Source organism: Nymphaea colorata, chromosome 2 (assembly GCF_008831285.2).
Source record: "Nymphaea colorata isolate Beijing-Zhang1983 chromosome 2, ASM883128v2, whole genome shotgun sequence".
NCBI classification, from domain to species: domain Eukaryota; kingdom Viridiplantae; phylum Streptophyta; class Magnoliopsida; order Nymphaeales; family Nymphaeaceae; genus Nymphaea; species Nymphaea colorata.
In genome coordinates this window covers 5,418,876-5,563,054 of record NC_045139.1, presented here as the reverse complement: position 1 = coordinate 5,563,054, position 144,179 = coordinate 5,418,876, and the positions used below count along the sequence as shown (strand labels likewise).

At 37.2% G+C, this 144,179-nt stretch overlaps 6 protein-coding genes and 1 long non-coding RNA gene across 7 annotated transcripts; 3 read left to right on the top strand and 4 right to left on the bottom strand.

Moving 5' to 3' along the window:
• The first annotated feature begins 10,923 nt into the window (after positions 1-10,923).
• On the top strand, positions 10,924-12,638 carry LOC116249322 (probable galacturonosyltransferase-like 3). The gene has a single exon (XM_031622570.2). The coding sequence runs from the start codon at positions 11,021-11,023 to the stop codon at positions 12,062-12,064; it is 1,044 nt and encodes a 347-aa protein (XP_031478430.1). The 5' UTR covers positions 10,924-11,020; the 3' UTR covers positions 12,065-12,638.
• An 8,980-nt stretch (positions 12,639-21,618) lies between these two features.
• Positions 21,619-26,332, bottom strand: LOC116248976 (serine/threonine-protein kinase STN7, chloroplastic). Its single transcript, XM_031622048.2, has 10 exons — positions 25,736-26,332; positions 25,557-25,643; positions 24,727-24,846; positions 24,524-24,625; positions 24,257-24,425; positions 24,080-24,173; positions 23,351-23,444; positions 23,184-23,240; positions 22,271-22,684; positions 21,619-22,057 (listed from the first exon to the last, which is right to left on the bottom strand). Exons 1-10 carry the CDS (start codon positions 26,117-26,119, stop codon positions 21,896-21,898), a joined length of 1,683 nt encoding a protein of 560 aa, XP_031477908.1. The 5' UTR covers positions 26,120-26,332; the 3' UTR covers positions 21,619-21,895.
• Positions 26,333-33,420: 7,088 nt separating this feature from the next.
• LOC116246896 (receptor like protein 29-like) lies at positions 33,421-34,773 on the top strand. Its single transcript, XM_031618800.1, has one exon. It carries the CDS (start codon positions 33,421-33,423, stop codon positions 34,771-34,773), a length of 1,353 nt encoding a protein of 450 aa, XP_031474660.1.
• A 4,285-nt stretch (positions 34,774-39,058) lies between these two features.
• LOC116248754 (uncharacterized) lies at positions 39,059-39,932 on the bottom strand. The gene has a single exon (XM_031621717.2). It carries the CDS (start codon positions 39,897-39,899, stop codon positions 39,531-39,533), a length of 369 nt encoding a protein of 122 aa, XP_031477577.1. The 5' UTR covers positions 39,900-39,932; the 3' UTR covers positions 39,059-39,530.
• A 7,614-nt stretch (positions 39,933-47,546) lies between these two features.
• Positions 47,547-123,655, bottom strand: LOC116246882 (probable LRR receptor-like serine/threonine-protein kinase At3g47570). The gene is made up of 2 exons (XM_050076044.1): positions 123,242-123,655; positions 47,547-47,978 (listed from the first exon to the last, which is right to left on the bottom strand). The coding sequence occupies exons 1-2, from the start codon at positions 123,603-123,605 to the stop codon at positions 47,617-47,619; spliced, it is 726 nt and encodes a 241-aa protein (XP_049932001.1). The 5' UTR covers positions 123,606-123,655; the 3' UTR covers positions 47,547-47,616.
• On the top strand, positions 116,901-117,961 carry LOC116248896 (uncharacterized). The gene is made up of 3 exons (XR_004171075.2): positions 116,901-117,225; positions 117,319-117,491; positions 117,594-117,961. It is a non-coding gene; the product is annotated as an uncharacterized LOC116248896 (long non-coding RNA).
• Positions 123,656-130,080: 6,425 nt separating the features above from the next.
• Positions 130,081-135,005, bottom strand: LOC116246878 (LRR receptor-like serine/threonine-protein kinase EFR). The gene is made up of 2 exons (XM_050075761.1): positions 132,347-135,005; positions 130,081-130,656 (listed from the first exon to the last, which is right to left on the bottom strand). The coding sequence occupies exons 1-2, from the start codon at positions 135,003-135,005 to the stop codon at positions 130,295-130,297; spliced, it is 3,021 nt and encodes a 1,006-aa protein (XP_049931718.1). The 3' UTR covers positions 130,081-130,294.
• Positions 135,006-144,179: the final 9,174 nt, after the last annotated feature.

Genomic DNA, 144,179 nt, shown 5'->3' with positions numbered 1-144,179 from the left:
AACCATGCCCCTTCCCTTTCTCCGATACAGTGAGTTAAGGAAATTTAGGTTGAGGCAATGACAGATCATTGAAAGCTTAATTTAGTGTTGAAGCTTGAATGAACTTGGGTTTAGTTATATGAAGTAGCTCCACGAGATCGGGTCACTGTCCCATGCTCAATTAAACTTTCGTTAACCATATATTTATAGGGTATATCTTTGAAAGCTTAATTTAGTGTTGAAACTTGAATAAACTTGGGTTTAGTTATATGAAGTAGCTCCACTAGATCCGGGTCACTGTCCCATGCTCAATTAAAATGTGGTTAACCATATATTTAGTGTCTCACAAAAAAAAGAAAAAAAAAAAAAAGAAACTGACTTCACCCCTAGGTTTACGGATACTAATTCAACCTAGCCCGATGCCCGAAACTCCAGCCTGGCCCAATGCCCAAAACCCAAGCCTAGGTAACCCAAACCGATTATAAAAAAGAATATTTTTTAAATATAAAATATATTTTAATAATAAAATATATATATTGTTAATAAAATAAAAATAATATTTAAAATTTATCGGGCCAAATTGAACCTCTGTCGGGCTGACCCGAGCCAGTTTTTGGAGCTTGGTTCGGATAAGACAGAGTACGGGATACCTGTTGGGTACTCGGCTCGATGTCCATCTCTAATTAATCGGCCACAAAATATTTGGAAGTTATTTATGAAAATCAATAGGTAAATTTCAAATAAAAGATAAATATAAAATTTCTTAAAACGTTTTTAAAAATGGCTAAGCTGAGATGTGGGGCCTTTGAATTGGACGAATCAAATCGGTTACAACCGACTCGAATCAAATTAATAGGCAGATTTGTGACAATAATCCTGAAGAGAGATCCTAGGCAAAAGTGACGGCTTTACGTGGAGATGCGATGGGTGGAATGGCGGTGGTTATGTATATGATAAGTGGACGGATGGTCCCAAAGGAATATTTATGTGACAAACATTAATAAACCAACAATCCTTCACCTTCGTAATTGTACATGAGCGGCGGCAGGTCCCATCAGGTGGTGCCGCCACCCATGGTCTAACCACCGCCCCCATGGCCCATGCCCATCTCTCTCTCTCTCTCATATTTATTTATATACATACTTTCATTACTGTTATATATATATATATATATATATATATATATATATATATATATATATATATATATATATATATATATATATATATATATATATATATATATATATATATATATATTCTCTTTATATATATACATATGTATATATATTCTCTTAGATCTGAAAATTGTTCTTTATCTATTCAAGTGTCTGACATTTATATACTTGTTTTCTCACGTCTGACATGTACCAATGTAATATATTACATTGGTAAAGAATTTCCAGTCAGCAGTTGATAAAAAAAAAACAAGTATATAGTTATAAAAAAGTTGGTAAAAACCATACATGTGAGTAAGGGACAAAAATCAGGCCTATTAAAATTAATTAGTAAAATATATTTTTTTACAATCGAACCCTATAGTCTAGGGATAATTAGTAAAATTAATCAGTAATAAATTTGATGAGAAGCACATATTGAATTAATCATTTTTCTAACTAAATAATATTTTTAATAGTAAAAAAAATGAACGGCTCTTATAACCTCCAAATTTTGATAATGTAAAGATCAATTACTTTTACAAAATCACTTGAACTAAAGCAAGATTTTTATTAAAGTAGTATATGTAAACACATTAAAAGGTTTATATTTTGCTTAAGTTTATATATATATATATATATATATATATATATATATATATATATATATATATATATATATATATATATATATATATATATCATGTTAATGACTGATTGAAAAGGTAACCCAGACTTTTTCTTTAGGTGGTGCATGATTTTTTGAAAGTTTGTATATTGGAAGGACTTAAATGACTAAAAAATTACATAAGATGTGCACACCAGACGCGAGCTTGTAACTCAAGTGCTCTTCAAGCAAAAAAATCTGGCTCCACCACTACTGCTTATGGCCACAAAAAGAATGGATGAAAGTCATGAACCATTCTTAACAAAGTATTCAAGGATGAGCGCCATGAACCATTCTGAAAAAGTATATAGTAAGTATTGATTGATTGCCTTTACTTATACGCAGTGTAGCTGTTGGATAGTGGCCATAAGCTAGATCTCTAAAACTCGTAACTGCACAGCAATTACGAGTTTTAGGGATTTTTCCGCTGGGCAACGGAAAATCTATGAGGCTGGCTTATAAATGCCCAGCAATACCCTCATTTAGTGTTGTTGTTTTTCTCTCAAGTCGGCGCCTCATAGAAGCAAACCCGTGAAGGATAACACATTTGCTTCTGATTTTCTTTCTTTCTCTTCTTCTCCATCTGTTACAGTCATGTTGCTGCTGCATATTGGAGTCGCCGCTGGTTTACTTGCTGCGTAGACTCAGAACCGATCACAGACACCATTCCGCTGCTTCAACTCCATCAGTAGCAAAGCTACTTGTAGGCTGATATGGGACACTGCCTACACCAATCCTTCAAAAATTTTGTTGGGAATGAAGCTGGACCTAGCGCCAGCCACATGCAATGCCCATACGGACCATACCAGACCCAAGTTGGTGACTCGAGTGTCCCTCAGCGAAAAAATCGTGATAATGCCACTGCTTACTTTTGGAAACGATTTTTGTCTTGTTTATAAAAGTTGAGAGGGTTGGCGCAACAGACGGGGCTCAGGCTTCGGCCTTCACTTGGTCTGTGGGATGAGGTTACTGCTCACTTGGTCTGGGCCCGAGTTTTTTGTCAGGTCCGAGCGAGCCAAAGACAAAAGAATAAGTCACTGAACTGCAGTTGTCATGGATTTTTATCAATGGTTTATGATGTTAACAACAATTTATGATGCTTTTAGCAATGCTTTATGATGCATTGATCAATGGGTGCCTAACTTCTAGTCATCCAACAACATCTGTCATCTACCATATTTGAATCCTTATGCATATGTATACGCATGTTAAAAAATATTTTAAACAAATTGTGAGCATCTTAATGTATTCATAAACACCAATTTTATATATCGTGTTTTAGTTCAAATTCTTTTTCATATCAGACTTTGATGCTATAAGAGCCTTTCATTTTTCAATTATTAAAAAGATATTATTAAAGTAAAAAAATGACTAGCTTAATATACATCAGCTAATCACTCTGAAGATTATATACATAAGATTATCTTGCAAAAAAAATTTATGTATATATGTGTGTGTGTGTAAATTAGTAGAAAAAAGAACTGTTTAGTGGCTGTCTGGTTAACCCCCAAAACCGTGCTTATAAATTTAAATATAAATACCCTAATATATCTGTAAAAACTATTTTTGATATAAAACGTACTTTAATTCAAGTTATTTTTATGGAAAACGTTGATTTTTTATATTATCAAAATGTTGAGGCTGTGGGAGATATTCATTTTTGCTCATTACAAAAACACAATCAAAGTCCAAAAGATGATAAACTTGATGTATGTTTTGTCTCCAACCTAATGGTCTGATTTTTACGAACTTCTTTATATAAAAGCATTGAATTGGACACACGCACAAGTTGCGTTCGACATTAGCAGCTTTTGAATCTGACCAAGTTGGAAGGATGCTATAAAAGGGGCATTGATGGCTGTGACAAAGACAGATTTCAACTGTACTCATTCTGTTTTTCTTTCAGAAAAAAGAAGTCTGACCGAAAATTCCAGTCAAAAATCTTATACGAACCAGACAATTTGCACAGTAAAATGGTAAACCATTTCATAAACGTTTTACGTCATTTGATTAGTAAGAACTTCTTTCAAGTACATTCCACTATTCATCAAGTGGGTTGCGCAATGGTCGGAAAATGAGTTAATAGGCGACCAGTTCTTATTTCAAATCCGTATTGTATGGTGCCCCGAAAAGGGTTATTATTATTATTATATATTATATTACATATATATATATATATAACAAAAAAATTTAAAATGAAATCAACATTTAATGAGCAAGTAATATTATGTATTTTCTAAAAGTTATTGTATATGCACCCATATCTTATCCAAATAATATCAGTACCCATGTGACTCAGGCTTCAAGTTTGGATGGGAGAACAATGTTTTCTTGGTCCTATGCCCAGTCTTAATACGCGCACAATTTGCATATGATATGAGGGACATTTGAATTTGACCCAGCTATATGGGTCATTTATGGTCTTTTAAGAATAAAAAATGTGTAGCTTTTGTAATTTTTGGAAAAAAAAATATGTTAGAGCCAAAATTTGGACACTAAAATTTTGAAAAATGCAGGCAATTTGCATCTTGAATTGATAAACTATTTCAGAAATATTTTACCATTGTTTCGCTAGAAAACATTTCAAGTTCATTTCTTTTAGCTACGGCAGAACCAGAAATTTTTTGGGTGAAGGGCACTCAAGTCGCCAACCCGGAGTTTTTTTAAGTCAATCAACTAGGGCACTCTTTGGAAGTGACGAAAATTCCAAGGACCACTCCAGTTTGTGCAAATCCAACGAGTAAGTCGTGGAGTGCAACCAGGAAAACAACACCATGGGGAAAAAGACGGCCAATACATCTCACAAAAACTTTGACATGAGAAAGCTCAGTCTACAGAATGACAAGATTCAAACGCGATTCTTACATGAACTAAATCATGAGAAGGAGACCTAAGGGGTGTTTGTTTAGTGGGAAGAACTTGTTTGAGAAGGGAATAAGTTTCCCACATACAATGGAGCATAAGCTGGTTATATGCACCACCCACGTGTTACTTTTTCAGCATGCAAAAAGTAAGAAAGAACATATTTTTTTGGAGAAGTTCTATTAAAAGGACAAAAATAAATGTGAAAAAGTTAACATCTCGAAAATATCAATTTTCTCTAAAATGGCTAAAACGTTTACATGGGTGTGGACAGTTGCTCTCTCAAAAGTTTTTTATTTTTAAATGAGAATCTTAAATATTTATTTATATATATATATATTACTATTAAAATAAAAATAATATCTAAAATTTATCTAGCTAAATCGAGCCCGATAAACAAAATTTATCAGACCAGCTCACGCCGCCTCCATACGTTATCGGGCTGACTAGGGCCACGCTTAGGCCCGATCGGGCCACAAAATATTTGGAAGTTATTTTTGAAAATCAATAAGTATAAATATAAAATTTCTTAAGAGGGATCCTAGGCAAAAGTGACGGATGGTCCCAAAGGAATTTTTATGTGACAAACATTATTAAACCAACATTAATGGTAAATTGGCGTCGGCAGGTCCCATCAGGTGGTGCCACCACCCATCGTCTAAAATTTTAGCAAAGGGTATTAAAATTTCATTTTTCCTTTCAAAAATAAAATAAAATCATGATCATCTCTGTGATCGGAAAAGACCCATTACACTATCCTGTTTTTCTTGAATCTAGCATGTTATCAAGCTTAAATATTTTATGCTAGCATTTGGTAACGGAAGCACAACATTAATGTTCTATAACTTTATATGAAAGGTTGAGGTAGGTTAATGAGACGCTGTAAATTTTGAAACAGATTCCAGAATATTAACACAATATTCAAGTGCAAACACGAATGTAAAACTAACAAATTGTTTTGGCGAACAAAGACCAGCTCTTGAAGAAACAACAAAATAATATTTTACATTAACCAGCCTGTCTCAACTTGTATTGAAATTAGAGATGTCAACCATGTCATCGTAGTGGGGGGTGCGGGAACTGCACATCGTGACGGTATTTTATTATTATTATTATTTTTGATTTATTATATATATAACAGAATAAACATATTATTACAAGTTAGTTATTAATGTATATAACATACTTGAATAATTATATTGCATAAGAAAATATCAAAACAACATATATTATATAAGTAATTTAGTAATATGAAATTTCAATTGGGCTCGGGTGTGAGTCGAAGCGGCACCTATATCTGGTGCGCACCCGATTCGATGTGGACTCCCGTGCGGTAGTAAAATAAAAGAGTTCGGTGACTTAGGATATCAATATCTGTGATTTGGACTCGATATCCGACCGAACTGTTCCAAAAATTTAGATATGAGAAAAAAAACTAATATTCGATTAGGAATTCTGATTTTAGAAATGACATTTGATTAGATTTAGATACAAATTTATTTTAAAACAAATTTTTATATCTAATGCTCTTATATTTTGAAAATAAGCTAAATTAGGTTCAAAATTTGGATATAAATATAAAAATCAGATTCAAATTATGAAATAGAATTTCAAATTTGGATACGACTTTTCATTGTTTGAATTCGAATCTAAATAAGTAAATATCCAAAAAAGCCAATAAGATTAAGAATATATCTAATTCCAATCCGATCCGTTAACATCCTAATTAAAGCACACATTAAGTGGTTAAATGAAAAAACTTAAACACTAGTCGGTTTTTCTCTATTTTACTATAATTCAGGTTCCCACAGAAAGTTTCAGAAAAAAAAAAAAAAAAAAAAAAAACTCCACCAGCTCCCATAATGGACGCACGTTTTAATTTGGACTGGATATGGATTGATTGTTTCGAAAATTTGGATATGAAATATATATATATATATATATATATATATATATATATATATATATATATATTCGATTAAAAAATCAGATCGGATTTAAAAACAAATTTGTATATCTAAATGCTCTATCTAAATGCTCTTATATTTTGAAAATCAACCAAATTTAGTTCAAAATTTTTATTTGGATATAAATATAAAAATCAGATTCAGATTGATTGTGAAATAGAATTTTGAATTGAGATATTACTTTTCGTTGTTTGTAGTCGACTAAAAAAGCGAATATGATTAATAATATATCTAATTCAAATCTGATCCTTAACATTCTTAATTAATTAAAAAGCACACATTAAGTGGTTAAATGAAAAAACTTAAACGCGAGTCGTTTTCTCGCTATTTTGGTAAACTTGAGGTTTCTATAAGAACTTTCAGACAAAAAATCCCCACCTAATCATGTTGCTGCACATTGAAGCCGAAACATGCGCCCACTAATTGTTCTTTCCCTTTAATTGGTCCGCCCCATTTCAAAAAGCCATGATTCTTGTCACCATTTCTTTATTGAAATTCTTTCTCATTTGATAATCAGATAAATGTTTAAAAAATATATTTCAATTTAAAAATAATAAAAATTTGAAAATTAAAAAAATTAGAAATACAAAACCCATTTAGTTAGATTAGGGCAGATTTATGATTCGCTAAAATTGGTATATTTTCATTTAAATCATATCTGCAAACTATTTTAATTTGATTCAATTTAGTAATCTTTTTTGGCAACCTAATTTGATAAAAAAAAACCCAACCCAATTTGATAACATAACTTTTAAATGAAAATGGATTTCTCCAGCTTGGTTATGTACTTAAAAGTTGGATTTAGATTCAAATTTAGATGTAAAAAAAAAAGCTGGATTCAGATACAATATAAGTTTCCTTCATTCATATATTCATTTTTCAATTTGCTTTTGAAAACAGAATCCAAATTTGATTAACGTTTTGAATCTGATTATATAGAAAGCAATTATATGGAAATCTCAGTCCAAACCATTTACATAATTTCAGTCTTTTAAAAACTTCATTTCTCAAAAAAAAAACTGCACTTGCGTTGGGAGACTTGTAGTTATTAATGGAAAAATGAGATGCAGTTTGAAGCAAGAGAATATATTTGGAGCGCGTGAAAAAGGAATAAAAATAAAAATAATAAAAGCGAGTAAAAACAAAAACAAATATGCAGTAACCTGACACAAAAGAAGCAATTTGACACTTATTGCAACAAAACAAAATATTTATTGATAGGAAAAAGTTCAAAAAAATGCTGCAGTTAAAAAGACAAAAAGAGTAAAACAGTCAACAGAGAAAGCGAAACAACTTGTTGGAAAACTTACTTTACCATTGAATTAAAAAAAAAAACTTATTTTTATTTTATTCTTACATATATTTTCCATTTATAAATTTTAATAAAAAAACATATTTTTATCATATTTTAAAAATAGATCGAAGCAGTCTCAAATATATTAAAAATCTAGTAATATAAAAATCAGATAATAGAAGATGACGAAACCTTTAGAGCTAGATCTGACCCATTGGCAACAACCGGAGTTCTGTCCTGCCTCAGACCAGGTGGGTCCGCGAGCATGTATGGGACTGACGTTTTCCTGAAAACGATATATTCAACTTATTAATTAATTACTTTCTTTTTTATGGGCCCCATATCTTTTTAGCAGTTCAAATCTAGATGTTCATTCTTTCGTGTGGGTCACGGGACATCAACCACATACCACCACCGACACTCCATTATTGAAGCCCCTCTTAATGCACCTTTCATATATATATATATATATATATATATATATATATATATATATATAACCGCTATATGCAGGGGCGGAGGGAGGGAGCTGCCTGGGCCATCGTTGGGGGTGAGTGTAGGGAAATTTTTTTTTATATTAAAAAGTTTAGTTTTTTTTAGTTTGACCCGGCCCGTCACTCCTCGTGGCTCTACCCGTCGCTCTTCTTGACCGACATGCGGATCGTTTGGCCTACCCCTGAAAAAAATCCTGGTTCCAACCAGAATTTTTTTCAGGGCGGACCAAACAGTCCATCAAACTTATTCGAGTACAACCAAACTAAATAAGAATCTAAAAAATACATTACCCAACAAAATTTTTTTTTTCAATTAGTTGGAATGAAGCCATGGTCTAGGTAGGCCCCTCTCTCCACATATATATATATATATATATATATATATATATATATATATATATATATATATATATATATATATATATATATATATATATATATATATATATAATAGGGGCGAAGGGAGGGGATGGCTTGTTTAGTTTGTGGCGCCACCCTAACTAACTAAAAAAAAATCATATTAAAAAATTTGAAAATTTTTAGTTGTCTAATGCATTTTTTTTTTATTCTGATAAAGTTTAATCTTATTCGGATATAAGTTAGTTGGACCGTTTGGTTTGTCCCTAATAAAAATCTTGACTCCACCCCGATCTATAATATCTTCCGATCTCTTATCTCAAACCAACGTGTCTATCAGATCTCTTATCTCAAACCAACGCTGCATTGACACCCGAAGTCTATAAATCTAAGATATCTTAAATCATGCGAGATTTTGAATCCGTGGTAAACAAACATGGGCTTAGGGTGTTTGGTAGCGTGGAATTTTAAATCTAAGGATGATTCAAATTCCACGATTTGTTGGGACCTACGATTTAAAGAAAGAGTAGATTTGGAATTCCTTTTAAGTAGCAAAAGCCTCTGATCTGAAGTCTGATTGGAGGAGAAGTGGCATTCAATTTCAAAGTTTCTGATTTAAGACCCAAAACTGTTTTATATAATTTCAAATAAAATAAAAAAAATTTACATTAAAAAAAATCAAATGCCTTTGACACCTTCCGTCATATAAAATATGGTCCTTATTTAAAAAGTTAAATAAAAAAGTTCAGTTTTTTTTTTTATGATTTTTTAAAAGAGAAAACGGCGATGCACGTTATCGGATCTGAAGCATAAGTTTAGATTTTGGATTTAAAATGGCCACACCACGTGCTTGATCTTGCCACGATGCCCGACGCAGAATGCTGGATTCGGATTCTGTTCGTTGAAAGCGAATCCGAACCGCTTTCGTCCCGAACACGTTAGAGAGTAAAGCGGAGACCGCGTGTATGGGTGACCGTGCGCGTGACTGAGCCCTTCGTACGCACTCCCCACTTAACTGCAGCAACTAAAACCCTAGAGAGAGAAAGAGTAAGAGAGAGATTTTTTTTTTAGCAAATTTCGAAAATGTTTAATTTTCGACTGCCCAAAAAACTCATTTCTTTTTTAAAATCCAACCTGTTTGTAATTTTATTTACCAATAATAATGTTCAATTTTATTTAATTTTATAAGCCTATTTTAAATACAAAATATTTAGAAACAAGTTGAGGACCCATTAATGAAAGCTCTTTGTAATTTACTGAAAATTGTCTTATTGAACCAACTTCTTAGCGATAAGCTCCAAACGACCCTGTATTTTTGAATTTATCAATTTAGTGATTTTAATTTAGAAATGAATTCTAACTTTTACAAAAAAAATGTCACTATTTAATTTTATTAATTGAAATATAAAATACAATAAAGATGCACAAAAAAATTTCAACAATATTCTTTGACAGCTAGATAATTCTTAATAAGGTAATATATAATTCCACTTTTAAAATTAAATTGTTTTAACCAGCAGTTAATCGCAATCCAACGGAGAGGATGCCCTAAATAAGGCATTTGACTTTAGTTCTTTTCTTTTTTGGTTGTTCGTTTAGATAATACTATAAAAAACTGCTTACTGTTTGCCAAATTTTCAAAGCTAACAAACAGGGGCTCAAATTGTTTATTTAATTAAAATCACCACCTTGCAATTTTAAAAAAAAGTGAAAATAGAAAAATTGTTTACGAAACTGCCCTCCAAAAAGCAGGATAGCTAAAAAATAGAAAAACAAATAAAAGAGACTATCAAAGTTTGGCGAGGGTTTTTTAGATATTTTCTTTAATGGGGTACTTTTGTAAGTCACATCTTTAATATAAGGTTTTCCACAGAAAAATTAGTGATTTGGGAAGAATCTAAAAAAGTTTGAGCGCCTATTTGTTAGACTTGAAAAGTTGATGCGGTCATCTGTTAATCGTCTAAAAGTTAGGGGTTTCTTGTAAATTTTTTAGTTTTTTTATTTAATTATTTATTTAATTAGTTTTTTATTTACTGTCTCGCAGTATCTATTAAGAGAGAGAGTGAGTGCAAGAAACCGCGTTTTTCCAGCCTGGCTCTCCCCCTCTTAACCTCTTGGGTCCCACCCCTCCACCTTTTCCCCTCCATTCTCTCTCTCTCCTCCCGACAACATCACCCCTCTCTCTCTCTCTGAGCTCTGCCGAGCTGTCCTCCAGAGCGCCACCACCGGCGGCGCCACCACCAATGGCAAGGGCTCACCACCACCGCCACCGCCACCTTCTCGTGGCCGTCTTCCTCCTACTGCATTTCTCGTCTCTGGCGTCCGCCAAGCCTCCGCAGCAGGAAAAGCAGCGTCCTCTGCCGGCATTCCACGAGGCCCCCGAGTTCAGAAACGGGGAAGGCTGCGACCGCAATGATACCATTCACGTCGCCATGACTCTCGACGCCGCCTACCTCCGCGGTTCGGTGGCGGGCATTCTCTCCGTCCTCCGCCACGCGGCCTGCCCAGAGAACGTCGTCTTCCACCTCTTGGCGGGGCCGAGTCGCCGGGCCGACCTCCACCGCGCCGTGCTCTCCACATTCCCTTACCTCAGCCTTCACCTCCACACCTTTGATCCCGACCTCGTCCGGCCCATGATCTCCTTCTCTGTCCGGCGTGCCTTGGACCAGCCCCTCAACTATGCCCGCATCTACCTCGCCGACCTCCTCCCTCGCTCTGTCACTCGCGTCATTTACCTGGACTCTGATCTCATTCTAGTTGACGACATAGCCAAACTGTGGTCGATTCCCCTCTCCCCGTTCATCCTTGGGGCCCCAGAATATTGTCATGCCAATTTTACCAAGTATTTCACCCCTCGCTTCTGGTCCAATCCTGCTTTCCGGCGAACTTTCGCCGGTCGCAGGACGCCCTGCTACTTCAATACCGGCGTCATGGTCATCGACGTGGAAGGGTGGCGTTCGCAGGGCATCACCCACCAGCTCGAGGCCTGGATGCGAGTCCAGAAGCGCACGCGGATCTACGAGCTCGGCTCTCTCCCGCCCTTTCTCCTCGTCTTCGCCGGAAATGTCAAGGCCGTCGAGCACAAGTGGAACCAGCACGGCCTCGGCGGAGATAACCAGGAGGGGCGGTGCCGGGATCTCCATCCGGGAGCTGTAAGCTTGCTTCATTGGAGTGGGAAGGGCAAGCCGTGGCTCCGGCTTGATTCCGGCCGGCCGTGCCCCCTGGATAGTCTCTGGGCACCTTACGACCTGTTCCGCTCGCCCCTCTTCCTCGACGACTTCAATTAATCCGCGAGCCCCTGAGTGTACATACGCATCAATTCTTCGCTTGCAGATGTCCCCTTTTTCTTCCTCTTCTTCTATTTTCGGGTCCGGCAAGCGGGATTAATCTGGTTGGTGCTTGTTGGTCGTGACCATGGGAGCAAGATCGGAGATTGCCAAGATGGTAAAATTGCAATCCTTCGAATTTGATCAAATCTCGAATTGTGCCATACCATTGATTTCTTTCTCTTGGTAAGTTCACCAGTAGTGTGCACAGGGAGCTCTGCAACTGCAATTTTTCTTGTAAAAAAATGGTGGCTGCAATGTTGATTATCGTAGGGGATAGAAGATGAAGATGAAAGTTAAAATTTGTGAATACTCTCAAGGGGAATGGAGCCATGGTGGTGAAGGGAGGCATTGGGAGTTGAATTTTTTCATTTCTTTTTTGCGGTGATCACTTCGGGAAAGTTGCTTGATGAGGAATCTTGATTCTGATTGCCTCATTCATCTTCTTTACCTTGTTTTGCGTTCCCCATGTTGTTACAATCTTGTATTGTATTCAATTTCATATTCAATAACTAAAAAACCAAGAAATTGTTCAGATTTCCTTTGCATTCTTTCCTTCTTTTCTTTGATTTCTTAAATTTGGGGAGAGTGCAGGAAAAATAAAACTCGGAGAAACTTTAATGGCTCCACCAATTCAGCTCTAAAAGTTGAAGCGGATGCGAGTCCAACCGTGACTGCTCATATGGGAGCCATGGCTCGGTCACCATGGCAGCTTCTTTCTGAATCCAAGTTGGAGAGTTACTATTGGGCATCAAGTAGCAACTCTATCAAGAACAGAACTTTTTCTTGCTTTTGCAGATGAGAAGAATCATGTGATGGGCTGTGTGGTTGGTTGAGTGTGCATTTTGATGTGTTCTGTATGTGTTTCTGTGATTCTCCATTTGGGGAGTGAGGAAAAAAGATAAAGAGAAAGAGGAGGCATGCAGAAACATGGAGATCTCTAACTTTTTTCTCCCTCATCCTGCTAGCTTTCGCTTTAATGGGTCCCTTTTTTAGCATTACACTTCCTTGTTTTCTGTTAGAGTTCTTTCTTATGGTAAAGCTTTTGCCATAATCTTTAAAAGAGGCTATTTTGACATTGGCTTCAGTTATGTTCTTGCCTTTTAAAATATTTTTTTTATTTTAAATAGAAAATATAAAATAAGCCCCAAAGATCTCATGAATATGGTCCAAATTAGTTTCAAAAGCCGTCATCGGCCGTATAATTCCTTTTTTTTGGTGAAATCTTGACCCCATATATATATATATATATATATATATATATATATATATATATATACACTTATTTGGCAAACACTCTTCTATAAACTACCACAAGTTTCCTTTACTAATTTGATACGTTGTTTATCACAAGTCCTGAAGAACAAGAAAAAAAAAAGGGAGGAGCTTCAGCTTCTTTGGAAAACCTGAAGTGGACTAAATTCTGCTTACTAAGCCTGGCCATGTTCGTATCGCCCCATTCTAAACTTGTAATACGAAAGCACTCATCTTTTAGAAACAAGGTCATGTTTGGATTTCTTATTTATGGTTCTGTGAGTTATGAAATAATTTGGATACAAGGCATGTTATATATATATATATATATATATATATATATGACCCAAATTGTAGCGGCCTTTTGTAAAATTGTCGATTAAAAAGAAAAATATGCGTATACGTGAACATAATATCGGTTACAAAAGTTAGAGACATGTTTATTTTGCAAGGTGAGGTTAGGTGGACTCCTATTCATATTATGTCAAGGGATGAACTTTTGGCATCATTCTCATGCAGGATGATGTAAGGATCTGGTTTCTGAACTTTTGGCTTTTTTTCTTTTTAGCTGCATCAAGTGAATGCCGTTCTCTAAGTTTTGTTACTTTTCTTTTTTCTTTACTTCGAATTCGAACTACTTACAACCATTTACTATGTCCAATTTATCGGTGTGTTGGCATATTCCGGTTCAAATTCGGACTCAAATACCAATAAGGAAAATCTTATAGCATACTTTACTTTGATTTTTAAATTCACAATTCAAATGTTTTTTTTTTTTGCATCCAAATTTGAATCCAAACCACATTATAATATGTTGAGAACTGAGACATTTATTTGAAACTGAATCTGAATTTAAATCCCGCTTGGAAATTTATTTAAAACTAAATCCCGATCCAAATCCAATCATGTATACTTTCTTAAATTTAAATTCAAACTGATTTCTTAATTGAATATTAATTTTTTTTTATATTCAACTTTTTTCAAAGCAATTTGATCAAATATATGATTCAAATCTGATCTGTTGACATCCTGGATGAAAATCAACCAATCCAAATTGTGTTTGTTTATGTGTATACGTGTGCATAAACACCCAATTCGGCCGCATAATTAAATTACTGATCAAGCATAACCACATCCCAAGAGATTCCATCAATCTCTCTCTAAAAAACTAGAACGTCTCTGAGTGCTCTTCCGGGATTGTCTCCCGTTTTTCTCAATTTTGGCTTCATTTTGTGGATGCAAACATCAGTCCTTTCCATCACCGATCTTCATCTTTTGTTGCACTTCTTGTTGTATTCTTTGGCACTCTGGTTCTATACGGACAAGAACTGAACAAATCAGTATCGTCCATTTTTTGCCTTTTTCTTTGTTCCGAAAGAAAAATCATTTTTAGTTCTTTTATTTTTATTGAGTAGTTAGATTCTTCAGTATAATGTGATGGAGATATATTCACTAAACTGATTGGGACTAAATTGAATTCAGTCATGTGGCTTTGCCTTGTTGCCTTCCTCTCTCTTTTTGGTTGCCTGGTGTAATAAAGTGAAGTCTTTGTCGATCACAATAAAGAAAAGAGTAGTTGCTTGAAGATCAATTTTAATGTAGATGGAACATTTTTCTCCAAGAATTGTTGTAATGAAGATTAGGTGGCTCTCGAAAAGGCAAAACTTTTTTCTAGTAAAGTTTGACACTCAAATGGCAATACTCCTTTGGAGGAGAGTTCTACGCTTTTGATGTTGCCATATAGTTAAAAATTTCATATCTATCATTAAAAAACATTGTATTAGCGAGACAATTTAGGATGCAGTAACGTTGGGTGAGTAGGAAGAGTATTCCATTTTACTGCTTAATAATACTGGTTTCTTCCATCTGTATAGGGTAGAGGTGAATAATGAGTCGAGCTACTCAAACCCAATTCGTTAGAGCTCGGTTCGTGAACGAGTTCGAACCGAGTCATTTGCGTAATGAGTCGAGCTCGAGCTCAACACATGACTGTAAGATTTGATTTGATTAATATGAGACTTGAAAAATAAGTTTTTTTTAATGAAATATGTTCACTAATTCATTTTAAATAAAAAACCAAAAATAACCTGATATGGTCCAACACTGGCAGATGCGTAGCAGTAATACACATCTTTGTCCGTATGATTCAAATTTTGATATATACAACATTTAAGGCTATATTTGTTTAGGTCGTATTTAAAAGGAGAAGGGATTTGGAAAACATTATGGATCTTAGATCTGAGATCTAAGATCTGTTGGACCTCAAATTCAAGGTTTTTGCTAATTAATGGATCCAAAATCCATGGTGCTAGAGTCCATAATTTTGGATTGCATACCAGGGTGGCCGGACGCCTAAGCTAGGCTCAAGTAATAATAGGCTTGGCTAGAGCATAACCCAATTGAGATAAGAACGCCAATAGAACTTGACAACATCATATATACACATGATTAAGGCTGGGCACTGGGTCGAACCACCGGCGGGTACTCGGTACTCGACCAAACTCGGGCCTGGGCCTAGAAAAAGGGAACGGGGCCGGCCTGATAATTTATCAGGCCAGCCCAGGTGGACCCTAGAAGCTCGGGTGGGCCCGATAATTTATTTTCAATATTTATTTTATTAATTTATATATATAACTATAATATTTTATTATGATTAATTACATTTATATATTATTTTTTACTAAAAATATTTTTAATTTAAGCGTGCCGGGCTCGGGTTTTAAAGGTTGGGCTAGGCTTGAGCCTAAATTTCAGGTATCAAGCCAGCTCGAGCTTGACTCTTTATGGGGCGGGGTCAAATGCCCAGATTTAGATACGATCTTAAGAATATTATCATGAGAAACATATACTAACTTAATCATCTTTGAGTATAGTAATGTTTTTATGATAATAGAAAAATGAACGGCTCCAGTACCCATATGAAACATAGGCTAGATATGTCTACAATGTTCATATTTTGTTTAAAACACATTTTAACAATAATTTAAAAGGCTTGGCTTTTATCCCAGGCCCAAGTGGCCCGTAATATACCAATTTCATTAGGAGTTCAGAACTTCTTTAGGACCTACGTGGGGAGCGGGACACACGTCAATTAGAGTGTCGCACATCTATTGTTCACAGGGATCTAACTGTCGATTGGACTTCCACTAACTGTCAATCCGACTAGCTACACTGCACCCCTACGGACCACTAATGACATAAGGACTTATTTTCATTCTAAAAGGTTTGTTATCTCAACAAAATTGGGATAAATGATTACGGAGTTTACCTATGTGAAAGAATTTGCTTCATTGGCTATCTTCAGCATTGAAAAGCCTCAAGGTTATCCCTAAGGAGATTGTTATAGTAGGATCGAGTAGGGGCTCGCAGGCGTCTGGTCTGCATTTCAAATTCTCGAGAGCCAACTCCTTGTGCTGCAAACATTGAGTCACTGATGTGCAAGTTGAAGCATAGCGGGAGTGGCATTTCGAGGCACTAAAACATGTTCTGTACCTTAGGAGATGAGAAGTTGGGTGGCGAACTTCGGCCTTTTTCTGGATGGTAGGTGAAACCCCTCTCATCCAAATGCCTCTAGGTTGAAAGACATCGAAGCCCCATTTGTTTTGCCCAAAAACCTTTGGGTTATAGGTTGAGACCATGTATTAAAAATGACTATCATACCCCTACTGCTGCTGGTTAAATGGAAGACTCCTTAAGGGCAAAAGTGAAACCCCAAACAAATTTCTCATGTAAACTTATGGAAGTGCCCTTCTAATAAAACATAGGAACATGTCTTCTCATATGAACGACATAACATGAAAAGCAGTCTATAAGACAAGCAGGGCCATAAAATTTGATTCAAGAAAGCGTTTCCCTTTGGTCTTTACATGGCACCATGACTATGATGGGTTTTTTTTTCTCCATATTAAATGTCAAAATTACAAAAGAATTTAATATAAAGGAAAAAAAAACAAGAGAAAAAATCTAGTTATTCATCTGTCTCTAATTATTTATTCATCTTTTCCCATCAGGATCGCATAGATCCAGGTACCATGGTCTGGATTTGTGATTAAAAAAATGCATTTTATCAATGTCTTTATGGGTGTGTTTGATTGATCTCAAATCTGTGATAGCTGATCAAACTGTGGATTTCAGCTTCTACTCCCAAGGTGGATTTCAAATCCACACTTTAATGTAAAAAGTGTAGATTTGAAATCAGTTTTTTTTTTTTTTTTTGGGTGGGGGGATGAGATTTGAAAACTGCTGATCTCAAATCTGCAGTGATCTGAGATGACCACTGGTCTGAGGTCTATGGTAATCAAATACAACTTAAGGTTGACACGATTATTTCCAGTTTCATTAATTTGACGTTTTTGGAGGTATGAACTCTTATTATGCCATGTTGCAAAAAAAAATGAAATTGGAATTGACCTAAATAATTCTATTCCAGTTGAATGGATGACAACCAATTTGTCTATAGCCTATTGAAGAGCCATAGATGTCAACTTTTATTTATTTTTAATATATTTTGTTCATCTAGACTGCATATATTGGTAATATGATATTCTATTCGGCGAGTTTACCATGGGTCCACCCAGGTCCTGAAGTAACCCTACACTCTGAATCTATCGATGAATTATTAGTGATTCGATTCACAAGCCGATTTTCATAGTATTAATACAAAATTAACAAAATTTAAAAACGTTGGTGGCGACCCAACGAGCCGACTTATGCCCACTTGTTACTTGCATGCAAATCTTGCATCATTAACCAAAGGTGTTCATTGGAAATGTTAAAAAAATTGAAATATTCGGTAAATGTAAATATAATTAATGTCTTTGTGTAAGATAAAATTATCATCTGGTACAAGATTGGGATCTATTTTAACCAACCCAATGAGAGCACCATCTTCTAGCAGTAAAGAAATCATTGGGAAGGACGGGCCTCTATACTGGAACCCCTTTAAATGGAGGACTCGTTATGTCTTTATGAAAATCATTTGCGTTTTAAGCTCGGGCTTGTCTGAAGACAATTAGAACGTGTTTGATTGCACGAGATTGTTTTTCATTGGGAAGATATGTCGGTGTCCTATACAATTTATCTTTGTAATCAAACAAACCCTCAAGTCATGTTCGATGGCTTTGGATCTGAGTTTAGATCCACGGCAGATTAAATCCACAAGTTAAACAAATAGTAGATTTCTCAACTGCCGATCACAAATCTGTGTTACCTTTTAAAACCTGTGGTAGCCTCGGATATGAAATCCGAAGCGATCAAACCTCGCTTGGAAGTGAAGAGTTCAATAGTAAAATACTGCTTAGTCGACAAAAACTTTTATCATGCAATCTTTTAGGTGAAAATATGGAGTTAGAAAGAAGTTTTCAAAACATATTTCAGGAATTCAAGAAATGGAAACAAAATCCAGATTTTCAAAACCCCTTTGTGTTTGTTGGACTTGAGTTTATGTTGCAGGAAATAAATTTCTCAGTTTGAGAAGAATGAAACATGAAAAAAGATCATTGTTGGATTAAGGAATGTTTTGAGAGCTCAACAAATACTTTTTTCATTTTGAAATTTTTTTTCCAAACTATGGGGCAGAAAAAAATTTCTGGAAAGAAATTTATGAAAGCCAAGCCAACGATTACTTTTCTCATCCTAAGTTTGATGGGCAAGAAAAATTTTAAAAATTTGAATTTTATTTTCAGTGGTGCAGGAAATATCTGGCCGATTAAACGGGCCCTTGGAGGGACAAGGGCTTCCTAGATTTTTGTTTCCGTGAAAAACAGAAACTTTCCATTTCAAACAGCTTCTTAAATAAGGTTCATATCCTCAGCCGTTTTATGTCCCGACACGCCGGTGTCTTGCTCCCCACCCAGGTCTTGAGGAAACCTCTGCACCTATGAGAGAGGGGTTGGAGAGAGGGTTCAGCCTCTTCTCTATGTCATTGAGACTGTCTTCCAAATTGAATAGTGTTTGATGGGACGTTGTCCTCCAAGGATAATTTTTGCTAAAATAAACTTAGAGAAATTCACAAATAATTTGTTCTATGTTTTAATAAAGAATATATTCTTTAAAAATATATCTCCAAACCACATTTTTTTAAGTAAATTTCCCTAAAATTTGACATCTCTCTCTCCCACTCTCTCTATCATTTGTCTTCAAGTGCTGTGAATTGTTTTACTAGCTTGACGATTACTGATAAATTTTTAACATTAAATAGTTCTCTATATAAATACATAAAAGTTGAGCTTTTTTTGTTTGTAATTTCTCCAAAATTTATTCTTCCCATTAAAGAGTGCCCATTGGCAATCTTGAGTTGATACAACCTTTCAGAGCCTACCCACTAAAAAACACATCCAGCTATGACAAGCGACTAATTATGTCCACCAAGTATATTGACTTATTTTAGAAAATGACATTCATAACTTTAGCTTTAAAAGGCCAGCGGCGGAACCAGCAACTTTTGGCTGAGTGGCAATAATAATAATACATAGTAACTTAATTTTAAACATTTTAAAAACATAGTAAATGTAACGCCTCTTTTGAAAAGTTTAATTATGTATTGAACAGATCTTCAAAGGCTTATAAAAGAGGCTGTTAAGTAGTTAGTTATCCTGATCCTTTTGAAACTGAAGTTATTGGGAGCATGTTGCGATTCATCCAACTAAAGACCTAAGCCTGATGGGGGGTTGGAGGTGGGTTGAGTCGTTACACTTGTAGCAAATCATGGTTTAACAATTAGACCTGGGGTCCCTTCATGCATGGACGAGTGTGCCATAAAAGGGGTGGATTGTAACACCGCATTTGAGAAGTTTAGTTTCATATTGAATATTATAAGGGATCTTCAAAATCTTATAAGGAAGCTTGTTAGTGTTTTGTTGTCTTGGTTCTTAGTTTTTTAGTTTGGAACCACAGCTGTTAGGGGTCAAATTGAAATCCATCAAACCAAGCACCTAAGCCTATTGTGGGAGTGGTTCGGTTCGTTTCTGTAAAATAGTTGAGGAATTCTAAAATTAGATAAATAAATGGTATGGGTCTAGGGCTGCACATGAGCGGAGTAGAGTCTGAGCTCGTCCAGCTCGACTCGGCTTAAAAAACTCAAGCTCGAACTTGAGTTGAACTCCTTATACCAAGATCGAGCTTAAACTCGACTACACAAAATAAAGCTCAAACTCAACTTGTTTAACCCATTTAACTCATTTAGGTGTTGACTCATTAACTTGTTTAACTCGCGTAAGCGTTAACTCGTTTACCTCGTGTAAGCATTCAACTCATGTAACTTGTGAAACTGGCTTTAGCAACATTATATAGAATACCGGTTTGTGAGTCGGGTCGAGTTCCTGAAACTCGAACTCGACTCATTTATCGTTTTGAGTATCTTTGTAAGCTCAAACTCATCTCATTTATAAACGAGTCGAGCACGAGCCGAGTTTTTTCAAGTGAATTCGAGTCGAACCCAAGTTGACTCGGCTAGTTGTGCAACCCTATGTGGGTCCATCTGGCCAACTGCCCATACAAGCCCACACACCAGCTAGTGCAAGGGTCTTTGGTCAATGCAAGCAACCATGAGATCAGTAACAGTTCAAAACCCATGGAAGCCGCTTAGTTGAGGCAAAAGCACTAGAAGTTCAAAACTTAGGAGAGCCGCTTCATCTGTCATGCATGGTAGACACTGACTCTACAAGCCAAAGCATATATAATAAATAAAGGGGATTTGGTAACAGGAATGGTTCTTTAAAACGCAAAGTTCCACAAATGTGTTTTAGAGAACCCAGTATTCCTATTACCAAACACCCTCTTAAGGACAAAGGTGTGACCTATAGACAATTGACAAATTTATTCTTGTGTTTTACTCAAGTGTTCAGAGTTTGCATTTGATAAGTAACAAAATTATCCTTAGAAAAAAACTGAGTTAATAGAACGCATACCAGTACTTTTAATATGTCATAAGCTGATTTGGTGAAATATCAAGACTATGGTAAGTTAATAACCATGGTTAAAGTAAGGGTGGTTTATCTTAAAAGAGTAGCACTTGACTCATCAATTGAGTAGACTTCCACCCATCAATAGATGGATTCAACCAATTGCGTACAAGACAAAGATGGGTTTGGAAAAGCTCAACAAGAAAAAATAGAACCCCTAAATCCAAAGTCCATTTACAAACAGGTTATCCATTTAGATAAGCCAAAACTCGTAGTTAAAAGCAAATTGTGCTCGTTCTGTGCAGCTCAACATCCATAAATGACCATCTCTCTCTCTCTCTCTCTCACACACACACACTCTGCTATCAACTGATTAGCCACTAAATCAAGGATAGAATGTACAGCTGAAGGTGCAGATATAGAGCCTTCAACAAAAAAAGGACAAGCAACCTCTACAAACAGCCGTACCAACAAAAGACTGTTCAAATAACCTCTCTAGATTCGGATATATGTATACATACTCAATAAAGGTTTTCATTTTATGAACTCATATGTACATGCATTCCAATTGCTTATGCTGAACCTTCAGATGACCACACAAAGCAGATCGTAAGGCCTATGTACAAATTGTCTACATCTATTCCTCCCTTGGAATCCATCTGCTCCACCATAAGCTCTTTCTCCTCCTATTCAACTCGTCCATGCTCTCGTTCAGGGTCTTAATAATCTTTCTCTGAACACGCAATACAGAAGCGAGAGCATTGCGCTGAGCACTAGATTTCTTTCTTGGTTGTATTTCCTGGGATCAAACAACATTACAAAGTTTTCAAGAATTGAACATCAATATATAGCATTGTAACCATAAACTATATCTCCATGTCTACAGACTCTACACAAGACACACACACACAGAGAGAGAGAGAGAGAGAGAGAGAGAGAGAAAGAGAGAGCAATATATGTGGAACCAGGTTCAAAGGTGATGGTGATCAAGCAGAATGCTGAGATGACATACCCTGATCTCCTGCAGCTGGGCTTCAGTGAAGCCACCTTCTTTTTCTGTGCCAGATTTTGCCATGAGATTGATTATCCATTTGGCAGCTTCACTGTAATCTTGTTGTGTAGCGCGAAGTAGCTGTAACCTGAAGTTCTGCATGAAAGAGAGGCCCAATAGGCCTTCCCTGTTGAAGTATGGATGAGCAAGGGCACCCTTTGCACTGATTCTTTGCCGAGCTTTGTATCGCACCATAGATGTGAGAAGCTCCCAACCCATTTCTTCATCTAGATCCAACAGTTGAAAACCTCTGCGAAGATCTGGGCTTGCACGAGGTTCAACACTCTTCCTCCATGCAGCCAAGTCAAAGTCACATCGCTTAAGTTGACGATTGAATTGTATGAGACTGCTATCAGTGCGCAATGATGGGAAAGCCTGGAACATGGACATAATAAATATGCATAATTTCGCTGGGCACAATAAAACTTTATCATATTAGAACAATATGGTCAAACAACAAAAAACCAATAAGCTTTTGAGATTGCCAAAATGTGTCTGTATCATATTTTAATAAAATAATATCTATCTCAGATATTTCTCAACTATGGTTGACATTTCTTAAAGATCTTAGACATGGAGAATGTAAAACATAATAAACAAGATGAGAACAAAAGTGTTGGTAGGACATTTTCCACCAAAAATATAAAGTTACAAAGAAAAGATAGTTAATATACTAAACAAGGATTAGAAACATTACATATTCAAATTTCAAATTAGGAACTCTCAAAAGCACTTCAATATCAACAGGGTGACATTTTCACAGTATCATGGTAGCAGTGGAAAAGAAAAGTTGCTATCACAGTATTTTCATGATATGGGCAGTGGGTGACTAAAAATGTAAAAAAAGAAAGAGAATTCTATGAAGTATTAATACCATTTGCAAGAATATGAGGCCTGCACTGTAAATGTCAAACCTGTCTGGCAAGTTCATCTGTTAAGGCATCAAAACAAATTGGAGAGACAAAGGACTAATGAGTTAGTACAATTAGTAGAGTGAAGAAAACCTACAAAATCATAACACTGGTGCCTAATTAATTTTACCCGCCATAGGACCGGAGAAAGTGCAGTTGCTACAGGAGCAGAGGGTGCAGAAGGAGTCTGTGTGCTCATTATGTATTGCTCAGGTGCAGCATACCTTAAAAAAGGTTAATTTAGACGTACAGAACTTCCATATAATAGAAAAATCACTGCCAGCAAAATGATAATATGTTTCTTACATATGCACACAATTTAAGCAAAAAAACCAAGTTAAGTACAATTCCCCACTAGCCACTTTGCTATTCATTTAGCACCATTTACGAAGCATTTTGTGTACAAATGCTGAATGAGGAGTACTGAACAAATTGATGCAGTGGGAAAGATCTTCCAAAAACTCTTTCAAAAAATTCTTGGCCTGGAGCTCCAATTGCTGAACAAAGAAACGAAGCTACAATACAATATAGACCAATCAACCCAGATAAAGGTTTAGAACCTAACTTCAAATCCAATTTATTTAAAGTGTAAGCTACTAAGCTTCTAGCTGAATATGTGTGTGTGTGTGTGAAAGATATTGGATAATGTCAATCTACTTATTGTCTGAACAGGAATATGTGGCCATGGATATCTTGCAAGCCAAAAGAGAACACCAGTTACCATCAAAAGTAAATCTTATGAACAGTCACATGTAGCAATCTCAATGAAAAAATTATTCCACATATTAGCACCAAGAATTGTGAAGAAGACACGTATGGTATACATTCTTCAGATCAAGCTCTTGAAGTTTGTCGTCACCTGGGATCCAAGAGAAATTCCTTGGGAACATAATTGATGCCAACTCTTAGATCAGCTGCTGCCCCAAGGTCAATTATTTTAAATGCACGAGCCTCTGAGAATTTGTCATAAGCTCAGACTCCAAGTAGTATTACTAAAGAATACCTGTAAATGAAATTTTTGCGGAAAGACTAGCACCTTCAGAGAAGATAATGTTTTGGGGCTTGATATCCCTATGAACAATGCCGGTTGAATGCAGCCCATCAAGTGCAAACAGTAGCTGTCTCATTATTGTTTGTATAATTTTGTTCTCTCTTTCTAAACTTTTTGGCAGATCTTGTGGTTCTCCAAGAATCAGAGTTTCAACCTAATATTCCATCAGTGAGATTAAAGGAATTTCTAAGAAACAATAATGGAAGTACATATCAAATGTCAAAAGTCAGAGATGATAAATAAAATACCAACATTGTAAGGGAAATCTTTACTGAGCATTAGGTCTGAAAGAGTGGATTCCCCTTCATAACGCCATATAAGCCAATATTCCTGACCTTTTCCTTTTGCAGAACTCTGCATAAGGTTTACAAAATGACATAAAGAAAGGACATCAAAAGAAATAGTTTCTCGTGAGAGCTGGAGTTACATGTTTGTACTTAAGAACTATTTCATACCTCAAGAAATCCATATACAAAATCAGCACAACTGCTTGCACAGGCTCTACGCACACGTTCATTCATCCAAATCTCAACTGCACCATACTCAGTGGCCTTCTTTAAGACCAATTCACTTTCCTTCAACATTTAAAATTTAAACTATTCTCAAGTGAGTTTCCCATAAATTTATTGTCAAGTGTTCCAAAGACCAAAATGACTAGTGTAGTATATGAACTATGAAGATAGAAGGAAGCAAACTGAAAAATCAAATGGGTGAGATTAAGATCTCCAATAAACCTTTGTTTTACAGGACAAAGAAGGAAACATCAGTACGCAACAGAACTTCCCACAGCAGTTATTTAAGTGTAATGATGACTAAACCTCCCAAATTCTGAATTTATATAGCTCAGTTAAACTGCACAAGCCAAATTATATTTTTGGTTCTGCATTCACAACCCAAGAGGAAGGAAACATTTTGAAGCCTCCAAGAAAACAACTGAACAATAAATGAAAGCATATCAGAAGTATATGAAATTAGTAAGCACCAAAATTTCATGATAATACAAACGTTTAACTAGCTGGCAGCAGAACATTTGTGGTCGGTTGCAGTTTATAAACAAATTTATGACATATTGGGGAGAAGTCCACAAAGCGAGAGTTTGAACATTTGGTTTCCAAAAGTAAGCAAAATAACAAGTCGGGAACGGCAGAACAGGATTACTATAAATTACTCGTCTAAATAAGCAAACAATGACAAAAAGATCACTGATCCTAAGCTACGCATATAGCTAAAGGCGACCATTCAATCACAGATAAGCAAAATTTGATACCATAAACACTTACTATACCTTTCCTAAAGCTTTCTTTGACGAGGAAACTTTATAGACCACTCCAAATGCCCCCTCCCCGATTTTCTTCCCCAATGCGAAATCATCCTTATCCAACAGAAGAGCCAACACTACACAATTAACCACGATTGCAGAAATCACCCACAAACCAGAAAAACTAAGCTTCTAATTCAAGAAACCTTTCGATAGGTTGGACGGAAGAGGCGTTCAACGAAGGCGAGGACGAACATATCAAAGAAGCCCGGCGCCACTCCAGGCGTTGCCCATAGATATGAAATTGCAGTCATGCCTAGAAGAACACCAGGGGCAGTGATGGTGAGGCCATTGGAACGGGGCAGAGTGCTTCTGTAGATGATGTCCCCACACTCCATGACCGTGCACGGCAGCCCAACACCAACACCAACGAATAAGCCGTGCACCAATTCCCCCAATCCCGCCCGCACCACGCCCGGTTTCTGGCGACTTCCGACCAACTTCTTGCTCGGAAAACGTTGAGTCTTCTCAATGCTCCTCCTCCTCAAACCAACCCCTCCAACCCCATTAGGCAGCAAACAAGTAGCCATTCTGAACCCAACTTCTTAGCACTCTCACTACTCAAACTCCAATAGATTTTTCATGGGCGTGCTATAGGAAAATAAGCTTCTCTCTCTATCCTCCTCTTTCTCTCCCTCTAATTTTGGTGGGGAGGGAGAAATGAGCCAATTTGTGTGGTGGTGGTTCAAATTGTAACGTCTTCGGACTTCACAAGAGAATTGGTGGCCAGTAGGAAAGGATGGACACAGAGATTTTCTTGGTCTCAATCCATGGCAATCATGTCCTTTTGTGTGGCAGCAAAAACTGTGGATAATTTACAGAAGCACATAAAACAAAGTCTCCACATAATCGGATATGCCTGTTGACAGATCTGCCGGGGTTTGGGATCTGGGCATCCAACGCCACAGTTGAAGCCCACACGACTTGGTTCAGATTTTTCTTTCCAGGTTTTGATTGACATTACAGATTATTTTAAGAGCATATTATTTCAGACACTAAGTTCTAGAAATTTTCAACTTGAAAGTCTTCTATCAACTCCTGCCGAGGTGGTGTGGCTTTAGTTGGAGATTTTTTGACATGCTAATTTGTAAAAATCAGTTGGTTAAAGCCCATTGTGGAAGTATGTGCAAACATAGAAAATTGAAGCTGATTCCTTTCAATATTAATGACACACTATGTTTCTTTTAACATACAATAGGTGGTAGAAGTATCCCAATTCACTTTTCTTTTATCCTATTGTTCATATAAAATTTATATGTAACAACTAAAAGAATATATAGTTTCCTGGGCTCACCACATATAAATGGGCGCATAAAAATTTTCCATTAACTTCTTTAATCTAAACTTGAATGTTGGAAGGTTAGTTGGGTATGAGAACAAAAACTCCTTTCCCTTCCCTAACCTTTGGAGTTTGGGTGTTTCAAGATCTGACATCCGCCATTTGTAATATAGAAGAGTAGCGTTAACAAATAGGCTTAGGCATCGGGCCGGCCTTGACAGTCAAAATCCAAGCTCGAGCCCGACCCGGTTAAAATTTAAAAAATATTTTTATCCTACAATAATATATAAATACAATTAGTCATAATAAAATATTATAATTATAGATAAAAATCAATAAAAAAATAGTATCAAAAAATCCTATCGAGTCGAATCTGGCTTAGTCATGCCCACTTGGGTCAGCTCGTTAACTTATTGGGCTGGCCCAGTGCCTCTTTTTTTAGTCTGAGCATAGGTATGAGTTGTGTCGGGTATAGGGCACCGGTCGGGTACCCGTTACGACGCTCAAGCTTATTGACAAAAATCAAACTAATGGTTGTACTTTCACTAACTCTTCAACTTGCGAACTATGTTACATCCTTTGACGCATTTTATTAGGGTACTTAGCGGGGTTTTCTCATAAGAAGGGTTGAATTATAGTTTTGAAATCTAAACAAGGTCTAAAATATAATTTTTTAATATTTTATATGAGATATATATATTTGTTTAATTTCATATCTAACCTCCATTCCTGCTTAACCTCTAAAGAGGTAAAAAATTAAATAGTTTGGACCCCATTTTTCCAAACTTGAGTTCCCTCCTAGCCCCAGTGGAATACGCCTTGCTTTTGACCCTTTAGCCGGAGATAAACTCCGTAAGGTTCGAACTCACGTCCCCATATCCACTCCGCGATCTTTGCTGCTGGTTCATACCAGGAGTCCAGACAACAAACAAGCATTAAAGGCTGGACGAGTCTCGCACGGTTCAACTAGTGAAGAAGTAAGTAAAATGGATAGTTTCAAAACAGATTTCAATTTGGATCTAATACATGTGCACTAGTGAATGAATCTAGATTTTCGTAGTTCTAGAGAACTCTTGAACTCAGATGCATCCTGGCTCTTATTTTTGGTGCTTGAAATTGTATAGAATATCAAAATGAGTATTTGTTTTAAACTAATTATATAAGATTCCCCACTTTTTATAGCCAATTTTATTTGTTGGGTAGTCATCTCTTGGATCCATGGATCAATAATTGAACATAATTTTCAGTTTGCTCAACTGGCAGGACTTCTTCTTACTAGTTGGAAACATTGGCTAGGTTTTTTTTTCCTGGGCTCCCCTTTGGGTATTCTACAAACTCCGGTTGAAACCACTGCCATTTCTTGGATTTTCATACGTATTTTGTAATTATGATGGCTAAAATTCTATCACTATACTACTAATAATATATGTTTTAAACTTGAGGAGGCACTCATATGTAAATAAATAAAATTGACTAAGGTCCTAATGTGTATATATGTTGCCTTTTGGTATTGAAAAAAAATATTGGATTTAACATCGTATAGAGAATAGCATGATCTTAAATGCAGAATTCTCAAGACCTAAGGATTTTAGGTCTGGGGCAATCAAACGGCCCCTAATATCCTTAGGGGAATTTTCTTTAGAATTTTTTGTTGGCAAAATTTTTCTTTCATGTTGAATCAAATTACTTTGGGCCTTTGGAGATCACAGATTTCAAACATTACAAAATTTTAAAAAAGAAAAGAAAAAGGCAATGAAAAATTGCTCAAAACGATTTCTTTGTTTCTGAAATTAACAAGAATTGAAATACCATTCAAAAAGAAAAGGGAAGAGAGAGAGAGAAAAAAAGTTGCCAGATAATTTGAGGCATCCAAACGACGCCGGTTGGTCTGGTTGTCTCAATGTCGCCAACATCCGGCGACCCACTCTCTCTCTCTTCCGCATCGGGATTTGGTGAGGGAGAGGCGCAGCGCACGAGAACTGTCTTGGCAATTTGTACTGCAGCCTTTGTCGGTTACTTGTTTGGGCAAAAGGTTAAAAAGCGAAGGAGATTCTCAATCATTTTTATTCTCCACAGCACAGTCGAAGCGCAAAACGGATCGGAAAACAGAAGAATTGACACGGCTCCGTATCGAATCGGTCAGCCGCATGTATCGTCCGCTTGACTCGGTCCAAGTGTTGGATTTTCTGAATATAAGAATCTTAAATTTAACTAGCATTAGGATTTAACAAAATAAATTATATGTAAACATTAATCTATAAATAAAATAAATTTTGTACATTGTTGCTATTGCTGATGCCCACGCAGCTTCGAATACTAAGGCAAGCAGAATGGAATGGCCTTTTTTCAAGCAATGGGTTATTAACCTCTTATGTACGACAACTGCCTTCACAAGCATACACCTCGCTCCGCCAATGCACATATACATAAACAGACGACTCACATTCAAACCAGACAAGTTCATAAACATAAACAATCCCACGATCAACTCGTTTATCTCGAGCTCTAATTTCTCGAGTATAATACAACGAACTTGAAAAAAAAGAAAAATATGAGAAAAACATAGTAAATTTTGAAAATTTTAAAAACTAAAAATATGAAAAAATTAAAATAAGTGAGAAACTTATAACACAAACATTAAGTAGGTTTGCAACAAATAACAAATAGAAAATAAAAAAAAAAAACTGTTTGGCATTAAAAAAACTAAAAAAAAGAAAAATGTGAAAAAAAACGCGTTAAAAACGTGTTTTATTTGTTTTTAACGTTTTTTTAAGTTTTAAGCAGTCATTTAATTTATCGTTTTCAAAACAAAAAAAAACCGTGTTTTCTGTGACTACGCATTAGACCAAGGTAGACAACTCAAGCGCACCCTCAACCAAAAAATCCTGGCTTCACCACTGTTGAACCAGGCAGCTGTTTAGTCAAATTACCAGCTCCCCACACCAAGCAGGTTTGGGCATGGCCTTGGGGTGATGGTGAGAGAGTTGCAGGAGATGTGGGTGCAGTGGGGGGGGGGGGGCAAGGAAGGGGACAAGAGAAAGAGAAGGTCTGAGAATGGAGAATGGGTCTGCACCAACCACTCCTGCCATGCCTGGAAAACACCAAATTAAGGTGGAGAAAAGGAAGAAGCTGAGCTAAGACTCTGTCCCTTTTCTCTGTGCTGTGACCCTTTTACTGGTCCTCTCTCTTTTTTCACCTTCACTGTAAAACTTTTTGATTTGTTTTACTGCCCCTCTTGGTACCAATTGCCACATTGCACCAACCATTTTCTTTTAACCATGGTAAATACTTTTTTCCTGTCTTGGTAAAAGCCTCTAAGGTTCACAACTTCATAAGCTTTCTTTATATTTTATTAATCATTTGTGTGTCATGTGGCATAAAAGAAGCACAGGGGCAGGAAGTAAAGCTGCTGTGTTGTGTGTATGACAAGCACTATTGACAAGCAAAGCAGACAATGTGGACATGCTCTACCTTAATGGCAGTCAGCTTTATGAGAAATATTTTATCTATTCATGTTTGTGGGTAGGGTGGCAAAAAGCTAATATCGGGATCTTGCAGGATCCTGATATTAGCTTCTTTACTATAGAAGAATTTGGACTTACAATTTCAAAATTTTGTGTGTTCTAAAGTTTTTGAGTGTGTTTGATTGGAGGTGGAAATCTTTGATTGCAACTTTATGAAAAAATACAACAAGCTGAATTGAAATAAAAGGTTCATGAGATCCGGAGCTTACATAAGGTCGGATCTTATCAACATGCATAAATGAAAAATTATAGACCAAACTAGCAATAATATGTATATATATATATATATATATATATATATATGTATAAGATGATTGGTAAATACTAAACTACTACTTGAGTAAGGACAAAAACCCGACCTCTTAAATTTATGTGAAAATGTATTTTAAACAACATAGGAACCTCTTAATGTGGTTATAAATACTAATTTTATATAAATCATGTTTCAGTTCAAATTATTTTTGTAAAAGTTTTGACCTTTTCTATTATCAAAATTTTGATGTTATGAAGAACAATCCACTTTCTTGATTATTAAAAACATTATTTAAGTAAAAAACAATTAATTTAATATATGTTATCACCAAATCATTCTTAAAAGATCATTTGTAGAAAAACTACTTTATACATAATTTTAATGAGTCTAGTTTTTATCTAAAACGTTTGTTTTTGCCTAACTTTTTCTTCTCTCTCTCTCTCTCTCTCTCTCTCTCTCTCTCTCTCTCTATATATATATATATATATATATATATATATTATTATGCATTTTTGTAAATTAGCTTTTAAATAATCTATTCTTTAATTAAAAGCTAATTTAAAAAAGTGCATACTCATAATGAACCTCATGCGCGCCAAGAATCGGGCTAGGGGTCTAATCGAGCGCAGTCCAATCAAGGTCTCAAGTTTTTCATTTAATATGCTCATAATGAAGCTCCCCCCATCCCGAGTCCATTTTGTAACTAGGAAGGGTCAATCGGACTAGTCTCTCCAGTCTTTATTGATGTTACCGAATGAAGCTGCCGAATCTGATGAATAAGGTCTCGTTCGAAACCCATAGATTTGCTCAATCAAGTCTTTCCTTTTCCACTCTTTCTTGGCTAGCTAGGTAGGAAGGAAGGAAGATGGTGCACCTAGGGCTAGGTTTCGAGGGTTCAGGGGCGCCTAGTAGGTCTGGGCTCGGTGGGTCCACCGAGCCAGGGGCCCAGGGCTGTGCTTCTGTGAAACAGCGAGCTAGTGACACGAAACTTCCTTAACCCTACTCCTTCGTTATAACGCAAAAATATCAAAGAAGAGTGGAGAGGGAGAGAGGGTGGAGCCTGTCAGTCAGGTCTCAATCAACAGCAAGCCAAATCATGATCATGCATCAGGCTCGAGATTCTTTGTCTGCAGAGAGAAGGAAAATCACGTTAGTATATATATATATATATATATATAATATATTAAGAGAGAGTATATATATATATATATATACATAAAATATATATTAAGAGAGAGAGGAAGAGAGAAAAAGAGAACGTTAAAAAGCAAGTATCTAGAAAGAGAAAAGTTAGAAGCACGTGACAAGAGGTTTATATAATGTTAAACAAGCATCCCGGGAACTTTTAACATTTCAATATATATATATATATACGTGAAAAGCAGTGTCTAAAGAGAGAAAAATTAGAAACAGGTGACAACAGGTTTATATAACGTTAAATAAGTATCCCGTGAATGTGGTTTTTAGCTTTTAACATTTGAAAAGTTTTGAATATATATATATATATAAAACACTTTAAACACCAAGTGTCTAGAGAGAGAAAAATTAGACGCACGTGACAAGAGGTTTATATAACGTTAAATAAGTATCCCGAGAATGTGGCTTTAAGCTTTTGCCATTTGAAAACTTTTTGAGTCCAATTTTCAGGAATAGACAAGATCTTATACATAAAAGAAATTAATCAGATATAAAATAGATTTGAAGTTTTTTATGAAGTATGGTTTGCACGGTGTGAAAACGACGATTAGTTTCTCGTTTCGGTCTTCTCAACATAAAACTCATATTTCTGCCCTTTGTTTTCTCTTTAACGTTGAAAATACAGATGGATCGGGTTTTGATTGAGTCCAGTCCCAAGTTAAACTCAATCAGAGGTTACATAATCGGGCTCCAATGTAAACTCTACCCTTTAAATTTCATTCTTGAAATAAAACCCGAAATTTTTACTAGATTCAACTAAACAAATTAAGAAATGACATTTATAATTGGATATGTTTACTCTATGACGACCTCTTGTTCTTCTTTAGTTTAAGTTGTGTTTGTTGATTTAAAATCCATGGTTATCTGAGATATTTAAGATCTTAAATTTATGGATTTAAGGTCGAACCTTCATCTGATCTTAAATTCATGATTTTTAACATCTCTTAAACGCAACCTTAACCGTTAATAATAATAATAATAATATGCATTTGCAACAATAAAAATCTATAAGTCAGATGCACGTCGGCGCAGTATCAGTTTGAACTAAGACTACGCCGATACGAGAAAAGACGTATCGGTACCTTCACAAATAATCAAATTAAGCAAACAAAACTCATCTAAATATAGTGCTGAAAACAAGATCAAACGTACATCACATTTGGTTTCTCTCTCTTCCCTTCTTTAGAGAGAGAGTGAGTTTCTCTCTCTAGAGGGAGGGAGAGAGAGAGAGGGCGAGTCTCCGCTCGACCCACCTGACTCAGAGCCGTCTGATGCCGCCCCGCGCATGCTGTCTGCGCCGTCTTGACAGTTATCCCTTAACGGTTTGCCTCCTCCTCTCCCCTCTGCCATCGAAAAGCATCCTGTTCCCTCTCCGACACCACCGTACTCCGCCAACCTGCCACCGCCTTCTGCCCCTCCTCCGCCTCCTACTGCCGCTTCTTCCCCTCCTTTAAATCCACCACCTCTCCGCTCTCTTCTGCCCACCACCTCTCCGCTCTCTTCTGCCCACCACCATTTTCCAGGAAACGGACATCTCGAAGAGGAAGAAGTACCGGTTAGAGACAACGGGCAGAAACAATGCCTTCTCCTTGTACACTCCTCTTTCTCTTCTTCTTCTTTTCCCTCTGCGTTTCTTCTCCTGACCTCCTCCTGGACCAGCAAGAGAGCGACCACCTTTACGCCGTTCTCTCCTCTCTCAACCCCTCCGTCGACTGGCGCTCCGACTACCCCGACGACCTCTGCACCTCCGGCCCCCACGGCGTCGTCTGCGAGCCCCTCGGCGACTCCCTCCGCGTCGTCGAGCTCAGCTTCGGCTACGTCTCCGACTACTCCAACAACCCTCCCTGCCACCCTTCCAACGCCTCCTTCTCCCCTTCCCTCTCCCGCTTTCCCTTCCTCTCCAAGCTCTTCTTCTACCGCTGCTTCACCAACTCCTCCCTCGTTTCTCTTCCGTCCTTCCTCTGGTCCCTCGGGCCCCAACTCCAGGAGCTCGTCTTCGAAGACAACCCTGCCATCGCCGGACCACTCTCCGCGGACATCGCCAACCTTACCGGACTCCGCCGGCTGATCATCTCCGGCTCCAACCTCTCGGGGCTCATTCCCCAAACCATCGCCGCCCTGTCCCAGGTTCAGCAGATTGACCTCAGCGGCAACCGCCTCACGGGGCCGATCCCTCCTGCCGTCGGCAACCTCACCGAGCTCATCGTCCTCGACCTCAGCCGGAACCAGCTCACCGGGCCGCTGCCGCCGGAGCTCGGCCAACTTTCGAAGGCGACTAAGCTGGATTTGAGCTTCAACAACATATCCGGCGAGATTCCCGCGTCACTGGGGGAGCTAAGGGGCTTGGAAATGTTTGTCCTCAGCAACAACAGCATCAATGGCGGACTTCCCCTGTTCCTGGGACGAATGCAGGGACTGCGGGACCTTCATTTGGGAGGGAACCCCCTGGGAGGGACCCTGCCGGACGTCTGGACCCAGTTGGCGGGGTTGGTCAGCCTCGACTTGGCTTACACTGGGCTGGTCGGCATCATCCCGGCTTCCATGGCTCGCCTGCGCAACCTGACCTACCTATCCCTAGACCACAACGGGCTCACCGGAGCCATACCATCTGGGCTCGGTGGGCTCCCCTTGATTCACGACCTCGACCTCAGCTACAACCGGCTCAGCGGGCAGGTGCCGTTCAGGGAGGAGGTGGTGGAGCGGTTGGGCCCCAAGCTCAAGCTCGCCGGAAACGACGGCCTGTGTCTCGGCTCGAAGATGGTCGGCGCCGGCTTGGTCAGGGTGGACGTCAATGGGTGCATCTCCTCTAACCTCGCAGAGTCGTTGGCTCGTGATAGCTCGGCGGTGAGCTCGAGAGGGTCGCGTCTCGGATCCGATTCTTGGTACGGCGTGGCTCTGGCCCTGCTGCCTGCTTACCTCCTCACGTTATGACACTAGCGTCCTTTTCCACTGTTTTTTCTTCTTTTTTTTTCTGCTTTTGTCTTGCGTAAAGAACAAACAAAGTGTACATTTTTCTCGTTTTGAGTATACGAGATGAGTCTGTTTTCATCTTCAGTTGAGTAATTAGACACAATTTGAGATTAGCTGTTCGCTTCTTTTGAGTATATGTTTTGAGCAAATCTAAAGAGATAGAGTATATATAGATATAAAGGGAGAAATTATATATATATATATAATATATATATATATATATATATATATAGAGAGAGAGAGAGAGAGAGAGAAAGAGAGAGAGAAAGAGATTGCATTTTATGAAGGCAAACCATAGATCTACCTAATTTAATGGGTCTGTTAAATTTAGAACAGGAAATGGTTTCCTGGACTTGTCTAGATAATAAAAGGAAGTGCTGAGCTAGTGGAATCAGTACCATTCCGACCAAGGAGGTCTCTACTTGATGGATTCCGTTTTATACTGTTTGTGACCGGGACACCGATCCGGACAACTCTCTCGATGAAAGGTTTTTGTCGGTACAAACACAGAAAAAGGGAATGTAGTCAAACACGGCACCTTTGGTCCCGTGGAACCACGTGGAGTTGGAACACGCTCTATGCGGAAGAGTGGGTACACAGGGACCACCGATGATCCCCTTTGTTTTGTTTATTGTGGATCTTGGATCTCGGACTCTTTTACTTGATATGTTTATTGTTGATCAAAATACTCTCTATTATGTGTTCTTGTTCGGAAACCATAAAAATAATCAAAATTTTATATGTAAATTTTAAAAATTTTGAATTCACCAATATATAAAAATATGAAAAATTGAACCACAGTTCCACACTTGCAATGAAAAGCAAGCAAGATTAATCTTGGCACTTCCTCTTTATAATCGCAGCAAAGAGGATTTTTGTATGTCCAGCGGTCTCAGATCTCAATTCGATAAGCAAGTCAAGATGAAACTTGGGGAGAAGATAGACACAGCCATTGATCTCTTGTCTTGGTGCTAAGTATATTCTTAAACCTCTTGGCTCTTGGCCAAGGAGGAAGCTTCGGTTTAATCAGGGGAGGAGCGAAAGATTTTTGTGAAGGGAGATGAATTAAAGTTCCTAAATTTTGACACAAGCCAAAATATCATTTTTCAAAATTTTTATATAGAACAAGTGAAATTTTCCAAAATTTATGTCATTTTTTTTATAAAAAAATTAGGGTGGTGCCAAGGCTCATGCGCCCCCACCCTTGGTTCCGCCCCTGGGTTTAATTGAAACATAAGGTTGTCTCAAGTGTTAGACATTTATCATTTGTGGTGTATCTAATTTTTTCCAGTGTATGCATCACTTTATTTTGTATTAGTTTGACATATTCTTAAAAGTGACATAAAGGAAGCTATAATTTCGCAAAAAATAATTAAATGGGAAATTAAGCTGGGATTTAAGCCTGGTAGAATTTTGTAGTTGCGTTTTCTTTATGAACCACATTTCTTGGAATGATTTTGATTCATGATGAGTTGCTTCTAGAAAGGGGGAAGTATCAACATGCATATGTTGATCAAAGATCAAACTAAGTCATGCCTCTAAACTACCAAAAAAAAAAAGAAAATAAGGAAAATATGAAGTCATAGAGAAATTAATCATTTACATGATTGAGTTAAAAGTTGAGATACTTGAATTAAAGGAACTTTTAGGGGTCATTTAGCAGTAGGAACACTTTACCCCAAATATTGGGGCATGCCCATGTACCAATAGTTCTAGTGTTTTATGAACCTGCCTTAATCTTTGGGGCATATGAATGAGCTAGTCATATGGATGAAATAGAAAAGGTTATTAAAGGAAAGCTTCAGAGTTGAAAGACATGAAGTCAAATGCAAATAACTCTATAACTATATATAAAACCAATGTAAGGACCTAAGTTTCAAACCTAGAGGTTAGCAATATATTCACCTCAATCTTCCCAGATTGAATGCAGTTTTCCGAAGGTATGATGGCATATTAATGGGCTGGTCAGATGGATAAAGTCAAGAAGGCTAAGCTGCAAAGTTTTAAATATTCTTCAAGTGCGAAGAGATTGATGAAGAGCAATTCATTCCATCTGCTATCCTCACCTTGGGAAAAAAGAAGCCATGAAGTTAAACTATTGCTATGAGAGAAAGCATGACAAACTCTATTGGGGTTTGGGTAGAGAAGCCACCAATAGAGGACTGGGAAAAAGAGAATTGTCTCAAACACAACATAAATTGCTTTGAAATTTATGGTCATTCTTTCCGCATCCAATGGATCCCAACCCGTTTTTGAGGGGGTTGGTGCAATTGGCTTGGTCAGGTGAGGTAGCAAGAACACCGACGTGTAAGTTGAAGTGCAATTGGGGGCGCACCCGAAAACACAAAAAACGGACCCTGTATCCTAGAGGGACAAAGGGTTGGGTGAGATAGTTGGTTGTTTGTGAGGCGGTGGGTCTCCTATGCTCACATAGATGGTCAACTAACTTTTTATGAGTTTTCTAAATTGTTAGTTGTGAGAACCAAGCCAAGTTCTTGGTAGAACCAGGTCAAATTCAAGGTTCCATAAGCCAAGTAACTTACAAGCCTTGTTCAAGATCCTCAGTGGTTCAAAGTTTCCAAGTCGTTAGTGCAAGTTCTAGGTTGGAAGCCAACCTGTCCAACTTCAACCACTAAAAGCCCTTGACATGTTTTGGATTATTTTCTTAGTACTCATTTGACAGCAATAACACATTGTTATTATCTCATGAATTTGCCCTAAAAAAATGAAGTAGATTCATGCAACACTTGTTTACAGTGTTCTATGAATTTGCACCATTTTTTGGGAAAAGTTCGTGAAACAACAACATGAAGTTACTCTTACCAAACAGCCCCTTAAGCACACCCTTCTCCTAGTCTAAATTTAATCGTCCATACCCACAATTGGCACATACAAGAATACTAATTGCATTTTTGAACTAGAAAAAGAGGTGCTATATTAAATTTTGTAGTAAATTTTGAAATCACGAGTCCTATTTGTAAGCTTAATAATCGAAATTAAGTATGAAAGTAATTACTATAATGCGACCAGAAAATAAGTCACTACCAAAATAAAGTTTTTGAATGTAGAAACACTGACTCTAAGGCTAAGTACTTAATTGTATATTGTAAATGATGCTGTACAGTTAAATTTTGCATGCAAATGTAAACAGGAGACAAACACATTACAAGCACATAAATACACTTCATAAAAGTTAAAACATTGATATCCAACTACACTTTCTTGCATATAAGTACACCTCGTTTAAAAATGAGAATCATAATTTTTTAAATTGTAAAGCTCCGACGAACCCTCAGAACCAAGCAATTTCCACTCTTCACCCTGTTTGTTAATGCTCTTTAAACATTAATTAGACTCGAGCTTGAAGATGCTTTAAACAAGTCGCTTTTAACAACTTTTTTCCATTCAAAACAAGGGTACTGGCAAGACCACTTAAGTAAACCAGAAACGGAGCCACATTGTGGCTAGGAATGATGATATTGCTAGCAAGGGGGGAATCCCATGTAGCTGTTTATTGTCGCGATGAAAATAATCTTTTACATGTGATCTTATTGATCTTACTCAAGTGATCTTACTTAAGTTTACGTAAGTTGATCCTTGGTATAAGCTACTTGAGCCCTCCAACTAAGAGCTTGGAAGTACTTTTCATCTCTCTTCCTTCATCTATTCTTCTCTCGATCTTTCAACACTTCTTTATCTTCAACCTTGGGATTCTTATTCTTTTCCAACCTTCATCTTCAACCAGTGGAAAGGAGAGCACCTAGGTGACCCTTGGAAAGCTTCTTCAACAAGTCAGAAGCACCTTGTTGCAGAAGCAGAGGGCGCGATGGGCTCGTGCTGGACTCTGCCTCTTTTCATCTTCCTCTCCCTCACTCTCTCTCTCTCAATTGCTAAGTGCTCTTAATTGGACTTTTGACAATGCAGATTTGACCTATCTTTTTTTAGATCTTTCTGTTTTAGTTTTTATGAAGTTGGAGGGCAAAATGTCAGCGCTGCTGCACCTTGTTTTGTTTGGTTCGAAAATTAACAGAGGGTGGCAGAGCACCCAATTGTTAAATTAAATGATTGTATTCAAACTATTTGATAGTTGATGGAAATCTATATGATTTTCTAACAAGCCTGTCAAGAAGAAAGGATCAGAGCCCTTACCAAGAGCTGTTACGCATCATTCTCGGTGGATTAAGATGCACATGATCACCTTGAAAGAATAGAGATACACATGGAAAGATATGGATGAACATGATCTTTTGTTCCTAAAATCGTGTGTTGATAACTTAGCAAAGATGTTGTAACGATGCCTTTCTTGTACTATATACATGTTCAAAGGGATCAATAGTCCTCTCCAACCCTCTCTGTTATTCTCTAGTTTTCTCATGGTATCAGAGAGAAGGAAAGACAGTAAAGTCGAAGGAATTACTTCAGCGTCTAGAAGGCTGGCCTGCTGCAACTGGAGCCCCTTCATCTGCTATGCTCCCGATTTATCTCAACAATGAACGGAATGATGACCAAGAGGAAAGAAGGGCCGGCGAACCAAGCAGCTTTGCCAGTACTGCACAGGAGTTTTAGACCGCAGATGGCCGTCGCCAACGGCGCTTCCTTCCTCTTCTGAAAACCGGCGTCTGATCGAGCCGTTTGGGTCGGCTTTCCTTATCCACCGCCTCAATTGCAATATTCTTCTCGTCGATCTTCTTCAGCACCTGTTTTTTTCGTATTCAGTTTCATCTCAACGGGATCCCTCTCTGCAACGCCGGCAGCCACTGACTCTGCCTCCCCACGAATCGGCCTCTCCTTGCCCGGACGTCGTCAGTCTCTACCTGATTAACCGGTTTTTCAGCGGTCAATTGTCTCCGAGATAGCACCGATTGCCTCGATTCCAGCCATTCCCTCTGTTTTCGCAGAGGCATCATCCGGTTCAACTTGGCGTATTTCCTCCCCAAGAATTTCTTCAGAACCTCTTCGAAGCTACCCATACGGTAGAGGTGACCGATGCGGAGGAGCTTCAACTGTTTGATGGAGGGGCATCCATTCTTGTTCGACGGGATGCAGACTATTATACGAGCGACGTAGTGGCCAGGATTCGCCTTCATCGACGCTCTCGAAAATCGTCGACCGCATACCACTTCTTTGTTTGGGTGCTGTACAGGACCCCTCGTTAAGCTAGAAGGAACTATATATTGGCGACATCAACAATTCAGAAAATTTTCACGTGATGAGAGATTCTATCTTTCTTTTTACATCATTCTGATAATCCCGGACGTGTGTTGGTATCTGAACCACTTAACGATGACAATTATGTCATTTGGAGTAGAGACATGATAATGGATTCGTCTACCAAAAATAAATTAGGCTTTATAGATGAATCCATCAAAGAGACAAATGAAAGAGATAAGAATCGTGCCTTATGGGTTAGATGCAATAATACGATTCTTTCATAGATTTTAAATTCTATTAGCAAAGAATTGCTGTTAGTATTACTTATGCTACTTCTGCTCAAGATGTGTGGGAAGATTGAAAAATAGGTTTACTCAGACTTTAGCACCAAGAATATATCAACTGTAGAGTTTTATATGTCGACTTCAACAAAAGACTATCAGTTACCATGTACTACACAAAAAATAAGGCGCTATGGGATGAACTTAATTCTTATTCTCTCGTACCGCTTTGTTCGTGTGGTGCTATGAGAATTTACTCAGACCATATTCAAAGAGAAAGAGTAATCCAATTCTTGATGGGGCTAAATGACTCGTATGGAGCAATTCGTGGTTAGATCTTACTCCTTGATCCATTGCCTTAACTTTAACAAAGTTTATGTTTTAGTTCTACAAGAGGGAAAACAACGTGAAGCAAGATTCACGTTGTCATATTCTGAGGCTGCTCTAGCCATCACTTGCAATTATAATAGGAAGACGGAACTTTCAATTTAAACAAAATAATGGAAGACGTTAGAGAAAGCCTATGTGCAGCTATTGTCATGGTACAAGATATATAAAGGAAAAGTGTTATAAGCTAATCGGCTATCCTGCTGGGCATCGGCTTTATGACCCAAATTTCAAGTCTTCCATGGTTGCAACTATAACACAAAACCAGAAAGTAACAGACCTCCATACTGTCGATGGTGTTGGTAGTGGTAGTCAAGGTAACATGGGAGTTGTGCCTTCTTTCACTACAGACAAGTACCAGAAACTCTCGTCACTCGTTAAAGATCAAACTGCCTCAATCAACTTCGTAGGTAATATCTCTTCATGTAATCTCAATTGTAAACCTTCGATTATAGATTTCGAAGCAAGTCAACATATTTGTGCCAACAACTCCTTCCTCCAAAATCTGAAAACTTGTCAGACACCCATAAACCTTCCAAATGGCAATGTAATCCCTGCTCATCAAACCGGTGACATTCACTTTTCTTCTTTTACTCTTGACAAACTTTGTGCGTTCCTTCTTTCAAAGTAAATTTGTTATCAGTTAGTCAACTAACCAAGACACTAAACTGCTCGGTAACCTTTTTTCCCACACATTGTGTCTTGCAAGACTGGCATCGAGGACGACGATTGGTCAGGGTGAAGAAAGAGAAGGACCATATGAATTTAAATCATTGGCTTCACCTACAAAATGCTTTGACATAACCTCGTCTCAAGACCTATGGCATAGGCGGTTTGGTCATCTTTCAACTTCTCGACTTAGGTTAGTTCATTCTTATTTAGGGTTGAATTGCTACTTGAATAAAGATATTTGTTGTGATGCTTGTCATCGAGCAAAATAAACACATTTGAAATTTGATTTAAGTGATATTTCTACTAAGAAGCCTTTGAATTAATTCATTGTGACATTTGAGGTCCATATTCACGGTCAACACTTACCGGAGCACATTATTTTCTGAGTATTGTGGATGATTATACTCGCATCACATGGACTTTTTTAATGAGACAAAAACATGAAACATTATATCTTATGAATTTTTTTTTGCCTTAATAAAAAATCAATTTAGTGTCACCATTAAAAATGTGAGATCTGATAATGGTACCAAGCTTTCTGATAATGGTACCAAGCTTTTTTCTCATGAAATGCAATTTTTTCTCAATCAACAAAGTACCATTCACCAACATGGTTGTGTCGCCACACCATAACAAATCAGAGTGGTAGAGCGCAAACATCGTCATCTCCTTGAAGTAGCGAGGACCCTTCGTTTTGAAACAAATTTACCAAATCAATTTTGGGGTGAATGTGTTTTAACCACCACTTATCTTATTAATCGTACTCCTACACCTACCTTGGGAGGCATAGCTCCATTTGAAAATTTATTTTCATTTGAAAAATTATTTAAAAAAAACCATCATTTGAACATCTACGTGTCTTTGGCTCCCTTTGCTATGCTACCAACAACAACTACAAAGGGAAATTCGACACTAGAGTGCATAAATGCATCTTCATTGGTTACCCTGAAAGACAAAAAACATACAAGGTCTATGATTTAGAAAACAAGAGACTTTTTACTAATTGGGATGTTGTTTTATATGAAAATATTTTTCCATTCCAACAAGTCAAGGAGGAAGAAAGATCGATTGTTTTGCCTATGCCAATAACCCAAGACAGTATGATTGGCCCATTCAAAGAAGTGTCGTTTGACAATGAAGCATCACCTACGGCTGAACTTAGTGAAGACCCAAACATGTCTGAAGGTAGTGAGACACTTGTTCCAACTCATGATATATTTTGTCTGAAATCCAAAACATCAATAGAGAAACCATGCAATCAAGCCATGCCTTGGAATTTGAGCCAACTAAACACCTTAGAAGATCCTCTTATCGAAACAGACCAGCCACTTGGATGAAAGATTTTTATTGTTCTCTAATTTCGACACCTTTGATCAACGACGACTCGATTGCAAATCCTGTAATAGGTACGAAGTATCATCTTTCCAAGTTTACTTCTTTACATCATTTCTCTTCTAATCATTCCATTTTTTTAGCCTCTATAGCATCAATTTTTGAACCAGAATCCTACGAAGAGGCCAGTAAACTTAAAGATTGGCGAGATGCCATGTTCTTAGAATAAGTGCATTACGGGACAATAAAACATGGACTTTGACTACTCTACCAACAGACATCCAACCCATCACTTGTAAATGGGTATACAAAGTAAAATTTCAGCCAGAAGGACCCATCGAACGATACAAGGCTCATCTAGTAGCAAAAGGATTTTCACAGAAAGTGGGATTAGATTACAATGAAACATTTGTTCTAGTTGCCAAAATGGTAACAGTTCAAACCCTTCTTTCAGTCGCTGCTGCAAAAGGTTGGTTACTATATCAAATGAATGTAAATAATGTCTTCCTACATGGCAATTTGCTTGAGGAAGTGTATATGCAAATACCACAAGGATATAGCCGTAAAGGGGAGAACTTAGTGTGTAAGCTTCATAAATCTCTCTATGGCCTTAAGCAGTCTCCAAGAAATTGGTTTCACAAATTATGTATGACACTTAAAGAATTTGGATTTATACAATCCAAAGCAGATAAATCACTATTTACTCTTAAACAAGAAGATGTGTTTTTGGGCTGTTTTAGTATATGTGGATGACTTGATCATTGCCAGTAATATGGAGGATTTGTGAAAAAATTTAAGTCTTTCTTGTGCCAAAAGTTATGCATGAAAGATCTTGGCAATCTTAAATATTTTTTGGGCCTAGAAATTGCCTGGTCAACTGAATGAATATATTTTTCACAACAAAATTATGCACTCAACACTATAATGAGGTCAGATTGTTAGGCGCAAAGCCAGCAAGAATTCCCGTGGAGCAGAAACATGATCTAGATACTACTTAAAGTGAAGAAATGAAGGATCTGATAAAACATAGAAGACTGGTTGGGCGCCTAATTTATTTGAGTATCACAAGACCAGATATTCAGTTTGCCATTCATGTACTAAGTCGCTTCATGCATACATCAAAGTAATCACATTTTTAAGCTGCCCTGAGACTTGTTAGATTTATTAAAATGAATCCAGAACAAGGCATTTTATTGGACAAAGAAAATAATTTTCAAGTAAGTGTATTTTGTGACTCAGATTGGGCTACCTGTCTTGAAACACGAAGATCCATCATTGGCTATTGTGTTCTCCTTGGAGCATCTCTAATATCATGGAAAACTGAGCTATGGCAAATGCTGTTTGTGAGATAACATGGTTAAGATATTTATTATATGACTTAGGTGTTCAACACTCACTACCAGTAAATTTGTATTGCGGCAATCAGGCTGCAATACATATTGCAGCCAATCCAGTATTTCACGAGCGCACCAAATATATTGATTGATTGTTATGTAGTACGAGAAAAAATCAGTCAAGGTGAAACCAGAACATGCTATGTCAGAAGCAAAGAGCAGCTGGCCGATCTCTTTACCAAGGCGTTAGGCAAAGAGACATTCAAACATTTGTTATCCAAACTGGGCATAAAAAATCTTTATGCCTTAGTTTGAGGGGGAGTGTCAAGAATAAAGGATCAGAGCCTTATCAAGAGCTGTTATGCATCATTCTTGGTGGATTAAGATGCATTTCGAGAGAATAGGGATACACATGGAAAGATATGGATGAACATGATCTTGTGTTCCTAAAATCGTGTGTCGATAACTCAGCAAAGATATTGTAACGATGCATTTCTTGTACTATATACATGTTCAAAGGGATCAATAAACATAATGTTCTCTCCAGCCTTCTCTGTTCTTCTCTAGTTTTCTCAAAGCCAAAATGATAGGCAGAAATAGAAGTTTTTAACATAAAAAGAACAGATTTTGGCAAGAAAAAAGTATGAAAATCTATTTGGAGGAAATTGGTCTTGGTGAATTCATTTATAAGTTATCCTTGAACGGTAGATACACATGAATTGGTAAGAAAATGTATAAAGATCGATTGGTGGGAAATTGGTCGTGGTGAATTCATTTACACTTATGCTTTGAACGATAAACAAGTAGCAATTTTCAGAACAAGTGCCAACTTAAGAATAGTACTTGAATTACAAGGAGATCGTCTTCCAGTTAAAGTAAAGGACTCATCTGTTCTTGAACTATACCATCTGAGGCATGTAATCTCATTTTCTCTTGCTCTTCCCTTATCATCTTCCCATAGCCATGTAAGAGAGCTATTGAAATTTCTTATTTAGAGCCAAAAGCCACTCTTGAATGCACCGCAAGCATGAGCAACGTGAAGCCAAGTCTTGTTTATTTGATCAGCTCAAATAGGCATGATTTTTCTTTTGCCTTCGTTACATCTATATGAGTAGATAATGTGCATGTATGGCTAGTTGATTTTTCTATTGATAGAAGGACGAACGATGAGGATGAGAGCTTGTGGTGGGATTTTTTTTTCTTTTATGTTGAATTTTGAGGTTGGAGATTGTCCAAATCGGGAAAAACACTGTGAATACATAGATGTTAGATGCATTTTAGTATTATCGCTACGATTGGTTTTCACTAGGGCAGAGGGCGTGGGGCTGCCTAGGCCATGGCCCCACCCCAGCTAATTGAAAAAAAAAAGAATTACATTAAAAAAATTAAATTTTTTTAGCTGCGTAATGTATTTTTTGGATTTGGGTTTAGTTTAGGTCTATCTGGATAAGTTCGTTGGACCATTTGGCTCGCCCCTGAAAGAAAAAATCCTCCCTCATTTTGACATCTTTCAAATCCTCATTCCATTGATAAACTACCTATTGATTTTCCTATTAATAGTCTTAAAAGAGTGATCCACATTTAAAAGAGTGTCTTCCTAACGGGATTGAAGCACAAGAAAAGCCTTCTTAATTGATAGTTGGTTTTTTCTTTTATAGTTTAGTCTCTATCTCCCGCAGCCAATGGTGGGAAAGGCATACTTTTTTGCAATACATAAGAGTAAAGGATTTTTTTAATTTTGTCAATATATATATATATATATATCTTATTTTTTAAAAAATTTCAAAAATAAGTTCTCTGTCCATGAGCCCAATTTCCTCTCTTGCCTACATAAAATTATTGAAGTTGAAAATTTTGGAAATTACCTCCAACATCTTAATTTCTATATAAAAAGAAAAAGGGGGGTTAAAATATCTCGTTAATAGATCATTTTTTCTTACTTCTTTTATTCACTCTTTCTCATTTTTTCTTATTTTTTTCTCTTATAATATTTATATCTTTATATCTCTCTGATTATTCTCTTAACATCTCTCTTTACGAATTTTCCTTTATCTATTTCTTTTCTCTCCCTTAAAAATATTATTTACATCTCTCTCTCTCTCTCTCACACACACACACACACACACACACACACACACATATTTTTTCTTAAAATCTTTTGCTATTCTACTAGTTTTTCATTCTTTATTTTTTTCTCTTTTCAAAATCTTTATCTCTCTCTCCCTCTTGCACACATTTTTCTCTTAAACTCCCCTGCTGTTCTACTAATTTTCTTCTTTCTTAATAATATTTATTTCTCTCCCATTCGCTCATTTTTCTCTTAAAATATCTTGCTCTTTTACTAGGTTTTCTCTTAAAATCTCTCTCTTCTACTAGTTTTTCGCTTTATTTCTTTACACTCGCTTATAAATATTTATTTTTCTCTCTCTTAATGTTCTCTTAAAATCTCTTGCTCTTTGACTAGTTTTTCTCTATCTATATTTTCTCTCTCTTAAAATATTTATCTCTCTCTCTCTCTAAGTGTCTTGATAAAAGTTTATGGAATACTTTCTTCTAAAAAAAATTTCCTTCACATTATTTAGTTTTAACTTCTTTACCAAGTACCACTTCACATATAGGTTCAAGATAATGTTTGGGTGAATATAAAATGCATGGAGAATGAAGGTTAGTTACACATGATAAAGGTGTCACGAATGGGCAAGCCAACTAATCCCTTTTCTTCTTTTGAAAATAAAAACTATTTTTAATACACTAAAAAAACCAAACCTAAATAATTTTTGGGATGCAAACAACCCTATTTGCACAAAAGGCAATATCAGGCTGGGTGAGGGACACATATCCCAATGCTTCCACAATACTTCAATATAAAGTAACATCCTTGAACTTCGAGCTGTGACTCGCAAATAATTTTACGAATGTGGCCATCGGCGTGTTCATGGGTTTGGTCTTCAAGCATTTTTGTATGCTTGAAATGATTAAAGATATTACTTTCTTTGATATGACACCTAGCTTCCTCTTAACAATTGGTGAAATAGCTTCCTTGGAAATAGAATGAAGAATTTCCAAGTCTCACTTTTGCTTGGAAATAGCGTCATTTTGGTCCTTTGTTACAGGGCCATTACATAAAGCATGCTCCAATAACACAATGATGCGCACATCTCATCCTCCTCATTCAAGGGCTTTTCTTTTGATAAAATTGGACTTCAGTCCATGACTTACTGAAATTGTATTTTTGTTCATTCTTCTTGTTGTGCATTTTTTTGGCAGGTTTGAGAAATTGTGCTGAGGATATAGTACATCAAAATTTTAGAAAATTGAAAGGATTTATGTGAACTATGGCGATTGAGGCATCCTTAGAACAAGGCACAAACTGCAATAATGGACAAAGTTCCAAGCCTCTTTCATATAACTTGCACTGGAAATGTCCGAGTTGTTCTACAAGATTGGTCACTCAAATGCCTTAGGAATAGAACACACAAGCATATTAAGCATATCTTTATTAAATCCTGTACGTAACTGTAATTGAGCAATGCAAGTGACAGTTCTCAATCAAAGCAATCAAACTACATTTCCACCTTCAACTAGTTTAGCAGATGGCTGGTCACGCCCTGGAATTAAATCTCATTGTATCTATGGATATATTTGAATTATCCTTCTATCATTCTTGTCTTCTGTCGTATCCTTCTCAGCCCTACAACCACTTCCTTCATGTCCACTCTCTCATTTGGAGACACTCTTGAGCATGACAAGCCTATCTGTATGATCATCACTAGCAGCTCATTCAAGGTAGCTGATCTTTCAGTTGGAGTAGTATTGCTTTCATTCAAAAGATGGCTGTCAATGACATCTGAAATTGCAACAGGAAATGCTTCAGCCACCCATTGCCTCAAACTAAAATCCCCATCGAACTGTTCATCAGTAGGCTTTCTTCCTGTAAACATCTCAAGGAGGAGAATTCCGTAGCTGTAGACATCGGCTTTGGCTGACACCTTTCCGGCCATCCCAAATTCTAATTCAACCACTCAACAATATTAGACATGATTAGCAAGCACAATATAATTGGCTAATTCTCATCTATGACACAATTGCACTAATTGGTTTTGGGCAAGAGGTCTGGAAATTAATGGATAATTGGTTTTGGGCAAGAGGTCTGGAAATTAATGGACTTAAGATCAATTGAACCAATCCTGCCTTTCTCTTGTTGTATTCTCATATATACATCTAAAAAAGAATACAAGATTATGTCTTAGAACTAGACGTGGTTATCGGGCCCGGGTCTAATCCCACCTGTTAATGTATCGGGCCGACCTAGGTCAGCCAGACCGGATAACTTTTAGATATTAACTTTATTTTATTAATAATAAATATTGTTATCTAAAGTATATTTTGTAATAAAAAAAAATATTTTTATATTTAAAAAATATTTTTTATGTAATCGTGCCGGGCCTGGGCTCAGATTTCGGACATCAGCCTGGCCTAGACCCGGTTCTTGCCAGTCTTAAGCCATTAGGTAGAAAGGTATTTACGATTAGGATTCCTTTATACAAGAAAGGAAAAAATTTATAACTTCTGTTAAAAGAAAATGATCAATTGTAGATTCTTGTTTGTTGAGGACATGCAAACAACAAATGTGTACATGAGCACAAAACAATGCAAAACATCGAATGCATTGTCCATGAAAAATAGTTTACCAATGACCTTTGCATTGTTGAGTTAGGAACCACTTGTGCATGTCTTTATGTGTGAACTACCAAATCATGATGATTAGATGGATCATGGGTGTTTTCACATCAATTAGTATATATATATTGATGTTATATTGCAAACCACAGGAAAGTATAATTAGTAAAACCACATAAGTGAGGACCAAATTATACATATATATATATATTTATTTATATAAAATTGAAATCAGTTGGCTACCTATGTTACTCTTTCTCTTATTTTGTGACCCAAAAAACAGTCTCAATGATCAATACGGTTGCCAAAACATTGACTATCATCAATGCATTTTTTTTTGCAATGTTTTAAACAATACAAAATAAAAAAAAAGCTTAGTCAGCTGATTTCAAAATGAATGAATATATATATATATATATATATATATATATATAGAGAGAGAGAGAGAGAGAGAGAGAGAGAGAGAGAGTCCATTAGGACTGAAAAGCCCATCCACTCTCTCTTTTGTCTCACTTCATCTCACCTCATCACCTCTCCGGCCCCTCCAACCGGATCCCACTTTCTCTTCCACTTTCTTTGTCACAGCACTATTGAAGAGAAAGAGAGTATGTTCACACATGCACACACACATATAAGAACTCAAAGCCAGGCCAGGTTGACTCAAGAAACGATTCAGGCAATTATACTCACATTTTGAGAGACACAAAATTTATATAAAGACAAAAAATAAGAGATAGTACATACCTGGTGCAATGTATCCGGTGGTTCCGAGAGCGGCTGTAAGAGTAGAAGAATTCAGACCAACTAGAATCTTTGCAATGCCAAAATCAGAGACGTAAGCTGTCATGTTCTCATCTAGAAGCACATTACTTGGTTTTAGATCACAATGAACTATAGTCTCGGAGTAACCATGGTGAAGATATTCTAGTGCACAAGCCACATCAATCATGATATCCAATCTCCGAAAGAGGTTCAAGTGATGGCCACCCGAATGTAGGCAGACTTCCAGGCTGCCAAGGGGCATGTATTGGAGAACTAAAGCCTTGAAATCTGTACTAGAACAGGACGTATAGACTTTAACGAGGTTTCGGTGCCTGATTTGGCGCATGACTGTGCACTCGATATCAAAACTTTTAGATGCTCCTTCAAATGACAAGTTAAGGATCTTAACAGCCACCATCGCTCCATCTGCTAGAATTCCTTTGTACACTGAGCCAAAGCTTCCACTCCCAAGAAGGTTTGCATCACTGAAATTTCTCGTTGCATGCAATAGCTCTTTGTAAGAAATCACTGGGAGTGTAATTCCTCGTAATCTTTCAATGTCGTCAGGACGCTTCGACAACCCCCTCTTTCTATAGCATGAGATACCAATGAGAGTGCAAACAATGACCAAAAGTGCTGAGCCTCCAATTGCGCAAGCGGCAATGACTGCCACATTGCTCTTACTTTGTCTCTTTGTTTTGTCTAAGCACAATGGGACAAGGAATTTAGGAGGTCCACATAGTGCATAGTTCCCTAGGAACGACTCGGCAGAAAGGTTTGCAAACATTCCATCACTTGGGATCTCTCCTTCCAACAGATTGAAGGACAAGTTCAAGACCTGGATGTGTTGAAGTTTCTCCAATGATTTTGGTATCTCACCGGAAAGCTTGTTGTGGGAAAAGTCAATCGCTTTAATGTTTACCATGTGATCAAGTTGTTGAGGAATGTGACCATCAAATGTGTTCCAAGAGAGATTCAAATGCTCTACCATTTGGAGCTTTGATAATGATGCAGGCAACTCTCCACTCAGCTTGTTTGCAGATATATCCATGTTGATCATCATGGCAAAATTCCCGAGATCCAAAGGCAGGTGACCAGTGAAAGAGTTGTCCTGCAACTCTAGCTGCCACAAGCCCTTCAACTCAAAAAGACCAGGTGGTAGTGTTGAGGACAAATTGTTTGAGCTTAGATACAGCCTTTGCAAATTAGTGAGATTGTTTATAGAGCTTGAAATTGACCCAATTAGCATGTTGTGTCCAATATCAAATGAATACAGGTGGACCAACTGGTAGATTGATAGTGGGATTGGGCCTTCTAATGCATTGTTGTCAAGAAGCAACACTTGTAAGCTGTGCATCTGTCCTATATTTGGTGGAATGAGACCATTTATTTTGTTGGTGCTCAAATGTAAGGAAACTAACTTGGTCAAGTTGGCTAAGGCCAATGGGATAGTACCTTCAATCAGATTAGAGTCAATCCAAAGACTCCACAAGGTGGTTGTCAGGTTTCCAACAGAGGCCGGAAGAATGCCGTTCAAAAGGTTTTGTGATAGATCAACGTCCTCTAGCAGTCGACAGTTGGTGAGGGATGTGAGAATGGAGAGCTCACGGTTGCCAGGGACATTGGTCAACATATTGCTTTCGAGGTACAGGCGCCTGAGTTGTGTCAAGCTACCTAATTCTATTGGTATGGGACCACTGAATTTATTGTGTCCGGCACTGATAACCTGGACACTGGTAGCATTCGAAAAAGAAGGTCGGAAAGGGCCATCTAAATTGTTGTCACTGATTGCAAGTACTTGGAGATTGGGCAGGAAGCGGCCAACATCTTTAGGGAGATGTCCTGTTAGTTGATTGGTCATGACACTCAATGCCTGAAGAGTGGATATGTTAAACAAGCTCTCAGGCAGTGTACCAGTGAGATTGTTCACTTCCACACCAAACCATCGCAAGCGGGTTATTCTTCCCAACTCGGAAGGAATGTTCCCGTGTAGATGATTTAGACTAACATCAACTGTGTCCAGTTTTGAGAGGTTGGCAAAAGTGACTGGAATGGTTCCCGTGAGCCTGTTACCATAAAGATTTAGGAACTTGAGTTCCGGCAGACCGCCTAAGAACTCCGGAATGCTTCCATAGAATTCATTGTTCATTGCCGAAAGTGCTTGGAGACGAGGACAATGGCTCAGCGTTTGTGGGATCAACCCTCCAAAATTGTTGTAGCTTACGTAAAGAAACTCTAACTGAGGGAGGCAACTAAAATCAATGGGAAGATGACCATGGAAGCTATTGTTCGTGAGATCAAAAACCTTCAAGAAGGAGAGATTACTGATGGATGGGGAGAGGGTACCTTCAAGTGCCTTTCCCGAGAGGGTCAGCGCAACGACCCTTTGTGAGCCACGACTGCATGAAACTCCATTCCAGTTGCAGAAGGAGATGTTGGAATTCCAATTCGATAACACATTGTAAGGGTCTTTAGTGATGAAGAGTTTGAAAGACAGCAATGCGAATTGATCAGTCACGTTGCTCAGAGAAACAAGCGCTGAGGGCACCTCCCTTTGGCCAAGAACCACAATCAGGGTGGAGGAGGAGAAACACAAAAGAAAGACAAGCAGCTGAGGTGACCGACCGGTGGTAGCCATGCCTGTCCAATTTCAGAACATGCATGAACAGAAATTCAAGGTCTTCAATTTATGTATAGATTCTCGTCTAGAAAATTTGTCCTTTTCTTTTTTCAAGTGGTAGAAGGCTCCAGTCTTAACTGCTTTGGAATACATTTCTTCATATTTCCAAATTGAGGGGCACGTCTGATGATTACACCAATGAGACTCTTTATTGTTTCCCTTTACCACTTTCAACTCTATTCAATCCCAAATCAAAGTTGTCAATTGAACTTCATTTTCCCCTAGATATCACGAACTGGTTTCGACCGTAAATTTTAAAATTTTTTGAGTAAAATTTAAAAATTAAGGGAAAATAAGACAAATGGTAGGCAATTTAAAAAAAATAAATAGATGAGAAACAAATAAAAATTAGAAGTTGGAAACAAGCAGTTTAGCAACTTGATCTAGTCCATCCGTTTTTAAAAGAAGTTAATTGTTTTTTATTATCTTATATAGATTGTTTGTTTATTTCTCAAAAGAATATAATTTTCATATTTTGTGATGATCCACAACCAAATCATTTAAGTCACTGGATCGACCAGCACATGGAAGTTGCTTAGTAACCTCATCCACTCGTTTCAAAAGCTGATTTTTCCACGATGGCTAGCTAGCTGTACATGTTGAACGTCCATTGACTCAAAATAGCCATCATGGTCGGATGGCGACGTTGTCAAAATCGGCTTTTGAAACGAGTAGATGAGCCTAAACTTCCATGTCACGGCCGATGCGTCCATTTCCAATAATGGATTGCTGGGAGGTAGGCTCCCCACCTTTATTGCCAAAAAAATTATATCTACAAGAAAAAGCAGTTGATGCAAAGCATCAACAGGAAATATAAAAAAATTATATTTCTAATAATGGATTGCCGGGAGGTAGGCCGATGCGTTGATTTCAACGACTTCTTTGTGAATCAGCATAAAATATAAAAAATTATATTCTTTTTGAACACTAGATAAACAGTATAAAAAACTTATTAAAAACAATTTTTTTTTTAAAACAGGTGGACTTGATCAAATTGACATAGCGAAGACTTAAAAGCAAGCGGCCGATTCAAGCGAATAATATTTATAGCCTCAACTATTCAACTATGCCGTTCGTGCTACCGTGGCTCCCCATGTTGCACTAATCAAACAACGTAGTAGTTGCAAACATTTTCATGACTGATGAGAAACTCACCGACTTTTTCTTTCTTCTTTTTTTTTTTAGAAAAAACAGTGATAAAACATGAAAAGTAAGCCCGCTGAATAAAACGGCAAAAAGATAGAAAAACAAAAAACGTGGTTTTCCTGTGTTTTTCACATTTTTTAAAATTTTTAAATTTTTTTAGAAAGTCAATATTTTTTTTGGTTTGAAATTGAGTAGAGTTGAAAAGGGGTAAAGGGAAAGAAGATACCGACAAGACAAAAAAAAAAAAAAAAGACTATTGCATGTAACCATACATTGCCGGACACACCCACGTTTGATTTCTTTGAAAAAATCAGACAAATATTTTCCTCGCGTTTGGAAAGAAAGAGCATCTTCCTTGATTTTTCTTCACGCGCAATGAAAATTCAGATCCATTACCGGACCCACTCACGTTTGATTTCTTTGAAAAAAAAGCCCAAGTCTTTAGGACCCTCCAGTTCGCAGCATTTAGGGATGTCAACGCATCAGATTCGGATCGGATACATCTTCAACCATATCCGTTTTTTCGGATATTCATATATTTGGATTCGTATTTGGATTCGAATTCGGATAAAACAAAGTCATATCCGAATCTGATTTTACAATCCGAATCCGATCCGAATCCGATTTTAAGTCATGCAACTTGTTATTTGTTGTCATGATCTTCATTTCCTTCTCACTCATATGCCCAAGCCTATAATGCCACAACAATGATTTATTCTTACATTTTGCCACAACCACTGTGTCTTTCACATCTGCAGTCATGTACAAAGTGCCATGTTTGTGACTTCGTGCTATAACCATAGCACATTTGGTTATCTTTCAAGATCCGCCAACAAAGGTAGTAACATAGCCTTCGTCATCTAACTGCCCGACCGAAATGAGATTCCTCTTCAACCCTGGGACATGTTTGACATCTTTTAATTTCCATACATGTCCATTCTACATTTTTATGTGAACCTCACATTTTCCTACAATATCCAGAAGTTCATCATCTGCAAGGTATACTCTGCGGAATTTTTCTGCAACATAGTTGTGCATACTTTCATTAGAATACATTGAATGAAAAAATGCACCAGAGTCTAAAATCCAAGACTCTATGGAGCTGTGTACACTCAAGGCAAGTGCATCAGCTATATCTTCTGTTGCTGCATTTGCTGAATCATCTTCACAATTTGGGTTCTTCTTTAACAACCTGCAATATCTTTTCCGGTGTCCTGGCTTACCACAGCTCCAACAGCCATCACTTCGAGGTTTGGATTGACTTCTTCCCTTAGATTTGAACCTTCCACGCTCTTGGTACCGTTGATTAATTCTGTCCCTATTTTGAACATTTAAGGCAGAACCGAAAGGTTCTCCTGCCTCTCTTTTGCGAATGTCCCCACTAAGTATTAAATCTTGAATACCACTGAACTTTAATTTGCTTGACCCCGATGAACTACTCACGGTGGTCACAGTGGCACTCCAACTCTCCGGTAGAGATGACAGTAAAATTAGGGCTTGAACCTCATCATCAAACTTAATATCCACAGAACATAATTGAGAAGTAATAACATTGAACTCATTTATGTGATCCGTAACAGAGGCACCTTCAGCCATTTTCAAATTAAATAATCGACGCATCAGATATACCTTATTCGAAGCAGAGGGTTTTTCGTACATATCTGTTAGCGTCATCATCAAACTTGCTGCCGTCTTCTCGTTAACAATGTTGAAGGCGATGTTTTTAGCCAGCGTCAACCGGATGACTCCAAGGGCTTGTCTATCTAGCAACTGCCAATCTGCATCAGCCATTGTTGCGGGTTTCGCTCCCATGAGCGGTTCAAGTAGTTTTTTCTTATACAAGTAGCCATCGATCTGCATCTTCCAGAATCCGAAGTCTTTACTGTCGAACTTCTCGATTCTGACCTTTCCTTCTTCCAACGCCATTGTTCCTACCGCGAACGAATCGAGCTATGATACCATTTGTTAGTAACAATACACAATAAACTCTCCTCTCGCACTCTCAAGAGAGGGTTAGAAGCAACAAGGAAGAAGACAATGATTTACGTAGTTCGGAGCAATAATCTTCTACGTCCACGGTCGGACAGATCTCTTGTATTCTCTCTCTCAGATGAACACATAGACAGACACACAAGCGGCGGCCATCCTCTAAACATAAGGATTATGGTAAACCCGCATTTGTACAAAATGACATATATGCGCTTACATATGAAAAAATTTTCAGTATGGATCAAGTTGAATCCGCGGTATTGCGTATGAGTGTCCAGTATGGATCAAGATCCATACACCAATAGCTTCGCGAGCCATTATTTAAAAAAAAAAAATCAATTTGAACATGAGTAGAAACAACCAGATTAGAATTTGAGACTTGGAACTTGCTAGCAAGGGGGAGCTTGCCAAGCTCGAACTCTACTCATTTACTTAACTTTAACCCGAACATGACTTGTTGATTAGATGAGTTGAGCTCGATCCGAGTTTAACTAAGAGAGGTCAAGAGTGAACAAGAGTTGGCTCGACTTATCGAACATCCATAATTGTGGTTAGGAATTAAACCTGGTTTTTTCTCTTCCACCAACTGAACGAGAACTAAGGGGCAAGACTCTGGCGGTGTTCTGTCTATGGAGTAATTGAACATCCCGTGTGTAACTGAAGAAGATACATCATGCCATGGGTTGTCCAAAGCCGACCCTTAAGATTAAACTATTGACACTAGAGAATCAAAATCTCATGCCATCTGAATCTATTCAAATTAAAAAAAAAAGAGAAATTTTTTCTTTATTATTATTGTTCACCTTCACAAGTAATTCACGTGGAACAAGGGACACCAATCGTTCAACAAGTGTTCATGTACTGGAGAAGCCACGTTTAAATGAGCCTTCTGATCTAAGTCACCCGGACTCTTCTATTTTACAGCCGCACCCCAGTCCCATCGAGTCGGGTGCACACCTAAATTAATAATAATAATAATAATAAAATACCTTCACCGCATCGCCACACCTAAATTTTTTGGGATGTGCCGCTCCAGCACCCGCATCCGCACTGACACCCTTACCCGCACCCAGGTGACATAGCTTATGATCTTCGGCTGAAAGTGAAAGGGTGATGTTTTTTTTCTTAATAAATGCAAAAAATTAAATGAGGCAACATAAATGGGACCAGCATATGATGATGGCCGTGGCAAATTTTATTCAATTGCTTCGGTCTCTTGGTTTCGCCAAACATTATAATCCAAATCCAGAAAAAGGATCAGGAGGGACCATTTTATGTCTTCAGACTCTATGTCATAAAAATGCAAATTCCGTTTTGTTTTCGTTTTGAGAATATAGCAAATCATGAAAATGACCATCTAAAAGCAATTTTAAGCGGTTACAAAACTGAGGTTCTATCTTTTATTATAAAATTGACATTTTACGGAAAATAACATTTGAAAAAATATCTGAAGAAAAGAATTTTAAACGAGTACGTAACTCTATTAAAGCTACTTATGAAAAGGGTAACTTAAATTTTTAAAATATTAAATAAAATAAAAAACTCATCACCTACAGACTATTTAATGCATCTCAACTTTAGTAAGCAAAATGCTTTGTCTTCGAATTGATCAATGCTTATACGGTGCTTTCTAACTTTCTCCCAAAGATGCTAGAGATTAAAAGTCCTTCATGGTGAAGGAATCCTCTGTTCTATTTTCGAGTCGGAAATCAATTTTCTTGTGTTGCTGTTTTTCAGGGCAGTGTATCCTTAAAACTTAAAAGAGTAATCAAATAGAAAATGTTATTTATAAGAAGCCCCAGCTTAATAATGTTCAAGTTGAAGAAGGTGAGCCATAGGCCAGTCTTTGTCGACAGTATAGAGAAAAAGAAACCATCGTTGCTCCTTCGTCAATGCCCTTTCCCATAGTACCTTTTGAATTTTGTTGTTTCTTAATAATTCAATGTGTAAGGAATCCGCACTTGCCCTCATCATGGAGATAAGGTATGTATGTGGCCACGATGTTCCATTTTTTTTTTCTTTTCTTGCGCGTGAAAGTAAAAATTTGCTTGACTTGACTGCTGAACATTGAACAATCATGGCCACTAAAAGAAAAAAATGAAAAGTTGAGAAAGAGCGAAGTTCCTTTTCATCTCTTCCATCAATTGGCAGAGACGCAGTTCCTTTTCCTTTGTTTTTCTTTTTTTCCAATTACTATTTTCTTTTTGAATTTCCACTTGGAAAATCGATTAAATGTGTTTTGAAGCTCAGACCAGTTCCCCTGAGTTACTACATTACAGAATTACTAAATCCTATCAAAATTTTGAAAATATAATTCGGCCCTCAACAAAAAATTCTTAGTTTTACTCTAGAAGGCCTTTCTTAGTTTTACTGTAGAAGGAAGGCCTCAAATAGCAAACCTGGTTACATGCACCATATTGGTGCACGAATTTTCGTGCACAATTATATTAATGACTAAAATACTCTTAGTTTGCACACAAAAAAGTGCACGAATTTTCGTGCGCAATTATATTAATGACTAAAATACTCTTAGTTTACATACAAAAACTTTTTGTCAAGACAAAAAAAATAAAAATAAAAAAATTGCAAAGGATGTTTCTTTTAAACAAATGACTAAAATGTCCTTACATCCTTTGCTGCCTAAAGTGTGCATGGTGCACACAACTTTCTCTCTGTCTGAGAAAGAGGTACCACACCCTTCGGTGCTGGACCCATAGGGACGCTCCTATGTTAAGCTTGTTTTAATTAACATGATAATCATGAGAGCTTAGTGCCTTGAGCCCCTTTGTCCCTAACAAAATGAACATCCACTTCAATGTGCTAGCTTCAATTTTTTATTTGTTGCAAATCTACTTGTCTCACTTATTTTAATTTTTCTTATTTTTAGTTTTTCTAAAATTTAAAATACTTCAATTTTTTATTTGTTGCAAATCTACTTGTCTCACTTATTTTAATTTTTCTTATTTTTAGTTTTTCTAAAATTTAAAATAAAAATTCATAATTTTTCATATTTTCTTTTTCAAGCTCGCCGTATTGTACCGAGAAAAACTTCGCCGCTTAAAACTTCAAAACGTAATTTGTGACTAACTTGAAGATAATCACAGAAAACTCATTAAAAAAAATGAAAAAAAAAGTGGTAAATTAAATGGACGTTTAAAACTTTAAAAAACACTTTTTTGAAAAAAATGTTAAAAACAGAAAAGAACTCATTTTGAACGCGTTTTTTTCACTTCTTTTTCACTTTTTTTATTTTTTTAGTTTTTTTATGCCAAACAGTTTTTCTTTTAATTTTTTATCTTTCATTTGTTGCAAATCTATTTATCTTGTGATGTTTGTGTTATTTGTTTCAAACTTATTTTATTTTCCCTACTTTTAGTTTTTAAAAATTAACCGTATTTTTTTTCTAAAGCTCACGTATTATACCTGGAAAAAGTCTCACCATTTAAAACTCCAAGACATTATTTGTGATAATGGTTTGAACTTTGAAAATTAAACCATAATGAATTGTAGCTTTTAAGAATCTTAATATTCCTTTGACAGCTCTCCAATGAGATTGCATAGGATCGTAAATAAATTGACTGAACCTTATAATTACCCCCAAATTTTCAAGTTTCAGATATATCTAGCATTTTCACAATTATTTTCAACAATTTTGGGTCTCAAATACTTCAATTTATCACAGTTCTGGTCCAATTACCTTCTAATTTGGTTATGGAATATATTTTGGAACTCATACGAATTTAAATCTTAACTTCCAACCCAAGCCGTACCTCAATCTATGCTGATAATTCATGTCAAATCTGGATCTATACTCAATCCAAAATCCCAAGTCAAGATCCAAAACCAAGCCTTAGATCAGATCTGCATCCAAATCCCAACTTTAGATAAAAAATAGATCCCTAGATCCCAATCTGGATATAAAACTGAGCTCTAAATCTAAAACTAAGCCTTATATCTAAATTCAGATCCAAATTCAAAGTTTTGATCCAAATCAGAACCATAGATTTAGACCTAAATCCAATATCCAGATCCAAAATCCTGCCCTAGATCCAAAAAGAAGGTTAAATATTCATAATTAGACTCGAGAATCAAAATCGAGCCCAAAATAGGAAAATGGATTCAAAAAATCGTCCACAGGTTTAGATTAGATAAAAAAAAATCCAGAAATCTAGATAAAAAAATATTTGAGACAAAAATGTTTGAAATCGAACCCAATAATCAATTCCCAACATCATTCTTAATAATGACCCAATATTGGAATAATGCTTGATGGTCTACAATCACAATCCCCTTTCAAAAAAACTTTTTCTTCTTATATACAATAATTACAAAAATAAAAATCTTAGATGAATGTTATGGTAGGAATGAATGATTTTTCTTTTCAATTTTATAGGATCAATGCATTCATTCATTCTCACTCACTTTCACAGTCCCCTTTCAAAAAAACTTTTTCTTCTTATATACAATAATTACAAAAATAAAAATCTTAGATGAATGTTATGGTAAGAATGAATGATTTTTCTTTTCAATTTTATAGGATCAATGCATTCATTCATTCTTACTCACTTTATTTCACTTGTGATCACAATAACCTCTGCAAAAGAACTTAAGCAAGATGAGATAAAGCTCTAATTAAGTGGTAACCGAATTAGAGTAAAATCTCAAACCTACTTAAAGCCTTAAGAGAACATTAAAGTAATTTCAAAATGGTTTCACAAGTTTTTCAAATGATATTTACTGATTCTACTTTTTCTCCAAAACATTTCACATTTTCAAGCAACTCTTCAAGAATCTTTTCAAAAGTTTGAAACATCGAACTTTCAATATTTTCTATACTGCATATAGAATAAAAAAGACATTTAAGTTAAAACGAAATGCATTAATGATGAACATAGCCCTTGGATTGATTACCTCTGGTAAAGGTGCTGGGAACGGTCGATCCTCGTACCGACGGGCGAGTCCATTTCTTTCCTATTTCAAAACAGAACCTCATTTTTCTAGAGCACTCCAAAACCAACCAAAATTTTGAGGATACAAACAGATGGTGACCGTGATGGGACCCGTCATCGTTTGGCTATGGTTATAATTGATGTGCTTTCACTAACTTGAACATCTCATATATTGCCAATGATAAAGCATGTCCCCTATTTTGACCTTGACCCCATTGACATTTCATTACATTGCTTGGTGATTATGTTTGCTTTCTTGCACATAAGACTAATTGAGGAGGATCAATCATGTTCACTTAGATCTAGTATCAAATACAACCCTCCTCAATTTTAGAGTTGTTTAAAAACAATGTTTGTTCTTCTATTTATTTCAATCATCATCTTAGGCAACATTGCATTAGAGACAACTCATTTTATATGATTTCTCATATTTCAAAATTTCTCATACTTATTTTATCCTGGTCATCAAGTTGTTGGGTTTGGTCTTTGGTGATAGCACAAGACTAAGCCTTACAACTAGACCACACCTTGGCACGAAAGCCCCCTCGTTAGTACCATGAGTAGTAATTTATGGTATATCGATGAGCGATCAAGAAGTTAATGAACCTTACCCTTAGTTGCCTAAGGAAAAATCTATGCTAGTACTAAGCCTTTTGGCTAAAGTATATAAGCATAATTTGACATTGGATTATCGTGACACAAAATTATCTCAATTAAGTAGCTATACCCACTTTCTATGAAAATTATTTCAAATGACATATAGATGTGCAAAAAATCTTGCGTGATATTTTACAACCTCATTGCATACCTCTACTTCATGTTGTCTTGGTCTACCTAGTCAATCTTTTCACTAATTCAATCTTTATCCTTTAGAATCATCATTCAAGATGTATTCTTTTCAACGTGGCATCACCTTTCCTTATGATCACATCCTCTTTGGGGAAGAACCCAAACGGTCTACTTACATCTCTCTTGAGTCTAAACCTTTGGCTCCCGAATGTGATTGGTCTTGACATCCCACCTTCTCTCGGATGTTTCCTTCTTACTTTGAAGAATGTGGGCTACAGACAGTGGCAGCCGGAGGAATGCAGTCAGTTGATGGAAATTTGGTACATGCAATAATTGAGCGTTGAAACCCAACGACCTCCTCTTTTTGGTTTTCATGGGGAAAAATGACAATATTACTAGATGAATTTGCCGAAATATTAGGCCTCCCTACCCCAACTTGTGACCCAAATGATCCATTGGAAAAACAATTCCTTATGAACCCAGCCAAGGTCAATGCAAATGACCTTATAACCCATTTTACTGGATGAAAAACTTGGCCTCTAGTAGAAAAACATGAGAACCAAAGCATCAACTTGAGAAACTTATATGAAGAATTTGGAGCCTCTGTTGAACCTTCCACTTTGCCTCGAAAAGCCAATAAAAGAATCAAACATGGTATGGTGCTTTGCACAGTGGGAGTGACCCTTTTCACCATTAGAACCGACCTCCTAGATGTTCGTATTGCTCAACTTTTTCGGGTACGGGGGCATAGTGGGATCCGTCACTTGTCAGTAGCAATGACAGCCTCAGCCTTTCTCTACCGAGGTTCACCCGTTTCACCATTGGAGATATTGACTTCGTAGAAGGATGCACATATGTTTTACAATTATGGTTCCTCAAGCATGTGGGACCTCAAGCCAGTCTATTCAGAAACACTATTGGAGCATTGACAATCTTAGAATCATATCGCCGTCTGATCGAACGCTTAGATGGAGATGAGATCATTTGGGACTATTATGATCGTCGTAAGAGTCCACCTCGTTACACTCACCATCCTTACGGGCGTACTACACTCTTGGGCCCCTATTTCATAACTAATTATTGTGCTGATAGATGCATAAGACAGTTCTCTCAAAGGCAGAAGATGGTTTCCATGCATACACCAGTTGGAGCAATTCCTAAATTCGACCTCAGTTCTCCTCAATGGGTGGCATTGGTTGCAGTAGCCCGACAAGAATGGAAGGCGCAGATATCTTACACTTGGTTTGCAGGCCTAGTGGTAAAGAAAGAATATGCCGAGTGGTGGGATGCCAACCGACCACCATCCATCTTTTCCTAAAAAGTTTATGTTGTCAAACTTTGCACTCCTTATGTCATCTTCAATCATCATCATCTTTGTTAGTGTTTTTTTTTTTTTTGTTATATAACTTTGAAACTTTTAATGCAATATGAACCTTCATTTTGCCATCTTAATAACTCCCATTCTCTTATGTCAAGGTGAATACTTGGAAGCTAACAAGATAGTTGAAACTAGATCGCAAACTAAGCAAGTTCCTTAGAATGAGGCGTCATCTTCTGAACTCCTGCCAAAAACACTTGGCCTCCCAGCAATGGAGCTAGAAGGTTACCATATGTTCTGTTTGTTCATTGAACGATTCATGAAGGATCAAGACGATTAAAAGGCCTTGATGGTTACTCTAGAACCAGAACATGAAAAAGCTGCTAAGCAGAAAAGAAAGAAGAAAAATAACAAATCTTCTTCTATAGATCGAGATGAAGGTCATATGGGCTCAGATTCAACAACTAGTAAGGAGGAAAAACCCGAGTTGCTTCCTCACTATAAGAAAAAGACAACAAAAAGAAACAAGAAGGGAAAAGAAATTATGGAGGAAAGCAGCTCACCTATCTCTGTCACCACTGGAAGTTCGAAAAAGAAACCCAAAAGAAAAAGAAAGCCTAACAAAAGAGGCAAAATGACCAAAAAGTACATCCCCAATAGTAGCTCAAACCGTGGAAGTTTTGCAGAAAAAATAAAGAAGGTCAAGAGCCATAAGAAAAATACCAAACCAGAATTTGTCAAATCAAGTGATGATGAAAGTCTGAGTAAGCGCAGATTCTATGAAATGAAAAAAAGAATGAACAATCTTGAGCTTAGGGGGAAGGAAAAATGTTCATACTCATGTGAGGACTACTACCTTGGCATTGAAGGGGAAGAAGACGTGAAAGGCTTGCCCAAAGAATTCTTCAGATATGATGGAACCACTTGCCCACACATTCATCTTTCAACCTTTTTCAATGATAACTACAAAATTCGAACAAATAACAGAGCTTTGTTCCGATATTTTTCAAGAAGTCTTGAAGGCATTGCCGCACATTAATACAAAGAAAATGTCAATCCAGTCGAGCTGAAGGAATTTGACAAATTGATTAACATGTTTGTCGAAAGATTTGAACAAAATGCTCTCATGGCTCCAACCCTCAATACTATTTGCAGCCTTCGTCAAAAACAGAGAGAAAAGACTCATGAATTCATCCAAAAATAGAAAATTCAATGCAACAAGATGAAGGAGCCCATTTCTGAGACACAAGTCTTATCACTCATCAAGAAAACTCTTGCCCAGCCCTTGAAAAGTCTCATCCGCAATGCTCTGATCATGACTTTTGTTGAGTGGATTGAACAAGCAAACTCTATAGAAGAAGGAATTGAGGAAGGAGATTTTGATGGAATTATTGCCCCTAACTACAAAGAAGATGAAAAGAAAGGAGGAAAGACACAGTTGTATGCACACTTTATAGTCAATGCTGGCATTAGAAAGGAGCATGACAATCGTTATAAGTAGGACAAAGAAGTCGGTTTCAAGAAGAAAATGCAGTTTTTTAAAAGCGACGATGAAAGGAAAATCAAGCACCCAGGTTGGTGTTGTGATCAGAAGTTCACTCCTCCCACTCAGTCCCATGAGAAGATCCTGGAATACTTCCTCACCAAAGGAACTATCATCTTGCCAAAAGTATCTAAGCCTTCAAAAATGACGGGAGGAAATAAAGAAAAACTATGTAAGTTTCATTGAGCCCCTGATCATGACACTGAGGATTGTTTTGTTTTCAAAAACATTATCCAAGACTTCATCAACAAAGATCTCAAGATTAGTGATGATAGCATCCCTGAGGTGTTGAGGAATCCATTTCCTAACCACAGAAAAGCGGCGGTGGCCATGATGACCACAGACACTCCACTCCCATACCATCCGCAAGAGCACATCCGATCTTGTGATAGAAGCAGTTCGCATAAAGTCATGATGACAGATTGAGGAAAGAAACCTCTAGACTTTATTGCTATGATGAGCAGCAAGATGGAAAGTCCACCCGAAAAACTTCCCATAATCCCAAAGACTTTTATCCTACGAAGCGGTGATGATGAATCATCAGATGACTCTTCGGATAAAGATTCGTCCTACTTGGGTGAGGTTCTGCCCTTAGAAGAGTGTATGGTTGAAGGAGATTGGATTCAACCCTCCAAGGAACAATCAATTACCTTTTCAGAAAAAGACATCTCGAAATGGGGATCATGTAGATGCTCTTTACATCATCGTCTAGGTCAACGGGATGACTGTGCCACATGTATTGATCGAGGGGGGAAGTGACTTAAATATTTGTTCTGATCTCACAGCCAAAGCATTGGAGTTTCGTGAAGACAAATATCGCTCAGATGATATCAAGATCTACGGATATGATGGTCGAGGCATGAACAACAAAGGTGCCATCGACATGAATGTGATCATTGGAAACACCAACCATTGCATTGTATTCCATGTGTAGATGTGCCACCATCATATAACTTACTTTTGGGATGACTGTGCCACATGTATTGATCGAGGGGGGAAGTGACTTAAATATTTGTTCTGATCTCACAGCCAAAGCATTGGAGTTTCGTGAAGACAAATATCGCTCGGATGATATCAAGATCTACGGATATGATGGTCGAGGCATGAACAACAAAGGTGCCATCGATATGAATGTGATCATTGGAAACACCAACCATTGCATTGTATTCCATGTGTGGATGTGCCACCATCATATAACTTACTTTTGGGATGACCTTGGTCCACCAAGTACGAGGAATCTCATCGACTCTTCATCGGTGCCTCAAATGGAATTCTGGCCCATCGATCATCACCATACGTGCTGACGATCCGATCGAAAGGTTAATGCAACCAATGCTCCCTAGCCCAATTAATTCGGTGGATGTACCTAGCATAAGAACAGCAAAGGACAGACCTTTGGAAGAATAAATGCATAAAATGGAGATAGGTGAATCATCGGAGAGTACCCATACCATTTCATGAAAACCCTAAGGGTTGTCAGTTTCTTATGAAAGGTGGCTACCGTCCATTCACGGGCCTCGGGAAAAATGAAGATGGCATTTTATAGCTGATTAGCATCCATTTTCAGATGAATACTAGAGAACTGAGATATCATGCAAAAATTTGAAGAAGATCTTGCAGGCTGATAGTATTCACGTTTGTTTTAAATCCTCCAATGGATTTTGTAATCTTAAATTTCTTTTTGTCAAGTCTCATGAGAGGACCCTTCTATAAACTAAGAACTTTTTTATGCAATGCAAGTAATCTTTTCTTGTCAATTTTAATTTTGTCCAATTCTTTCCTTTATCCTCTTCTTTATAGGATGTCGGAACTCAACATGTTTGAATTTCTTGTTTTTCCTCAGAAGTCCCCTCCAGAAAGCATTTGTCAAACAAGCAGTTGGTGAAACGGAACCTATGGTAATACCCAAGTCAGAGTTACCAAAATTCACTCAGATTCAAAAATAAGAACATCCATCATCCTTGGTTAATGATCAAATTGAATAAATTAATATTGGAACCAGTAAAGATCCTAAAATTCTTCAAATTGGCACTAGTTTGTGAGTGGATGAGAAGAAAAGATTGGTGGACTTTCTTATAAGTAACCAAGAAGCTTTTGCTTGAACTTATGAAGATATGTCAGGCTTAGACCCCTAGTTGGTCGAACATCATTTGCCCTTAAATCTTAATTGCAAGCCGATTAAGCGAAAGCTGCACAAGTTTGATCCTCGACTAAAAGGCCCTGTAAAAGAAGGATTAGAAGACCTACTAAAGGCAAAATTTATTCGTGCCATGGATTACCCTGAATGGTTGGCAAACATTGTGGTGGTCCCCAAGAAGAACGGCAAAGTCAGATTATGTATCGACTTTCGAGACTTGAACAAAGCCACGCCGAAAGATGATTATCCACTTTCAAATATTGATTTGTTGGTAGATAGTACTACAGGTATTGCCATGTTCTCTTTCATGGATGGATATTCTGGATATAACCAAATCAAATTAGCAGTAAATGATCAACCTAAGACCGCTTTTACTTCGCCCTGGGACACTTTTTGTTACACGGTAATGCCGTTTGAGTTAAAGAATGTTGGAGCAACTTATCAAATAGACATGGCTGCCATCTTACATGACCAAATAAATAAAATCATGGATGCATAAATCGATGACATATTGATCAAATCCAAGACGAGAAAAGATCACATTGAAACTCTTGCCCAAGTATTCGAAAGGCTTTAACAGTATAAGCTTCGCTTGAATTCTCAAAAGTGTGTGTTTGGGGTTGAATCAAGCAACCTATTGGATTTCATGGTCAGTAAGAAGGGGATTAAAATTGATCTTACGAAAGCTAAAGCAGTCATCAAAATGCCACAACCTACCAATATAAAAGAATTATGAAGTTTGCAAGGGTGAATCCAGTCCATCAGGTGATTTATTTCCAATTTAGCCATGAGATGCAAACCATTCAACTAGCTGCTAAGGAAAGACGCCAAGTTTGAATAGGGTTTTGAATGCCAACAGTCATTTGAAAAGATCAGAAATACCTTCTGAATCTGCCAATTCTAAAACCCCCAGTGTTGGGTAGACTGTTGCTGATTTACATCACAGTGAATGAGTCAACATGTGATGGTTTTTTGGCACAATATGAGGAAGAAAATCGCATCGAACATGCAATCTATTACATTAGCACGTGTCAGTACGAAAGTCGAAAAAACTTGTCTACCATTGGTTTGGATGTGCCAGCTGAGACATTATTTACAACCTTGTGAAGTCAAGATCCTCTCCAAGCTTAATTCTCTCAAGTATATCTTGGAACAGCCCTTTCTTAATGGACGCATCGCCAAATGGAAAGTTCTGCAAATGCAATATGATCTTGTGTATTTCAGAAGTCAATTAAAGGACAAACAATTGTGGATCAATTACCAGACTTTCTTCAGTACAAGGAAATCAGAACGAACGATGAGTTTTCAGACGAACATGTACTTAGATTGGAGACGGTTCCGATATAGAAGATGTACTTTGATGGGTCCAGAAATCTATTCTTTTGAAATTGGAAGATTGAAAAACCCTGCTTTTGAAGCAGCGACACATGTTCATCATATTCAAGAGAAGAATACGCCTTGGTACCATGATATTAAATGGTACATTGAAAGCAGAAAATTTTCGACTGAAATGCCCAAAAATAAACAGAAACAATCCAACGCATGTTAGCGAGGTACTTTATTCTTGCAGGGGTATTATACAGACGTGGATTTAGCACTGAATATTCTTGGTGCCTTGATGAAGATGAGACAAAAGAAGTCATCGAAGAATCACGTCCAGGAGATTGTGGGGGCCATGTTGGTTACTAAACCCTCACCAAAGAGATAATTCAGGCTTGATATTATTGGCCTACTATGCAAAAAGATTGTCACCTATTTGTCAAAAGATGCAAAAAATGCCAACTGCATGATCCAGTGATTCATGCCCCAGCCTCTCCTTGGCTATTTTCAATGTGGGCATTTGATGTAGTCGGACCAATATCCCCTACAGCTTCTAATAGCCATAAGTATTTTCTTGCTGCAATAGATTATTTTACCAAGTGTGTAGAAGTTATCACACTTAGAACAGTGGAATGACGTCATGTAGTGTCCTTCATTCACAAAAACCTTTTTTGCAGATTCGGTGTCCCTCATGATATAGTATCTACAACGGGACTCATTTCAATAATGAAAAGATGAGACAATTATGCAGCAAGTACCGCATCATGCACCATTTTTCAGCTCCTTATTACCCCCAAGGCAATGGACAAGTAGAGGCTACCAACAAGATTCTGATCCGCGTCTTGGAACAGACAGTAAAAACTGGAAGATTTTGACATTAAAAGATGCATAACGCTCTATGGGCATATCGCACCACTATAAGAACTCCAACTAATGCTACTCCAACAGAGCTAGTCTATGGAACAGAAGTAGTTTTACCACTACATGTGCTAAAACCTGCTTTGAAGTTTGCTTCTCTTATAGAACTTCCTCTAAATCAATATCAGTAGAAAAGGCTAATGCAGCTCGATTTGCTAGATGAAAAGAGGCTAAAAGCGGCTGAACATGTTGAAGCTTATCGCCAAAGGGTGGCCAGACAATTTGCTAAGTCAGTTATTGAGAGACAGTTCAAAGTGAATGACTTAGTTCTACGATTAGTGGTATACCTCTGAGGACGACCACAAGGCAAGTGGGCACCAAACTAGGAAGGTCCATACGTCATTAAGGAAGTCTTGCCTCGTAATTCATACCCATTGATTAATGCTGACGGGATGGAGCTTGCCGATCGTGTTAATGCCCTTCACCTCGAGAAAATTTATGCATAATTCCCTTGTATTCATTTTGCAATCAATGTCAAATATTTGTGTTTCCACATCTACTATGCAATTTAGATTCTTCCCAATCGTAAAACATAACAATTACACTAGGGCATTTTTTTTGTTATCGCTCAGGGCTTGAGAGGAACCCGTGTAGGTAAATGGGTTAAATCTGTGCTACAAGCCAAAGCAACCCACACAGTTAAAAAGTTCAAATTGTAATGCAAGTCAAGGCAACCCATTCAGGGGGGTTAAACCTGAATTTGAAAACGGCAAACCCCTGTAGGTAAGGGGTTAAACCTGTAATTTAAGCTCAAACAACCCATTGAGGTGAGGGGATAAGCCTAAAGCGTTACTCTGCAAAAATTTTGTTTCAAAAATTTGTGGTGCTTATCTTTGTCACTAAGTACAACTAACACCGGCTTAGCATCAAAGAGGGGCATCTGTAATCACCCCAAATTTTTTTAAAATTTTTGAAGATCAAAAATAGATCCACAACCCAAGTTCAAAACCAAATCGAACATTTCAGACCCAGAATTTGAATCATGGTCGAAACAACACAATTTGAGCATTGTGCGTGTGCAGACCTTTCCTTTGTCTGACTCATTCTCACGCCAAAATATGTTTTTTAATCTTTGTCGTGTGCTAGAACACAATTTTTATTTCATTTTATTAATTTTTATAAGATTTTAGTTAATTTGAAACAATGGTGGATTCACTTCCTAGGAAATAGAATGAAGATTTTCCATGTTTCACTTTTCCTTGTAGGGGGGGATGGGGGGCCTTTTATTTAACTAACAACATCATTTTGTCCTTTTTTATCATTTTAAGTCCATAACACATGGTCCTTGGTTAGAGGGCCATCACATATAGCATGCTCCAATAACACATGATGCTCAGAGCATAAAATTCTCATCCTCCTCCTCATTCGAGGGCTCTTCTTTTGATAAAATTGAATTCAGTCCAAAACTTACTGGAGTTGTACATTTTTGTTCATTCTTCTTGTTGTGCATTTTTTTGATAGGTTTGAGAAATTGTGCAGAGGATTTATCTAAACTCTGACTATTGAGGTGACCTTACTTAGAATAAGGCACAAACTGCAATAATGGACAAAGTACCAAGCATCTTTCACGTAACATGCACTGAAAATGTGCAAGCTGTTCTACAAGATTAGTCACCCAACTACCTTAGGAATAGAACACACAAGCATATTAAGCATGTCTTTAATAAATCCTATATGCAACTGTAATTCAGAAATGCAAGTGAGAGCTCTCAATGAAAGAAATCAAACTACATTTCCACCTCCTAATATTTAGCCTCATGGAATCCACCTTCTGAACATTTTAGCCAATCACTGGTCGCACCCTGGAATTAAATCTCATGGTATATATGGATATATTTGAATTGTCCTTCTATCATTCTTGTCTTCTGTCGTATCCTTCTAAGCCCTACAACCACTTCCCTCATGTCCATTCTCTCATTTGGTGACACCCTTGAACATGACAAGCCTATCTCCATGATCATCACCAGCAGATCATTATAGCAGCTGATCTTTCAGTTGCAGTATTGTTGCTTTCGTTTATAAGATGGCTGTCAATGACATCTGAAATTGCAACATGAAATGCTTCAGCCACCCATTGCCTCAAACTAAAATCCCCATCAAATTGTTCATCACTAGGCTTTCTTCTAAAAACCTCTAGGAGGAGGATTCCGTAGCTGTAGACATTGGCTTTGGTTGACACCCTTCCAGCCATACCAAATTCTAATTCAACCATTCAACAATATTAAACATAATTAGCGAGCACAAAATAATTACATAATGCTAATGTGTGACGTAATAGCACTAATTGGTTTTGGGCAAGGGGCCTGGAAATTAATGGACTTAAGATCAATTGAACCTCCAATCCTGTCTTTCTCTTGTGGTATTCTCATATATACATCTAAAAAAGAATACATGATTATGATTTAGAACTAAACGTGGTTATCGTACCATGTACCCAATGGGTAATCCACTCGATCGGGGCCGGGTCCGAGCCCACCCAATAATGTATTGGGCCGTCCCCGGTCAGTCCGACGGGGCCCGATCCATTCCCATAACTTTTATATATTAATTTTTTATTAACAATATCTATCTTGTTAATTAAAATATATTTTATATTAAAAAATATAAAAAATAAATTTTTATGTAACCGGGCCTCGCTTGGGCTCGAATTTCGGACATCAGGCCGGCCCGAACCCAGTTCTTATCGGGCTGGGCTGGCCCAATGCCCAGGATTATTTAGAACTGAAGTCCTATATATATATGATAATCAAGTGCTCTTGAATTGTATGGTGTAGTGATTTCACAACATAAAGGCCTAATTAAACTCTTCTTTCTAATTTTCCAGTGACCTATCTCAAGGTTCTCTTAAATGGCTCCTAAAATGAATGAATTATTCAGTAATGATGATTGTTAGCCAGTCATAAGCCATTAGGTAGAAAGGTATTTACGATGATGATTCTTTTATACAAGAAAGGAAAAAAGTTTATAACTTCTGTTAAAAGAAGATCAATTGAAGATTCTTGTCCGTTGAGGACGTGCAAACAACAGGTGTACTTGAGCACAAAACAATGCAAAAACTAGCATGCAACACCATAAGCCATACGAACAATGAATGCATTGTCCATGAAAAATAGTTTATCAATGACCTTTACATTATTGACCTAGGAACCACTTGTGAATGTCTTTATGTGTGAACTACCAGATCGGGATGATTAGCTGGATCGTGGGTGTTTTAACATCAATTAATATATTTATTGATGCCATATTGCAAACATAGAAGAGTATAATTAGTTAAACAGCGTAAGTCAGGACAAGTTATATATATATATATATATATATGTATATATATATATATAATTGAAATCAATGGGCTACCTATATTGCTGATGACTCTTTTTCATATTTTGTGACCCTAAAAACAGTTTCAATGCTAAAAGCGGTTGTCAAAACATTGTTATCATCAATGCATTTTTTGCAATGTTTTAAACAATACAAAATTAAAAAAAAAAAATAGTCAGCTGATTTCAATATAAATAAATAAATGAATGATATATATATATATATACACACACACACATATATATATATATAGAGAGAGAGAGTGTGTGTGTGTATTTACTAGGACTGGCAAAACCACCCACTCTCTCTTTGTTACTCTTTATTTCATGTCATCACTTCTCCGACCCCACCCATGTGATCCCACCTTCTCTACCACTTTCTCTGTGAGAGCATTATCAATGATTTTGTCAAAAAATCATTGTCAAACGTAGAAAGAGAGAGATAGAACATATGATTAAGTGACAAATTGTCAATGACTTTGCAAAAAATTGTCAAAAACAATAAAGGAATACATAAAACGTATTAGTGAAAGGGAGGAAGTTGGCAGTGAGACTCAAAAGAGGAGTTCGAGTTGGTAAGGCGATGTTGGTCAAGCTAATGCTCCTGATAAGGCTCGGACACTCATTTAAGCCAAAACACCCTTCGAGTGGGATCCGTTAGAGTCACAAAGACTGGTAGCCTTCACTTGTTGCAGGCCACATCAGCATTGGGATTGATAACCGCATCCACCATCGCCTCGAATTCCTCTGACTGAGGCATTATCTTCTTTTCCTCTTCGCTTGGCACTACTTCCTGAGGTGTGTTTAATCCTTGAGCGCTCACCCTAGGCCTGCTGACCTGCCCAAATGCAGAAGACACGAATCAATTCCTTGAAAATGTCACTGCTTTCGTAATTTGTCACGAAGTGTGAATGGTTATCATGCTTCAGCCTAGGCAGAAATGTACAACTCTAGTCTTGTAAAATTTGTCACAAAGTGTGAATGGTTATCATGCTTCAGTAGGCCCAGTAACAACAGTGTTTTCTTAAGCCATACCTCGTGCTTGTTCTGGCTCCAGTCACAGCTCTTGCTTCTCATGTGCAAACTGCAACTGCATGGGCGTCAGAATGAACCATTACAACCACATATCACATATGCTAGTGCAGATATAGCTAAGCAAATGTGTGCACACTCTACCAGACTCCTATAGAAGAAGTGTTACAACATGGGGAAAAAAAAAACTGAAGCATGTATGTGGTTGTGGTTGGGCATTTTGTTGCTTGCATCCATGGGAAAGGGAGCTCCCTCTTCATTTATTCTCTGATGTTCTTGAGAAAAGATTCTGATGTTCTTGAGAAAAGATGGACTCTCAACATATAGAGTACAGGTCAGACCATTTTAGGTAAGATAATCATGCAGGAATCCTGCGTGATAAACAAAGTGTCAAGAAGAAAGGGATCAGATCTCTTATCAAGATCTGTTATTGTTATGCTGACTACATTTTCGGTGGTTAATGGATTGAGATAGAAATTGTGTATCTTGTATACCAAAAATCTTGTAAGCAATAACCTTTTACTTCTCTAAGTTTTCTCATGATATCAGAGCAAAACGAGAGAGGGAAATCGACTGCTCCCTTCAGTTAACTCCAAAAAATCCAAGCTTTTGTAGAGAGGTTTTTCAGACACCTGGAATTAGAATAATCTTCTGCTGGACAGCAAGAATCGCCTGAAGAATCAGCGCCGGCCTTCGTCTCTGCCGCTTGATACACCTTCGTCTCCAGCAAATTATTCTAGAGAACGGCGGGAAAGGAAGTCAGGGAAGGGCGCCTTTCTCGCCCGATTCTTCCCATACTCTGGCAGCAACCCCTGGCGCCGGAATTTCTCGGGGTCGACTGAATTTCTCTGCTGCGGATGTCAGTGACGAGCCCATTGCAGATCCTCACAAATCATCTCCAGAAAACTCCTCTCTGCCTCAGCCTACAGGTTCAGCTCGACAGCAGGTTCTCTCAACCCTTCGCTGAGTCACAAACTGAGGCAGTCATATTTGCTTCTGTTCAAAGGCTTTGGTTTCTTCTCTGATTTAAGACGGCAAAAGAGCTTCTCCAGCGGAGGAAGGAGGGAGGAAACAGAATTTGGGGCTATCGGACTGTAATGAGGTGGTTTTTCTTTTTTTTTTTTGGGCGCGCTTTGAACTATTTCTGTCTTTTCTGAGAAGAGCTTCGGTGATATTCTGAGATCCTCGTAAGCATCAAAGCAGAAATTCATGAAGCCTGCCCTGTTCGCATCGAACGAACACCACCGAGTCAGGATTCATCGAAGATCTTCATTCACTCTTCTCTATTCCGCTCTCAGCTCTGCAACTATGGTTTCTCTATTTTCTGAAGGTTAGTTTTTCTCATTCACTCTGTTAGCAATTATGGAAAGGAGATCACCACAGATAGAGAAGATCAGTTACATAACAGCCAACGTCCTAATCTTTTGGTTAGCAATAAAGATGGCAACGATGTTGTTGCAACCATCACAGCGATAAGGTAAAATTCTGAAAACAAAGAAACCAGATCTTGGCAGGACAAGGAAGAAATCTTTTGTAACAAAGGCAGTAGCAAACTGCCTTATAGCGTAGATCCTTAGTACGCTATATATACCCTTCACGCCATCTGTACTAATTAATAAGAAAAGAAACTCTCTTGGCGTGTTTTCTCACCGTGGACGTAGGCTTTCTTAAGCTGAACCACGTTATATTTTGTGTTTGCTCTGCTCCTACTCTGTTTTTCTATATGGTATCAGAGCCAACGATGGCATCTATTCCATCGTCCTCCACGCTGGTACAGATTTCTTATCCTTATCCTTATTCTATCAACGTCTCCAACTTTGTTTCTCTTAAGCTGCGACCAGAGAACTTTCTTTTATGGAAGACACAGATTCTCGCTCTTATTGAAAGCCAAGATCTTCAAGGCTTTCTCACGGGAGACGTTGCTGCTCCTGCTGAATTCGTCATTGATACAGCTGATCCTTTAGGCCAGAAAAGGACTGTTAATCCCCAGTTCACAGCTTGGAAGAAATCAGATCGCCTCGTCAAGGGATGGATAATCAGTACCTTGACTGAAAGCGCTCTTGGTCGAGTTGTTGGTCAAGAGACATCAAGGGACATTTGGAGCTCTCTTATGGATGCCTACTCTCGCAAGTCGAGAGAGAGAGAGTTTCACCTAACTCATTTGCTTACGTCTCTCAAAAAGGGTGATGATTCTGTTGATGAATACATTAACAAATCCAAAGCAATCTGTGATGACCTTGCTGCCATTGGGAAACCTGTTGATGATGGGGCGCGAGTTTATTGGCTGCTCCAAGGACTTGGTGATGGATATGAAGCCTTTGTCGCTGCCATGATTCGACCTCCTGCTCCATCCTATGAAGAATTTGTTCCACTCCTTCAAAGTTTTGACACTCGCCTCAAAAGTCCCACGCCTCCTCTTATGGCTATGGTGAATCAACGTCAACCTAACCATAGTCATGGTCGCGGGCGTGGTCGCGGTCGCAACTACAATAATAATAGAGGACGCAATTACAATCAGTTTCAAATCAACGATTCCCACTTTCCCAAATCTGATGATAAGAAAAACAAAAGTGCTGTTGTTTGTCAAATATGCAGAAAAAAATATCATTCCGCTATTAAGTGTTTTGAGCGTTTCAATCATGGTTATCAAGCAGAAGATGCTCAACAAGCCATGACTGCTCTATCTCTTGATGATGGAAACAATGCTGAATGGTTAGCCGACTCGGGAGCTTCCAGCCACATGACTGGTGATGCGGGTAAGATTTCTAACAAATCTATTTATCATGGTTCTAATCGTGTGATTATTGGAAATGGTAAATCTCTGCCCATAACTCATACTGGTCAAGGAAATTTGGTCGTTGATGGTTCTTATATTCCTCTCTCTAAAGTGTTATATGTTCCTCAATTGAAGAAAAATTTGTTGTCCGTAAGTCAAATAACTACAGATTTACCTTATACCTTTGAGTTTTCCGCTTCATCTTGTTGCTTAAAGGACAGGAGAACGGGCAAGACAGTGGCGCAAGGCAGTAAGAAAGATGGAGTTTACGTCATTGGAGATTCTAATGGCACTGTTAAAGATTCTAGTCATTTCCATGAAGCTTTCTTTTCATCCAGATTTAGGCGTGTTTCTGCTGATTTTTGGCACTCCAGGCTTGGTCATCCGCATTTTGGCGTCATCAAGTACCTTCAACAAAATAATTTAATTGACGTCAGTTCTTCAGTTTCTCAATCTACCATATGTCACAGTTGTCAGATAGGAAAAGCATGTAAACTTCCATTTCTTGAAAGAGATAATAGTGCTATGGAAGTTTTGGAAAAATTCATTCTGACTTATGGGGACCAGCACCTATTGCGTCGCATCTTGGGTATCGCTATTATGTTATTTTCATTGACGAGTGGTCACGATTTACATGGTTGTATCCATTAAAATGCAAGTCTGAATTTTTTGATTGTTTTGATCACTTTCGTACATTTGTCGAAACTCAGTTCAATACAAGAATAAAAATTTTTCAATCAGACATGGGAGGAGAATACACTAGTTCAAAATTTACTCAACTTTTGGGCAGTCTTGGCATCAAACAGCAATTTTCCTGTGCTCATACAAAACAACAAAACGGCATGGCCGAAAGAAAACATCGAAATATTACTGAGTTAGGCTTGACTATGCTTTTTCATTCTGGAGTTCCTAAACGTTTTTGGTTCCTGTGCATGTATCCGGGGACAGGGAAGATTTTCGTTTCTCGTCATGTCTGCTTTGATGAACAGTATTTTCCATATAAGAATCCTGCAAAATTATATGATGGACATGGACTAACTCCGGATTTAATTTCTTTTGATGAATGGACTGAGTTGCATGATTCACACAGTCAGAAATCAGTGGAACATTCCCCATCCACCGTAGTTGATGATCAGCCTACTACTCATGAACAAAATGCTGGCCACTCTCAAGACATTCTCATACAGTCTTGTGCCGGAATGCCTCTTGACACTGCCCAAGAACAACCAGCAGTCAATCATATAAGTTCAGATAGCTCTACTCATATGGATCAACATGAGGACGTCAATAATGTGCCACTGGAGACAGACCACCTTGCATGCCCTGAAGCAAATGTTCCAACTCAGACTTCAACGGATTCTATCGCTAGTCCTGTGAGAACCATGACCACCAGATCTATGGTGGGGACATATAAGCCTAATCCAAGGTATGCTAATCTTCATATCTTATATGAGAACATTCCCAAAGAACCCACTAATGTCAATCAAGCTTTGCATCACGCTGGATGGAAGAAGGCTATGGACGATGAGATGAAGGCTCTCATTGAAAATAGAACTTGGGTTTTAGTTCCTTATGACCACACGATGAACTTGGTAGGATCCAAATGGGTGTTTAAAACCAAGTTAAAATCCGACGGGACCTAGACAAATTGAAGGCCAGACTTGTTGCTCGGGGATTCTCTCAAAAGGAGGGTATAGATTTTCATGAGACTTTTTCTCCGATTGTGCGACAAACCACGGTTCGAATGGTTATCACCGTTGCTCTTGTTAAAGGATGGGCTCTTAGACAGCTGGATATTAAAAATACTTTCTTGCATGGGATGATTCGTGAAGACGTGTACATGCGGCAACCCCCTGGATACATAGATGAATCCAAACCTGATCATGTCTGCAAATTATAGCGAGCTTTATATGGTTTGAAGCAAGCATCACGAGCATGGTATGCCAGGTTAAGTACTTTTCTCCTTGACTATGGGTTTTCTATCAGTTTTGCCGATCCCTCCATGTTCACCTTGCATCAAGGACCTGTTACTCTCATACTTTTAATATATGTTGATGATATGATTCTAACGGGAAGCTGCTCTTTAGCCTTGCAAAAATTCGTTGATACTTTCTGCAGTGAGTTTCCTGTTAAGGATCTTGGTCGCCTAACTTATTTTTTAGGCGTTGAAGTTGCCTGGACAAATCAGGGCCTCATACTTTGTCAAACAAAGTATGCAAAGGATATTTTGGAAAAGGTTAAGATGGAAGACTCTAAGCCTTGTAACACTCCTATGAGTACAAAAATACATAAACTACAAGCAGAAGATAAGACTTTTGATGATGTTACCTTCTATAGGCAAGTTGTTGGTTCACTTCAGTATCTTTGTCTTACTCGTCCAGACATCTCGTTTGCCGTCAATTACATCAGCCAATTTATGCATGCCCCGTTACACTCTCACTTTCAAATGGTTAAACATATTTTGTGTTATGTGAAAGGAACTCTACATTTTGGGCTTCAAATTTTGAAGCAAAGTACCTTGGATATATATGCCTTTTCAGATTCAGATTGGGCAGGTTGCTCCCATACCATTCGCTCAACCACCGGTTTCTGTATATACCTTGGTGCTAATTGCATTACTTGGAGTGCCAAGAAACAAAATACTGTTTCTCGATCCAGTGCTGAGGATGAGTACCGAGCCATGGCGTCGACGGCAGCAGAGCTTACATGGGTTCAGTTCCTAATGAAAGACATAGGGATTCAAATAGATAAGGTTCCCGTGCTATATTGTGATAATAAAAGTTCCCTCTTTATGGCAGCAAACCCTGTAGCTCATGGAAAAAGCAAGCACATTCAAATTGATTTTCACTATGTTCGAGAACGTGTTGCTCAAAAACAGCTTGCAACAAAATTTATCTGTTCCAAAAATCAGATTGCGGACGTCTTTACCAAAAGTCTAGCCAAGCAAGTCTTCAACAATTTACGGAACAAACTCGGCCTTGTTCCGCGGCCTAGTTTGAAGGGGAGTGTTAGCAATTATGGAAAGGAGATCACCACAGATAGAGAAGATCAGTTACATAACAGCCAACGTCCTAATCTTTTTGTTAGCAATAAAGATGGCAACGATGTTGTTGCAACCATCACAGCTATAAGGGAAAATTCTGAAAACAAGGAAACCAGATCTTGGCAGGACAAGGAAGAAATCTTTTGTAACAAAGGCAGTAGCAAACTGCCTTATAGCGTAGATCCTTAGTACGCTATATATACCCTTCACGCCATCTGTACTAATTAATAAGAAAAGAAACTCTCTTGGCGTGTTTTCTCACCGTGGACGTAGGCTTTCTTAAGCTGAACCACGTTATATTTTGTGTTTGCTCTGCTCCTACTCTGTTTTTCTATACACTCTTCTCTATTCCGCTCTCAGCTCGGCAACTATGGCTTCTCTATTTTCTGAAGGTTAGTTTTTTTTTTTTCTCTCTCTCTCTCTAGATATATATATATATATTAAGCAACTGGTGATGGCCATGGCTACCGTTTACATATCTCCAAAATTCAAAAACTGAGATGAGAACAGAAGGTCGTTAGCATTTGAATGGATCAAGCATCTATTCTATGGAAATTTAACAGCTCAACCAAGTTGTTGGTCATGCATAACCTCATTCAGAAATGATTTCTTGGTTATTCTTCTTGATCAGGACGAAGAAATAAACATACAACGGTCGACGGCAGAATCACCACCAAATTTCTCAAATCAGAAGTGAAAGAAATGCTCTCTGTCATTTAATTGTGTTACCTTGTTTCTTAAAAGCATAATTTACCTTGTCACAAAAGTCCATCTCCACAAACAAACAGGCGACTAAGTTTACATTTTGTTTTTAGAACATCTGGTGTGAACAAACACTCCAGGACCGACTATTGTTAGAAACTTCTCTCTCTCTCTCTCTTTGTGGACACACCAAGAAGGTCCAATCAGAAGAAAAAAAAAGACAGAAAGAACACACAAAGATTTTACGTGGTTTAGAGACAATGTTTATCAAGTATGGATCAGACTCAAAACTCCAACAGCTATTTTTAAATTTTTGAAGGGGCCAAAGTATTTTTTTTTCTTTTTCTTGACTGCCAAAGAGTAAGGTAATTTACATTTCTCAAAATCTGGGAGGGTACACTGAACTCATGACAACCATGTGAGGGGTATTTCATAAAATCTGGGAGGGTCATTTGGCATCCGGACTATTGACTTGAGTGCTGGGGGACCGGGCATTCGATCTATTGACTTAGCATGAGGAAGATCAAGTTATGCAAGACAAGTTCCACAGGGACAATTGTCACTATTCTGAGGTCAGTTCTTCAATGCATAGATAAATGGTTTACTCAAGTTCAATCAAATCAATTTTATGAAACTCGACTCGGTCTCGGTCTGGTTGGACTTTGACCCAAATCCCTTTGTTGACCTGACCAATGCCATGAAACATCATTAATTTTGTTTTGCGAATCCACTTTGATTAGGTATGTGAATGGATTTACTAAGTTCAACTACCACATGACCTGATTTTGGATCCATTTTTGGTGCAGAAATTCGGAGCAAACAGGTTTAGATTGGTCATGGGCTTTCATAAGTGAATGAGAATGGGAGTCCAATGTTCCAGTGGGATCCAATAAGGATGTGAATTGATACATATACATATGAATGTCGGATCTGAATTCGTTTCTAAATTAGGATAGGAGATAACGACCCAACCGATTTGTTTTCATAGCAGCTAGTGGAAGGCTAATTCCTACCTTATATGGCATAAGGTTGAAGAAAAATGGAACTGCATTGGCCAATAGGTGTCATATATGTTGCCAAGTGGAAGAACATTTAATGTTTTACTCGCATTTTGCTAAAAGAAAGTTTTTATAGCAGGATGTTGAGAAACACAATAACAAGTCAGAAGCAAAAGCAGATCCCTTGTTTTTCCAAATAAATGTAAAGGATTGGTTTATTTTTGTCATTCTTCCAAAGGGGAAGCCTTCCGTCTTATCATTTTAAGCCTAGCAACCACCTCCTTCATGTCCATTCTCTCAGTCGGTGATTTCCTTGAACACGACAACCCTGTCTCCATGATCATGACAAGCAGCTCATTTTGAACAGTTTTGCTGTTATTTTGCTTCAGAAGATGGGCTTCGGCGACATGATCTGAAATTGTTTCTTGGTTATTTTGCTTGAGAAGATGAGCATCGATGACATCTGAAATTGCAAGCGGAAATGCTTCAGCCACCCACTGCCTCAAAGTAAAGTCCCCATTAAAACGTTCATCGGTAGGCTTTCTTCTGGTAAACACCTCAAGCAGAAGAATCCCGTAGCTGTAGACATCTGCTTTGGTTGACACCTTTCCAGCCATCCCGAATTCTAGTTCATCAACTCAACAAGGTCAGGCATGAACATGGCAATATTAGTAGAAAAGAGATGGTTTCAGAAATAAAGAATGCAGTGCAATTAGGATTGATTTATGGTGTACATGAAACTCTATTTTTTGTTTCCATGCATTTATAAGGAGGAAGTGAAATTTTACTAAGGAAAGAAACATACTCGAAAGGGAAATTTGCTGGAACTAGTGTATGTCTGTCAATAATTAGGTTTAAGATTCACTATCTTAGTTGGATTCAGACTCATATTCAAATGCAAAATTGCATAGTCATCACCCCCATTAATTTCACTTATTAATCTGATTTTTCTCTTTTCATAATAAAATCCAAGTAATCAGTTGTCAACGGGTTGGTAATCTAAAATTAAAGCTTGATATTTGGAGATGATGGAATATGGATGTTGATAGAACTTTCATTCCATGGTAAGCAGGACAGAGTTGTCTGAGAAACAGTTCAAACATAGAATTTATGATACGACTAAGAATTGGTACCTGGCGCAATGTATCCGGTGGTTCCAAGAGTGCTTGTAAGAGTTGAAGATTTGTGACCAACTAGCATCTTTGCAATGCCAAAGTCACCAACATGTGCTGTCATGTTCTCATCTAGAAGCACATTACTTGGCTTTAGATCACAATGAACTATAGTCTCCCAACAACCATGGTGAAGATATTCTAGAGCACAAGCAACATCAATCATGATACCCAATCTTTGAAAGAGATTCAAGTGATGGCAACCTGAATGTAGACAGACTTCTAGGCTCCCAATGGGCATGTATTGGAGAACTAAAGCCTTGAAATCTGCACTTGAGCAAGATGTGATGACTCTAAGAAGGTTTCGGTGTCTAATTTGGCACATCGCATTGCATTCAATGACAAAACTTTTTGATGCTCCATCAGATGGCAAGTTAAGGACCTTAACAGCCACCGTTGTTCCATCCATTAACATTCCTTTATACACTGAACCAAAGCTTCCACTCCCCAAAAAATTTGCATCGCTGAAGTTGTTTGTCGCTTGAGATAACATTTTGTATGTGATCATTGGGAGGGTAATTCCATGAAAGGTTTCAACCTCCTGATCATGTTTCTCCAACCCCCTCTTTCTATATTTTAAGACAACAATGAGCATCCAAACAATGAACACAAGTGCAAAGCCCCCACTTGCTAAAAAAATATAAACTCTGAGCATGTTGACATTATTGTGCTTCTTCGCTCCATCTGAACATACTGGCACATGGAATTTGGGAGCTCCACATAGTGCATAGTTCCCTAGGAACGACCCCGCAGAAAGGTTTGCAAACTTTCCACCACCTGGAATCTCTCCTTCCAATAGATTGAAGGACAAGTCCAAGACTTGGATGTGTTGAAGTTTCTCCAATGATTTTGGTATCTCACCTGAAAGCTTGTTGTAGGAAAGGTCAATAGATTTAATGTTTACCATGTGATCAAGTTGTTCAGGAATGTGACCATCGAATGTGTTCCGAGAGAGATTCAAATATTCTAGCATTTGGAGCTTTGATAATGATGCAGGCAACTCCCCACTCAGCTTGTTTGCAGAGATATCAATGTTTCCCGTCATGGCTAAATTCCCGAAACCCAGAGGCAGGTGACCAGTGAAGGAGTTGTCCTGCAAGTATAGCTCCAACAAGTCCTTCAACTCACAAAGACCAGGCGGTAGTGTTGATGACAAATTGTTTGAGCTTAGATCCAGCACTTGCAAACTAGTGAGATTGCTTATAGAACTTGAAATTGACCCAATTAGCATGTTGTGTTTAATATAAAAAACATACATGCTGACCAAGTGGTAAAGTGAGTCTGGAATCAAACCTTCTAATGCATTGCCAGAAAGACCTAATGCCTGTAACCTGTTCATTGATCCTATATTTGGTGGAATGGACCCTTTTATTTTGTTGGAACTCAAATCTAAGGAAATTAACTTGGTCAAGTTGGCTAAGGCCATTGGGATAGTACCTTCAATCAGATTAGAGGAAAGGTGAAGTTTCCACAAGGTGGTGGTCAGGTTTCCAACAGAGGCTGGAAGAATGCCATTCAGAGGGTTCTGTGATAGATGAACTTCCTCTAGCAGTCGACAGTTGGTGAAGGATGCAAGAATGGAGAGCTCACGGTTTCCAGGGACATTTGTCAACATATTGTTGTAGAGATACAGGCGCCTAAGTTGTGTCAAGCTACCTAATTCTAATGGTATGGGACCACTGAATTTATTGTGTCCTGCACTGATAGTCTGGAGACTAGTAGCATTGGAAATAAAAGGTGGGAAAGGGCCATCAAAATTGTTGTCACTCATTGCAAGAATTTGGAGATTGGGCAGGAAGCGGCCAACATCTTTAGGGAGATGACCTGTTAGTTGATTGGTCATGAAACTCAAAGTCAGAAGACCGGATAGGTTAAACAAGCTGTCAGGCAGTGTACCAGTGAGATTGTTCATTTCCACATTAAAGAATGTTAACTGGGTTATGCTTCCCAACTCGAAAGGAATATTCCCGTGTATGTGATTTTCACCAATATTAAGGTGCTCCAGATTTGAGAGGTTGGCAAAAGTGACTGGAATGGTGCCCGTGAGCTTGTTACCATAAAGGTTTATGAGGTTGAGTTCCAGAAAACTACCTTGGAACTCTGGAATGCTTCCATGGAATTGGTTATCTCGTGCTGATAGTATTTGGAGACCTTGACAATGGCTCAGTGTTTGTGGGATCAACCCTTCAAAATTGTTTTTTCTTATAGAAAGATTTTCTAACTGGGGGAGGAGACTAAAATCAATGGGAAGATGACCATGGAAACTGTCATTTGTAAGATCAAGAACCTGTAAGAAGGAGAGATTGCTGATGTATGGGGAGAGAGTACCTTCAAGTGCCTTTCCGGAGAGGTTTAGAGCAACTACCCTTTGTGAACCACGACTGCATGAAACTCCATTCCAGTTGCAGAAAGAGATGTTGGAATTCCAATTTGACAACACGTTATAAGGGTCTTTAGTGACAAGGGATTTGAAAGACAGCAAAGCGAATTGATCAGTCACGTTGCTTAGAGAAACAAGGGCGGAAGGCACCTCCCTTTGGCCGAGAACCAGAATCAAGGTGAAGGAGAAGAAACACAAAGGAAAGACGAGTGGCTGAGGTGACCGACCGGTGGTCGCCATGGCTGTCCAATTTGTTATGCAGAACATGCATGAATAGGGATTCAAGGTCTTCAATTTATGTATAGATTCTCTTCTAGAAAATTTGTCCTTTTCTTTTTTCAAGTGGTAGAAAGCTCCAGTCTTAACTGCTTTGGAACGCATTGCTTCATATTTCCAAATTGAGGGGCACCGCTGATGATTGCTTCAAAGAGACTCTTTCTTGTTTCCCTTTACTACTTTCCACTCTATGCTATCCCAAATCAAAGTTGTCAATTGAACTTCACGAACTGGTTTCTACCATAGTCACATATATGTTTTCCGCTTTTAAATGGCAAGGTTTTTCTATTATATAATATGGTTAGCACGAAGAAAACAGGAAAAATGTGGTAAATTTTAAAAAATTTTGAGTAAAACTTAAAAATTTAAGGGAAAATAAAATGAATGGTAGGAAACTTTAAAAAAATAAATAGATGAGGAGCAAATAAAAATTGGAAGTTGGAAACGAGCAGTTTAGCAATAAAAAATATGAAAAAATGAATAAAATGAAAAAAGGGAAGAAAAAGAATAAAAAATGGAAAAAAGTGTTTCTTTCGTGTGGCATTTTTTTTCCAAAAAATTGATTGAATCGGCTGGTTCGCTCAAATCTATCTAAATCAATTTTATCTAGTCCATCTGTTTTTTAAAAAAAGTTACTGTTTTTTATTATCTTATATAGTTTGTTCATTTATTTCTCAAAAGAATATAATTTTCATATTTTGTGCTGATTAACAACCAAATCATTTAAGTCACCGGATCGACCAGCACATGGAAGTTGCTTAGTAACTTTATCCACTTGTTTCAAAAGCTGATTTTTTGAAGGTCACCATCAGATGCACCACGGTGGCCAGTTCTTAGTTTTTAAGGAGTCCAAGTTTTCTTATATTCGGGTTGGGTCTGATTTATTTGGGTTAAGCCAAATCAAGACCCAATCTAATTTATGTCTTTTTTTTATTTTTCAATATTCAGATTTAATGATCTGGGCCAGATCCGGGTAATAGTTAATTACGCTCATGTTCCACTTGTGTGTGTGTGTATATATATATATATATATATATATATATATATATATATAGAGAGAGAGAGAGAGAGAGAGAGAGAATAAAAACCTTTAAATGCAGAAGAAATTTATTTCGATTGGATTAGAAGTGTCAAAGGTGAAAAAGGGCAACACCATCACCAGTGGTCCAATAGCCAAGCCATTGCATCCCCAAGAAAATAAATTCAAGAACTGAAACTTTTCAAAACCTAATGATGTTCAGTGAGGATCACATTCAGATTGGATATGGATATGTATCAATGGATCAAATTCAGATCCGATATCCAACTGCACTAATTTATTCAAAGTTGGATATTGGAAGAATTTTAGCATGCAAGGGAAATCGGATTGGACTCAAATTAAAGAAATGACATCAGATGCAAATCACAATTCATATTCAAATTCAAATACAGTTTAAAGCAAATGTCTTATATCCAATATTCATATAATACAAAAGTCGGTCTTCAACTTATCATAATGTGATTTGGATTCGATTGTGTGTTTAAAAGCTAGATTCAGATTTAGTTGGGTATTCAAAACTCAAATCGGCACGAAAGGGACGAGACATGCATTTCCAGTATATTAAATGCTTCCTTTTGCGATACTTCTTACTAGTTATAAAGCTTTTTATTGTTAACTATTTTTTATATTCTTCAACTTATCATAATTTTTTCTTTATCCGATGATGCGATAATATTCAAAAGTCATGTTCAGACCTAAGGCTTATCTCGGATCCAAATGTGATGATGATTAAGCAGAATTTCCTACCGAAGACCTCCAAAGAATTGACTCATATTGAGTGAGTCAGCTGCATTTATCGCTGAGCTACTCCGGCCAGCATCTTGAATGCCAAAGGCTTGAATGAGTCAATCTAAGTAAATGCACTGTGCAGCGCATAGCCATTATACTCGACAGGCATTTAATATCCTATTTACTTAGATTGTCAAAACCATGGTAAGTGGTCTAAGTAAACTGTGGCTGATGGATGCAACAGCCACAGTCAAAACCATGGCAAAGGATCAGTTGCTGCAAGGGTTATTACCACAACTACTTTTGGGCGCATTGGCCATGGTTTTGATTGTGCTTAGTGACATTTTTTTTTGTTCTAGTGACATGTCAATGAAATGGATACACTTGATCTGATCAGACTTGGAAGCACAATGTATATGAAATGTTGTAACTTAACTGAAACTCTTCTTCTTTTGTCTTTGCTTTTAGGGTTTAGGGTTGCTTTAAAACATAGATGAACTTAATGGGTAAGAATACTCTTTTCAATTAGAGGATAGTGTCTACTACATTTTGTAGTGTAAAGTACTAGTGTGCACCGGAACCACACTGATGACAAATCTAACTTTTACTGGTTTCCCAACCCGACCAGTAATACCCAAAATGTATTGACCAGCGGAGTTGAACCAAATTAGGCCAATCCACATGATACTGCTACAGGAAGCTAACTTGACCTTCAAGCTTATTAGCTTGAGGCATAAGCTAGAATCTTGACTTAAAGTTTAAGGAAACGGCCTTCTAGTAATCGAACCCCAACTGCCAACCCGACGTGATAGAAGGGTATCTCAACCTTCAAGCTTACTAGCTTGGGGCTGAAGCCAGGCTGCAACTTGAACCCCAAGTAAGACAAAATGGATTTGGTTGTTGCTAAGTATTGAATTTTGGATTTCATTTTTGTCAATGACCTGTTTGGGCTAAACTGAGGCAAGACTATCCCCCAGCCAAAATCAATGAGGTTTGAACCTATGACCAGCAGCCAATGGAAGGCCTGCTGGTGCTACTAATTTGATTAATAGCATTTTCCACATAAATTAATTAATATGTCTTTACTTTCTGAAAATATGATTGCAGCAGAAAATTATTATTTACTCGAAAAATATATATAATAAATTAAAAAAATAATAATATGTACCAATTTTCAAGCCAGTCAGCTATGGATTGTTTAAGCTAACCTATTTTTTCTCTCTCTTTCTGGGTGAGAGCCAAAAAACATCAACTGTATCATAGTGAGCTGAAGTTTTCACTCAACATCTTATTCTTTCAAACCATAAAACTTTGTAAACTATGTTTTCCAATAGATCAAAGACATAACTATATGCTTGAGGAGCCTATAAAAGCTAGGTGTGTATTATGACTTACAAGGGATCATTTGATGGTAGAGACACTTTATAAGTGTCTCATGAATTTACCCCAAAGATTGAGACAGGTTCATTTGAACACCAGAAGGTCCAGAACTATTATGCTACAAACATGTTCATTGTTGGGGTAAATTTGTAGGACACTCAAAAAATATCCATGCTGAGAAACTACTCGTAAGGAGGACATGCATATATAATTAGAATGAGTTTTCTTGGCATTGCATGAACAAACTGATTATGGGATGACGCGGATGCAATAGAACATTGCTTTTCTTCTATATAAGATGATAATATTTGGATTATTTTGCACACCAACTGCCTTCTGTAAGTAGTTTGTGTCAATCACTACTGTAAGGTTGTGCATGGCCATGCCAAAACTAGTGTACTATTTAGTCAATTTCCCGGTGTCCTTCTGGCTGATGAGACCATTTCTGCCTTGCTCCATTGTCTGCCCTTAATACAGGGCAAAATATAAATGAAGTTGTTGAGTGATCTCATTCATCAACCATTAATTTCCTATCTGATTTTTTAAAGTCCAAAAAGGCAAAGCCAAAGCTTTGCTGTCTTGCTAACTGGTAAATTCTTCAAAGACTGGCTGGCCTTCAACTATGAATGACATGTAAGCGGACCTTGACTTTGAAGTTTGCTCATGACTTGACAAACGAGTGGATGAAGTTGCCCAACTTCCATGTTGTCGGCCGATCCGGTGATTTAAATGACTTCTTTGTGAATCAGCTTAAAATATGAAAAATTATATTCTTTTTGAAAAATAAATAAAAAGTATAAAAAATCTAATTAAAACAATTTTTTTTTAAGCGGGTGGACTGGATCAAATTGACTTAGCGAAGACTTGAAGCAAACGGCCGATTCAAGTGAATAATATTTCTAGCTAATCCGATCCAGTCCTTGCTCAACTATTCAACGATGCCATTTGTGCTATCGTGGCTCCCCATATTGCACTAATAAAGCGACATAGTAATTGCAAACATTTTCGTGACTGACGAGAACCACCACTTACATATAGATTGTGAGAGATGACAACCAAAATTAGGTAGTAAATATAATCATAAAAAATGCATCTTTTTTTTTTTTTGAAAAAAACAGTGATAAAACACAAAAAATAAGCCCGCTGAATAAAACAGTAAAAGGATAATTTTTTTTAAAAGAATATCAAAACAAAAAAAAACGTGGTTTTCTTGTCTTTTACATATGTTTTTTCAATTTTTTCAATTCTTTTAAAAATTTACCATTGTTTTTTGCATTTTATGTTTTCATTTTTCGTGCTCGCCTATTATACAATAGAAAGACCTCCCTGTTTAAAAAGCGAAAACAAATATTCGTGATTATGGTAAAAAAGTTTGACAATTGACAACTTTGGTTTGAAATTGAATAGAGTTGAAAAGTGGTAAAGGGAAATAAGATACCGGCAAGACCAAGAAAAAGACTCACGCATGTAATCAGCCAAGCCGCTGGACTTAGAAATGTGAAGCAAACACTTTCCAAAGCAGTAAACCTTCAACTCGTGTTCGTGCACGTACTGGACAGGCATGGCTATCAGATATATGTATATTAAGCAGCTGGTTATAGCCATGACTAACGTTTACGGATCTCCAACATTCAAAAACTAAGATAAAAACAGAATTTCGTTGGCATTTGCATGGATCAAACATCTATTCTATGGAAATTTAACAGTTCAACCAAGTTGCTGCTTATGCATAGTACCTCGTTTAGAAATGGTTGCTCGGTTATGCTGGAACTTCTGAATTCATGAAAGAACTTCGGGATCAATTTGAGGCAAGTAATGATCCTGTTGCTGCTTGATCAGGACCAAGAAACAAACATTCAACAGTCCACGGCAGAATCACCACCAAATTTCTCAAAACAGAAGTGAAAGAAATGCTCTCTATCATTTGATTGTGTTACCTTGTTAGTCAAAAGCAGAATTTATGTTGCATGAACAGCTTGCTGGGGATTAGGTCCCCTGCATTTGTTAAGCAAAATCAATCTGTGCAATGGAGAAAGATCAGCAGATTAATGACTCAAAAGATCAGCAGATTAACGACTCAACCCTTCAACAGCACACAAAAGGAAACAAGCCAAAACACACAGATACATGTTAGCAGTTAAATTGCACAAAAAGAGAGAATAATTTATACGTAAGACTGGAGGAGCCAAAAACATATTATTTGACAATAATTTCTTAGGCGACTTATAGCATAACCAGTACTCAAATATTTAATTCACAGGAAAAATAAGATCAACATTACTTATACAAGCATATCAGTGTTGTATATGTTAGAATGTGTGTCAGAACCCATCTATAGTTTCAAAATTTTAACAGAGGCCAAAATAGGATTTTTCAATTTTTTTATATAAGTGAAACTAAATTTATGAAATTTACATATCAATGTTTGAATTTTTTAAAATTTGTTGGTGGGGGGCCAAAGCCCCTGCCGGCGCCCCCTGCCTCTGTCCCTGGTGTGTGTAGTAACTGTGGGTCTATCTAACTTACTACTAATAACTTTGGCTTGATATACAATATCTTGTTAGATATTGTGGAATTTTAATAGTCACTGGTGTCATATCTCAAAGCATTAACGTAGCTTATTGATTTAGGCAAAATCCAAAAAACCAACAATCGAAAAGCATGGCAACAAAAAAACATGAACTTAATGAGCTTTCTTTGGCAATGTTTCGTAACGTATTTTATTGATGTTTTAATCAATTAAATGGATTTCAATTTTATCAAAGTGCTTTCTAAATGTTGTTTGTCACACTCAGGCCTGTACATGAGTATAAAAGTTCAATCACGCAATTAGTATGCTTCATATATATTTCTGATGCTCATATCCTGCTTCAAACGAGTAATCAAACCTAGTGATTGGTCATACAGATTATAGATGATAATTAACCACTGAGTTGATCTGATCATCACATACAGATTCTAGTATTTGGATCCCTGTATTACTGGAATGACAAATCCAACATCCATGAGTTAAAGCACACAAATAAGCAATTATTTCACATAAGACTGTAAAAATATCACAATCATATATGCCTGTGGAAGATAAGTAGCTGATGCAAGCCAACAACCACCAACATCTTGCTCAAAAAAAAAAAAAAAAATCAAAATATCATTTAAATGTCTTGACATGAGCATCTTAAACAAGTTATCCAGTGAAAGAATCCATGAGCAAAGATGCATGCTAGAAGCTCAGGGAACAAAGCAGGGACTAGGGGTCGTCTCATAATCACAATATTTAGGGTAGATTCATGGAATGTCGTAACATAATGTTACATAAATTTGCATAATATTTGGGACAGATATATGGAACAGTTACATACTGTTATTGTTGCCAAACGGACCCAAGATCAAGACCAGACATAAGGATATGCAGAGGCAAGTTACCACCATCTCTGATATCTTTGGCCCAGTAAAGCCTGCTCAAGCCATTATAGTTCCAAGAAAATGATCAAATAAGATTATTTTGAGTGCTAAACAAAATCAAGTTAGAAAGCATGGAGAATTAAAATGAAAAAATAACCTATGAAAGTCCAACAAAGAGAACTTTAGAATTTGTCATTGAGTGGATATGGTCAATCATAGAGGAAAGGTCATATAGAGTCAATTCCTCCCAAATTAGGGTTGTCAATATATTTGATTTTAATTGGACATCCAACCAAACCAGTTAAAAAAAAATCGGATATGGAAAAAATTTTAACATCCAGTTAAGAAATTGGATCGGATTCGGGTTTAAGAAACGACATCTGACTGGATCCTGATTCAGATTTGGATGTACATATATATCCGACTGGATTCGGATTTAGATTCAGATACGGATTGGATTTAATTTTAAATAAAAATCTTATATTCAAGTGCTCTTACATTTTGAAAATCATCAAGAATTCATTCAAAATTTGAATTCAGATCGTGATATTGGATTTTAGATTCATTGTTTGTATTCGAATCAGAATTTGAATATGGATATGTGAATATCCAAAAAAACAGATATAGTTGAAGATTTAACTTATTTGAATCTGATACAATAACATCCTTACTCCCAACTCCAATCCCAGGACTCTAGAAGGACAATAAATAACAAAAGATTCAAACACCTCAAATTATTCCCTACTGGCCTGCAAGTGTCAATCAACCTTGTTCAAAGCATGTAAATTTGAACAGTCGAAGAAAAGAACGAAACTTTGACAGAAGTCATTAAAAATGTTATATTTATTCATGCCATCTCTTATTGTTAGATGTCATATGCAAAGTCTGGACGATGCGAACTGTACATGACCTTGAAATTTGATGATTGAATGCACCAATCTGATCACAGTGGACGAGTTTTCTATCCTTAATTAATTTTTATATTCCTCAATTCGTCACTCACATGATAGCGAAGCGTTTTTTTTATTTGCACATAAATCACATAGGCCATTTTGTTTAGAACTTTTTTACACAAACCAAATTGATTTTGTTTTTTTAATTGCCAACAGGTAAGTTTACATTAATTCATACAATGTGACGGGTAACTTTTATTTTATTTTATTTTACTAATTGTCAAGGGCATTTTGGTCTTCCAATTTAAGTCAGATATCCACCCAAATTGTTCCCAAAAAGAAAAAACAAATGCGCAAGAAAATAATATTTAATTAAGAAATTAGATCATATTCAGATTTAAAAAATGACATTGGATCAGATTCAGATATACATAAATATCTGATCAATTCTAATTCAAATCTATTTTTAAATAACAGTCCTACATTAAATGCCCTTACATTTTGAAAATCGTTTGGATTGGGTTCAAAATTTTGTTTCAGATACAGACTTATATAAAAATCAAATTCAGACAGGATTGAGATTTTAAAATCTGATTTGGGATGAAAAATTTGAATATGAATTTTTCTCATTAGTATTCAAATCCAAATTCAAATCCGAATACAGGGCCTCATTCAATTTCAAAACCTTTAGACAGTTTCACTGGAATAGGCTAAATTTAGCCATGCAAGAGAGAACAAAGCAAACCTTCTTCAAACTTTTTTAATTGTATTTATTTTTTTCTAAATGCAAAAAATTTTCGGGCCTACCGGTCCTTGCCCGTTAGGTTGTTGGTCTGTACCCGGCTTGACATGTCTGGGCCTGTCAGGCCAGCTACAGTGCCTAGACATGGGTTTGAGGTGGGTCGGGTTTGGGTAACCGCTCTTTGCAGTGGGTCTCTCTTGCTCACCAAGAAAATAAGTTTTATTCCAAAATTATTGAATAATAAAACTGGTTAATATCCCTCCACAAATGGTCTCACTTGGCCAACTTCATGCATTCGATTTCGATGCAAGTTTGCTGGGAGATATGGCCGCTGATTTTAATCACGCAATCAGACTACCATGGCTAGAACGTCTGTTGGTTGAAAAGAGGATAGCAAATGGTTGCTATTTCCATAATCTGTGCCAACAGGACCTTTTCTAATTTGTAGTTCTTCTTATTTTCACATCATCGCCTTGCTTGGCACGGAAGGTTACTTGAACTAGTATTTTTTTAGCAGCCCTTACAGTAACAACATATTTCCAATATCATGTTCTCTTTTTGCCAGGTTTCTTACAACTGAGCTATATACATTACCACCGATCAGGTGATCTATGTTACCGGAATCGGCTGGATTGGGCCAAGAAATCATTTCCAATAAATGATTCCATTCGGTGGTACGTCAACTCGACCTCTGTTTCCTTATGCATTTCTTAAGAGATATAAAAATATTTGTATTCTTAATTATTATTTTTTTTATATATTTCCATTCTTTTTTTTTTTTTTGGTGAATTTCATGTAAGTCATTTACATTATTGAATTGGCTGGTTCACTAAATTGGCAGGGTAGATTGTCGACTCGATTCAGAAACCAGTTCTTACAACTAGAGATCAGACCATGAGACAGCCTTGGATTTTTGATTGCTCCAAAAAAGAAGGTAGGGAACATCTGGGCGCATGTTGTTTGTATTAGAATATATGAGGACAAGTTCTCGGGCTACGCACGAGGAGTACAGCTCAAGCTTGAGCTCGGTCAGCTCCGAGATCAAGCCGGCTCATACCTTGATCGGTACTGAGTTCAACTAGTTCAAGCTCATTTACCAACTTCCCAATTGATCTGATTTGTTTTCTTCATTGAGTTTGAAAATTACAAAAAAAAAAAAAAAAGGTAAGCTACATAAAATTTTTATTCTTAATTAATTTTACATCTATCCTTCCATTCATTTTGCCCAAAATTTCAATTTTTTCTCATTTGCATCTAAAATCGTTTAGATTTTTGGATTGGCCCGTTCACCAATTTGCCAGTATTGTCTATTTGTTTCAAACATAGGTTTTACAACAAAGGGATTAAACCACCAGGGCCGTCTTGCACATTTCGCATGCAACATGTAGGAAAAGGGCCCCTCTAACCGGGGGCAGAGCCACGGCCCCAGCAAGGGCCATGGCCACACCTAAAATAAAAATAAAAATAAAAAACTTACATGTAAAATTTTAAAAACTTTCACTCTGTTATATAAAAATTTTGAAAAATGATAGTTCGGCTTAAATTGAAATTTAGAAACTTTAATTCGGTCCCTCTTATTAAAAATGTCTAGCTCCGCTTGTACCCCCAACCCTTTTATTGTCTAAAAATTAGAAAGGAATGAATAGATAGGGGTACACAAATAAAAAAGGAAAGACAAAAGTTTTATGACAACCTCATCCCTTTCGTTCATAGCAATTTTGTTCAGCCTCCCACTGACGATCTGATCGGACCAAACTTGTCTCTGTTCTGATAACCTCACCCCTCTCGTTCTTCACAACAAGGGCAAAGATATCTTTGTTCCTGCAATAAAGAGTCACTGATTTAGGGGCAGAGCCAGGATTTTTTCTAGGGTCGGGCCAAGACGATTTGTGGGCCAGGCCAGGGTCGGGCCAAGAGGAGCGACGAGGAGCGACCGGTCGGACCAAACTAAAAAAAATTGATTTTTTCAATGTAATTTTTTTTTTTTCAATTTTTTCCTGGGTTCACCGGGGCCATGGCCGGGGTGGCCCCCCCCTCCCTCCGCCCCTGCGCTGATTGGCTAGCAAACTCCCATGCCTCTAAGGAGGACACACGTATATAATCAGAATAAGTTTTCTTGCCATTGCATGATCGACCGCTTATCACTTTTGATAACCGTAGGGCATTAATTTTGGAAAAATGAGAAGCACCAAGGCTAGCTTAATTAGGAAAATCAGTTTCTGGATCAAGTCAACAATGCTGCCAATTTGGTGAACCGGCCGATCCAATAATCTAAACGATTTAAAGGCAAATCAGCAAAAAAAAAAAAATTAAAAACTAAATTTTTCTTTCAGACAAATGAATCGAAGAATATAAAAATTAGTCTAAGAATAAAAAGCGTTTATAACTATTAAGGAATGCATAAGGAAACAGCATGTAGCCCTCCCGAGTTGACCACTTAATGGAAACATTTATTGGAAAGAATGTCTCGTCCCCTTGGAGCCCATTCATCAACCATGTCCTATTCTTTTCAAAAATAAATGAACAACGTATATTTTAAGCTAGCCTGATAAATTCATGGCCCGGTCCCTAAATACAGCGTACTCAACACCATTCAGTTGTTGCTTAATTTAATTTATGACGTGGGTTGCCCAATCTAGTTATATACGTTACTGCTATCATGAAACCACCCAATATTTTGTCAAATCTAGTTATATACGTTATATTGGTGCACTAATTTTCATGTGCTAGCTTGGTTAATGACTAAAATACCTTTAGTCCACATTAAAAAAGAAAATTTTTGTTAAGAGAAAATTGAAAATAGAAAAAAGTAAAAAGGCTATAAAGGACAGTTTCTTAATAAATTAACAAAATGTTTTTTCCTCTTATTGAGCATGGTGCGCTAAACGCACACAACTTTCTCTTTGAGTTGTTGTACATGTTTGTCTTACTGACTAGAACCACCACTCACAGGTTGCCATAGATGACAACCAAAATTAGATAGTAAATATGGTCACAACAAATGCAATTTTTTTTTATAAAATCCGTTTTAAAAACATGAAAAATAAGTTTGAAAAAAATGCCAAAACAAAAAACGTGTTTTTTCTCAATTTTCCCTTATTTTCCTGTTTTTTTCATTTCTTGCATTTTTTCATATTTTTTAAATGTCATCATGAGCGAGGCCGCTGGATTTGGAAATGTGAAGCAATGTGTGCCGGAGGAGTAGTTGAGTTTTCTACATTTTGAGGAAGTAAATGAGAAATTTTATAAAAGAGAATATATACATAAATTAAAGACCTTTAATTCCTGTTCATGCATGCAGGCATGGCTACCACTCGGTTACCTCAGCCACATGTAATGTACAACCATGTATATATATAGATATATATATATATATATAGAGAGAGAGAGAGAGAGAGAGAGAGAGAGAGAGAGAGGTAATAATGTTACATTTGGAAAACTTAAGAACCTAGGAAAAAGACCTAAATTATTCGACTTTTCAAAGGATTTTAAGAAATCTTCACTTTTTTTTTTTTTGCAAAATATTTGCACAACCAACCAATTTATTCACCGAAGTTTTCAAATCTCAAAGACTAATAGAAAAGGTTCTAATGCAAAACGATATTATTATCCTAATTCTTCCAAGTTTGAGACAATAAGTGCAACGATCAAGAACACAAGTCCATCAGAGGAGAAAAATAATAATCAGAAGATATTCTGCAAGAGACAATCCCTCGCAACACAGGAAGCCTTGGTACAGGTTGAGTCTTTCACGGTTTTTTCCGGATTTTTATCATGCAAACAATAAGAGGTCAAGCGAGCGACACTTCTAGAATGATAATTTCTCTGTAACTTTCCCTTCAAATTCCGAACAATAGTCACTTCTGAAGTTCCCTTGACAAAGAGGCATACCAAAACAAGTTATTGGGAGATGAATCTTAGTCCATCTCAAGTAGTCAATAAATCCACTAGAAGTGCGCTCATCTACATAAAAGAAATAACTGCAGACATCATATGATTATTAAATAACCCTGCTTTGTGGCCCAAGGGAATGTTCACGCTACATTCCTTCTTTTGTCTTGTTCTATCAATGCATATAAATGTGTGTCTACATGTTCATGTTCATGTGTGCAACCCACTGAATGAGGCTTTGGTTGCACAAATTGTATCTTTTATTTTTGGTGGATTTATGCTGCTTTTTTTAACACTTAAATGGAAAAAGTGATTGCCTTAAGCACTATGATGTTTGGTGAGCTTTAGTTTGAATAATTATTCTAACTTTGCTTTTTTTTTTTTTCTTTGTATATCTAGGATGGCAATGTCAACTATGTTTATTTTGAGTGTTAGGGATGTCAACCTCCTATGCTACAAAGAGGGGTCAACAATGCACAAATTGGAGCACAACAAGATAATAGTGCCTTTAAAGCACTGAAAGCAGATCTTGTACCCTAGGGAGACAAGAAATTGGGTAGGAGCTTCGGCTCTCTACCGGATCATAGGTCCACTGCATTCACCCAGATGGTCAACGAACTTTTGACGAGTTTTTTACTTGGTAAAGGCATTTGGGAATGAATTGGCCAACAAAATGAGTGAGAATGCTGGTATGGCTTTCTACGTTGTTAATGCTTCCTCTCCTACAGTAGTGAGAACCAAGCCAGGTTGTTGGTCAAACCAGGTCAAATTCAAGGTTCCATTATAAGCCAAATTGCCTAAAGGCCTAGTTTACTAACCTCAAGTGTTTAATCACAAAAAAAACCTTGGCATGTTTTGGATTATTTTCTTAAGCTCTCATCCTTCTCCTAGTCCAAGTTTTTCATCTTGCATAGTAACACATTCCAAGAACATGTATACACCCCATATAAGTAAAAAAATCTTTACCATCACATAGTATGCAAGTAAACTTTGTTTAAAAATGAGAATCTTAAAATTATAATGTTTGCATGAACCCTAAGAACCCAGAAAACTTGCACTCGTCACCCTATTTGTTAATGCTCTTTAAACACTAATTAGATTCATCTTAAAAATGCTTCAAGCAATTCACTTTTCCCCTATTCACACTGAAGGCAATAACAGCGAGATATGGGTCACATATTGCAATGCTTCCACGATTTCAATATGAAATAGCATCCTTGAACTTGGTACTGTTACAGAAAATAATTTTATAGATATGGCCATCGGCATGTTTATGGGATTGGCTTCATGCATTTTTTCATACTTGAAAAATACCAAAGAAATAATACTTTCTTTGATATAACGCTAAGCTTCCTTTAACATTGGTGGCTTCAATTACTAGGAAATAGAATGAAAATTTTCTACATTCATTTTCGCCCTCAAAGGGAGAGCGGTCTTCTATTTAACTAGGAGGATCATTCTGATCACTTTTACTCCATAATACATCGTCATTCGTTAAGGGCAATTTTAAATAACAGGCTACAATGACACAATGCTCACATCATATAATTTTCATCCTCCTCATTCAAGGGTTTTTTGGTTGATAAAATTGGACTTCACTCCAAAACTTACCGGAATTTTACATTTTTGTTGATTCGCCTTGTTGTGCATGATTTATGGGCTTGGCTTTATGCATTTTCGCACACTTGAAAGATCAAAGATATAATTTTTTTTTAAGATAACACCAAGCCTCCCTTAACATTGGTGGCTTCAATTCCTAGGAAATAAAGTGAAATTTTTCCAAGTTTCACTTTTTGCCCGTTATGGGAGAGGGGTTTCTATTTAATTAGCATGGTTTGTGTGGTCATTTCTAGTCCATAAAACACGGTCTCTTGTTATGGGCCATTACATTTAACATTCTTCAAACATGCAATGATACTCATAGCTGACAATTCTCATCCTCCTCATTCAAGGGCTTTTTTTTATATAAATTTAGACTGCGGCCCAAAACTTACTAGAATTATACAATTTTGTTCGTTTTGCTTGTTGCACATTTTTTTTGGCAGATTTGTGAAATTGTGCACTGAGGATATATTAAAGCAAATTTTTGGAAAATGGAGAGGATTTATGTAAACTCAAATTATGGTAATTGAGGTATCCTTACTTGAGAATATGACACGAACAATGATAATAATGGACAAATTTCCAAGCCTCTTTTGTTTATCTTTCATTGGGAGTGTGCAAGTTGTTCTACAAGATTAGTCACTCAAATGTTTCACGAAATGCACAAATATGTTAAGCAAATCATTATAAAAGCCTCTATATGACCAATGCAAGTGACCGCACTCAATGAAAGCAATCACACTGCATTTCTACATCCAACTATTTAGCCTATTGGTAACTGCCGTCTGACCATTTTAGCTAATGACTAGTTGTGCCCTTGAAATCTTACTGTATATGTTGATGTAGTTCAATTATCCTTTTGTCATTCTTCAAGTCTTCTGTCGTATCCTTCTTAGACGTGCAACCACTTCCTTCATTTCCATTCTCTCGTTTGGAGACTCCCTTGAACACGACAAGCCTATCTCCATGATCATCACCAGCAGCTCTTTCCTAGCAGTAGCAGCTGATCTTTCAGTTGCAGTATTGTTGCTTTTGTTTAGAAGATGGCTGTCGATGACATCTAAAATTGCGACTGGAAATGCTTCAGCCACCCACTGCCTCAAACTAAAATCCCCATCAAACTGTTCATCAGTAGGTTTTTTTCTGGTAAACACCTCCAGGAGAAGAATTCTTTGGCCGACACATTTCCGGCCATCCCAAATTCTAATTCAACCACTCAACAATATTAGACATGATTAGAAAGCACAATATAATTGGTTAATGTTCATGTATGATAAAATTGCATTAATTGGTTTTGGTATACAGGCGTGGAAATTAATGGACTTAAGATCAATTGAACTTCCAATCCTGCCTTTCTCTTGTTGTGTTCAAATATATACATCTAAAAAAGAATACAAGATTATGATTTAGAACTGAAGTCCAATACATATGATATTGAAGTGCTCTTAAAATAATTCAACATCTATCCAGATTTTTCTATGGGGCATGTGAGATTTGTTGAGATTCATTAATTGTATGGCACAGTGATTTCACAACATAAAGGCCTAATTAAACTCATCTTCCTTTTAATTCTCCTGTGACCTATCTCAAGATTCTCTTAAATGGCTCCTAATTCGAGTGAATTATTCAATAATGCCGATTGTTAGCCATTCCTAAGCCATTAGGTAGAAAGGTATTTATAATTACGATTCTTTTATACAAGAAAGGAAAAAGTTTATAACTTCTGCTCAAAGAAGAAGTTCAATTGAAGATTCTTGTCTGTTGAGGACAAGCAAACAACATATGTGTACAAGAGCACAAAACAATGCCAAAACTAGCTTGCAACACCATAAGCCATATGAAGAACGAATGCATTGTCCATGTAAAATAGTTTATCAATGACCTTTACATTATTGATGTAGGAACCACTTGTGCATGTCTTTATGTGTGAACTACAAAATCATGATGATTAGATGGATCATGGGTGTTGTCACATCAATTAATATATTTATTGATGTCATATTGCAAACCACAGAAGAGTATAATTAGTGAAGCCACATAAGTCAAGACCAAATTATATATATATATATATATATATATATATATATATATATATATATATATATATATATATATATATATATTAATTGAAACCATTGGGCAACCTATGTTACTGATGACTCTTTTTCATATTTTGTGACCCTAAAAACAGTCTCAATGCTAAAAGTGGTTGTCAAAACATTGAATATCATCAATGCATTTTTTTGCAATGTTTTAAACAATACAAAATTAAAAAAAAAGGCTTACTCAGCTGATTTCAATATAAATAAATTAATATATATATATATATATATATATATATAGAGAGAGAGAGAGAGAGAGGGAGAGAGAGAAAGTCCAACAGGACTGGCAAACCCACCCACTCTCTCCTTGTCTGTCGTTATCTCACCTCATCACCTCTCTGGTCCCTCCCATGCGATCCCACCTTCTTTTCCACTTTCTCCATGAGAGCATTATTGAAGAGAAAGAGAGTGTGTTCTTACATGCACACACACATATAAGAACTCAAAGCCTGGCTAGGTTGACTCAAGAAATGGTTCACGCAATTATACTCACACTCCGAGAGACACAAAATTTATAAAAAAGACAAAGAAATAAGAGATAGTATGACCTAGTGCAATGTATCTGGTGGTTCCGAGAGTAGCTGTAAGAGTAGAAGAATTCAGACCAACTAGAATCTTTGCATTGCCAAAATCACTCACGTATGCTATCATGTTCTCATCTAGAAGCACATTACTTGGCTTCAGATCACAATGAACTATTGTCTCCAAGTAACCATGGTGAAGATATTCTAGAGCACAAGCAACATCAATCATGATATCCAATCTTTGGAAGAGATTCAAGTGATGGCCACCTGAATGTAGACAGACTTCTAAGCTCCCAAGGGGCATGTATTGGAGAACTAAAGCCTTGAAATCTGCACTGGAGCAAGATGTGATTACTCTAATAAGGTTTCGGTGTCTAATTTGGCACATCACATTGCATTCAATGTCAAAACTTTTTGATGCTCCATCAGATAACAAGTTTAGGACCTTAACAGCCACCGTTGTTCCATCTGTCAAAATTCCTTTATACACTGAACCAAAGCTTCCACTCCCCAGAAAATTTTCATCGCTGAAGTTGTTTGTCGCTTGAGATAACATTCTGTATGTGATCACTGGGAGGGTAATTCCACAAAATCTTTCAACCTCCTGATCATGCTTCTCCAACCCCCTCTTTCTATATTTTGTGACAACAATGAATATCCAAACAATGAGTACAAGTGCAAAGCCCCCACTTGCTAAAAAAATATCAACTCTGATCATGTTGACATTATTGTGCTTCTTCACTCCATCTGAACATACTGGCACATGAAATTTGGGAGCTCCACATAGTGCATAATTTCCTACAAATGAATCTATGGAAAGGTTTGCAAACTTTCCACCACTTGGAATCTCTCCTTCCAGCAGATTGAAGGACAAGTTCAAGACCTGGATGTGTTGAAGTTTCTCTAATGATTTTGGTATCTCACCAGAAAGCTTGTTGTGGGAAAGGTCAATAGTTTCAATGTTTACCATACCATCAAGTCTTTCAGGAATGTGGCCATTAAATGAATTTTTGGAGAGATTCAAATATTCTAGCCTTTGGAGCCTAAATAAGGTCACAGGCAGCACTCCGCTTAACTGGTTCACAGAGACATCCATTTTGCCCAATGCTGCCAAATTTCTCACATCTAAAGTTAGCTGACCAGTGAAAAAGTTGTCTTGCAAGTAAAGCCATATCAAATCCTTCAACTCATAAAGGGCAGGTGGGATTGTTGACGAGAAATTGTTTGAATTTAAATACAACTTTTGTAGATTTGCCAGATTGTTTATAGAGGACGAGATTGGCCCATTGAGTGCATTCATGTCCAAATAGAGATTAGACAAGTGGACCAACTGGTAAAGTGAGTCTGACAATGGCACCATTCCAGCTACTTTGGTTATCTCCTGCTGACAGTATTTGAAGACGTCGACAATGGCTCAGTGTTTGTGGAATCAAACCCTCAAAATTGTTTTTTGTTATAGAAAGATTTTCTAGCAGAGGGAGGCAACTAAAATCAATGAGAAGGTGACCATGGAAACTGTCGCTCGAGAGATCAAGAACCTGTAAGAAGGAGAGATTGCTGATGTATGGGGAGATAGTACCTTCAAGTGTCTTTTCAGAGAGGTTCAGAGCAACTACCCTTTGTGAACCACGATTGCATGAAACTCCATTCCAGTCGCAGAAAAAGATGTTGGAATTCCAATTTGATAACACGTTATAAGGGTCTCTAGTGACGAGCGATTTGAAAGACAGCAATGCAAATTGATCAGTCACGTTACTCAGAGAACCAAGGGCTGAGGGCACCTCCCTTTGGCCGAGAACCACATTCAAGGTGAAGGAGGAGAAACACAAAAGAAAGACGAGCGGCTGAGGTGACCAACCGTTGGTGGCCATGCCTATCCAATTTTCTATGTAGAAGATGCATGAACAAGAATCAAGGTCATTAATTTATGTATAGATTCTCTTCTAGAAATTTTTGTTATTTTATTTTTCAAGTTGTAGGAGTCTCAGGTCTTTCGAACACGTTGCACCACTGATGATTACATCAATGTGACTTTTTCTTGGTACCCCTTATCTTAATTCCTTTAACCACTTCTCAACCCTATTCAATCCCAACTCTATAGAAAATTTGCCTATGTTGGATAAAAAGTTTATCATGTGTGGATCAAGCTCCAGACTCCAACTCCGAAGATTTTATCACTGAACCGTTTTTGGTAATCAGATTATGTTATCCAATTGGCTTGAAATATTCGCTTGAGTCAGCAGGTTCATTCAAATCTATGCTAAATCAGTTTGATCCAGTTCACATGTTTTTTCTAAAAAAAAGCAATGTTTTTTATTAGCTTTATACATTGTTTATTTAGTTTCCAATAAATTATGTTTTTTAATATTTTGTGCTGATTCACAACTAAATTGTCTAGATTACCGGATTGGTCGACACATCAAAGAGGCTGACTTACTTCCACTGATCTTCTTTGTCCCAAGCCTGTGTGTTTTGCAAATTATTGCATTTCTATAGATTCTCTTCCAGAAAAAATCCTTTTTTTTTGTTTAATTCAAATTGTTGGAAGACTCAAGTCTAAGAGCAAAGAAAGGGAAATCGTTTGCTATTTCCACACTCAGCGCCCTTGGCACTGCTGATAACATCAAGGGGATCTTTCCTTGAATTGGCTGGTCCACCAAATTGAAAACATACATTGTTGACTCGATTCAGAAACCGGTTTTACTGATTAAGATACACAATTTAATTGAGGTGGTAAGGAATGTATTTACCCAAATCATGTTATCGCCTTGAACAATTATCAAGCTGCTTTTGTATCTTCTCTTCCAGAAAGTATTCGCGTTTTTTTTTTGTTAAATTCAAGTTGTTGGAAGAGTCCTAAGGTGCTCATGAAAAGTAAGTGATATGGCTGGCCGCAGATCGCCACAGATCACATCAATGGGACTTTTTTTAATTCCACATCCAGCACCTTGCTTGGCACGCAAGATTACATCAACAAACTTTTTCTTCACAACCCTTAACAACATATTTCCAATGTCATGTTCTCTTCTCTTCTTGCCTTCTCTTATCTTCTTGCGAGTTTTCTAGCTTTTTTTTTGGGGTTTTTCAATCAGACGCCTACACTGCATTTAGTAGACCGGGCCTGTTGGTAGGGCTGCACACGACGGCTCGACTCAGCTCAAAAATCGTGTGCTCAAGGTCGAGCTAGAGTTAAACTCCTTATAGGAAGCTGGAGCTCGAGTCGACTACACAAAATCAAGCTCAACATCGACTCATTTAACTTGTTTAGGCATTAACTTGCATAAGCATTAACTCGTGTAACTTATGTAAGTGTTAAGGTCACGTAAGCATAATTTCGTGTAAGTGTCTTACTCGTGTAACTTGTGAAAATTTGTTTTTATCCTCAAAGTTTAAACCAGTGATTCAGTGAACTGTTTTTTGCAATATTATATAGAATACTAGTGCGAGTCGACCTCGAGTATAAAAGAGTTGTGTTCCTGAAACTCAAACTCGACTCGCACCATTACTCTATATAATATTTGCCAAAACTGGTTCACCAAATCAGTGGTTTTAACTTTGAGGGGAAAAAACAAATTTTCACAGCTTATACGAGTTAATGCTTACACGATTTAAATGAGTTAACGTATACATGAGTTAAACGAGTTAATGCTTACACGAGTTAATGCCTAAATGAGTTAAATGGGTTAAACGAGTAAAGTTCGAGCTTGATTTTATGTACTCGAGTCGAGCTCGATCATATTATAAGGAGCTTGACTCAAGTTCGAGCCAAGCTCAAGCTCAAGTTTTTGAGTTGCATCAAGCTCGTGCAGGCTAATCTCAGGTTCTACTTGTGAAGAAAAAGTCCTATGAATATGTTGCAAACTGGCAAGGAAATATGTTATTAAGGGTTGTGAAGAAAAAGTTTGTTGATGTAATCTTGCGTGCCAACTAAGTTTTTTGATGTGGAAATAAGAAGTCATGCGAATTAGAAAAAGTCCCATTGATGTGATCTGCGGCGGTGCAGTATACACCGAGTGTGGAAAACAACAAGCGATGTCACTTGCTTTTCATGAACACCAGACTCATTTTTTTAAAAGTTAACAGTAGAAATGGAAGTTCTTTTTGATAAATCCTGTTTCACTTCTTATTTGGCTTAGTAATCAACTGATCAATTGGTCAAAGCAGGTAAATTTAAACAGTCCAAAAATCTAAGAAAGGAACGAAAATTTGACAGAAGTCATTAAGAATGTCTTCAAGCTATGAAGAATTTGCCAGGTCAATTTTTAAGATATGCAGTTCAATAGCTGATTTCTTCATGCCATCTCTTATTGTTAGATGTCATATGCAAAGTCTGGACGATGCGAAATGTACATGACCTTGAAATTTGATGATTGAAAGCTCCAATCTGATCACATTTTATTTCACTATAGAAATAACGTTTGGAAAACTTAAGAATGTAGAAAAACAATCAAAATTTCATATCTCAAAGACTGATTGAAATGTTCCGATGCAAAAGTTCTTAATTTTTGTCTCCTATATATGGGCCTAGTTGTTCCCAAGTTTGAGATGACAAGGGCAACGATCAAGAACACATGTTCATCAGAGGAGAAAAAGAATAATCCAAACATATTCTGCAAGAGAGACCCCCCACAACACAGGAAGCCCTGGTACAGGTTGAGTCTTTCAATTTCAACCATGGAAACAGTACAAATGATGTAGGAAAGGGCAGAAGAGAGTATACAAAAGAATGAGGAATGAAATCATAATTCAAAACCGACCCTGAAACAGAGCCTCAGGGGGTTGATCGCATTCCCAAGTCAGCGTTAAAGGAAATCGATTGCAACTCCATGTCAGAGTGGAGTCAGAATTTTTTGTCTTTAAACTTAACCTTTAAAGAACACTCTAAGTTTAAATTTCAATATTTAAGGGGCACTTATATGCAAATAAAGTAAATTTGATGGGCCGGTGTGCCCACACCAGCTACAACATTACTCTGCCACTGGATCAAAGCCCAATTGGAAGTCTTCTCTTTAATTTTGTAGTCTATTATAGCTTTCATAGATGAATGGTCTCAAAATGCACCTTTGACACACTTTCGTCCAGAATATGAGGGTGTATCCGTGATACTCAACACTCTCTTTATCTTTTTCTGTTTTATTCAATTTTTGAAATACCAATACGGATCGGACCAAAGTTCTTACCTACGCTAGCACCTTGTCCTAGATGGGGAATTATAGACACCCCAACCAATGGATGGAGTTCCAAGAATACAATAGGTTGTCACAAAAGTACATCTCCATAAACAAACACAGGCGACTAAGTTTACATTTTGCTTTTAGAACATCCAGTGCGAACAAACACTCCAGGGCCGACTGTTAGAAACTTAGCGCTCTCTCTGTCTCTGTCTCTCTCTCACTTTCTTAACACACCAAGAAAATCCAATCAGAAAAAAAGAAAGACATATCAATCAGAAGAAAAGAAAGACATAGAAGGAATACAAAAAGATTTTACGTGGTTCGAAGACAATGTTTTCTTAGGTCCATGGCCGCCACACAATGCAGTTTCCACTATCAGAAAAAAAAAATACAAAGTTAAAATGGCATGCTCATCAACATGAGATGAGAGCAAAACCCACAAAATAAAAAATTACATAAATACCCTTACAAAAATTAGGGAAGACTATCAAGTATGGATTAGACTCAACACTCTAACAGCTGTCACTCAAAATTTGGGAGGGTACACTCAACACATGATAACCATGTGAAGGGTTTTTTTTTTCCTAATTTTTAAGGGCATTTCCCCCCTTTCTAACTTGGGTAATTTGGCACCCGGACCATTGACTTGAGTGCCGGGGGCCGGCCGAGTATTTGACGTAGCATGAGGAAGAACAACTTATGCAAGACAAGTTCCACAGGGGCAAATTGTCACCATTCTGAGGTCAGTTCTTCAATGCATAGATAAATGGTTTACTCAAGTTCAATCAAATCAATTTTATGGAACTCGAACTTGACTTGTTTATAATCACGAGTTTTGAGTTAAACTTGAGCTTAACAGAACAAATTCGAGTGGAGCTTGAATTGGCTCGACTAGTTTTACAGCTCTATCCGTATGACACACACAAATGGACTCGTCCCCTATTTTTATAATGTTGAAACATGTCAGTTGGAGCGGGAAGCTTCAACCTAAGGATGTCAATATGTCTGATTTGAATTGAATGTCCAAGCCAACTGCTTCAAAAACATTTGGATGAAGAAAAGAAATTTACTAATCAACTAACAAAAATATCCGATCAGATCCAGTTGGGACTTAGATTTAAATAAAAATTCTGTATTTAATGCTCTTACAGTTTGTAAATCAGCCAGATTCAGTTCAAAATATGGATTCAGATTCAAATTCATATATGAATATACAAATAGGATTCGGGTTGGATTCTGATTATGACATTTGATTTCAGATTCAGATTAAGATGAAAAAAATGGATTTAGATCAGATTGTGACATCTGATTTCAGATTCAGATTAGGATGAAATCTGATTTTGGATTCAGTTTTGGATGAGGAAAAAAATCAGATTCAGATTGTAGAATCTGATTTCGGATTCAAATTTGGATATAACTTTTTTTGAATTCGTATCCAAACTCGAATTTGAGCATATAAGTATCCGTATGGTCAATAATGTATTTTATTTGAATCGGATCCATTGACATCAATCCTTGCATATTTTTTCACTTTTTTAATATTTAATATTTTTCTTTTTTGCTAATATTTTTCTTTTTTGCATTTAGGTCCATCGATTTTCAAGAAAACCATGGTCAGTCGTTCCCTTGAGTCCTCCCAACTCCTCCAAGAGTATCAGCCATACCACTTTGTCTATACGATTGGACCTGATCAGCAACATACCACTTTTTCTATACCATTGGACCTTACCAGCCTCTGCATCTCGACACATGTCGGTAATTCTAGAATGTTCTTCTTCTTGAAAGCTTTCTGAAATGAAATATATTAGTTTTATTTTTTGTTGCTGAAGTTAATACAGCTCATATCGGACGTCTTTTACAGGCAACATAAGTACACTAGTTTGATGACTATTATATTTATATATCGGCTAATAAGTGGCATAATAAACCAATTTGAGGCTCATATTGACATATACCGTAAACAGTATATTTCATAACCCAACGGCTCTATGTTTTGACGTTCCCCCGTTATAGAAACGAGCCAAGACTCCACCTCATATTACGTTATCCGCAAGCAATGGCGTAGGCACGTTTGGGCTGATGTGGGCAAGTGCCCACACCAACTTATACAAATTATCTTATTTTATATTAATATTTCATTATATTTTTAGTAATTTGTATGTAGGCGCCTCTTTCAAATCTAAAATTTAAATTAGTAATGACCTTTGATAATTTTCTGGCTCTACCACTGTCTCCGACATTCTTCATGAAAAGCCACTTGTCTTTGCATTTCCTATTTTTTGCTTATATTCACAGTGATCATATATTAGTCAAATATTGGAGGTAAAGTTTGCTTGGTGGTGCAAAAAAGCCCCGTGAGAGGTCAGGGTTCTCTTGTAGTGGCAGCTATCACCATCTCTGATATCTTTGGCCGAGTAAAGTTTGCTCAAGCCATTATAGTTCCTAGAAAATGATCAAATGTTGTGAGTGCTAAACAATATCAAGCTAGAAAGCATGTGGAATTAAAATGAAAAGATAACCTGAAGCCAACAAAGATAACTTTATAATTTGTCATTGGATGGACATGGTCAATCATAGCCCAAAGGTCATATAGAGCCAATTCCTCCTGAATTACGGTTGTCAATATATCTGATTTTAATTGGATATAGAACCAAACAAGTTCAAAAAATATCCGATATGGAAAAAAAATTAACATCCAATTAAGAAATTCGATGGGATTCGGGTTTAAGAAAGGACATCTAACTGGATCCTGATTCAGATTTGGATGTACATATATATCCAACTGGATTCAGATTTAGATTCAGATACGGATTGGATTGTATTTTAAATAAAAGTCTTATATTCAAAATTGAATCAAATTTCGAATTCAGATCCAGAATTGAATCAAGTTTCAAATTCAGATTGTGATATTGGATTTTAGATCCATTGTTTGTATTCGAATCAGAATTTGAATATGGATATGTGAATATTAAAAAAAAAAACATATATATAGTTCAAGATGTATCCTATATGAATCTGATACATTAACATCTCTACTCCAACTCCAATCCCAGGACTCCAGAAAGACAATAAATAACAAAAGATACAAACCCCTCAAATTATTCCCTACGGGCCTGCAAGTGTCACACAATGGAGATAGCTAATAAGAAACTTTGTTAGATAATCAAAATTAAAAAGTCTTTCATATATGTATGCGTGTATGTACGTGTGTGTAATATGAGGGTGTAAGCAAACGCCAAAATGAACGTATGTGCACACCAATACGGATTGGTCCAATTTTTGACATACCAATATGGATCGGACCAAAGTTCTAATGTCCGCAATTGCCTTGTCCTAGATAGGGCGTTATAGACACCCAATCCAACCCAAACAAATAATAGATGGAATGGATGAAGTTCAGAAAATACAATTACATCTCCTCAAACAAACACGCGACCAAGTCTAAATTTTGTTTTTAGAACATCCGGTGTAAACAAACACTCCAAGAATCGACTGTCACAAGCCATAATGTTTTTATAAATGTTCACATAAGCCAAAGTGATTTTTTTTTTTCTAAAATGCCAACGATTAAGCTTACATTTCTCCACATCTTGGAGAATACACTGATGACTGAACTCATGATCACCAGGTGAGCAGCATTTTTTTTTTCTAATTCTTAAGGGCATTTTTTGTCTTTCTAACTTGAGTCATTTGGCACCCCACCCCGACCATTGACTTGAGTGTTAGGGGCCCGCATGTGAAAAACAACTTGTGCAAGACAAGTTCCACAGGGATAAATTGTCTGCATTTTGAGGTCAGTTGGATGAAGGGAACATCTTTTACAAGAAAGATCTCATTATATCTTTTTAGAAGGAGGAAGCCATCCTAGGATGTCAATATGTCTGATTTGAATTGAATGTCCAAGCCAACTGCTCCAAAAACCGATTAGGTTTAGATTCATATATGCATAAATATTCCAACAGATTCAGATTTAGCTATATTCAGTCGAATTCAGTTCAGATTCAAATATACAAAAATATCTGATCAGATCCTGATGGGACTTAGGTTTAAATAAAAATTCTATATTCAATGCTCGTACAGTTTGTAAATCAGCCAGATTCAGTTCAAAATATGGTTCAGATTCAAATTCATATATGAATGTAAAAATAGGATTAGGGTTGGATTCTGATTGTGACATCTGATTTCAGATTCAAATTAGGATGAAAAAAATGGATTTAGATCAGATTAAAATTATGAAATCTGATTCTGGATTCAGTTTTGGATGAGGAAACAAATCAGATTCAGATTGTGGATTCTGATTTCGGATTCAAATTTGGATATGACTTTTTTAAATTCGTATCCAAACTCGAATCTAAGTATATAAGTATCCGTTCGGTCAAGAATATATTTTATTTAAATCGAATCCCCTGGCATCCATCCTTGCCGATTTCCCCACTTTTCTAATATTTTACATTTTTATTTTTTGTATTTAGGTTCAATGGTTCATCGATTTTCAAGGAAAACAAGGTCAGTCGTTCTCGAGTCCTCCCAACTCATCCAAGGGTATCGGCGATGAATGTTCGCGATGTTCTTAATGAGCAGGTCGCCGAATAAGTTCAACTTTTTCCGGCGGCCGGCAATACCCAAAATTGCGTACATACTAGCATGCTGGAGCTTGTGGACATTGAGAAATGGTTACATATTTGGGTGGTGGCCTTTTGGTTTTGCGATACAAGTTATTTTTAGCAGATTCAAAAGCAGGAGAAGATTACTTGAGATATTCAACCATGCCCAAGAGATGGGGATGGCCATCAATGATGCCTGAGATTGGAAGGGGATGTTCTTTGCAAGTGGGGACGTTATTGTTAATGGATTGGATTTAAATTGGGTATACTCTTCACCATATCCGTTTCTTCAGGTATTTACATACTGGTATTCGAATTCAGATTTTAATAGAATGAAGAGATATCATCTCTGAATCTGAATTCAAGATCTGGTTTCACAATCCGAATCTGAATTTGAACTATATCTAGAAGATTTTCAAAAGGTAAGTGCATTGGATATGAGTAATTACTTAAAACTAAATCTGATCTGAAGCCATATCTGATCTAATACTTATATATATCAGAATCTGAATCCAAAACCAGTCTACTACCATCAGATTTTAAACACAGGTATACAATAGAAACTAACATTTTAAACGCGCAAGTCACTTTCGACAAGGAGAGAATGAGAGTAGTTATTGTTTGTAATGGAAAGGGGTTGTGGTTGTTCGTAATGAAGGGCCAAACCCGACACATAGAAGAGCGTCGTCATAGGATATACATGGTGTAGTGGACTCTGTTTCTGTTTCTCCTTTTCCTGCTTCGACCCTATCCTCATTACATGTTCTCGCATGTGGAAGCACTGTCAATCTGTCTTACCTGGTCTGTCATTCACCGTAACCTCATTCTTTAAATAAATATTAAAAAAAAAATTATGGAGCCCAATCCAACCAACCCAATGCCCTTTTTTTGGGCTCGAGCCCAAGTCGTGCCGGTACCGGAAACCCAGCGGCAACCCGAACCGGTGCCAGCATTAATGTTGATCATGAGAAGCACAGACTTCCACCCACGATCTTGTCGTCGAGGATTTATCAGGGGGAGATCGATTATGCGAAACCCGAGAAGGTCCGCCCTTTTCTAACACGCTTCCTCCCTCCATTCCGCTCCCAAAATTCTTGTCCATGGATTACCAAATATCATAAGTTCTTTGGGTTAGATGATTTTTTCTGCGTTGTTATGGTTTATTGTGAAATAGCAAGGTGTATATCGTCGTGGTTTTATGTTAATATAAACTGTGAAAACAATTATTTTTTTCAAATAAGTTGATGGGAACATTTGAAAATTTATCTGAAGATGTGGAGATAAGAAGAAATACAGGATATTTGCACTGTTGATTAAGAGTAAACTTCTGTTAGTTAGTAAATAGCTTACGTATAATTATTAAGATGAAATGACTAAAAGTAGTTCCCATATAAACATACATACGCGATTAACAATGTCCCGACCAGTTAGCCTTGACAAATGTATCAGCCGAGCAACCGGTGACCTTTCAAAACATAAGCAGTCAAGACTCATTGAGATCTCGAAAGATATGAAAGATCTCCCTCCAAGCCGTACATACGACTTTCATCGAATACGGCTTTCCACAGAATTCTATATGTATCTATGAGATCGTGTATGGAATTCTGTTTACTCACTTGAAATTGATGGCATACAATTGCAATTGGTCCTGTCCTTCCATAATCAGTACTGACCTTTCAAGAAGAATGAGTCCTGACCTTTTAAGACAGTCTTAACCTTTCAAAAAGAATCAGTCCTGACCTTTAATGCCCTTTTATTAATACATGCTCTAACTTAATTGTAGAATTATTGGGCGAGAAAACATAGGCAAGCGCACACGTTCGTTTAACGGGTACTAAGTTTATATATATTTTAGTTTATGATGGAACAACTGTGCTGTTTTTATAATAACAAAAGTTGGGTGTATTTTTGTGAGTTGTCAGATGCTTCCTGGTGGTACTAGGAATTCAACATTCTGGATCTCGGACTCGGTCTGGTTGGACTTCGACCCAAATCCCTTTGTTGACCTAACCAACATCATGAAACATCATTAATTTGGTTTTGCAAATCCACTTTGATTAGGAATGTAAATGGATTTACTAAGCTCAACCATCACATGACCTGATTTTGGATCTTGTGCAGAAATTTGGAGCAAACAGGTTTAGATTGGTCATGCGCTTTCATAAGTTAATGAGAATGTGAATTGATACATACACATATGAATGTCGGATCTGAATTCGTTTCTAAATTAGGATAGGATATAAAGACCCAACCGATTTGTAAGGATTGGCTAATTAAGTTATACTAGATGCAGAAACAACTTGCTGTCCCAAGAAGAAGGCTGCATAAATGTTGACCATCGATCGATCATTTGGGCATTCGGCCCCATTAGCACTGAGCTTTGAAGATTAGACCATAATGAACGGTAGCATATATTCGAACTTCTTTGTTCTTAATATTCTCTTGACCGCACTCCATTGAGATTCTACAGGATCCTAATAAATTGGCTGAACCTTGTAAGTACCCCTAAATTTTCAAGTTTCATATATATCTAGCCTTGTCACAATTATTTTCAACAATTTTGGGTCTCAAATAATTCAATTTATCACAGTTCTGATCCAATTACCCTCTACCGACTATATTTTGGAACTCATCTGAATTCAAATCTAAACTTCCAACCCAGGTTCTACCTGAAACTAGGCTGATAATTCATGTCAAATCTAGATCTAAACCCAATCCAAAATTCCAAGTCAGGATCTAAAAACCAAGCCTTAGATCGAGATTTGGATCCAAAACCCAACTTTAAATAAAAAAAATAGATCCCTAGGTCCCAATCTGGATCTAAAACCGAGCTCTAGATCTAAAACTAAGCCCTAGTGTCATTCAGATCCAAATTCAAAGTTTCAGATCCAAAATAGAACCTTAGGTCCAGACCTAAATCCAAATCCAAGCTGCAGATCCAAAATTCTGCCCTAGATCCAAAAAGAAGGTTAAAATTAATAATTAGACTCAAGAATCAAAATCGGGCCCAAAATAGGAAAATGGATTCAGAAAATCGCCCATAGGTCTACATTAGATAAGGGAAACCAATAATCTTGATAAAAAAAAAGTATTTGAGACTCAAATGTTTGCAATCGAACCCAAGAATCAATTCCCAACATCATTCGCAAGCTCCCTCTTGCTATTCAATTCGGCTCAGCTTCGTAAAGTCCAAAACTGGATGTACAATCCTCATTTCAAGCCTAAGCACCTATCGAATCCATGATCCAACCTTCCACATCGATCTGGGACCTTCCCATTCATGGAACGGAATCGTACTCAAACACGGCACCTCTGGTCTCTTGGAACCATATGAGGAGTTGGAACACGATCCCTGCAAAGAGTGGGTGCACCGGAGTAATCCCCTTCGTCCCCTTTGTTTTGCTTATTGTGGATCTTGGATCTCGGACTGTTTTACTTCGATATGAACGATATGCCTTACAACTGCATGAAATGGCCACCTGACGTGGTGATCAAAATACTCTCTATTATGCGTTCTTGTTTAGGAAATATAAAAATAATTAAAATTTTATATGTAAATTTTAAAAATTTTAAATTCACCAATATAAAAAAAATCTGAAAAATTGTATTTCAGCTGGTTAAAATTTTTGAAACTAGAGTTCGACACTTGCAATGAAAAATTCCTAACACCATGCCTAGATACAATTGCAAAAAGCAAGCAAGATTAATCTTAACACTTCCTCTTCTAGTCGCAGCAAAGGCGATTTTTGTTTGTCCAGAGATCTCGGAGCTCGATGAGCAAGTGGAGATGAAACTTGGGGAGAAAATAGACACAGCCATTGATCTCTTTAAAAACTGTCTTGTTGCTAAGCATATTCATCAAGCTGAACCTCTTGGCCAAGGAGGAAGCTTCCGTTTAATAGAGACGGAAGGTTGTCTCAAGTGTTTGATATTTATTGTTTGTGGTGTATCTAATTTCTTCCAGTCTATTACTTTGTATTCGTTCGAGATTATACATCTTGTTAAAAGTGACCTAAAGGAAGCTATAATTTCGTGAAAATAATTAAATGGGGAATTAAGCTGGGATTTATGCCTGGTAGAATTTTCTAGTTGTGTTTTCTTTCTGAACCACATTTCTGGGAATGATTTTGATACATGATCAGTTGCTTCTAGAAAGGGGGATGTATCAACATGCATATGTTGATCAAAGATCAAACTAAGTCATGCCTCTAAACTACCAAAAAATAAATCAGAAAATATGAAGTCATAAAGAAATTAATCATTTACATGATTGAGTTAAAAGTTTAGATACATGAATTAAAGCAACTTTTAGGGGTCATTTGGCAGTAGGGACACTTTATAAGCGTCCGCTAAATCTACCCTAAAGATTGAGGCAAGTTCATGTAACAATAGTTCTAGTATTTTATGAACCTGCCTTAATCTCTGGGGTTAATCTCTGGGGCATATTAACGGGCTAGTTGCATGGAAGAAGTAAAAATGGTTATTAAAGGAAAGCTTGAGAGTTGAGAGACATGATGTCAAATGCAAATAACTCTATATAACTATATATAAAACCAATGTAAGGACCTAAGTTTCAAACCAAGAGGTTAGCAATATATTCACCTAAATCTTCCCAGATTGAATGCAGTTTTCCGAAAGCATGATGCCATATTAATGGGCTGGTCAGATGGATAAAGCCAAGAAGGATAAGCTGGGAAGTTCTTAAATGTTCTTCAAGTGCCAAGAGATTAATGAAGAGCAATTCATTCCACCTGCTATCCTCATCTTGAGAAAAAAGGAGGCATGACTATTGCTATGAGAGAAAGCATGACAAACTCTATTGGGGTTTGGGTAGAGAAGCCACCAATAGAGGACTCGGAAAAAGAGAATCAGATCAACACAACATAAATTGATTTGAAATTTATTGTCATTCTTTCTGCATCCAATGGATCTCAACCTGTTCTTGAGGAGGTTGGTGCAATGGCTTGACCAGGTGGGAGTTAGTAGGCAGTCAATCTTTATTTCAAGCGTAGGGGCATCAACCTCTCCTACTGGAAAAGCGAGATCACCCATGTGTAAGTTGAAGTGCAATGGGGGCAATACCTTGAGACAGAAAAAGTACACCCTGTATCAAATAAGAACAAGGGGTTGGATGAGAGCTTAAGTTGTTTACGGGATGGTAGGTTTCCTCGCTCACATAGATGGTCGAATAACTTTTCATGAGTTTTCTAACTTGTTAGTTGCAAGAACCAAGCCAGGTTCTTGGTAGAACAAGGCCAAATTCAAGGTTCCATGAGCCTAGTTCAGGATCCTCAGGTGGTTCTAAATTTCCAAATCGTTAGTGCAAGTTCTAGGTTGGAAGCCAAGCTGTCCAACTTCAACCACTAAAAGCCATTGACATGTTTTGGATTATTTTTCTTAAGAAAAACAATAACACATTGTTATTGTCCTATGAATCTGCTCTGTAAAAATGGAGTATATTCATACAACACTTGTTATAGTTTTCTATGAATTTGAATCATTTTTGGGGCAGGTTAGTGAAACAACAACGTGGAGTTACTTTTGCCAAACAGCCCCTGAAGCTCACCCTTCTCATAGTCCAAATTTAATCATGCACACCCACAATTGGTACGGACAAAAAAAACCATAATTGCATTTTTGAACTAGAAGAAGAGGTGCTATATTAAATTTTGCAGAAAATATGAAATCATGACTCCTATTTGTAAGCTTAATAATCTAAATTAAGTATGAAAAGTAATTACTATAATTCGACCAGAAAATAAGTCACGACCAAAATAAAGATTTTAAAACAGATTGTAGAAACACTGACTCTGAGGCTACCTACTTAATTATATATTCCAAATGATGCTGTACAGTTAAATTTTGAGCGCAAATATAAAGCGGAGACAAACACATTGCAAGCACATAAATACACTTCATAAAAGTTAAAAAATTAATATCCAAGTACACATACGTACACCTCGTTTAAAAATGAGAATCATAATTTTTTAAATTGTAAAGCTTGCACGAACCCTCAAACCAAGCAATTTCCGCTTGTCACCCTGTTTGTTAATGGTCTTTAAACATTAATTAGGCTCGAACTTGAAGATGGTTTAAACAAGTCACTATTAACAACTTTTTTTTTTCCATTAAAAAAAAGGCACTGCCAAGACCACTTAATGTAAATTAGAAATGAAGCCACATTGTGGCTAGGAATGTCAGGTTCGAGCCAAGGTGAGCCAGCTCTAATTTGTTCTTGTCTCAAAAGCCAAGATCGAACTTGGCTAGAACGCTCAAGACAAGTATGAGTGGACTAGCTCAAACTTGGCTCAAACTCAAACTGCTGATGCTAAACTCAGGCCAAGATTGGGCTGGAGCTTAGCCGGGCAATATTTAAAAAAAATAAAAAAAAAAATCAATTTGAACATGTGTAGAAACAGCCAGATTAGAATTTGCGAGTTGGAACTTGCTAGCAAGGGGGAAATCAGATGTAGCTGTTTATTGTCGTGATGATATTGAAAATAATCTTTTACATGTTATCTTATTGATCTTGATCTTACTCAAGTTTATGTAAATGGAGCTTGTGAAGTTCGAACTCTACTCGTTTACTTAACTTTTACCCAAACACGACTCGTTTATTAGATGAGTCAAGCTTGATCCGAGTTTAACTAAGAGACGTCAAGAATGAACCAGAGTTGGCTCAATTCATCAAGCATCCATAATACTGTGGTGGCTTCCTGCTATGGAGTAATTGAATGTCCCGTGTGTCACTGAGGGCCCGTTTGATGGGCGGGTGAAAATTGATGAGGATGGAAGAATTTGTACGGGCGGGTGAAATTTCACCTGCCCCATTAAAAACCCGTCCAACGGGGTGGAATTCCACCCGTTTAACCTAAAAGCGAGCGGGTGGAATTCCACCCGCTCGAAAGTCCGAGCTCGGAACTCGAACTTTCGAGCGGGTGGAATTCCACCCGCTTGAGTTCATGTTTCGGGCACCCCGCTGGACTTCCCTCCGCAGCTCCTCCTCCCTTCTTCTCACCATCGCACCAGAACTCACTCCCATTGTTTCCGCTGCGCCTTCACCTCACTCGCACTGTCGCCTCCCCGCTGCGCCGTCGCCTCTCTGCTCTTCCGTCGGTATGCCTTTCCTTTCTCCCTTTCTCTCTTTTGCCCTAAGATGTTCCTCTGTATGGCAGGGAAGACATAAACAGAGACAGGGCAGCATTTGGGCCTTCTTCTGTATGGCAGGGAAGACATACGCAGAGACTGTGAGTCTCTCAATATCTCTCTCGCTTCTCCTCCGCTTCTCCTCCTTCGCGATTTGGGCGTTTGATTTGGGCGTTTGATTTCTGATGTAGCAGCTGCTATCGAGGACCTATTTCTAATGTGCACATGCATCGCTTATTCAGTCTACCCCTTCAATATATATTTGCTCTGCAGGACAGAAAATCCTGTTGCTCAGCAGAACCCATCAGATCGTGAAGGAAATCAAGGGCATTGTGATGGTTTCACTGAGACCCAGATAGAATCTCAGGTTCTCAAATCTGAACTTGATTCATTTCTTTTCAACCTGTGCTTTATTCCTATGGGAATCAACTTATGTGTCGCTGGTTTGGTTGACAAATGATGACAGCAGGTTGTTGAGTATGAAGAAGATCTAGCAGGAAGGCAGATGATAATAGAAAGAGTGAGGACAAGATCTATGGCTTCATCTTCTGCACGGGAAAGGCCTTCGGGTGAACAGATAGATGACAATCTTGGACGTCTTCTTCGAGTTGCTAATGAGAACAAATAGTTTATTCTTTCAATCTTATGTGGACTGTGTAGGTGTGTACATAATCATATTGCTAGCTAACTAATTTGAATTTGTTTCCACCATCTGGGTCTCCTACATGATCCTCAGATTGGGATGGTTAGCTTTCTGTAAATTACAATTTTGGCATGTGGTTACTGAAACAGTTTGAGAAACAAGCGAAGCTTGTTACATCTGTAAGACACACTAGATCTATGTACAGTTTCCATTTGTAATTACATTGAACAATGTAACAGTAAATTTGAGATGGTCTGGATGCTCTTTAGTGCAGCTGTCTGTTTTCTGTTTTATTCGCTGGGATGATTGGTGACTATGTTGCTTCCATCAGAAATGGTTGAATATGTGGATCATTCATTTTATCTTCCTTTCTTTTATTGGACTGGCTGCTATTATAATCCATGTTTCCTGCCTCTCAGAAATAGTTCTGGAGAAAAAAAAAACAACATTTTTCAAGTTAAATTTTTCTTGTGCATCAAACATGGTTAAATTTACCACGTTAAATGTCACCCGACAATCAAACAGGGCCTCATATTGGAAGAGGGTGAAATTTCATCCAGTAAATTTTTTTAGAAAAATTTACCATGGTAAATTTACCACGTTAAATTTTACCCGCCCATCAAACGGGCCCTGAAGAAGATACATCATGCCATGGATTGTCCAAGAAATTCTGCAATACTTCATGCAGTGAACAAATAAGACCATCTAAACTGAGACGGAAAGCATCAAATAGCAAACCTGCGCCATACTGGTGCACAAATTTTCGTGTGCAAGTATGGTTAGTGACTTAAATACCCTTAGTTCACGCTGAAAAAAACTTTTGTAAAGATAAAAATAAAAATAAAAAAAGTAAAAAGACTATAGAGGCCATTTCTTTTTAACAAATGATGAGAATGTCTTTCCATCCTTTACTGTGTAACTTGCGCAAGACGCACACAATTTTCTCTCTCAAATAGCAGTAATTTGGTCAGTGACTTTGGTATTTTTGTCTGAGAAAAAGGTACCAAACCCTTAGGTGCTGAACCCATAAGGATGCTCCTAGGGGCAGAGCCAAGAGGAGGCCTGCATGGGCCCTACCTTATTTTTTTTAATTTTATATATAAATTAAAAAAAAATCACTTGTTCTATGTAAAAAAAAATCACTTGTATCACAACAACAGTGCCTTGAGCAATTTGTCCCTAACAAAATGAACATCCACGTCAATGTGCTGGCTTCTATTATGAAAAAGTTGGAATAGCTGCTAAATATTTTGCACTCACATTGCCACATCATATGGATCGTGGATTTCTTTTGTTCTTATTTCAAGTTCAACTAGAAATATGTCTACCACGTTGCATCGTCTGCTAGACTGAGAAACAACTTGCTGTTTCTTTGAACTTCCTGCAACAAGATTCAGTCCCAAGAAGGCTGCAAAAATGTTGACCATCGATCGATCATTTGGGCATTCGGCCCCGTCCGCATCGCTATATATATATATATATATATATATATATATATATATATGAACTTCTTTGTTGTTGTATGTTTTGAACTTTGAAGATTAGACCATAATGAACGGTAGCTTTTATGAATCTTAATATTCTCTTGACAGCTCCCCATTGAGATTATACAGGATCCTAATAAATTAGCCGAACCTTGTCAGTACCCCCAAATTTTCATGTTTCATATACATCTAGCATTTTCACAACTATTTTCAACAATTTGGGGTCTCAAATACTTCAATTCATCGCAGTTCTGATCAAATTACCCTCTAATTTGGTTATCGACCATATTTTAGAACTCATCTGAATTTAAATCTAAACTTCCGAAGCCCTACCTCAATCTATTCTGATAATTCTTGTCAAATCTAGATCTAAACCCAATCCAAAACCAAGTCAATATCCAGAAACCAAGCCTTAGATCAGATCTGGATCCAAATCCCAACTTTAGATAAAAAATAGAGCAGTAGATCCCAATCTGGATCTAAAACTGAGCTCTAGATCTAAAACTAAGCCTTAGATCCAAATTCAAAATTTTAGATCCAAAATAGAAATTAGATCTAAATCCAAATCCAAATCCAAGCCCCAAATCCAAAGTCCTGCCCTAGAACCAAAAAGAAGGTTCAACGTTCATAATTACACTCGAGAATCAAAATGGGGCCCAAACTAGGAAAATAGATTCAGATAAGATAATCACCCACAGGTCCAGATTAGATCACTCAAATGTTTAGAATTGAGTCCAAGAATCAATTCTCAATTTTCTCTTTCTCTTCTACTAGTTTTTCTCCCTATTTCTTTCCACTCACTTATAAATCTTTATTTCTCTCTCTTAATTTTCTCTTAAAATCTCTTGCTCTTTTACTAGTTTTTCTCTATCTATATTTTCATTCCCTTAAAAATCTTTATCTCACTCTCTCTAACTGTTTTGATAAAGATTTATGAAATACTTTCCTTTAAAATGAATTTCCTTCCTTGGGTTTATAAAATTTTAACTTTTTTACCAAGTACCACCACACCACATATAGGTTGAAGATGATGTTTGGTTGAATATGAAATGCATTGAAAATGAACATAGCATAATAGTGTCAGGAATGACGAAGCCCAAAACCAATTCTGGCTGGGTGAGGGACACATATTGCAATGCACCCACAATACTTCAATATAAAGTAGCATCCTTAAACTTTGAACTGTGACCATCAAATAATTTTATGAATGTGGCCATCGGCGTGTTCAAGGGTTTGGCTTCATGCATTTTTGTATTCTTGAAAAGATTAATGAAATTACTTTCTTTGATAAACACCAAACTTCCTCTTAACATTGGTTGATTCACTTCCTAGGAAATAGAATGAAGATTTTCCAAGTTTCACTTTTGCCTGTAGGGGGAAGGGTCTTCTATCTAACTAACTGGGCATTTTGATCACTTTTAGTCCATGACACATGGTCCTTTGTTAGATGGCCATTACCTATTACATGCTCCAATAACACAATGATGCTCACAACATATAATTCTAATCCTCCTCATTCAAGGGCATTTCTTTTGATAACATTGGACATCAGTGCAAAACTTACTGGAATTGTGCATTTTTATTCATTATTCTTGTTATGAATTTTTTTGATAGATTTGAGAAATTTTGATTACGATATGGTATGTCAAAATTTTAGAAAATTGAAAGGATTTATGTGAACTATGACTATAGTTCATATAAATCACAAACTGCAATAATGGACAAAGTTCCAAACCTCTTTCACATAACTTGTATTGGAAATGCGCGAGTTGTTCTACAAGATTAGTCACCCAAATGCCTTAGGAATAGAACACACAAACATATTAAGCATGTCTTTATTAAACCCTATATGCAACTGTAATTGAGCAATGCAAGCAAGAGATCTCAATGAAAGCAATCAAACTACATTTCCACCTCCAACTATTTTAGCCGATGGCTGGTCGCGCCCTGGAATTAAATCTCATTGTATCTATGGATATATTTGAATTATCCTTCCATCATTCTTGTCTTCTGTCGTATCCTTCTCAGCCCTACGACCACTTCCTTCATGTCCATTCTCTCATTTGGAGACACATTTGAACATGACATGCCAATCTCTATGATCATCACGAGCAGCTCATTCATGTGAGCTGATCTTTCAGTTGGAGTAGTATTGCTTTCATTCAAAAGATGACTATCAATGACATCTGAAATTCCAACAGGAAATGCTTCAGCCACCCATTGCCTCAAACTAATATCCCCATCAAATTGTTCATCAGTAGGCTTTCTTCCTGTAAACATCTCAAGGAGGAAAATTCCGTAGCTGTAGACATCGGCTTTGGCTGACACCTTTCCGGCCATCCCAAATTCTAATTCAACCACTCAACAATATTAGACATGATTAACAAGCACAATATAATTGGCTAATGCTCATCTATGACACAATTGCAGGAATTGGTTTTGGGCGAGAGGCCTGAAAATTAATGGACTTAAGATCAATTGACACAATCCTGCCTTTCTCTTGTTGTATTCTCATATATACATTTAAAAAAGAAGACAAGATTATGATTTAGAGCTAGACATGGTTATCGGGCTGGGTACCGAATGGGTACCCCACCCAATCGGGCCCAGTACCCAACGGGTACCCCGCCTACCCGATCGGGCCTGGGTTCAAGCCCACCCGGGTCAGCTCAACGGGGCCCAATCCATCCGGATAACTTTTAAATATTAAATATTTTTTTACGTATTCAGGCCGGGCCTGGGCTCGGATTCCGGACATCAGGCAGGCCCGGACCCGGTTCTTATTGGGCCGCGCTGGCCTGATGCCGAGGTCTATTTAGAACTGAAGTCTTATATGTATGATATCCACGTGCTGTTAAAAGAATTCAAACATGTATCCAGGTTTTTTCTATGGGGCATGTGAGATTTGTTGAGTTTCATTAATTGTATGGCATAGTGATTTCACATCATAAAGGCCTAATTAAACTCATCTTCCTTCTAATTCTCCTATGACCTATCTCAAAGTTCTCTTAAATGGCTCCTATATCGAGTGAATTATTTAGTGGTGCCGATTGTTCGCCAATCTTAAGCCATTAGGTAGACAGGTATTTACGATTAGGATTCTTTTATACAAGAAAGGAAAAAAGTTTGTAACTTCTGTTAACAGATGAAGATCAATTGAAGAATCTTGTCTGTTGAGGACATGCAAACAACACATCTGTACATGAGCACAAAACAATGCAACACCATAAGCCATAGGAACAACAAATGCATTGTCAATGACCTTTACATTATTGAGCTAGGAACCACTTGTGTATCTCTTTATGTGTGAACTAACAAATCATGATGATCAGATGGATCAGGGGTGTTTTCACATCAATTAATATATTTATTGATATCATATCGCAAACCTCAGAAGAGTATAGTTAGTTAAACCACATAAGTCAGGACCAAATTATATATATATCTATATATATGTTTATATATATATATATATATTTGAAATCAGTGGGCTACCTATGTTACTGGTGACGCCTTTTCTTATTTCGGGGCCCTAAAAATAGTCTCAATGCTAAAAGCGGTTGCCAAAACATTGACTATCATCAATGCATTTTTTTGCAATGTTTTAAACAATACAAAATAAAAAAGAAGCTTAGTCAGCCAATTTCAATATAAATAAATAAATGAATGAATGAATATATATATATATATATATATAGTGAGAGAGAGAGAGAGTCCACTAGGGCTGGCAAACCCACCCACTCTCTCTTTGTCTCTCTTTATCTCACCTCATTACCTCTCCGGCCCCTCCCATGTGGTCCCACCTTATTTGCCACTTTCTCCGTGACAGCATTATTGAGGAGAAAGAGTGTGTTCACACATGCACACACACATATAAAAGCTCAAAGCCAGGGCAGGTTGACTCAAGAAACGGTTTAGGCAATTATATTCACACTTCCAGAGACACAAAATTTATAAAAAGATAAAAAAAAAAAAAGAGATAGTACTAACCTGGTGCAATGTATCCGGTGGTTCCGAGAGTAGCTGTAAGAGTAGAAGAATTCAGACCAACTAGAATCTTTGCGATGCCAAAATCGCTCACGTATGCCGTCATGTTCTCATCTAGAAGCACATTACTTGGCTTCAGATCACAATGAACTATAGTCTCCGAGTAACCATGGTGAAGATATTCTAAAGCAGAAGCCACATCAATCATGATATCCAATCTCTGAAAGAGATTCAAGTGATGGTCACCCGAATGTAGATAGACTTCTAGGCTGCCAAGGGGCATGTATTGGAGAACCAAAGCCTTGAAATCTGTACTAGAGCAAGATGTAATGACTTTAACAAGGTTTCGGTGCCTGATTTGGCGCATGACAGTGCACTCGATGTCAAAACTTTTAGATGCTCCTTCAAATAGCAAATTAAGGACCTTAACTGCCACAGTAGTTCCATCTGCTAGAATTCCTTTGTACACTGAACCAAAGCTTCCATTCCCAAGAAAATTTGCATTACTGAAGTTGCTGGTCGCATGCAATAGCTCTCTGTATGAAATCACTGGAAGTGTAATTCCACGTAATCTTTCAATGTCATCAGGATGTTTCAACATCCCCCTCTTTCTATAGCATGAGATACCAATGAGTGTGCAAACAATGACCACAATTACTGAGCCTCCAATTGCGCAAGGGGCAATCACTCTAGCCGCGTTGTTATTACTTTGCCTCTCTGTTTTATCTAAGCACAATGGGACATGGAATTTGGGTGCTCCACATAATGCATAGTTCCCTAGGAACGACTCGGCAGAAAGGTTAGAAAACTTTCCACCACTTGGAATCTCTCCTTCCAATAGATTGAAGGACAACTCTAAGACCTCGATGTGTTGAAGATTCTCCAATGATTTTGGTATCTCACCCGAAAGCTTGTTGTCGGAAAGGTCAATAGCTTCAATGTTTACCATGTGATCAAGTTGTTCAGGAATGTGACCATCAAATGTGTTCTGAGAGAGATTCAAATACTTTAGCATTTGGAGCTTTGATAACGATGCAGGCAACTCTCCACTCAGCTTGTTTGTAGAGATATCCATGTTGATCATCATGGCAAAATTCCCGAGATCCAGAGGCAGGTGACCAGTGAAAGAGTTGTCTTGCAAGTATAGCTCCAACAAGTCCTTCAACTCACAAAGACCAGGCGGTAGTGTTGATGACAAATTGTTTGAGTGTAGACTCATTTGTTGCAAACTAGTGAGATTGCTTATAGAGCTTGAAATTGACCCAATTAGCATGTTGTGTTCAATAACAAAAACATACATGCTGACCAATTGGTAGATTGATTGTGGGATTGGGCCTTCTAATGCATTGTTATCAAGATACAACTCTTGTAAGTTGTGCATTTGTCCTATATTTGGTGGAATGAGCCCTTTTATTCTGTTGGAACTCAAACATAAGGAAATTAACTTGGTCAAGTTGGCTACAGCCAATGGAATAGTACCTTCAATCAGATTAAACGAAAGGTAAAGTCTTGACAAGGTGGTTGTCAGGTTTCCAACGGAGGCCGGAAGAGTACCATTTAGAAGGTTTTGTGACAGAACAATTTCCTCTAGCAGTCGACAGTTGGTGAAGGATGTGAGAATGGAGAGCTCATGGTTGCCAGGGACATTGGTCAACATATTTCTCCATAGGGAAATGCGCCTGAGTTGTGATAGACTACCTAATTCTAATGGTATTGGACCACTAAATTTATTCCTTTCTGCACTAAGAAGTTGAAGTCTTGTAGCATTTGAAAGAAAAGCTGGGAGAGGGCCATCAAAATTGTTAGATCCCATATAGAGTCGTTGGAGATTGGTGAGGAAGCGGCCAGCATCTTTTGGGAGATGCCCTGTTAGTTGATTGGTTGTGAAACTCAAATCCTCAAGAGCGGATAGGTTAAACAAGCTCTCAGGCAGTGTACCAATGAGATTGTTCATTTGCACGATAAAGCCCATCAAGTGGGTTAGGCTTCCCAACTCTGGAGGAATGTTCCCCTGTATCTGATTTTGACCGATAATAAACCACTCCAGTTTTGTGAGATTAGCCAAAGCAACTGGAATGGTGCCGGTGAGCCTATTACCAAGAATGTTTAAGCGCTTGAGTTCTGACAAACTGCCTAGAAACTTTGGGATGCTTCCATAGAATTGGTTATCTCGTGCTGACAGTATTTGGAGTCCTCGACAATGGCTGAGTGTTTGTGGGATCAACCCCTCAAAATTGTTTTTTCTTATAGAAAGATTTTCTAACAGAGGGAGACGACTAAAATCCACAAGAAGGTGACCATGGAAACTGTCCTTCGAGAGATCAAGAACCTGTAAGAAGGAGAGATTGCTGATGTATGGGGAGATAGTACCTTCGAGTGCCTTTTCAGAGAGGTTCAGAGCAACGACCCTGTGTGAACCACGACCGCATGTCACTCCTGTCCAGTCGCAGAAGGAGATGTTGGAATTCCAATTTGATAACACATTGTAAGGGTCTTTAGTGACAAGGGATTTGAAAGACAACAATGAGAATTGATCAGTCACATTGCTCAGAGAAACAAGGGCTAAGGGCACCTCCCCTTGGCCGAGAACCACAACCAAGGTGAAGGAGGAGAAACACAATAGAAATGCAAGTGGCTGAGGTGACCGGCCGGTGGTTGCCATGCCTGTCCAATTTTCTATGCAAAACATGCACGAAAAGAAGAAGAAGCTAGGTCTTTAATTTATGTGTGGATTCACTTCTAGAAAATTTGTGTGTTTCTTTACAAATTGAAGAAGACTCAGGTCTACTGCTTTGGAACATATTGCTTCACACTTCCAAATCCAACCGCACGACTAATGGTTACATCAACGAGGCTTTTTCTTGGCTGCCCTTATCTTATTTTCCTTTACCAGTTTTCCACTCTATTCAGTCCCAAATCAAAGCTGTCAAATTGAACTTTTTTTTTTAAGATCCTCAAAGCTGGGCTTCGAGTCACAAAGATCGTTTTTGCTTTTTAAATGGAGAGGTTTATCTCAACGACGAGCTTAGTTAAAAAGATACAAATAATGGAAAATATGCTACATTTTTAGAAAAAATAAAAAAAAACTTATTGGTCAGAGAAAAATCAAATAAATGAGAAACTAATAAGGCAATATTAAAAAGATAGATAAGAAATAAACAAACTTAGAAAATGGACACAGGCAGTTCAATAATAAAAAAAAGTGAAAAAACGCCTAATGTGAAAAAACGACTGAATCAATTTGATTCAGTCCACCTGTTATTGTTTTTTTATTAGTTTTTATACTGTGTTCAATTATGTTTAAAAATAGTCTAATTTTTTACATTTTGTTTTGATTCGCAACTACATCATCTAAATCACAGGACTGGAGTTAGGTCAACTTTATCCACGCGTTTCAAAAGCTGATTTTTTTCAAGGTCACAGTCACACGTTGACGCTGGTCGTGTTGAATATGAATGCTTATTGATTCATATTGTTTTCAAACTTCATCCACCATGGTTGCTCAGACAAAAAATGCGTTTTTTCGTGTATTTAACGCCAAAAACAGTTCTGCCGACTATTCCCGTTTTTTTTTAAAAAAAGTCAAAAAACAAAAAACACGTACAATACCCGTTTAATACCCATATAATACCCGTTTTTTGCCATTATTTTCCGTTATTTTCCTATTTTTTGCCGTTTTTTTATTAATTATTATTTTTTATAATTTTTAAGATGTATTAAATGTTTAATTTTTAAAAAAAAATTGCCGAACTTTTTCCGTTTTATTCTCGATATATAAAACTTTACCGTATTATACCTGTTTTTTTCCTCGCCGTTTAATACCCGTTCCTGTTTTTTGTGACAATGATTCAAAATAGCCATCATGGTCAGATGACAACATTGTGAAAATCCGCTTCTGAAACGAGTGGATAAAGTTGCCTCGTAACTTCCGTGTTGTCGGCCGATCCGGTGATTTAAATGACTTCTTTGTGAATCAGCATAAAATATGAAAAAATATATTTTTTGGAAAAATAAATATATAGTATAAAAAACTAATTAAAACAATTTTTTTTTAAAGAAGGTGGACCGGATCAAATTGACGTAGTGAAGACTTGACGCGGGCCGACTAAGTGACACAGATATGTTGTATCCGTGTTGATACGTGGATACAGAGATACGGACATGCATACTGGATATGTTTTGGATTGGGTCAGACCTGATCCCAACCACAAATTAAACTGGATTTTAAGTTAGGTCAACCTATTCTCCCTTACTCCTTGTGGTTTTTTTCCTTTTTTTCTAATAAATGACTATAATGATGATATTGATAAACAATGTTTTGCTTGTAACTTTAATAGTGAAATATTAATTTATTATTTTTTTCAATTTATAATTTTTGATAATATTATATTTACCGTATCCGCATATCTCAAAATGATGAAAATTACCTTGTCCGCACCTGTATCCCCATATCAGCACCCGTATCCCCATATCAACACCCGTATCGTACCACCACCCATGTGACTTAGCCGGCCGATTCAAGCCAATAATATTGCACTAATCAAGCAACCTAGCAGTTGCAAGCATTTTCATGACCGATGAGAACCACCACTTACAGATAGGTTGTGACTTGTGAGAGATGACAACCAAAATAAGGTAGTAAATATAATGATAAAGAACACTTTTTTTCTTTTTTGAAAAAGCTGTGCTAAAACACGAAAAATAAGTCCGCTGAATGAAACGGCAAAAAGATATTTTTTTTTCAAAAGAATGTGAAAACAAAAAAACATTGTTTTCCTGTCTTTTTCATATTTTTTTCAATTTTTTCAATTTTTTAGAAACTTATCATATTTTTTTTGCATTTTTATTTTTCATGTTCACCGTATTATACGATAGACAGACCTCCCTGTTTAAAAAACGGAAACAAATATTCGTGATTATGGTAGAAACCTATTTATGGATATATATATATAAAAAAAAAGTTGACAATTGACAACTTTGGTTGAAATTGAATAGAGTTAAAAAGGGGTAAAGGGCAATAAGATACCGGCAAGACCAAGGCAAAGACTCGTGCACATAATCAGCCATACATTGCCGGACCCACCCGAGTTTGATTTCTTTGAAAAAACCAAACAAATATTGTCCTTGAGTTTGGAAAGAAAGAGCGTCTTCCTTGATTTTTCTTCACGCGCAATGAAATTTCGGATCCATTACCGGACCCACCCACATTTGATTTCTTTGAAAAAGAAGCCCAAGTCTTTTTCTTTTGTATTCTTTCTGCATAGACTAGGACCCTACAGTTTGCAGCATTCACACGAACTTATGAAGAAAGAGCCTGAGGACAGTTGAACTTATAGCGGCGAATATCTATCTAATCAGGATCCAATGAAATGCTTGGGAGACCCCTGGTAGGGGAGTTGTAAAATATGACAACTATGTGTGTTGGCCTTAATTATCGGTCTAATTCGTAAGATATTTGTCAAATTCAAGGACATGTTAGGTGTTGACTCAACCCTTCAAAAACACACAACAGGAAGCAAACCAAAACACCCAATATTAGAATCATGCTTAATGGCCATTTTCAAAAACTTTTCTCCTTCATCAAAAGTATTTGTTACAAAAATCTTAGATGTATGTTGTGGTTGGAATGTTTCTTGATGAATGTTTTGGTAGAAATGAATGATTTTTCTTTCCAATCATATATGATCAATGCATTCATGCATTCACTCTCACTTAATATCAGTTATGATCACAAGCACCTCTCTAAATAATTTAAGCAAGATGAGATAGAGCTCTAACTAGGTAGTAACCGAATTAGAGAAAAATCTCAAACATACTTAAAGTCTTAACAGAACACTAAAATGACTTCAAAATGACTTTTCAAGGTTTCCAAATGATATTTTTCAATTCTAGTTTTTCCCAAAACATTTCACATTTTCAAGCAACTCTTTAAGAATCTTTTCAAAAGTTTGAATCATCAAACTTTCAGTACTTTTCTACACCGCATATAGAATAAAAAAGATATTCAATATAAAATGAAATGCATCAATGGTAAACATAACCCTTGGGTTGATTACTCCCAATAAAGGCGCCGAAAACAGTCAATCCTCATGCCAATGGGCGAGTCCCTCTCTCTCATTTTCAAAATTAAACTTCATTTTTCTGAAGCACTCCAAAACCAATGGAGATTCTGGGATGCAAACACGGACCCATTTTGTAATGCTCCAATAGTTCAATATAAACTAACATCCTTGAACTTAAAATTGTTACGAACCATTAATTTTATGAATGTGGCCATCAGTGTGTTCATGGTTTTGGCTTCATGCATTTTGTATGCTTGAAAAGATTAAAGATATAACTTTCTTTGAGACAACACCAAGCTTCCTTTTAACAATGGTGGATTCACTTCCTAGGAAATAGAATGAAGATTTTCCAAGTTCCACTTTTGCTTGTGTGGGGAAGGGTCTTCTATTTAACTAACAACACCATTTTGGTCTTTTTTATCATTTTAAGTCCATAACACATGGTCCTTTGTTAGAAGGCGATCACATATAGCATGCACCAATAACACGTGATGCTCACAACATAAAATTCTCATCCTCATTCATGGGCTCTTCTTTTGATAAAATTGAATTCAGTCCAAAACTTAGTTGAACTATGCATTTTTGTTCATTCTTCTTGTTGCGCATTTTTTTGATTGGTTTGAGAAATTGTGTTGAGGATTTATCTGAACTCTGGCTATTGAGGTGACCTTACTTAGAATAAGGTAAAACTGCAATAATAGACAAAGTTGCAAGCATCTTTCATGTAACATGCACTGGAAATGTGCAAGCAGTTCTACAAGATTAGTCACCCAACTGCCTTAGGAATAGAACACACAAGCATATTAAGCATGTTTTTATTAAATCCTATATGCAACTGTAATTGAGAAATGCAAGTGAGTTATAAATGAAAGCAATCAAACTACATTTCCACCTCCTACTATTTAGCCTCTTGGAATCCACCTTCTGACCATTTTAGCCAATGGCTGGTTGCACCCTGGAATTGAATCTCATGGTACATATGGATATATTTGAATTATCCTTCTATCATTCTTGTCTTCTGTCGTATCCTTCTCAGCCCTACAACCACTTCCTTCATGTCCATTCTCTCATTTGGAGACACTCTTGAACATGACAAGCCTATCTCCATGATCATCACCAACATATCATTCATAGCAGCTGATCTTTCAGTTGGAGTAGTGTTGCTTTCGTTCAAAAGATGGCTGTCAATGACATCTGAAATTGTAATAGGAAATGCTTCAGCCACCCATTGCCTCAAACTAAAATCCTCATCAAACTGTTCATCAGTAGGTTTTCTTCCTGTATACACCTCAAGGAGGAGAATTCCGTAGCTGTAGACATCGGCTTTGGTTGACACCTTTCCAGCCATCCCAAATTCTAATTCAACCATTCAACAATATTAAACATGATTAGCGAGCGCAAAATAATTAGACAATGCTAATGTGTGATGCAATAGCACTAATTGGTCTTGGGCAAGAGGCCTGGAAATTAATGGACTTAAGATGAATTGAACCTCCAATCCTGCCTTTCTCTTGTTATATTCTCATATATACATCTGAAAAAGAATACAAGATTATGATTTAAAACTAGACGTGGTTATGAGGCCGGGTACCCAATGGGTACCCCACTCAATCGGGCCCGGGTCCGAGCCCACCCAATAATGTATCGGGCCATCCTGGGTCAGCCCGACGGGGCCCGATCCATTCCCATATCTTTTAAATATTAATTTTTTTATTAATAATATATATTTTGTTATTTATAATATATTTTATATTATCAAAAAAATATTTTATATTTAAAAAATATTTTTTTATGTAACTAGGGCATCAGGCTGGCCCAAGCCCCAGTTCTTATCGGGCCGGGCTGGCCCGATGCCCAGGTCTATTTAGAACTGAAGTCCTACATATATGATATTCAAGTGCTCTTGAATTGTATGGTGCAGTGATTTCACAACATAAAGGCCTAGGTAAACTCTTCTTCCTTCTAATTCTCCAGTGACCTATCTCAAGGTTCTCTTAAAAGGCTTCTAAATAGAGACAATTATTCAGTAGTGCTGATTGTTAGCCAGTCTGAAGCGATTAGGTAGAAAGGTATTTACGATTATAATTCTTTTATAAAAGAAAGGAAAAAATTTTATAACTTCTTTTTAAAGAAGAAAACCAATTGAAGATTCTTGTCTGTTGAGGACAAGCAAACAACAGATGTGTACATGAGCACAAAACAATGCAAAAACTAGCATGCAACACCATAAGCCATACGAACAATGAATGCATTGTCCATGAAAAATAGTTTATCAATGACCTTTATATTATTGAGCTAGGAACCACTTGTGCATGTTTTATGTGTGAACTACCAAATCATGATGATTATATGGATCATGGGTGTTTTCACATCAATTAATATATTTATTGATGTCATATTGCAAACCACAGAAGGGTATAATTAGTTAAACCACATAAGTCAGGAGCAAATTATACATATATATATATATATATATATATATATATATATATATATATATATATATAATTGAAATCAATGGGCTATTTATGTTACTGATGACTCTTTTTCATATTTTGTTACCCTAAAAACAGTCTCAATGCTAAAAAAGTGGTTATCAAAACATTGGCTATCATCAATGCATTTTTTTTGCAATGTTTTAAACAATACAAAATTTAAAAAAAAAAAAGCTTAGTCAGCTGATTTCAATATAAATAAATAAATGAATGAATATATATATATATATATATATATATAGAGAGAGAGAGAGAGAGAGAAAGAGAGACAGAGAGAGAGTGTATGTGTTTACTAGGACTGGCAAACCCACCCACTCTCTCTTTATCTCATCTCATCACCTCTCTGAACCCTCCCATGTGATTCCACCTTCTCTTCCACTTTCTTTGTGAGAGCAATATCAAAGAGAAAAAGAGTGTGTTCACACATGCACACACACAAATAAGAACTCAAAGCCAGGCCAGGTTGACTCAAGAAACGATTCATGCAATTATACTCACACTTCGAGAGACATAAATTATAAAAAGACAAAAAAATAAGAGATAATACATACCTGGTGCAATGTATCCGGTGGTTCCGAGAGTGGCTGTAAGAGTAGAAGAATTCAGACCAACTAGAATCTTTGCAATGCCAAAATCGCTGATGTATGCTGTCTTGTTGTCATCTAGAAGCACATTACTTGGCTTCAGATCACAATGAACTATAGTCTCAGAATAACCATGGTGAAGATATTCTAGAGCACAAGCCACATCAATCATGATATCCAATCTCTGAAAGAGATTCAAGTGATGGCCACCCGAATGTAGACAGACTTCTAGGCTCCCAAGAGGCATGTATCGGAGAACTAAAGCCTTGAAATCTCTACTAGAGCAAGATGTAATGACTTTAACGAGGTTTCGGTGCCTAATTTGGCGCATGACAGTGCACTCAATATCAAAACTTTTAGATGCTTCTTGAAATAACAAATTAAGGACCTTAACAGCCACTGTCGTTCCATCTGCTAGAATTCCTTTGTACACGGACCCAAAGCTTCCACTCCCAAGAAAGTTTGCATCACTGAAATTGCTTGTTGCATGCAATAGCTCTCTATAAGAAATCACTGGGAGTGTAGTTCCTCGTAATCTTTCAATGTCGTCACGACGTTTCGACAACCCCCTCTTTCTATAGCATGAGATACCAATGAGTGTGCAAACAATGACCAAAAGTGCTGAGCCTCCAATTGCAGAAGAAGCAATGACTCTAGCTGCATTGCTCTTACGTTGCCTCTCTGTTTTGTTTAAGCACAATGGGACATGGAATTTGGGAGCTCCACAGAGTGCATAGTTCCCTACAAACGACTCGGCAGAAAGGTTTGCAAACTTTCCACCACTTGGAATCTCTCCTTCCAATCGATTGAAAGACAAGTCCAAGACCTGAATGTGTTGAAGTTTCTCCAATGATTTCGGGATCTCACCAGAAAGCTTGTTGTGGGAAAGGTCAATAGTGTCAAGGTTCACCATGTGTTCAAGTTCTTCAGGAATGTGACCATCAAATATGTTCCAAGAGAGATTCAAATACTCTAGCATTTGGAGCTTTGATAATGATGATGCAGGCAACTCTCCACTCAGCTTGTTTGAAGAGATATCCATGTAGCTCATCACGGCAAAATTCCCGAGACCCAAAGGTAGGTGACCAGTGAAGGAGTTGCCTTGCAAAAATAGGTTATGCAAGTCCTTCAACTCACAAAGACCAGGCGGTAGTGTTGATGACAAATTGTTTGAGCTTAGATCCAGCCATTGCAAACTAGTGAAATTGTTTATAGAGCTTGAAATTGACCCAATTAGCATGTTGTGTCCAATAATAAAAGCAAACATGCGGACCAACTGGTAGATTGATAGTGGGATTGGGCCTTCTAATGCATTGTCAGAAAGAATTAACTCCTGTAACTTGTTCATTGATCCTATATTTGGTGGAATGAGCCCTTTTATTTTGTTGGATCTCAAATCTAAGGCAATTAACTTGGTCAAGTTGGCTAGAGCTGATGGGATAGTACCTTCAATCAGATTAAAGGAAAGGTAAAGTCTCGACAAGGTGGTAGTCAGGTTTCCAACAGAGGTAGGAAGAATGCCGTTCAAAAGGTTTTGTGATAGATTAACTTCCTCTAGCATCCGACACCTAGTGAAGGATGTGAGAATGAAGAGCTCACGATTGCCAGGGACATTGGTCAACATATTTCCCCAAAGGGAAAGGTATGTGAGTTGTGACAGACTACCTAGTTCTAATGGTATCGGACCACTAAATATATTGCTTTCTGCAGTAAGAACTTGATATCTTGTAGCATTAGAAAGAGAAGCCGGGAGAGGGCCATTAAAATTGCTTCCACCCATATAGAGTTGTTGGAGATTGGGCAGGAAGCGGCCAACATCTTTTGGGAGATGCCCAGTTAGTTGATTGTACCCAATGCTCAAAACCTGAAGAGCAGATATGTTAAACAAGCTCTCAGGCACACTAGTGATATTGTTAACTTGCACACTCAAGAAAATCAAGTGGGTTAGTCTTCCCAGCTCTGGAGGAACGTTGCCCTGTATGTGATTTTGACCAACATGAAACCCCTCCAGTTTTGTGAGATTAGCCAAAGCAACTGGAATGGTGCCGGTGAGCCTATTACGACGCATGTCTAAGAGCTTGAGCTCTGACAAACTGCCTAGAAACTTTGGGATGCTTCCATAGAATTGGTTATACGGTACTAACAGTTTCTGGAGACCTCGACAATGGCTCAGTGTTTGTGGGATCAACCCTTCAAAATTGTTTCTTCCTATAGAAAGATTTTCTAATTGAGGGAGGAGATTAAAATCAATGGGAAGATGACCATGGAAACTGTCATTTGCAAGATCAAGAACTTGTAAGAAGGAGAGATTGCTGATGTATGGGGAGAGAGTACCTTCAAGAGCCTTTTGGGAGAGGTTCAGAGTAACTACCCTTTGTGAACCACGACTGCATGAAACTCCATTCCAGTCGCAGAAAGAGATGTTGGAATTCCAATTTGATAACACGCTATAAGGGTCTTTAGTGACAAGGGATTTGAAAGACAACGATGCTAATTGATCAGTCACGTTGCTCAGAGAAACAAGGGCTGAGGGCACCTCCGTTTGGCTGAGAACCACGATCAAGGTGAAGGAGGAGAGACACAAAAGAAAGACAAGCCGCTTGGGTGGCCAACCGGTGGTAGCCATGCCTGTCCAATTTTCTATGCAGAAGATGCATGAACAGGAATCAACCTCTTTAATTTATGTATAGATTCTCTTCTACAAATTTTTGTCATTTTCTTGTAGAAGTCTCAGGTCTACAACTTTGGAACATATTACTTCACATTTCCAAATCATGCGTCATCACTGATGGTTACATCAATGAGAAATTCTTCTTAGCGCTTAAGACTCATTTCCCTTTACTACTTCTCAACCGTATTCAATCACAAATCAAATTTTCAGATACAGTTTCCACTTTTTAAATGGCGAGGTTTTTCTATCATAGAATACGGTGAGCGTGAGAAAAAGGGAAAAATATGGATAATTTCAAAAAAAGTTGAAAAAACTTATTAATTAAGAGAAAATAAGATAAATATACCAATGAAATTAAGCATCGTCCACTCGTAGCTGATCTTTACAATGTCCCAATCAGACTATGATGGGTAGCTGCCTTGAACGTCTATTGATGTAAAACAGGATAGGAAATGGTTGATATACATGGATTCTACATACTACTAGCATTTAATCGGGGTGCCTATCAATGTAATCACCATGAACAACTATCAATTAAGGTCCTTTTATAGATTCTCTTCCAGAAAAAATCGCCTTTTTTGTTCAATTTAATTTGTTGGAAGAGTCAAGTCTACTGCCCTTAATCAATCACAAAGGTTGCCAATAATATTACACCGAGATTACCCTAGGTTAAAAAAACTATAACTTTCAAATTCTTTTAAAACCTTTCTGATTAAATTTTTTAAATAAGAAAAACAGTAAATAGGCAGAAATGGATCAGCCGGAGTTTTAAAAAATAAATGTTGTTGTTTTTAAAAAAAAGATTTGGTAATCTGTTAAACTACAATGATGAGAAATTTATGAAACGTTTTTAAAATGTTAAAGTAAATTTTGAAGCTCAAAAAATCTTAGCTTCACCACTATGTACGCTGGTGAATGGTTTTTTAATTGACCAATTGGTATTGGGTCTTGAATAGGGTTGCACATGAGGAGATGAGCTCGAGTTGAGCCAGCTTAAGCTTGACTCGAATCAGAAAACTCAAGTTTAGCTCAATAAAACAACTTTGAGTTGGACTCGACAATACAACATCGAGCTCAAACTCAACTCGTTTATGTGAAACATGTTTCTTTTTTTTAACTCATTCTTTTATAGTTGAGATGAGTCGAGTTCTTACAACTCAAACTCAACTGGTTTAACATATTTTAGTACACACTTGAACTCGACCTCAAGTTTGTGAGTGGTTTTTAAGATGGTTCGACTCATTGTACAGCCATAAACTCGAGTCGTAAATAACGACTCATGAGTCACGGAGACTACAGTGAAACGTGACTTGAAGGTCAAGAAAAGGATTGAGCTTGATCCCAACTTAACCCAGTCTCACACGCCAGATAGACAGCCGACAAGCCAAGAGCTGGCACCCCAAAAAATGATGTTTGGCCGGACGGCACTGGGAAGAGCTATGCACCGAACATTTGTGTGGTCAACGGGGCAAGACTTAGTGACTCAAACCTAAATAATGCCAATGTCAAGTGGAACGTGGAGACAATTCTCCTTAAGATCACATCAATGGACTTTTTCTATTCGTAGCTATTCTTGTTTCCACATCGAGCGCCTTACTTGGCACGGAAGATTACATAAACAAGTCTCTTTCTTAGCAGCCCCCACCGTAACAACATATACATTTCGACTCCATTTTTCTTTTTAAACGGCATCATCGAAGTTTGTATAGTGGATGAGTTTTCTATTCTTAATTAATTTTTATATTCCTGAATTCATTTTTTTCTGAAAATTTGAATTTGAATTTTTTTATTTGCATGTAAACCACATAGGCCATTTTGTTATTAGAAATTTTTTTACACAAGCCGAATTGACTTTTTTTTTAATTGCCAACAGGTAAGTTTACATTAATTGCCCAGTATTGGCTTTGCCCTGCACTCCCAATGAGGCCTTTTGCTCGGCTTGATCACTAAATTCACACCATGTGAAGGGTAACTTTTTTTTGCTAATTTTCAAGGGCATTTTTGTCTTCCAATTTAAATCAGATATCCACACAAGCCATTCCCCCAAAAAAGCAGATGAGCAAAAAAATAATATTTAATTAATAAATTAGATCATATTCAGATTCAGTTTCAGATATACATAAATATCTGATCAGATTCAAATTCAGATTTAGGTCAAATTTAGTTTTAAATAACAGTCCTACATTCAATGCTCTTGCATTTTGAAAATAGTTTGGATTGGGTTCAAAATTCTGTTTCAGATACAGATTTATATAAAAATCAAATTTAGACTGGATTGAAATTTTGAAATCTTATTTGGGATGAAAAATTTGAATATGAATTTTTCTCATTGGTATTCGAATCCGAGTACATGGCCTTGTTCAATTTCATAACCTTTAGCCAATTCCACTAGAATAAGCTACATTTATCCATGCCAGAGAGAACGAAGCAAACCTTCTTTTCACTTTTTTAATTGTATTTAATTTTTTTTTAATGCAAAAAATTGTCAGGCCTACCGGTCCTTGCGCGTTAGGTTGTTGGGCTGTACCCAACCCGACATGTTTGGGGCTGTCAGGCCAGCTACAGTGCCTAGACATGGGTTGGAGGTGCGTCGGGTTTGGGTAACCGCTCTTTACAGTGGGTCTCTCCTGTGCACGAAGAATATAAGTTTTATTCCGAAATCAGTGAATGGAAAAACTGGTTAATATCCCTTGACAAATGGTCTCGCTAGGCCAACTTCATGCATTTGATTTCGATGCAAGTTTGCTGGGAGATATGCCGTTCAAAACTATGATGGCTAGAACGTCCGTTGGTTCAAAAGAGGATAGGAAATGGTTGATGTACATCCATTCTACATAGTAGTGTCGTTTAATTGGCAAAGTCCTTTTGTAGATTCTCTTCTTCCAGGAAATTTCTCCTTCATTTTTTGTTTAATTGAAATTGTTGGAAGAAAGCGATATCGTTTGTTATTTCCACACTCAATGCCTTTGGCTTGGCTGGTGACATCAACGGGACCTTCTCTAATTCGTTGGTCTTCTTATTTCCACATCTCGGCCTTGCTTGGCACGGAAGATTACATCAACAAGTATTTTCTTAGCAGCCCTTACCGTAACATCATATTTCCAATATCATGTTCTCTTTTTGCCAGGTTTTTACTTTATCCTCCTTTTTTTTATTGTTCTTCTTAAACGGCCTGATGGAACTTTGGTACAACTAAGCTATATACATTACGAACGATCAGGTGATCGGTGCTAGCAGGATCGGCTGGATTGGGCCGAGAAATCATTTCTAATAAATGCTTCCATTCGGCAGTCAACTCAGCCCGCTGTTTCTTTATACATTTCTTAATATATATATATAAATATTTTTATTCTTAATTGTTTTTATATTCTTCCATTCATTTTTCCTTTTTTTTTTATTTGCATGTAAATCGTTTACATTATTGGATTGGCCGGTTCACTAAATTCGCAGCGTACATTGTCGACTCGATTCAGAAACCGGTTGTTACAACGCTGAGATGAGACCATGAGGCAGTCATGAATGTTTGATTGCTCCAAAAATAAGGTAGGGAACATCTGGGCGTACCTTGTCTGTATTAGAATATATGAGGACTAGTTCTGGGGCTGCACACGGGGAGCTCGGTCAGCTCCGAGCTCGAGTCGGCTCATACCTTGATCGTTACTGTGTTAGACTAGTTCAAGCTCATTTACCAACTCCCCCCATTTGATCTTATTTCTTTTCTTCATCCGGCCGAGATTCGGAACATAATCGTCTCCAATTTACTCTCGCACAAAGGCACCAACGCTTTGGATTCTGTCTTGACTCAAAAGCGTCCCTGTATCGCTAAAAAAGGTGCACCATTTAGCTCTAGCGATAACTGTATTTTTCCACAACACAGTTTTAGATTTGTCCACTGCCCTGCAAAGCCGGACCACTTCATAGATGTCACTGTGGCGAATCTTTGAAACTTCTGTGTCCCCCATCATCAGCACATCCTCTCCATGAGAGATTCTAGACTGCTGAATGAGATGAGAGATCCAAGGTGAGATCAGATGTTGAATAAACTCTTGAGCATGAAAGGTGTTCATCTGGAAGATGGTGGGCTCTAGATATGAGCGGCAAAGGCGAAGGTCTTGACCGTGCATTCATATAATAAATATCCACATAGTAAATATTGGGAATGTTCACCTGTATTCCGCTGAATTTGGTAATTTTGATTCTCTTGTTATTCTACCATTCGTAACAAGGACATAAGAAGTTGTCTCAACACAAGTCATTACCCTAGAGACCCAATTCTCACAGAAATCAAGATGGGGAAGGGCTTTCTTCAGAAATGCCCACTTACATCTGTCATAAGCTTTCGACATATCAAGGTTAAGAAGCACTGACTGCATGACAAAGAAATACTTGTTCACACATGAATCTGTTAGGCAGAAACACCCCCGACCTTTGTCAACAGTCCTAGTGAGGATCCTTTTCATTTTGGAGGAACATCTGAGCTAACATCATTAACTTGCATGTTTCTTATCCTATTTTTTTGGGCTTTACTCTGGCAGTGAATTTGAAAAAAAATTGGTATTTCAGTTCTGTTGCGCATGCCATCTTATGCGAGATTTCTGTCGCCAAAAAATTTCCACCTCTCTAATGGAGGATTCAAGCTCTTTCTTGAAGATCCATTCCGTGTTGTTCCTCTCCTCCTCATTTTGCTGAACATTGACAATTTCTTCCTTTAAAGATTTGATTTTTTAGGAATGTTGCCATACATGTGGGAGTTCCCCATTGCCAAATTCCTTCAAGTCTGTTCCATCTTAGGCATAAGTGGATCATTGCACAGCCTCTAGGCTCGATTTCTCAACTCTCTGACTATGGTTTAAGAATCTTCTCTAGAAAACCAACATTTATGCATTCTAAAAATTTCCCTACCGTAAACTTTATCCCCTCCGGAACCCCAATTAAGGATGATGGCACTGTGATCTGAAGTAGCTCTAGGTAAGATGCATAACGAGAAGTTAAAATTTTGGTCTTGAAACCATTGATGACTGACCATAGCCCAGTCTGGCTTGCATTTCACAATGTGGTTCGCACTACGATTATTGCACCACGTAAATTTGTCTGTTTGACCCACAATTTTGAGATTGTTATTATGAACTAAGGGCGAAGCTAAAAATTTTTCATGAAGGGGGCCAAATTGAAGTTTCTAAATTTTGACTAGGATCAAAATATCATTTTCTAAAATTTATATATAAAACAAAAAAAAATTCTAAAATTTACATATAATTTTTTTTTTTAAATTGAGGTAGGGTGAGGGCCCAACTGGGCCCTACCTTAGCTCCACCCCTGAACCTAACAAGAAACTATGGTAGGGGCTCTCCCAGTCTCTTCTGTAATAAAAAAAAGCTCATCTTTTGCATCAAACATCAGAAATTGCCACTGGAAAATGGGAAGAAAATGTCCAGCATAGATAGCAGTGAATTTGAACAGAATCCGATTGATTTCTCAACTGTGGTTTTTGTAAAATTTGACATCAGGCTTCTTTAAATCTATCATATAATTATTGAACAAGCAGATGGACAGAATCATGGTGCCTAGGTGGGTGAGAAGGAGGCCCCATAGATACATCTGCCATACCAGCATCACCTGGACTGGTTGTGGACTCATGGGTAGCTTGGGTAATAAGGAAGTCTCTCTCTCTCTCTCTCTCTCTATCTCTCTGTCCCTCTCCCGCTGTGTGGAAGTTCTCTTTTTTTTTTTTTAAGAAACTATGAAACAGTTAGACCTAATTTTTCCTTTCTTGTTAAAATTTGCTTTCCTTACCTTTCTTTTTAGAATTTGCATTGCTTTTAACTGGCTTCCTGTGTTTGCTACATAAAATTTTAGCTGTCCTCTCTCTCTCTCTTTTTATCCAGTCGCCTAGAATCTATCTTTCATATAATAAATCATCGTAAGATGAAGGATAAGACCATTTTTTTGTATTGAACTGATGTTATGAAGGGCAACTTTGAACATTTATGTTGTGTACTGGCTAGCTGCTTTAATTGCATGAAATTTTTCTTCATGGTTGTTGAAATTTCACGTGCTGATTTGGATAGGATCTTCTGAACCTGCAACTCTCTTTCATGGCCTCGAAGTTGACGCTTGCCCACTCCAGTGCTCCCCAGCAAGCTTGTGGCTCCACTAATGGCAGGCAGCCGGCTGTGGGGGCTTCTCTCGACGGCAATGGATGCCCTCTAGGGCAGGACATAGGCTATTGTGGACCACGTTTCATTTCGGCGTTTTCAGTACTCTTGGTGAAGGTAGAGAAGCACTGGAGTGGGCAACCACGAAGGGAGTCCCTTGATTGGGCTCTTCCCTTTAGGTTTTACCTTTAACTTCGATCATGTGGTCTATCATGTATTGACCCTCAACATATTCAACTTAGACACAGTGCCTTAAGCGTAAGGAAATGAAGCCTTTGCGGAAACAAGTTTAGGTTTTGATAAGATCGCGAAGCTACACTTTCATTTCACTGCTTGTTTTTTTTATATAATCAAGAACAGTAGCATGTTTTTGTCATCCATCGGAGCATGAACATATTTTGGCAAAATTCTTTGTGTGTAGATTCATGCTAAGGTCAGAACAATAAACCTTTTGGATGAGATATTGCTTGATCACGATTCAACTTGTCCGGTGGATAAAGAATTAATTTCACAAAATAAAGTTCACAAGCTGATTGCACAAAGCAGGATTCTATGCTGAGAGGATGAGGGGAAAGGGTGAGGGTTTTGGCACTTACATTAGGCAGTAGGAAAATGCTCCTCCTGCTCACCCAACTATGATATTGGAACCCATAACTGATAAATTATATATGTACATTTTTATTTTTTTTGACGTGGGGCCTTGTCTCTTGTGGGCCCTACCCTACCTTTGGAAGTTTTCAAGAGGACCCTTAATTTTGCACCAATATATTTATATTTGAACCTGAGCCTATCTTTTGATAATGACATCTTTGGACCAATATATTTATATTTGAACCTGAGCCTGTGCCTATTATTTAAAAACGATAAACAATAAAAAACTTTAACAGGCAGTTAAAGGCGTTTAAGTGTAAGTTTCAAATGAAATTGGTAAAATAACAAAAGGACAAAAACTGAAGTATAACTAATTAATATGATAAGTAGTAAATAATTGTAGCAACAAATTTCTAAATTTTAACCATAAAACAACCATCGGGCATCTGGCAGCACTGAGTTTTCCTATTTATATACTAAGACCACCTAACTAACAATAATAACTTAAGTCCAAACCTTGATCCGAGACAGGCCTTAGGTCTGAACCTGATCACTTCTCATCATGGCATCTTTGAATATTGCTCTTCAGTTCGAGAAAAGTTAGCTAATAGAGCTATTAAGTTCATAGACCTTTAATTTTGGGTAAATGAAAAGCACCGAGGCCATCTTAATTACTAAAACCGGTTTCTGGATCGAGTCGACGATGCTGCCAATTTGGTGAACCAGCCAATCCAGTAATCTAAATGATTTAGATGCAAATCAGCAAAAAGAAAAAATTAAAAACTCAAATTTTCTTTCATAGAAATGAATTGAAGAATATAAAAATTAGTCTAAGAATGAAAAGCATTTATAACTATTAAGAAATGCATAAAGAAACAGCACTTAAAGTTCCCGAGTTGACCACTTAATGGAAATATTTATTGGAATGAAAAATAAATGAACAACTTATATTATAAGTTAATCTGATAGAAAAGTTTGGTTGTCATTATACAATTCTTGGTAATGTGGAACCCTATATTTTGTTCTCTGTGTCATACGGTGTACGAATTTTCATATACTAATATAGTTAATGACTAAAATACCCTTAGTCCATATTTAAAGAGAAGAAATTTTTTGTTAAGACAACGTTGAACATAAAAAAAAAAGTTAAAAGATTATGAAATTTTTTTAATAAATTACTAAAATATTCTTCCCTCTTTCACTGCGCATGATATGCTAAGCGGCGCGGCACATGTAACTTTCTCTCACATTTCGCTAACCATAACATAGTTAGGGATGTCAATATATCCGATTTGAATTGGATATCCGACCGATCCGATCCGAAAAAAACGGATATGGATAAAAATTTAATATCCGATTAAGAAATCGGATCGGATTCGGATTTAATAAATGACATCCGATCGGATTCGGATTCGGATTCGGATATACATGAGTATCGAATCGGATTCGGATATAGATTCGGATCGGATTCAGTTTTAGACAAATATCATCTATCTAATACTTGAAAAATGGCAAAATCCGGTTCAAAATTCGGATTCGGATATAAATATAAAAATCGGATTCGGATCGGATTTGGATTGTAAAATCGGATTTCGGATTCGGATTTGGATATGACTTTGCTTTATCCGAATTCGAATCTAAATCCGAATCCGAATATATGAATATCCGAAAAAACAGATATGGTTGAAGATGTATCCGATCCGAATCTGATCCGTTGACATCCCTAAACATAGTAGTTGCACATGTTTGTCTTACTGACGAAAACCACCACTCATAGGTTGCCATAGATGACAACCAAAATTAGATTGTGAAAATGATCACAAAAAATGCAATTTTTCTTATAAAATCCGTGCTAAAAATATGAAAAAAAAAGTTAAAAAAAATGCCAAAACAAAAAAAGTGTTTTTTCTCGTTTTCTCTTTTTTTTTCCTGTTTTTATATTTCTAGATTTTTTTCAATAGTCTGTAAATGTCAAATTATTTGTTTCTATTTTTTAATTGTATTTGTTGTTTATCTACTTAACTTTTTATGTTATCTTATCAGTTTCTCATTTTTCTAATTTGCCCCTAACATTTAAGATTTTTCATTTACAAAAATTACCATATTTCCCTTTTTCTAAGGTTGTTGTGCTATAGGGAAAAAAAACTCGCTGTTTAAAAAATAAAAATGATATTTATGACTATAGTCGAAACCTAGTTTTGGGTATAACTTGTGATTTTGAGATTGAATAGACTTGAAAAGTAGTATAGGCAAATAAGGTAGGGGCTACCAACAAGAAAAACTCTGATTGATGTAATCATTAGCGGTGCCCATCGACTTGGAAATCTGAAGCAATGTGTTCCGAAAGATTATACGAGCCTTTTATATTTCGAGAAATTAAGTT

Bases quoted from the DNA above. Each gene is read 5' to 3' on its own strand.
- LOC116246878 (XM_050075761.1), bottom strand. From the start codon at position 135,005: ATGGCTACCACCGGTTGGCCACCCAAGCGGCTTGTCTTTCTTTTGTGT. The intron at 130,657-132,346 runs GTATGTATTATC...TGGTTGAATTAG, and splicing joins CACCGGATACATTGCACCAG to AATTTGGGATGGCTGGAAAG.
- LOC116246896 (XM_031618800.1), top strand. From the start codon at position 33,421: ATGCCTTCTCCTTGTACACTCCTCTTTCTCTTCTTCTTCTTTTCCCTC.
- LOC116249322 (XM_031622570.2), top strand. From the start codon at position 11,021: ATGGCAAGGGCTCACCACCACCGCCACCGCCACCTTCTCGTGGCCGTC.
- LOC116246882 (XM_050076044.1), bottom strand. From the start codon at position 123,605: ATGCGCCAAATCAGGCACCGAAACCTTGTTAAAGTCATTACATCTTGC. The intron at 47,979-123,241 runs GTTAGTACTATC...TGGTTGAATTAG, and splicing joins CACCGGATACATTGCACCAG to AATTTGGGATGGCCGGAAAG.
- LOC116248754 (XM_031621717.2), bottom strand. From the start codon at position 39,899: ATGAAGGCGAATCCTGGCCACTACGTCGCTCGTATAATAGTCTGCATC.
- LOC116248976 (XM_031622048.2), bottom strand. From the start codon at position 26,119: ATGGCTACTTGTTTGCTGCCTAATGGGGTTGGAGGGGTTGGTTTGAGG. The intron at 24,847-25,556 runs GTATAGTAAGTG...TAAATGTTGAAG, and splicing joins CAAAGAAAGCTTTAGGAAAG to GAAAGTGAATTGGTCTTAAA. The intron at 23,445-24,079 runs GTGACGACAAAC...ACCTTTTTTAAG, and splicing joins GAATTTCTCTTGGATCCCAG to GTATGCTGCACCTGAGCAAT.